The sequence below is a fragment of the Melitaea cinxia genome, chromosome 13 (genome assembly GCF_905220565.1).
Source record: "Melitaea cinxia chromosome 13, ilMelCinx1.1, whole genome shotgun sequence".
Taxonomy (NCBI): Eukaryota; Metazoa; Arthropoda; class Insecta; order Lepidoptera; family Nymphalidae; genus Melitaea; species Melitaea cinxia.
In genome coordinates this window covers 10,835,207-10,963,855 of record NC_059406.1, presented here as the reverse complement: position 1 = coordinate 10,963,855, position 128,649 = coordinate 10,835,207, and the positions used below count along the sequence as shown (strand labels likewise).

General features: G+C 34.8%; 2 protein-coding genes and 3 long non-coding RNA genes across 5 annotated transcripts; 2 read left to right on the top strand and 3 right to left on the bottom strand.

The window, feature by feature from the left end:
• Window positions 1–7,337: 7,337 nt before the first annotated feature.
• On the bottom strand, window positions 7,338–72,434 carry LOC123659111 (protein groucho-like). Its single transcript, XM_045594372.1, has 16 exons — window positions 72,162–72,434; window positions 66,597–66,694; window positions 65,384–65,447; window positions 64,041–64,085; window positions 46,142–46,279; window positions 30,746–30,944; window positions 27,810–27,835; window positions 16,631–16,732; window positions 16,415–16,536; window positions 15,086–15,379; window positions 14,366–14,612; window positions 13,748–13,927; window positions 10,298–10,458; window positions 9,582–9,664; window positions 8,188–8,387; window positions 7,338–7,760 (listed from the first exon to the last, which is right to left on the bottom strand). Exons 1-16 carry the CDS (start codon window positions 72,228–72,230, stop codon window positions 7,653–7,655), a joined length of 2,136 nt encoding a protein of 711 aa, XP_045450328.1. The 5' UTR covers window positions 72,231–72,434; the 3' UTR covers window positions 7,338–7,652.
• Window positions 38,005–40,549, bottom strand: LOC123659113. The gene is made up of 7 exons (XR_006743978.1): window positions 40,369–40,549; window positions 40,066–40,283; window positions 39,764–39,971; window positions 39,127–39,584; window positions 38,659–38,918; window positions 38,341–38,502; window positions 38,005–38,187 (listed from the first exon to the last, which is right to left on the bottom strand). It is a non-coding gene; the product is annotated as an uncharacterized LOC123659113 (long non-coding RNA).
• Window positions 72,435–74,709: 2,275 nt separating the features above from the next.
• LOC123659166 lies at window positions 74,710–78,277 on the bottom strand. Its single transcript, XR_006743989.1, has 2 exons — window positions 78,062–78,277; window positions 74,710–74,872 (listed from the first exon to the last, which is right to left on the bottom strand). It is a non-coding gene; the product is annotated as an uncharacterized LOC123659166 (long non-coding RNA).
• Window positions 78,278–99,058: 20,781 nt separating this feature from the next.
• LOC123659109 (phosphomevalonate kinase) lies at window positions 99,059–100,880 on the top strand. Its single transcript, XM_045594370.1, has 4 exons — window positions 99,059–99,293; window positions 99,397–99,490; window positions 99,750–99,946; window positions 100,490–100,880. The coding sequence occupies exons 2-4, from the start codon at window positions 99,411–99,413 to the stop codon at window positions 100,771–100,773; spliced, it is 561 nt and encodes a 186-aa protein (XP_045450326.1). The 5' UTR covers window positions 99,059–99,293; window positions 99,397–99,410; the 3' UTR covers window positions 100,774–100,880.
• A 2,726-nt stretch (window positions 100,881–103,606) lies between these two features.
• On the top strand, window positions 103,607–108,984 carry LOC123659035. Its single transcript, XR_006743963.1, has 2 exons — window positions 103,607–103,752; window positions 108,906–108,984. It is a non-coding gene; the product is annotated as an uncharacterized LOC123659035 (long non-coding RNA).
• Window positions 108,985–128,649: the final 19,665 nt, after the last annotated feature.

Below are 128,649 nucleotides of genomic sequence, written 5' to 3'. Positions count from 1 at the left end.
CTTTTAGAATTTTTTCTGGCATTAGGTAAATAGGTATACAAAAGCTGTCCACGTAGTTAGGTTCGGTTCTGTGTTTGGAGGTCTAAATCAAATTTTGCTAAATTTGAAGTTAATAATCTACGAGTAGTATAGGTACCTAACGATTGTTCCTTTAACTTTACGTAGAAAATCGTAACTACGTAGAAAATACTGAGAAAGTTGAAGTTCAAACTATAGTACTTATTAGTTGTAGTTAAATATGTGGTATTATAACATTCATATAGGTTTAATAAAAGAAGCTTAACGATATCATTTATAATTGTAATCATAGAAGAAATGTAATGGCGTCAAAAATTTACAAAATCAAAGAAACACGGTTACTGCCTTTTACCTAACGGCACCGGCAGCATATTATGTTTATAGTCCTTGTCCGAACTCCGACCTGTGTGACCCTTGAATTGTTTTCATCGAGCCTAGAAAAGCAAGTCAAGCAACTGGTTCCGATTCTTCTCATAAAACTTAATAACGATTCACGTTAGGAAAATTCTTTAGTCAGACGCTCGAATGACGGCGTATTTAATTCCATTTAATCATCGAGGCTAAAATAAAAGATTAGCAATTTTACAAATACATGTTATTTATATCACACCTTTTTTTATTAGATATATCTGTTAGAATGAGTATCATAGTGCAGCGATAAAATCCTAGTTACGCAAGCACATGTGCGTAGAAATGAGTGACAGTAATACTTTATCAATACAAAGCCGTAGTGTTAAATTTCACTGATGGGATTTGTAACAAAAAATGATCGCTCCGTTTTTATGAATTATAATATTTTGAATTTTACATGTTTTATATACACACTATATAGGTAGGTACTAAAATATGTGTGTAGGTACTGAATGCATCTTAAACTAATTTGGGCCATTTCAAACAGACCAAGTTCAATCAGGGTTGCAATTTAGGTTGTTTGTATAGGATACCATATTAGGTAGAGTAAATAACCGTAACAAGTAATATTTAAAAGAATATATATTATGTCAGAGTCAAAGTCAGTCAGTCTATTGCAGTTCGCTCCTGTTTCGCATCCCGGTTTTCCGCAAACCTCATCCATCCTACACCGACAATCTTACGTAGATCGTCGTACCATGTTTACATTATATTTTCAACAAATAATGTACTGTTAGTGTGTATGAATAATTTACTTTATACGAATTCGTATCTACGTGTGTTGAAAAATAAATAAAAACGAAGTTCCTTCGGATAGTATAGAAGCAGCACAATTTGAAAAAAAAAATGTTGAATTTTATATATATTTTCTAGTTCTTGATTTTTTTAATTTTGTTGATTGGTTTTTAATTAAGTACATAAAAATATTTAGGAAATTTAGTATTTTAGAAAATAACAAATACCGTAAAATAAAATAAATCAAACAAAATAATATTAATAATAATAATTCAAACTATTAAGTAAAATAAAAAAAAACATGTGTCTATTTATTTTTGTCGACAGTATAAAATTATAAAATAATTAAATAAGAAGTTTACTAGTAATATTTTAGTTTTACAAACGCCATATCATACAGTCGTGTGACTGATATTACGTCACTTCCGTTATATATTTTTCTTACGGTTTTAGTCTCACATTTCACAGTTCGGTCACCCAGCCAAGTGTCAAGCCTGCCGTAAGGAATTTCGTTCCAATAAACGCTTCACACTCAACGGCCCCCAGTAGGATTTTCTCCTGTGTCGGGATCCGGTAACACACACAATACACAAGCACAAACGCCCAGACCACGACAAACATCTATATGGCCAATACAAATATCTGTCGAGAGCGGGGATCGAACCCGCGACCGCCAGGGCAACAGTCAGTACTGTGACCGCTGCGCCAACGCGTCGTCAAAGTTGTCAAAACAACCCTCATGGAATCATGTTACACGTGTTTAATACAGTCATGTTCGTATATTTTCGTTCACTTATAGTTTATTATATAAAGAAGGAGTGCAAAATGCTAATATTTTTTAAAATTATCCATAAAAAATATATTAAATAATAATAAAAAATGTTACACACACTACTACCATGTATTTGACACACACACACGCATAGTATACTCTTATTTTGATATTCAGTCTGTAGTCAAATTGAAAAATTTAAAAAAAGTATCTTTATTTTCGAACTCATTAATGATGTTGCTGTAGCCGCTATGACACTCGAAGAGCAGGCAAAAAAGGTTGATCTTTTGATCAACCATGACAAGACCTCCACATGAAGCGATATAGGAATATTCGCGAAGCAAGACAAGACCTCCACGTTGGAAGTATCACATACAAGGAAGTGCTCAAACTTAAATATCTTGGCTGCACTGTAACCGATACGAATACACGTGACGAAGAAATACAGATCCGTATACAAAACACCTTGAGGTGCAGTGCAACCCTGCACAAGGTCTTAGTGTCCAAACTTCTTAGTAGGAAGGAAAAATCACAATTTACAAAACCATTATTCGTCCAATCCTAATGTACGGTTGTGAGGCTTGGACACTTACGCTCAGAGAGGAGAATAGGCTTCTGGTCACGGAAAGGCAAATTTACCGTAAGATCCTAGGACCAACTAAAGGGCAAGATGGCAGCTGGCGAATAAAAACCAATGCTGAAATTGCAAACCTGGTGTCTGAGCCGAACATCATTGGAGCTTGATATGATGATTTTTATATTCGGTTTAAGCGAACCGTGGCGCCGTCTATAGTGAGCTCTTTACAGAAACCCGTAACTATTCAAAGTTTCCTAATACAATGAAAATCTTTGACAGGAGACGACACTGTGCTATTTTTTTTAATCTTTATTTTTTTAAGGAGTTTGATCACGAAGTGATCATGTCACCCCTATGTGAGCTACTATACAATAAATTTTTAAAGTAATCTACAAATATCGACGTCTTAATCATATTAATACTAATCTGTATAGCATCCTTGCCTCTCCAGACGTTGGAAAGGCCAGAATACTATTCCATATGCCAGTATCAAAAGAATTTACATTAATTCTTACAAGAAATTCTGCCCTTTCTGCTTCGTTCCGGACGCATTCAGCCATTATGTGCAGCACATCTTCTATTTTATCACATTCTAAACAAGTTGGTGATGTAGATTTGCCCGCATCTCCGACTGACCGTGTCGGCGCTTTAGCTAATTAACTTTTTGTTAGTTAGTTAGTTATTTTATTATCATTATTTTTTTAATTTAAATTTTTAATTATGGTCGAATTTCGACCACTGGGCGACCACTAGCATAAATAAATAAGCAAAAATTCAAAGTACCTACAGTCTATACCTATAGTTATCCTTATACGTATATTATATAGCTCATTAAAATTTCGATACTTTTTAACCGACTCAAAAAAGGAGGTTTTTTTTTTGACTGGGTGGACCCGATTTCGATGATTTTTGTTTTAATCGAAAGGTTGTGTATTTCATGTGATCCCCTTTAAATTTAATTGTGATTTAACAAGCAATTTTTGAGTTATATCTAATAATGCGTATTTACTTAACTATTTTTTCGTCGACTTACGTTGTATTATACTGCATAACTTTTCACTGGGTTCGATTTTGATGATTCTTATTTGAATCAAAAGTTGATGCTTATCATGCGGTTCCATTTAAATTTAATCGAGATTTTACTAGTACTTTTTGAGTTATATCTAATATTGCCTTTCTACTTGACTGCTTTTTCGTCAGTCTACATTGTATTATCTATATACCTATATACTCGTATATGAGATTTCCACCTATATATTGACTCATCACGATATCTCTGTAACCATAAGGTATGAAGACTTGAAATTTGGTAGGAATATTCCTTTCAGCGAGTAGAAGTCAGCTAAGAATGGATTTTAAGAAATTCCACCCACAAGAGGGAGTTGCGGGGGCGTTAATAATGGCAAACTCCCGTTTTTAAATTTGGTAGGAATATGTGATGTAGAAATAATTAATAAGCGGATTTTATGATAGCTCATCCCCAATCTCAGCAATAAGAATTGCGGGGGTGGGCGTTAACAATGAAAATTTTAAATGTATGTAACTCCGAAACTACTGAACCAATTTTTATCAAATTTTATAAGCATCTGTAATTTGGTCTAGCTTGGGAGATAGGGTAGTTTTATCTCAGTTGGACCCGGTAGGTGGTGCTGCTACCGGCATGTAGCTCCGAAACTACGGAACCAAGTTTTTATCAAGTTTTGTAAGCATCTGTTTTTTGGTCCAACTTGGAAGATAGGGTAGTTTTTATCTCAGTTGGACCCGGTAGGTGGTGCTGCTACCGGCATGTAAGCTATCAAATTTAGTAGCTGTTTTTCGGGCAGGACAAGTCTGCCGGGTCAGCTATAGCACCTTATAACTTTTTACTGGGTGCACCGATTTTTATGTTTGTTGTATAAATCAAAACTACTTGTTATGTGGTCCCGTTTAATATTTATGTAATCGAGATATAATGACTACTTTTTGATTAATCTTTGATAAAGCGTATTTTCTTTACTATTTTTTCGTCTACCTACGTTGTTATACTTGTCAATGTAATGAATTCGATTTATTTTTTGTTTGCGAGCAAATACAATTATTCTCTATTCTCATTTCTAGTAGATAGTAATTATATTCTAAATCAGTCTAAAATCTATTTCTGTTTAGTGTAATCTGTCTCCCACAAAGGCCTAAACAGGAGAGTTATCTTACCAGGGTTGCAGTTCTTCTCTCAGGCTACAATTAGTCTTCTACCCTATAGATGATAAAAGCAAACTGCTAGTACAAACGCGTCATATTTATAATCGCAAAATGGCGACAGCTATTAGGCTATTTATTATTCGTTTTCGTCTCTAGTACACGGAGTTTAATAATTTATAAGATCTGAAGTTATTCAGATACTAATTTCTGTCTCTTAATCTTTTAGCAATGCTATATATATATATATATATATATATATATAGGTCGACAAACAAGCGTACGGCTCACCTGATGGTAAGCGATTACCGTAGCTTATAGACGCCTGCAACAGCAGAAGCATCGCAAGCGCGTTGCCGACCCAATCCACAATCTCCCCAGGAGCTCTGGTCACCTTACTCACCAACAGGAACACAATACTGCTTGAAAACAGTAAACAGTATTATTTAGCTGTAGTTTTCTGTAAGGTCGAGGTACTACTACGACAGTGGAGTTTTGGATACCTATATGTACCTAATTATGTTTCTGATTATAATATTTGTCGCTTGTTAATGTCTATATAATGTTCGAGTCGATTTCACCAAAAGTACCAAAAACATTTCATTTATATTTAATTTAATGCCAAAGCTCTGTCTTTATGTTCATACAAATTTATTATCGACCACAAAATAAGTTTTAAGCCATTAATTAATACAAAATAATACAAATTTAGAAGTAATAAAAAAAAATGCAGAACGGTTAATACTAATAATTGCAAGATTTTTTTTTTTTTGTTGTTAGTTCGTGTTTCATTTTGCGTTTCAGAAATATTAATTAAATAAATACACAAAAATTATAGTTTGTTTGAACTGGCAAATTTAGTGTCAAACTAGCGACCAGCCCCGACTTCGCACAGTTGTAAAAACTATCAGTGTTCCTCTACAATCTTCCTTCCTCTGGAATTACTCTATTTAGGTACCTACTAAAGAAAACAGCATCAAAATCCGTTGAATAGTTTTATAAATCTAAGCATATAGACAGCGGGAAACGACTTTGTTTTATTCTATGTAATGATATCTGGTATTAGATGAATTAGAAATTCAAATACTTATATATTAGCTCCCAATTTTGAAATTTAAAAAACAAATCCATCCGATGTAGTAGTAGTCCAGGTAGTCAAAACTGGCGCCAAAGATTCTTGATAGATATCCACATGTTTGAGATATTGATTTTTGCGCTTGCAAAATTTTTGAGCAATGGAATCAATTTAATTTGGAACCTTTAAGATGGAAGCAGTGTATGAAAATAACATTGATTTATCTATCTTTTTATATAATAAAGTAGCTATACCCTGCGCGCATTGCTACGCTTTTCTTTTGGTCGTACCAACTCAGAAACCTTTGTGGGCTCATGCACAACACTGCTGAAGATCATGACATGATCAAATGTATTATTTACGATTCTATAAGGGACATACAGACAAACATTCATTTTTATACCCTCGTATAAAGATAAAAATTCATTGTCGAAATGCAGAGCTGGGCATTAAACGTTAATTATTGGGCGTTTAACTCGTTAATCCGTTAACAGTGTGAGTGAAACAAATATAGCTTAGGTGTGGCGCGTGTGAGCGGGAAAACTGCACTGTATGATATGAATGGTATCAAATAATCAGCAATTAATATAATGCTTTTTTAGTCATATGTTAACGATTAACGATTAACTTTAACTTGCGTTAAATCTTCTAAAATGTAGCGTTTTAACGTTTAACGAAACTAATTTTTGTATTAGCGGAATAGCGATTAACGAAGCTAACCATTTGATTAACGGTGCCCAGCTCTGTCGAAATGTATAATGTAGGCTATAGGCATAACTTTTGAACGACTGTATCAAATTGAACAAATTTTTTTTTAAGTGAAACTTCTTTAGGATCGTTGTGATTTGAAACTCGATGAAAAGAAGATGTCACGATGAAGAAAAAACATAAATGTACAGAAGTATAAGAACAAACATTTCAAAAGTTTCACTTCTGGCGTGTGTGTGTGCACACATACACTTTTTTTGTTGTTTCTTATTGTCATGACAAGAATTGTTTAAAAGCAAATAAAAAAATATATTTACGATAAAAAAATATGAAAAGGTTTTTTGCGTGAAATTTGTTATTATTGCCCTATTTATTATATTAATGAAAGAAATATATTATACTAACGAAAGAAATATATATCAAATGGTTTAAAATAAATCTTAACACGATATTGCAGGCAATTAACCTTATAGTTTGGGGCATTGTTTTCATTTAAAACTTTTTCAAAAAGTTTTAAGTAAAAAAGTAATTCCGTACATTCTTAAAAAAAAATTGTACGACAGAAAACAAAATTTTTCTCAGCTGAGGAATTACCTAAAATGTACAGAAAATCAGTCATATATAGCTTTCAAGAGATACTTATAAACCATTTTGTGATGCGTGGTGAGATTCAATACTAAATAAATCACATGTACTTTTTTGTACTAAATATAATGAAATTTTCAAAATATAATCTTGTAATATCTCATTGCGATGTTTCGTGGTTTTTTCCGAACCCCTCTTCAGAATCACCACTTATTTTTTTAATATTGCAACACTTTTTTATTTCTAAATAATAAACTCAGAAGTAAAATAAAACGAATATGTATAATTTGCGCATATCTTTTTTTAATATGAGCATTTTACAACAATATTGAAACGAAATCATCATTTTGAGATCTGCTGCCACCATACACTACGGGCGCTCAACATAACAAATAAACCGCGCACACTAATCTATATAAACAAGTCGCATAAGTACATACAGGCTTCCCAATATATTCTATACATACACTAAAGCTATATCACCACTTGCAACGTCACGTCAGAACGTCCGCGATCACTAGTCACACTTCACATTGATCTGTTTTGTTCGCTTGTTCGCTTGTGCGAGTGTCAGTTATGAGTTCGTCAGCTCTACACTAGTAGATCACTTCGTACACTGTGGCTTTCTTGTCGCCTGAGCCCGTCACTATGTATTTGTCGTCCGAGGAGATGTCGCAACTGAGCACCGATGATGATTCTTTCGACTGGAAACATATATCATGATTAGTATCGAGTTTCATTACATCGACGCCGTCATTATGGCATGTTTACTATTATTACATTATTAACATAGATAAAGAACTAGTAATAGTGAGACTAGTTTTTTGAAAGATACATTGAAGTGTTTTAAATCGTTAAAGACAAAAATAATACATATTTTTTGTAAATCTAGAAATAAACTGAAAAGCAATTTCTAATTTGAATAGTTCAAGTTGAAACCTTAGTGGTTTTTTGTTGCTATTTTTTTTTTAATATTTCGTGTATTACTACTTTTATAAACGATAAAAAAAAAGTATTCCTTGTTTAAGAAAGCGAGTGTGTCGCGTGAACCGCGGCGATCACAAACACAGCTCGCGGGACGTCTCCGAGAATTCCAACAGCTAGTAGGCACGAGGCGTAAGAGCTTGTCACCTGGAATATGCTGGCGCCGTAGGGCGTGCGCCAGGCGTTGAGCAGGTTGTCCTTGCCGGTGGACACGAACCACTTGCCGCAGGACGCGAACCGCAGCGACAGCACGCACGACTCGTGCAGGTGCAGCTGGTACTTGTCCGGCTTCACGGCGTGCAGCACCTCCACGTTGCTGTTCTCCATGCCCACGGCCAGCCACTCGCCTGCGGGTAGCTCGGCGTTACTTAAACATGTCTTTTATACATAATAATAATAATAATAATAATAATAAATAACTTTATTGCACACAGTAACATATAACAATTACATAACTATAAAGCTTAAAGGAAAAAAATAATAATAATTAAGTCGCATGCAACGGGCGGTCTTATCACTAGTTAGTGATCTCTTCCAGACAACCCACCAGAAAGGAGCTTGTTGAATTTAAGGGCTTGTGCAGCTTAAGAATATAATATAATATATAATTAAATAATATATACAATCCATATATTATACATATATCCACACATGCGCAATACTCACGGTATTAAAATATAAATAAATAAAAAATAATTAAATGTATAATATAATAAATAAATAAATAATACATCTAGGGCGACAAGCGTCCGGCTCAGCTGATGGTGAGCGATTGCCGTAGCTTTTAAACGCCTGTAACACCAGAAGCATCGTAACCGCGTTGACAAATCTTACCCCCCGCCCCTTGCACACACACACAACACTGCTTGTAAGCAGTAATAATGCAGTATTGATCTTCTGTAAGATCGTCCCCAGTCGGGCTGCTCCAGATTTGGATAAGAATTTTTATTTCCTGCTGTGGCCTACCTCAGTTTAAAGGTCGATTTCTTTCGAACATTCCGTTCATTTTTATATTTTGAATTAAACTGCTGGTGAATGCGTGACGAGAGCGTTACGAAAAATTAAATTGGGTGAGGCGAACGGAGCAAGAGAGAGGTGCCAGCACACATTTTCTTTCTCTCTTTCTCTCCTAGTTACGTTTCATATACCTAAGACAGTGCAAGACTATAGCTAAAGAAGTTTACTTCAGTCGTGTGTTCTAATGCACACTCGTTTATTATTTTTCTTGTGATTTATTTAGTAAAAGTCGCTTGATTTTAATTTATTCAATAGATTAGATAACAACTACTTATTTGTAAGTTCAAAAGTAACCATTTAATCGATCGTTACTAAACATAAGCAAAAACGTATTGTAACTATACAATATTATTAACTCCGAAAAGGTCAACTCTAAAACTCATTCATAATAATGTGTATTATTATTAAGTTGAGGAAAAATCTTCCTCGGTAAATAACTAAACAGACTATCCAACACAACATGAATGTTTAAACACAACAAACTTTGCAGCTTTATCATATTAGTATAGATTGGTAAATTTTACCTGTGGGACAATATCCTAATGAAAATATCTGTGAACTGAAGTCGTGTTGCTGTAATTGCCTTCCTTCTCTTAAATCCCAGGATCTAAAAAAACGTATTCGAGTTAGAAAACTAAATACTAAAAAGTAGTCTTTCCTAGCCGTTTCGAACTGTGGTCATTACTTATAGCTATTTACACGTACCAAATAAAATGGATTAATAACTTATCTATACCTCCATTACAAAAGAATATGTATTTATTATGGATACGATGTAGTAAACGAAAAATAACTTAAAAACAGCAATAGAAATTCTGTGTTATTTCAACAAGGCTCTTTCCTATTATCGAGTTCATTGGTTAACATTGTTCATTAGACATTTACATATACATCTATAATATAAAAATGAGTCGCTGAATGTGTTGCTAAGCGCAAAACTCGAGAACGGTTGGACCGATTTCGCTAATTCTTTTTTAAAAATATTCCTTGAAGTACGAGGATGGTTCTTACGGAGAGAAAAATTCTAAAAAAAAAATTAATAAAATCAAAGAATCGACTGTTAGGCGATACGAAGTTCGCCGGGTCAGCTAGTATTTAATAAGCTTTATCTATTTTATTACGTCTTTACCATCGAAAAGTGTTAAATTCGCTGTGTAAGCTTGAATTCTTGATTTCCGGTTACAATTTCGAAGGACATTACAATTTTTAATAGAGGCTAATAGAATGTTTCTGTATATACCTGACGGTATTGTCGAGACCGCCGGTCCAGAGTTTAGTTCCGTCCGCAGATATGTCAATACAAGAAGCACCGTCCGTATGTCCCTGGAACTGTCGTACTAGAGTCTGGTTGTGAAGGTCCCAAACCGCAATGTTACCGTCTGAACAGCAGCTGAAGCACACCTGGAAATATTTATTTATTTTTTATACTGTTTATTGTACACCAAAAAGGATTTACATATCAATAAAAAACAATACATACATATCAATGAAAAAGACATGTACAAAAGGCGGCCTGTTTTTCCAGGAAACCTTAAGTAGGTAGAGGATAGCTATAACATTACGAATATTTAAACTTTTGTCCGTAGATTAGAATTCCGTTTCTAAATATTTCTGTTTTGAATTTCTTTTTTTCTGAACAGACAAAGCTCTTAGACAGACAAAAGCGGAAAAAACGATTTTCTATTTAATTTCAGGCTATATAACCAAAACAAAAAGAAATAATTTATTTAGTTATGAGAACAGCACTCCAAAAAATGTTTATGTTTATTGATGGTTATTTATTGATACAATGCATTTATCAACATCATAAATGCGTAGTCGCTTTATATACCGGCGATGTCTATTTTTTACTGTTATAAAGTTATGCAAACTTTTTTGTATTCTACCTTAACAAAAAAAAAAAAAAAAACTTTAGGGGTGCCTTTAGAAAAAGAGATTTACGACTGTTACCTGCGACGTCCTCTGAGTATAATAATAATTTTAAATAGTCTATTTCTTTTCTTTAAAACTATAGGGGATCCTTTAGTGTATCGTCTACCTGAGAATTGATGACGACACTATTGACTACGGTACATCAGCGTTCGTCACAGTCCATACTTAACGGAACATTTCGTTACGCATAGTTTTTTTTTAACTTTCATTCAAGCGTTTGTCTAACGTCACAGTCTTCATTAACTGCATTAATTGCAACGGTGCAGGCTAGGGTAACCGCTTACAATCAGATGGCCGCATGCTTATTTGCCACCCTTGTAGTATAAAAAATTAAAAAATAAATTATAGTTTAAAAAACCTAAAAAACCATGCTTTTATAGCTAATCGAACTAAAGAGTAAAAAATAATTTTAATTACAAATAATTTATATTACAGAAGAACAAGATCGAACAATCAATCATTATTGATTACTTCAAAATAAAATTTAAGTTACTAAGAGAATTATTTAATTCAGAGTAAAAAACGTGGGGTGCATTTTACTATATTTTCATAACTTTTTACTATGTTTTTATAACTCTCCGCACATATGTAGATAGTTGCAAGTAGAATAATTGTTACATTTATAATCTATTTCACATAGGATGGGTACGGTGACATTTGATAAATTCCAATACACGCTCACTATTTTCAACAAATCGGATAAATATACATTTTTAAAAATCACCAATTAGTTTCCAAAGCAAATAATAATGCTTGATTAGATTGAAATTGTATTTATATATGCGTTTTTACATTTTAAACAAAATAAAAAAGGTACAGAAAAAATGATAACTTAAAATTACAGGCATGAAACGAAACGTTTAATGATAGGGATTGACACGTAGTAATCGGCTAAAATAAATTAAATAAATTATGTGAATCGCGTCATCTCACTGACTCAAGATATCTCAATCAGTACTTTCTGTCTCTTGTATGCTTCCCGTGTTTTGGTTTTGCCAGTTGCTATAGTTGTATTTGTTGCTGTTTTATTGTTGTTAAGTTCTGTTAATTTTTTTTTTAGTTATTCATTTTGTGTGTGTGTTCTGTTCATTAAAATGCCGAAAAGAACAAAAGAAGACCGTTTCAAACAGTCAATTGGTTGTCCGCTTTCGGGAATACTTTGAACGGGAGTGAGAAAATAGCGGTCCATTATTACCTGTCAACTACATAGTGGATCGAGTTGCACAGGCACTTGAAATTAGGCGTAATACAGTGTCAAAAATTACTTCAGCCTATCGCAGTCCACTGTTGGACATAGGCCTCCACAAGCTCGTGCCAAAAAATGGCGTGAACTCATGTGTGTTGCCTATAGTCACCACGCTGGGCGGGTGGTGACCGCAGGGCCGGCTTTGTCGCACTGAAGACGCTGTTGCCCATCTTCGGCCTGTGTATTTCAAAGCCAGCAGTTGAATGGTTATCCCGCTTTCGGTCGGCTTTATAAATTTCAAGGTGGTAGTGGAACTGTGTTATCCCTTAGTCGCCTCCTACGACACCCATGGTAAGAGGCACTGGTGGCTATATTCTTTATTGCTGTAGCCACACAGCTTAGTGTCAAAAATAAGTAAAGAAAAGTATGGTGACACCAATATGGAAGATAATAAGTTATCGACTCCCAAAAAGAGAGGCAAAGGAAATAAATGTTTGGTCGTTGAGGTTGAATATGATTATTAGCGGAGAAATGAGTTGCCCACAGTTTTACAATAATTAATGTCTTTGAAAGGTGCTAAATTATTTAATGGAAGTGTGACATCGTCATGGCGACTTTTAAATAAAATTGGATTTCCATAAAATAAAAAAAGTTAACAAACGGAAAAGTGCGTGAAAACTTTGTAACATTCTTAGAAAAGGCGAAAAACATTACGGATTGGAACAACTTAGTATTCCTTGACTAGACATGGTTGAACGCCAATCATACTGTTGGCAAAGTATGGACAGACGACACTGCTCATTCTTCGACTAAAGTACCGGAGGGTAAAGGCGTACTAATAATTTGCCACGTGAGCTGTGTTAATGGGTTTGTCGATAGCTCATTTCTCGCGTTTAACACCACCCTTAAAATATTATTTATTCACTATAGCGATAATTAATTTTTAATAAGCAGTTAAAAAATTTTTTTATATAATCGATTAAAGGTTAACCGCATTTGTACTCGATAATCGAATTACATCAATTAACATGGTCACCTCACTATAGAGTTAATTTGACATGTGTCACCGTACCCATCCTACGTGAAATAGACTATAATATATCAAGCACCCCACGCATTTTATTATAGTTTTTTAGTTTTTTTAAACTATAATTTATTTTTTATTTTTTTGTTCGATTTTTAATTAATTATTTGCAGACATGGCATGCTCAGATCGCGCGCTACCTTTATCTCTCTTACTTCCTTACAGAGGATCCACGAAAGAATTTATTAATCCTGGCGGTCCTAATAAGGATATTGGGAAATTGTTATTGAGTTGTTACATTGTCATCGGTCCCTGATACGTGTGCGAAATTTCAAATTAATCAAACTTCTAGGAATTCGTGAAAATTATGCTCAAAGATTCCATTACATACATACAACCCAAGCTAATAAAATCGTGGTAAAAATAAAGTCAAATTGAAAACCTCATCCTTTTTGAAGTCGGTTAAAAAATAACGGACGAACGCACTCAACAAACGACTGTAAATTCGTAAAGTAATAGTTGATCATCACAGTGAGTGCGGATGTTACCTTCGAGTCAGGGCTGATGGCGAGCGCGTAGCAGGCGGGCGCGGAGGATGTGAGCTCGGCCTTGATGCGGGGCGTGGGCGACGCCAGGTCCCAGATGGACAGGTTGGACGCCTCGCCGCCCACGATCAGCGTGCGCCCGTCCGGCAGCAGCTTCACGGAGCGAATGTAGTTGTCCCTTTGCTGGAACGAGAGCGGGGACATGAAACTTGCCCGTACCGCCGTTTTGGGTGAAGCGTTTGAAGTTTGATCGACATGTACGTCCGTGTGAGAAGGTATACTAATCACGAAAAGAGAGATCGTTTACGGGTCGACTGCTCGAGTGTATAAATGTGTGGAGCAGTCAGTCGGTCGGTTTCACATTGAACATATTCTAAACTGCGAAATATAAAATTAAGATAATTTTTTTCAAATTTAGAAAGCGCAAAAGCGAAAAGCGTACCTTCGGTAGATTTCATATGGATTGTATTGAAAATTTGGAAATTTAAAATTAAAAAAAAATCATTAAAAATTTTACATTTCTCTCCAAGCGGGGTAAGCGGGAACGGACTTCATGTCGTACAAGTTTCGTAATAAAGCAAGGTGATAAAGAAAATGAGTCGCCGACAGTTACCCACTCACCAGGCAATCCAACTGACTAACGGGCGCCTTGCTAGGTTGGCTGATGTCCCACACCTTGACGCAGCCCTTGCCGCCGGTGTAGACGTACTTGGTGGGCGACGATACGGTGACCGCGCAGACCACCTCGCCGTGCGCCAGCGCCGACACTTGGCGCGCGTGACGCGGGATGCCGGGGCCCATGAGCGCGTCGGGGGGGAAGGGCACCGGCTGCATCTGCCCCTCCGCGGACACGTGGAATGAGTACGCTCTGGAACACCCACCACGTACCTTCAGTTACGGTCATTGGTATCACGTTTATATTTATTGAGGTATTATTGCATTAGGTGATGAAAGCAGTGCAATACCAATAACATTAATTAAAAACAAATCGTTCACAGTTTACGCTCACAAAATTTCTGACAAATCACATTCAAGGTATATGAACCGAAATGGGCACTAGAACTGGATACAAAAGTTAATCGAGTCACGTGTTTGAAACATTTCTAAGCGTGACAAAACATCGTTCAAAAGAACAAGTTTCAAAAGAACGAGAAAGAATTTTTGTCAACCTTCATAGGACCAGCGCAGCAAGTTAAATCTCAATTTTTTTCCATTACAGAAGAAAAACAATCAAAGAGACATAATCTCAACAATTGTATACTGTACAATTTAACTGACACACTGTTTTTGAAGTGAAGAAATGCGAAGAAGGCTGTTTGTATTTGAATAAATGAGACTTACGGTTTGCCGCCAGGTATAGGCGCAAGCGCAGAAGGCCCGATGGGCGGACGCAGTGGCTCGTAAGCGAGCGCCGCCCGGGCAGAGTATCCGGCGAGGCCGTAGGCGTCGTGAGCACCATTGCCGAGGTACGGGTACTGCAGCGCCGGGGGCTTCACCGCTGCCTTCAGCGGAGCCCCCGATGCACCCACCCCGCTCGCGCCCGAAGTCGGCGTCACTGGTTTCGATATAGGTGTGCTCGGCTTCTCATCCAATTTCTTCGCTGATGGTGTTGATGCATTACTCGACGTTCCAGATCTGGAATTTGGAAATGAATAGAAATTTATTATTATTTTTTATGTAAAAGATTTTGTTGTTCATTGTGAGTCAATTAAGGATAATAAATTTCGAATGTAGGTACTTAGTGTATAATAAGCGAATTTAATTATTTATTAGAATATACTTCATTAGAATGTATCAAGGTTGCGCATATATTCAATACGTCTTGATACAGAAATGAGCTATATATATTTTTTTTGTTTTACATCATTAAATGACAATGTCATATAAATGATGTATTTAGGTCGCGGTGGTTTACGAGATGTGTTAAAGTAATTAATTACACTTAATCTCTATGCCAACTAACTTATCAAACAAAAATTCATTATTTACTTTTAAGAACGGTTACAAGATAAAATTAAAACTAATCATCATCTAATTTGAAAACGAACCTAAAGGGCTGATTTTATTAATTTTTAATATTAAGTAAATGTGAAGCCATAATCTGAGCTGATCTTTTGTTTTATTAAACAAGTCGTAATGAACTGATAATCCGTCGCAAGTTTACCCTAAATTAGTGAGCCCCACGAGGTGTAACTGTGAGACGCAACCATAAATTTCGTGTAGATTATCACTTGCTATCCATCAGGCGTGTCTAATTTCGTCGTCGGAGCAGACGAGCACGCCGCTTCGTAATTGATTCAGAGAAAGAGATTAACTTTTGACTGTTCGATCGTCACTGGCGCGTTGACCTCCCGCAACTAATGTAACGGATAGTTTACAAACTAAGGCTTCCCTTAAATGGATGGAGCGATTGTCATGAATTTATTGTGCACAACATCGGCCTAAGGCGCGACTGACCTCAATACATGTTTGTTAAAGAGATTATCGAGCGCTATAAATCTTTTACGACTCTTTGTAATGATTCTGTACGAATGTTAAACTTTATGGGAAATTGAACAGCGTTCGCGTTTTGTTTTCATCTGTTTTACGTCAAAACTTCAAATGTGAGTTTTAATATTCGTAGGAATCAAATAGTTTATCAGAACCGGGACGAGGTGATGCGGTCGTTACCTCGGACTGTGTGGCGGGTGTTCTTTCTTAGGTTGTAATTTGTCGAGTCCATTTTCACGTGGAGAAGGAGCACCGTTGTGTGGAGACGTAGGTTCTTCGCTAGCGTCATCTACTACTAATTCCTGTCGATATAAAAATACATTTATAAATAACGTCATTTTTTTTTTGTTTCTTTAAAATATTTAAGATATTTTTGTACTAAGCTAGTTAACTTACATGTCCCATATCTTTTTCTTCCTTTTTAAGTTTTTTGTGGTCTGGTTCGGCTGGACTTCTTGTTCTATATTTTTCTCGCTCACCGGGCGATATTGAATTTCTCTACAATAAAGAAAACAAAACAATTAATACAAACCGTAGATTGTTTCAATTTAATATGCATGTGGTATCCGGCTCTGTTGATACAGCAAATAAGAGAAGGTAAACATAATCAAAACGTTTACGAGCGAGCTTACGTACGTATAGCAATCAATCGATCATTGTTCGCAAATAAATCGGCGCGCAGCGATGCGAACGCTACAGTCAATATCAATATCAAAACACGCTGAGGCAGAACAAACTGACCGCATGATTAGCTCCGGGAGTGGTCATCGCCCCCCTCGCTCGCAGGGGACGTGGGGCCGGGCGGATGCTACATTCGAATGAGTGCGCAAATACGAACTAATGAAATAATCATATACGTGTCGAACGACGGTCGCGCCTGCTGATTTGGCCTGTGTTGACATTGCGATACGAAATATATTCGCGGATGTGCACAAGTATACTTCAGTCTCGGTATGGTTTCACGCATCAATTAAACGGATTATCAACATTCAGTCGAGTGCTCGAGGCGATTGTGTTGAATGTTATTGTGTGAAGTGTAGTCTTAACTTTTGCGTTGCACGGAGTGAGACGTCATAGACTAATGTACACACACACGTTACACGTATTATTGAAAAAAAAAATGTGATTCTATCGCCTACCTACTCTTACATAATTCGAAGTTATTCCGTAGATTTTTTTAATAGTAGGTAAAAGGGCAAGGGAATATCTATACAAATAAATAAAATTGGAGTGTCTGTTTGTAATAATAAAATAACCGCTTTTTAACGAATGCATTGATGTATAAACGTTAGATATATCTACTGTACTGTTTGTGCCCGCTAATCTCTGAAACGGCTGGACCGATTTTGATGGGTCTTTCGCTGGCAGATATCTGTTGTAATAAGGAGAAACTTGGGCTACTTTTATCTTAGAAATATATTCATTTTATAGTTTTGAGAACTGAAAAATAACTCTTCTGTTAAATTGTACGCGGACAAAGACGCGGGCACAGCTAGTATATTGATAAGATCATCATAGGTCTTATTAAATAATATAACTTAAGATAATCTTTCAAGAATGGTGAACTTATTGGTGGAGGAGACAGGGGACGTAGGCCAGGAGGGGCATATCGGGGACTAATTTTACGAGGTACTAAGTTAGAGGATAGTGGCAAGTTGTTAATTTGCTCGCCACGCCGTCAACCTGTCGCCGCCCGCTGCAACTTACAATTCTCTCGTACACAGGCAATATCGCTTTATGTTCAGATTCAAGTTTATTTATACCCGGGTCGCCGCATTAGGAATCACGTCACCAATTGAATTCGTTTTATTATACATTTCACTCCACAAGTTACATTTTAACCTGACAAAACATTTACTTACTCTTTGTAGGTTACAAACTGAATGTTCATGCGGACAACATTTATAGATACAGTGTTGACTGAGTTTATTTGATTTCGTTTTAAACATAAATAAATAGCACAGCGGTTTGATGACACAATGGTCATAAATGTATTTTATTGTGAACAAGATTACAAGATTTCTTGTTTTGAAAATAACAATGTCCATGACACTAAATATCAAGTTTCAAGTAGGTAAATCTACCGAGACCAACGATGAGCCATAAAGAGACGTGAGGATTCGATTGAATGTATTTTATGTTACCCCTACGAGTCGTTCACTCCAGGGTAAAGCTCTTGTGAGTAATCGTTAATTTAATAGACTCAGCGATCGGCCGACATTATTACATAAATGTGTAATATCTTAGGCCATTTGGCGGATGGATCGGTACTTCGAGAGTAGTTCGGTACTGTTGTAACATTTATTTATTTCATTATTTTATGTATAAAATAAACCATTTAACAGTTTGGATCATTGAAAATCTAGATACACTAAGACTGGAGCTTAGAAAGGACGGTTAAGTTAAGAAATCGGACTTTCGTTTAAGGTAGTAAAATAAACAGAACTAATTTATACTTCAACATTGTTTTGGTGGACCCTAAAAAAGGCAATCAAGTGGGATACGGTCGGTACGAGACGCGCCGCCGCTACTCAAGGCGCTACAAGATCCGATAACACAACTTATCGGCTACCGTGCGCTCCGGGGAGGACGCAGGTCACGTCCTCTTGTCGCGAGCAGAGCGGGCGGGGATCGGTCTGACGTAACATATAAAGTGGCAACACACAAGCGCGCTGTTAACGCCGCCCGGGCTTATTGTCTGCGGTCACGCGACGAGCCGTTTAGCCGCGTACGCCGCGCCGCCCGGTTAACCGGAAGGGGGGCGGTTAACCGGACGCTTGGGGGCGAAAGCGGGGGAAATAGATAAATAGACCGCCCACCGCTCGGAAATGTACGGATTGAATCCGGACTATATTTCAGGAATAATAGTTTTAAAAAGTTACTCAATTTTATACCGTCATCACGTCAGCCGTAGGGAAGTCTTACATTTTTATTTGCTCACATCATTTACACCGGAATTCAATATTGTAACATTTGTTTTAATTGTAAATCGTACATTAATGTTCGTAGGTACGTCTGAGTGCGTTAAATGTAGCTTGCGTGTAATGAAGTAGCCGCTACCTGAACTTTGTAAAGTAATCATTTGCGTGGTATAATATTAGTTAGTCGGAAGCGAATTACAAAAAATTAATCGCAAGCGATCGCGTACGGCGCGGAGCGCGACTTTAAAATTAACTTCACCGGTTCATTCGTATACATAAATAATGAAGGAATTTCTGAATACACATTAAACTCCTATAAAGAATACATTAGCATAAATTTATGGTAGCCAGTCGGCATTTCGAGCGTGTTTTTACGTGACTCGTAAAGTTTATAGTCGCGAGTGGTGGATTGCGTTTACTGCGCTTGCTATCGGTTTATGACCGACCCCAAATAACCAAATTGTCTGATGCTTGTTGGTGAGCTGACGTGTTCGGTGCTCGCCACCCACTCAGCGCATTGTCACAGACTGTGCCGTGTTGTGGTCGAATTTAAGCCACATCACCATATGCCAATATAGCAAGCTGCTATATTCATGTTTGTCAGCGTACCAATATAGGTTACCTGTGAATTTATACAATCATACTCGTATGTTTAAATATAGGCTATCTTTTTTTAAAATTGTACATAGGTACATATATTATTATTAGTATGCACTTATAAGAACCGATTGATTGTTATTTGTTAATGACTAAATTTAATATGCGAATTTTAGTAATTGGACTTATTTAAGATGTACGTCGCTGACAGATGAGCAATCAGAAAGTCGCCTCAACGTTACAAAACATAACAAACGCATTCATGTAAACAGCAGGTGCGGTTTCCACTTAGACGAACGATAGACGATTGATTGACCTGAAATCGGGTTTGGTCGGTAACATGCATAAATACATCATAATTTATTCACGGTTCATTTATTTTTACATAAAACGCTTGTAAAATTCCATATTTCACGTGCATAAATGAATTTATAGCTCGGCGATTTATTCAACAAACTTTTCAGTTTTGTTAAATAAATATTCAGGTTTAGTGCCTAGTCGGTAATGTAGCGTCGAATAAATTCTGTGGAAATTGTCGATAAGTAATCTCATTTTACCCTACACCATTTCAAAAGTAATTAGCGCAATTAACAGGAGGGGTCGGGCGAGGACCGCGGGGAGCGATCGCTTTCACGCACGCAAACAAATGTCACGTGGCACGGCTGCGCCTTAATTAAAACGATAATTGAGTTGACTTGCGAAACTCATCCGCCATTTCGAAATTCTGAGAGGAATTTCATGGAACTCCCCTCGAAACTACGAAGCCCTTAAGTGTCGACGACTTTAATTTTGTGTTAGCATCTACTTTGCGGTCGCGACTCAAATTTTAATACGGTGTGCGCGGCCTCCCTTTTTGTTAAAATTACTTTAATAAATTACCTCGAATCGAGTTACGGCGCCGTGTTGAGAGTTAACTCGTTCGGAAAATGGGTACTAAAGAAGTAAATCATCTAAATCTCGGTAACAGCGACTTCCATTTAATCAAGCGATTACAATTTATATCAAATTTTAAAATATAATTGCTTTTACAAAATTATTTAGAATATCAGTACTTTACATATCTGTTTTTCGTTATCATCGATCAAAATAATAATAATAATAATAGGTATCACATATGTATATAGTAGCCACCTACTCATGTTAAAATTAAGTCACGATTAAAATTCAATAAATTTAATTCATAGTGAAATTCGAAATGTCACGGTTTTTTCTTATCACAAATGTTATGCATAATAATTTAACTCATTTATGCTATGCCTTTATTTTATTGTTTCATAAGTATCAAAGCTTAATATTATATATTTTTGAGTAGGTATATAACAATTACACGTTATTGACATTTTTTCTATATTAATGCCATTAAACCCTTATTGTATTTGATTTGGCATCTTGTTATATCATTCGATTAAATAAAGTGAAAAGACTAGCTTATTAATATTTATTAACTATTTTAATACTCATACTACCCAAGTAAGTAAAAATTTGTAAGCTTATTTGTCGGAATAAAAAATAAATATTTGTATTACAGTTAGGGTGAGCGAAAAGTTAATATATTTTTTATTCAATATATAATAATCTGTCAGCATATCACGACCGTGTGTTGACAAATGCTAGCTCATTTAACCGTGATCTTTAGGAGAGGGCGCGTCAATCCCTCGAGATACCTTCGTCTGCAATATGTGCGTCGACACTCCCGCTACGACTTAATACCGGGGATAAACAATTCGTTCCACGTCTAACGATTCAACTCAACGGAATAATAGATTGAAAAATGAATTTGTCTGGGTGAACGACCATTTAAAATACGGGTAATGCTTATAAAAATCTGAGCAACCGCGTTTTAGTTAACGTTTTTTGGTAGGTATTTTTATTTATCTATCCAGAATTAAACTTACTTTCACTAATTCATAAATATTTAGCTTACGAATGAAAGTAACGACACTAGCCTTTATAAAAAATACAAGCATCGAAACATCTTTGTGAGATTGAGGTATATTCTGATTATATTATTTTGATGTTTGATATCTTAATTAGCACGATTAAAATATTTTACAAAAACACGACTTCAAACGATAAAATTATGTGTCATAAAAGCGAAGCGTACGGGCGGTCAAACCACTAGGTCATTGTTAAAGGACGCGGATTATTCCTCTGTTATTTAAATGAGAGCTCTCTTGCCACCCGTCAATAAAACATTAAACACGTAACAAGTTTATGCCCAGCGACAACCCTAGCGGATTCCGCCACTTCGTTAATCCGGGGCGGGGGCAGCCCTAAATTAGGGTCGAGACAAGCCTTAATCCCCCGCTCGGCGCGACGGGGGATTTATATTGTTATTGCTCCGCGTCCGGAATTATACGAGGGTTGAGGGACTAATGAAAGGGGAAATTTAATTCCTAATGATTCTCGTCTTAGCCCGTAACGAGGAAACTCGAAAAAAGGCTGCGAGTCGCACTCTTTTTATGAAGAATCGTTTTAGGCGAACCGGATGTTCGTTTCGATTCATCGCCGCTACCCGGTCTTTAAGTCTGTTTTCATTAGCGAGATGACCGATGTCGCCGTTCCGCGTTGATCGGGTAAAAGTTAAGTTGGGAATTAGATTACAAATTTATTCATGAAACATTTTCAATGCTCGAACACGGCTGCGAGCGCCCGAAGCATATGTAAATGTGTGATAAGCACGAAGGGAACGATGCGGGGTGCACAGGAGGCGAGCGGCGTGAGGCGGTACGGCGCGCAGCGAGCGTGTTCCGAGAACACGGACAAGTCGTGTCGAGCCAATATGGGACATACCGCACGCCGTCGCCGCACGCCGTCCGCATTGTTAAACACGCCGGCGACTACCGCAGAACTGCACACTCGCACGCTCTCCAATACACAACGATAGCTCTCGGCTCTCTCGTCTTTGTCATATTGAACTAATATCATCGAATGCAGCTAGTGCCATTGCGGCCGAGGCCGCAAACCGTAACAGTATATCTCTACGCTCATCCATGAGTAAGGGGTTACAATAATTATGACATCCAGATTATAAATCAATATTACATAATTTTGTAACTTTTGTTGGTACAATTATTTTTTTTAAATACTTAACCAATTTGAATGAAACTGAGTAATAATAGTTTTTACTTGAACATAAAAACACAATAGTAATTACTATCGTCAACGCGGATAAGACTGCGTTTTTGGTGTTTAGCAAAAAGCATATTTTATTAACTTTCGTTATTTTGTGTACATTTATTAATTAATTTTATTAAATCAATGTACGTAATAAAACTTGTCCATTCATTTGAGTGAGTATATTCACAGTCCATAAAATAATAAAACAAGTGCTGCGAATGCATATAATAAATTGCGCTGTAGTACACGAAAAGTAAGTACGGAGCAAGCGTCCGCCGCCCTTCCGCCCATTACGCTGCCAACTAATTGAGATAAATTATGAAGACGTGAGCCGAGCTGAGAGCTATCGCGTCTGACTAACTGCTAATTACTTGCAGCGATTTCAATTATCCGGATGTTCTTTTTTGCTTATTGATTTTTACAATACTGGTTATTGAAAATGGATTTTCGCGAGTTCAAGAAATTACATGAATTAGATAGGTTAAGTTTAAAATGTGTGCGTGGATATGGGTAGCTGTGTGTGTTATATTATCTTAAAAGCACGGTGGTCGCTACGGTGTAGGACCTCACACGTAGCACTATAGGGCATAGAGGCAGCCAGGCGGCCGGCCACAACCGCAAGTCCGCAACACGGAGAGTACGGCGTGAACGTCTGAGCTCGCAGCACGCTCATTACGCTTGTGGTCTACTGCTATCAACAACACTGTTCTACGTGTCTTTATCGTTCGACTGCGCTTTGTGAATTTAGCTAGTGAGATATGTAAGTAATGCCTACGAAATGGAAATTTTGAAAATAATCAAACAATATTTTTTTTATTCCACTAACTAAGTAAGCCAATATACTCATCATGTTTTTACGTTCCATATCAATAAGGTAAAAGTGAAACAATATACCTATATAGAAACGTAGGACAATATGTAATGCAAAATGAATGAAGAATGAAATAAGCTATATATATAAAAATATATTTGATATGACAAGAATTACACTCGGATCTCATTTGAAAGTACTTATACCTACAAAAAATTCGGTACACTTTTATTTGTTATTAATAGGTTAATAAGTATGTAGGTAGCATGAAAAGTTTTCAATAAAATGTTGCTCTTTTTCGGTGAAACTAATAGGTATTCGCATATTGGATATTTCAGTGGAAATATTGAATGGATTGGGTGGGAGTGCGGGCGTGTTACGCCGTTACGACTACGGTCGGCCGACTGTGCAACAATGAATTGATAAGCCATGATTGCATTTACAAATGGAATTTTAGCGCAAAAGGTCGGACTTACCGTTGCGTGTTTTCAATTACTAGTGTTTAATTTAAACGATATTGCGTCGAATTAAATTTTTAACTGCCAGCTTTCAAGGTTATTAATTGTATGTCTTATTAAAATTTACGTATCGCAACGGTTATACTTACTTTCATATTTCTTATAAATGATGATTTTGTTATAAATGAATTATTTCTGTACATATCCATATACAGATTACTATATACAGTAAAGTTGTGTAATTGAAGCAGAATATTTTTCAATATTTCAAACAGAAATCGAGTTTCATCAACATTTCTTTATCCTTTGAAACGTTGCACAAAATGGAATGAGCGATATTTTCATGTAGGAAGCGACAAACGAAGCTGCAGAGAAATGCAATATTAAATTTCGTCACGTGAGAGAGAAGGCAGGCGGGAGGCAGGTATTGTTGTAAGAACCGCGGCGGGCGCGATTCGATCAGGCCGCTGTAAATCGATGCGATACGCCGGATCGGAACAAAGCCGCAGCTGAGCGCTATCATGATACTGTGGCACTGTGTTCAGCTTTTATTAAGGAATTAGAATTTTAAATAATACATTACGCTACAATAACTATGAAAAGTAATAGTGCCGTTTCTATTTTATCGTACTATTATAAAATAAAGTCTTTTTGTCCCTAAATGTTTATAATTAACGAAAAAGGACTTCGCTAAAACCGGGCTCATTTTAGGATAATAAAATATTTTAAATATTATTTAGTTTAAAATTGGTTATTAATTTTGTAAATCTGAGAAAAACTTTTATGCAGGAAAAAGTTTAGAGTTCGAGCTGCCATGCTGTTCCACTACATTGCTCGTTAATAACAATAACATATTACGGGATATTGATTTTACGTAAGTATTCCATGGAACATGGACATATAATGAGATTAGAAATGTATTTTTACGGAACTCTCGCTACCACGTGTACCCAACATCAGAATTAAAAAAGACATTGCTGTAGTAGTTATAAAAAAAAGAGAACAAGAAAATACAAAACCTATTTGTCATAATCTAATTTAAGCCAGAATTTGTTCAACAGAACACAGAACATTAATCGTTTTTACCAATTAAAAAGGCCGCTTACATTTTGTTTTTAGTCTCGAGAGAAAAAATAAAATACAGCGGAGACTTCTATCGCGCAATCTGTTTCACTTTAGGGCGTCTTAATAATTACAAGTGGCCATTCTTTCCAATTAAGGGAAGTCTCGAGCAATAAATTGCGAGGGTTGTCACTGCAGCGCGGGCGGGGCGATCCCGTCCTACGAGGACGAGTACCGACCGCGCGTAAACAACACTGCTGTCGTGTCACCATTGCAAAAACACTTTATTTATTGTATTACAATTTCACTTAAATAAAGTAACCAGACAATATCCTGTCATAAAGTCTTATAAATTTTTTTTTCTAAGACTTGGAAGATTTGGCTGACATTGCGCAACTGCTTCTTAATTCATATCGACGTAAAAATAGAACGACCGAGGTATCTACCTCAGAAAAAGTGATCGAAATTTTGTGAGTATCTATTAAGCAGAGACATCGAGGAGAATGCTAAACAAGGCATAGCCCTCGCCCTATGAGTTTTCCACTCGAAGTGGTGAAAACGGGCGGTTAGGGTGACGGGGGCGTTATTCAGAGTAGCTTAGATAAGGTAAGGTGGATGAAGAGGCGAGATGTGCGGCGTAATGAACCGGCTTCGAGCAGTTTTTGTGCGGTTTGGGCGCTAAATTGAATTTTAGGCGCAATTCAACAGCGAATAAACGAGCGGCAAAATAAATCCGCGGTTATTATATTACCGAAATGAGATCGCGAGAAGGACGGTTCGTGAGGCTCGTTCAATTTCGTGTTGGTGTAAATTGGCAGTCATAATCCCCGTTATATAGCGAAAATGTAAGTAGCTCTCGCAATTGCGAGTGCCTACGCAATTAGTGTGGGCTTTAAATATTCAAACACGAGAGACAGTATCACCGCTGATTTTTTTTTTATATTTATGTATGAATACAATAAGCAAACAAACGTTACGTCTAGAATTTTCAAAATATTTTGTTTTAGAAACAACAAGACGTTTGCACGAAACCAAGGTGTTATGTGTAGAACAGTTTGCGTGGTACACAGTGTTATCAAATAAACACACGACTTGCTCGCAACAGTGTAGCGCCTTCGTGATTTGCAGTAAAAACATTCGTCGGACAAACGAGCGAAGTACGAACAAGGAGCGTAACCCGACACCCCCGGCTCGTACGTCGAAACCGAAGCCAAGAAGGTTTATGTAAACTTTATTAAGGCGTGCATTCTCCCGTCGCCCCCTGGACCCCTCGCTTCAAATCGTAAGACGCGTCGGTGCATTACTCAGCTCGCCGCGTGTTTGCACAGATCGACGGCTCCGTGAACAGACTCCTAACAGCGACTGCTACTACGTAGGTATCGGTTTCACACAACACCGCCTCAGCGAATTCACCGGAATAAGCTAAGTACGTATTACTATCGAAAAACGATGTTTATCTTTTCGATATTAAAAGTATTTTATATTTGCTTTCAATGATATAAAATTTAATCAAAGTTGTTCCTTTGTAAGAATAGAAGATTTGAGCTTTTGTTGTGACATACAAAAATATGTCAAAAATTCAGTTGAGAGAAATATCATATTGAAATAAATTAGGTACGACGAGAGGATCTGTTAGATTTAGCATGTGTTGGCTCGCAATAGCAACAGCATAGCGCGGCGGTGGAGCGCCGTCGAGCAGTAGTGTGGCACATCTGTGCGGTGCGCCGCGCTCACTGAGCACGGGGGGTCCACCCACCTCCTGCCACCGCCGCTAGCACGATAGCCGACATTCGCAACACCTCGCGAACGACGCACTCGGTCGCTAGCTCACTTTAATGTAAGGGTTGGAAATGGTTTTCCTAATTTACTAACTTGAGAAGACTAGGCAGTCAAAAAATTCATCGTTGTTACTACTACAATAATTTTAGTTAGGCCTAACCATATCGTGATCAGTAAAATTAATTTACCTAAAATTTGTATCTTACAAACGAAAAATGTTTATGAACAGAGCTCGGTACATTTCAAGTCTCCTTTTGCTATTTGTACAAACTAGCCTCTGCAAATGCCAGCTATTTGAAGGTAACAAAGGAATAACTAATAAACTCGAATGTTAATATTTAGTTCACATTCTGCTTTTGCAAATATGACCATAATTATGGATTTAATCGTTCTAAAATTGTTCAGCTTTCTTTAATGTCTGCCTAGTACATAAATATTCTTTCTCGTCTGTATATTGAGATCCGCTAGTTATGACTCATTTCAATTCGATTCATCCACCTCGAATAATGAATATATAAATAACGTTACCAACACAGTAAAAATAAAAGGGCACAAGTAATAGAGCAATGAGTATAGCTTAATTTAGCGGAAGGCAGCGGGCGCGACACAGCCCTAGCGGGTGTGCCACTTGCACCACCCACTTGTTTCAGTCAGGGCCGTGTTATGAAATCAACGCGTTCGAGCACAACACTCCTCTCCACGTTCGCATTCCCAAATGGAAAAAGCAGAGCGTGGAGTACACCTCTACGAGAATTTTTCAAAGCGAAATTTTGTTTGAAATTTTAACAACTTCAACTTTGTGAAATTGGAATTCTGTTGGTACTCACATGCCGTTCCTCTGCTGAACTGATACCTGCGAACAAGGAGCGCGATGTTAGAACGAATATAACTTTTGTTGTTTACATTTTTGAAAGCATTTTATGTACAATTCTTTTACTTTTTAATAAAAATCTGTCAGTACTAGTTATAGTAAAAGTACCGTATAATATAATTTGAAATTTTTTCATGTACATTATTGTCTCTTCATCTTGCATACCTAGGTTCGTAGTAATTAGTGACTAAAAATGTGATTAATGGTAGCCAATTACAACACCTATAAATAAATGTGTTACAAAGTGGTTGTAATATAATAATTATGAAACAAGTGAAAAATTATTCGTTCGGTTGGTTTGTATTAATACTTTTATCGGGTTGTGGAGCAAAAATAAATATTGCCGCGCGCTGTCGGCGCGTCACGCAACTACGAGCCTACGAGGTGTAATTTAATTTGCGCTACAAGCATTTGAAAGGCTTAAAACATTCAATGTATCAAAAAAATAAATATTTCATTTTTATTTGTTTAAAAAATCATTTCTTTCTTTACACAAAAATAGTAGCTTAGAATGCTATCAAGGTATGTATCTATTCAGATGTAACTTAATTGCAAAAAAAAATACAATGTCGCAATTAGTTAATGTTGGTCGATTTTAGTGACTTAACACGACAGAATTAATAATTGTAAGAAGTTTACAACTAAGAAGTAAGAATTTTAAAAACATTTGTAACATTATTATTATTTAAATACCTTTAATTATTTAATATTCGCATAATGCGATTATATTTTCCATATTTCATATATAGACATCCAATTTACTCGGTTGAGCTGCAGACGCATACGGAAATAGGCAGCAAGGCAATTGCAATATCAAATGATAACACTGCTATTCCCCTAACGTACGCCGAGATTATGCAGCACACACGTCACAAAATAATTTAGCACTAACACAAGCGAGGCCGTGCCCGCCGACGAGACGAATTACACTTAGATCCTACTATCTATAATTTATTGCACGCTGCCACGAACGAATTCGAGTCAATTAAGAATGTAATGTCAGAAGGTATATAATATTAGCAGTTTCGTCCGGGATTGAGTACAAATTATATTTTAATCCATAAGCCCGTGGTCGTGCAATTTATGCGCGGAAAATATTCTGTAATAACTGATTTACATAAAGAAAACGATCTTAAAAAAACGAATTTTGTACTAGAATGTAGGTATAACTCAACTGCTTCTTCTACCGAGTATAGGTACATGTGCATATATACTCGTGTATGGTTAATATTGATCATCAAAGCCATTATCTTCTATCTGTTAATTCGTCTAAGTTGTGAGCAATAACCGATCCAATATGTTTGTGAATATGTGCATACATTGCATACATATTAGGTTGTTAATACATAGCATAGGGCGTGGCAGTGCATGAATTGCTTCAATTAATTTAAATGCAATAGCCTCAATTATTGGCCGTATACTCGCTATCTATGGATACACGCAAATTTGGAATGCGCGCATGAAACATACCACAACAATAGGCAAGCGATACTCAACGTGAAATCAAATGATGCATATCGGATCTACATTAAAATTTAATTGAATTATCCAAAATTTACAACTTTGAAGACTTGCTTTATTGTCAAACTAAAGAGTACAATAAGTAGTGTAAATTTTGACGAATAACTGGGATTTGAATCTATCGATATGGTATCAGCATACCTTAATCACTATAAGTTCATATGACAGGAATGAAGTTAAATTATTTAAGTCTAGAAACGTTAAAACGTAGTCCTCGAGCGCTCAGTCCGCGGTAAGGCGGCGCGACGCGGGTGTACACTCAAGTCACCCGCAAAATTACGTTACTAATTGACTAAAACACGCGACGCTCACACCAGCAAGGAATAATTAATTGGGCGCGGGCAAGGTGCGGGGCGCCGGGCGAGGGGCGGAGGGGCCATCTGTACGGTAACTCTTACATCAGTACACCGATAATGGCACAAATTAGCCAGGGAAGTGGCAGGCGGAGGGCGGACGGGGTGGCAGGGGGGCACTAAGCCGGAACATCCCGGAGCGCAGATTACCGCTTGCTTTTGTAATTAACCGGAGCGACGGGCGGCTTCCAAATCCATTTCTGTGTTACATTTTCATTTGCGGCGCCCTCTTGTTCCCGGCTTGCACGAAGTATTCATTTAATGTTCGAACCTACTTTTCTGTTTGCCGAAGCTAAAATTGTTTAGTCAACTATTTAAACATCGAGTTCAAAGTGACAACGACACCGAAAAAACAAGTGTTTTATGTACTCTGTCAATTTACCCGTCTATTTATATGCCCTAAACAAACACGCCGATAGGTAGGCACAAATTCTTAGGAGTGACTTATTCATACTCGGAAAGCAATATCGGAGAACCATAGCCGTCAGCGATCCGAAAACACGCAAATAGCGGGTTCAAAAAGCCTCTCGTAGGTGGTAAATATTGAAACAGAAGTGGGATCGGAGACGTCTGTCGTGATAGCGGGTCGGACAGAGGTGGGGGCTCTAAGTCTCCAGTGAGAGGCGCATGGCAAACAAGACGAGCATCACAAACACACGACAGCTCTTAAAATATTCATCTTACGTATTGATCCGTTATGATATGACACTTCAACGGCTCTTAGGCAGATGTATAAAATACGTAATAGTCATACCTTCGTAATAAATCAGTCTGTAAAAGTACGGAACGATTATAAAACGTATCGAACGATTATAAACGTATATACGATCGAAAATAACGGATTTTTTTAAATCAATTTATAAAGCCTAATTCAAACGCTTGTTTGATAATCATTAGATAAAACCACGACAAAATTTAAAAAAAAAAAAACAAGTTAATATAGGTTTCTAATATGGAGGAATATAATTGAATACTTAGTATTTTCTACAGTAGCGCAAAATTAAACTTTGTTTCTTACCGTTGCCCTTATCGTCCGGCCTATGTATATCTGGAGGTTTCGCTAGTACAGATAAGGGATGGTGAGGTACGCCGAGGCCCAGCAGGCCCGCAGGCGGAAGGGCTCCTTGGCCCAGTAGAGGTAGCGGCGGTGCGCCGTGGGCTGGCAGGTGAGCAGCGTGCATCTGTTGCAGGAGCCGAGGCAGGTCTGGCCTTTGTTGCTGAAACAATATTGAATAAATCAAAATCAAAAATAACGTTATTCAAATAGGCTTCAAAAGCACATTTGAATCGTCATCTTACAAATTAAAATTTTAATTATCATAATAACCATAGTGTTATGCAAATAATTAAGATGCCATAAGACTTTTTAATTACAGCTTTCTAATGTGATATGAAATGTAAATAATTAAATTAGGTATTTTCATGAGTTTCAAGCTTTAAAGATCAAATGTCTACGGTTAAAATAGAATAAGTATAATTCACACATATGTCCATAAAATAAAAGTTATTTTATAAGATAAAACATGATTTCATTCTCGTTATTTTGTCTTTTAAATGACCCATATATAATATACGAAAACTAACAATAGGTAAGTAAGTATATACCTAAGTGAATAAAGTGCGACACATTTTAGTCGTGGCTGTCTACGGTCAAAGTGAATTGATGTGTCACCGCAGAGCTCCGTGCATTTTTAAAACAGAGCCGAGGCAAATTAAAAAGTCCTCCATGGACCCCCGACACCGCGGTATTTTGAAATTTAAATGAGGGCTTCGCCGCCGCCGGCGACGACTGTGCGAAATTGATTACTCCTTCTCCATTATTCCCCTTTTTCCACTTCCCTCGTTTTCCCGCGCTTCCCGTTCTATCTCGTCACGTTTAACTTTATTATTATATGGCCCGGGCAGGTTCGCGCTGCGAGTAATCGCCTCCGCGAATCGCTTCCGCTCCCTTGTGCCGCCGTGCGTCTGTTCACTTCGTAGAGCACAATTTTTTTCCGTTCCGGCGGTCACGATCTTTTATTTAGCCGCCGAAAATTAATTGGTTTTTCGCTGAGGGTGAAACATATTTTTTATTGGCCGCTCATGGGCCTGATTTATTGTGTGTCAAAAGGTGGCGAGCGCCACTTAGCTGAAGTACGTTTTTACCGGGAATATTTTCATTTAAATTACTTTTAGGAAAGCTTTTATTTTGCATATATTATAGTAACACAATAATTAAACTTTTTTTAATCAAATAAATAAACTTTTTTTGCTATGTAAATAGAAACATAATTTATAGGCATATCGGAGATACCTAAATTTATGATTATATGTATATGAGAATATAGAATATCAACATATATAAGTAAAATTAAGTAAAAAAATATCTTCAGCGTAATATTAAGTAGATGTAATCAGGGGGTGCAAGCACAAGGTGAAGTTAAGAGCATCTACTTCAAATTTAAAGGTGTTGCTTCTGAAAGCCGGGTGGGAAACCAGAGATATCTAAACAAAGCCGAGGCGCGTCGAAACGGCTGGCATGACACGACCCGAGCTATTGAGACTCACGCCTCGCGTCTCACACTCAGTCTCGCCCCTTCCACCCTCGCCTTCTCCACTTCACTCGCTTGTTATTATGAATGACAATAATGTGGCGTTCATATCTCACCGCCGTATTTTTTTCAAAGTGCATTTTACTTTAGAAGTGATTAAATACCAGCAGGTCTCGGGGGTTCGAAACTCGTTACCCCTAACGACTTTGCCATCCGTTTACTTATCTTACCGCCAACTTTTGGTGTTTGTATTAACTATAAATTAAAATTTGGTTGTTTCGGTTATGACAACAAGGGGAGGAGCTTATTTTTCAATATAATTTAAAAGTTTTAAAAATATGTGGTGTCATGGGACACCAGGTAGGAACGAAGTTCCTTCGGATAGTATAGAAGCAACACAATTTGAAAAAAAAAATAATGTTGAATTTTATATATATTTTCTAGTTCTTGATTTTTTTTAATTTGGTTGATTGGTTTTTAATTAAGTACATAAAAGTATTTAGGAAATTAAGTATTTTAGAAAATAACAAATACCATAACATAAAATAAATCAAACAAAATAATAATAATAATAATAATAATTCAAACTATTAAGTGAAATAAAAAAAACATGGCTTTATTTATTTTTGTCGACAGTATAAAATTACATAAATAATTTAAAAAAAGTTTACTAGTAATATTTTAGTTTTACAAACGTCATATTATACAGTCGTGTGACTGATATTACGTCATTTCCGTTATATATTTTTCTTACGGTTTTAGTATCACATTTTTTTCAGTTCGCTCGCCCAGCCAAATGTCAAGCCTGCCGTAAGGAATTTCGTTCCAATTATAAAAAGATGGGAGTTTGAATAGAATGTACCTATATTAATATTGCCATATAGGCATTTTTTTTAAATATTAGTTTTAAATAAAAAATATATTGACGTAGATGACAAGTAAAATTATGTTAAAGCGAAATTATATATGGGATTTATATTTACATATATCCCACAAAGCCACGTTTAGTAATAATAATTATAGCGTATATAGTATATATGCTGCAAACGCGTTGCGTGAAAAGCTTTTGTAGTGAAAAAATGCTTTCTACTCGTTTGGGTTTTTACGGCACATTTACTCTGTCTATACGCCCGCGAATAATTCTCCATTTATAAATGGATGATGTTCGCCGAGCGTGGATTTTTACGCTAAATATTTCCCTTCGCATCAAATCTCGCTCGAAATATTTTACAATAAACATATTAACACGCGTCGCGTCGATATATGCTCTAACTCGAGTTCCGCGACGCTTTATGGTTTGTTTAAACGTTTTATAGCACGTGTTTCATTGATATCGTGTTCAAATATTTGTCCAATGTTTGTTGTTGAATATTTTGTTTAGACACTACAGTTACTTTCACTTCAATATATAAAAAAGATAGGAATAGACTAGTGCCTTATTAGTTCAAGATCCAAATGAATAGTTTTAAAATCGAAGTTATATATTATGGTCATGCAAGTTAGTTTTAAATAAACAGTTTATTCATTTTACCGGCCTATAGCATTACCGATCAAATTAAACGCTTTTAGTAAATTAATCTAATTATACGAAATTAAATGGCTGTAAGTTTTATAGACATTTATAATTTACTCGTAAATATCATCTACAAAAGCTTTGTTTAATATTATTACCTACTATATTAATAATATGCGCCGAGGCCACGATGATACACTAGTTGGTACCTAATATGTGATTAATCTTAATTCTATCAATTACTGACGAACAAGTTCGTTGTAATCTATAATATTACCTTTAACAGCAACGAGAGGAAAGTTAGCGCGCTTAAATAAATTAAGGCCAGTTATTAAAAAGTTGCCGGCGCATTAGAGCTATTTAAAGATTCCATACGAAAAGATAATTTTAGTTTATCTTTTTTCACCTAAAAAAAATTAATGTGTTAAAATATATATATGTTTTGAAAAACATCTTTTTTTAAAACAAGTTACAGCAGGGTGAAACTTAAAAGTATTTTTGACACTCAACAAAATGAAATTTTATAAAAGCGAATTATGAAAGTCGTGACTTAACGGACTGTACGTCGAAGTTGATCAAATTAAAGACGTTTGTAGTCGTTTACAGACGGTGTAAGCTACAAAGAGGGTAAGGGTGTGGGGCAGCGGGCGAGCACGCACCATTAGACGCGAGTGAGCCCGAGGCGCAGGCACGCGACGCCAACACTTGTTACAACATCAGCTTTCAACATAATTGCGTCTAATCACACACATATACCCGAATGCGGGATCGAATAAATCCGAGGCGTTGGATTACAAGTCGACGTGTTCGTGAGTATGTATTAGGTATCTGGCTTGTTACTTTGTTACTTCTTTGCATATTTTAAAAAATACAGAAACAGTTTTCTTTACTATCACTACGAATTATTATAATATCAATTAAATAAGACATTTATAAGTAAACACCCTATAAAATAAAATTTACACATTTTTGTTTAATACGGGTCTCATTTTGATATAAGTACCTATAGGTATTTTATGTTCACTTATTAAAAATTAGGACCTTCTAAAAAAGTTAATATAGTAACACAACTATAAATTGTTGTGCTGTGTGGCTACGGCACTAAAGAATTTAGCCACCCCCTCTCTTCCCGTGGGTGTCGTAAGAGGCGACTAAGGGATAACAAGGTTCCACAACCACCTTGGAACTTAAGAAGCCGACCGATGGCGGGATAACCATCCAACTGCTGGCTTTGAAATACACAGGCCGAAGACGGGCAGCAGCGTCTTCGGTGCGACAAAGGCAGTGCTGCGGTCACCAACCCGCCTGCCCAGCGTGGTGACTATGGGCAAAACACATGAGTTCACGTTATTTTTGGCGTCAACTTGTGGAGGCCTATGTCCAGCAGTGGACTGTATAGGCTGTAATGATGATGATGATGAACTATAAATTAGTCAATAATAATTGAGATATTAGCAAATATTAAGAGGACCGAAGTCGAAACATAAGTAATAAAAAGTTCGTACAGCTCTGTTTTATTTACTTATGTATTTCAAATGTTGTTCCTCCAACAAAGTTATTCGAGAATGTCGATAGCGCAAAGTTAATGGGCACAAGAAACGTCGAACGGCTGCAATGCAATATTTATCACCCGCCGCGAACGTGCCTAGGAAAAAATGACAAATTCATGTTTCCCACCCGCCTGGCCGCCCCGCACACCGCACCCCTCGCCCTGATTTATGTCCGTCGTAATTTTTATCAGAGTGCGGGACCCAGTGCGAGACGTAAACTAGATATAAATGTTTTCACGACGCGCCTGTTTATAAAGCCATTGACGGGGAAACAGATACGGTCTATTTTCACAACGAGCACTCTTGTTTGTTCACATAACTCTTGAGATAATATTAATATTGCATAAACGACGCCTAACACAATCGCCTCTTATATATGGCTGATTAAGGTGCCTGGGAAGCTTATCGATTACTCCCTAAATACTAATTAGTACGCAGTTTATTCACTCTAATAGTAGAAATTTCTAATCGAATTCTAAGCACGTATCTGTGACAAGAGGTCGCACGTCTCGTCGATCTCTTGGAGTTACGTGAATATTTTTTCAATGTGAACAATTGTGTCATAGGTGAGCATGAGAAGAAGATTGCATCGAAAAGCCATTATACATTGGCGGAGGGCGCCAGCCACCCCTTCGGTTCGACGATGCGGAATAAAATCACAACGAAAATAGATGAGCTCCCAAAATACGTCAACAAAGACGATACAGGCTTTATCTATTGTAATAGAATTTACGAACGTTAAAGCTGTTCAAGGGTGATACACAATGTTCTTTAGATATTCTTTAATAGTAAACAACGCGATACGAGATTACAATATTTATATTAAAATTTCGACAGCAATAAAAGTAATGTTAAACGTCACATAAACAAAACAAGTCGTTTCATCGAGGCACTCAGACCGGTAAGTGATTTTAATAGACGAGCAAACAGTCCCCAATTTGAGAAGTATTCCCTCTTCAGAAATCGGCACTCGACGGAATGGTCGCAAATCAGACGAAGAGGGCGAGGGCGTCCTCAAGGGAGAGCCCCTTTGATCCCTAGCTGACCCGAAAATAAAAAAGGTTCGTAATAAAAAAGGACCGACATACGGAAGGTGGCGCCGCTTTTTTATTTAAATTAGAGTGTTTTATAGGGGAGAGCGATATTGCGTTTTGCCGGTTTCTCAGGGGCCTTTCAGGAATCTATAGAAAATATATATAGATAGGTAAATTCTTAAGTCCCGAGGACGATGAACTTGCACTAATGTCAAAGTCATCGATAAATTCTCAAATATTAGAGATAAAATTAGACGTAGACATATTTTATAGTAACGAAAAACATATATATACACTGTTAAAAATTTCTTTGGTAAACTTACTAAAAATGTGTGGGAAGTTTTAACGCAAAACAATTTAGTAAATTTACTAAACAGAATGCTTCAACTCAATTTGAGAAAATTACAAAATGTTTTTGGAAATTTACCAAGCAGTTCCAGAAGATTTAAATAGTAATTTTATCATACAGTTTTGTAATTTTACTCAAGAATGTATCATGAAAATGCTTAGTAAATTTACTATGCTGTTTTGTAATTTTATTCAATAATTGATCATAAAAATGTTTAGTAAATTTACTACGCAGTTTCGTAACTACACCAACCAATTCATTTGAATTGGGTTTGATAAAATTACAAAATATTTTTGGAAATTTGCCAAGCAGTTACAGAAAATTTGATTAGTAATTTTACTATACAATTTTGTAATTTTAATCAATAATTGATCATAAAAATGTTTAGTAAATTTACTATGCTGTTTTGTAACTATACTACTTAATTAAGTCTAAGTTGAGTGGAACCCTTTCGAATGCCACGAGTCTCGTTTCGATCGGTCAAGCCGTTCAAAAGTTATAAGAGGCCCGAGTAGAAATTTTTTCGTCTTCCTAGTCAGGACCGGACCGTGCATGCCTGATCAGGACTAGATAAGGCATGTAACGCAGATGATGTATCTGGACCTGATCAGGAAAACCTGATCTGGACCTGATCAGGTTTTCCTGATCTCAGGTCATACCTGATCTGGACCTGATCAGGTTTCCCTGGTCAGGTCCAGATACATCATTTGCGTTACATGCCTTATCTAGTCCTGATCAGGCATGCACGGTCCGGTCCTTGGTTGCTTGATCCAAATCGAGTATGCCCAGAGCGGTCCTTTTAAATAAAACACGAATGTACAGTCTTGACAAAATTGTTTATTAAAAAACTTGGTTGTCTGCAAACCGTCGTAACAAAACATCTCCTCGGATGCATAGGCCGATCAGATAGATGCGGCACAAGCATACATATGAGCGTAACGAAGCCGGCGTTAATCGATTTATTAGACGTCACGTCAGAAAAAAAAAAAGAAATATATTATGTTACTTAACATACTATGTATATTTAAAATAACATATTATATATATTTAACTTAACATAACATAACAATATACTTTATTGTGCACTTAAACAGAAATAAAACTTATCCGATTGAAAAAAAAAAACATATTTATTTCCATTTATTTTTTTCAAATGTATTATTTATTTTTGTTTTTACTTTAAATATCAATTATTTTTATGTTAAAGTTAATAATAATAATGATTGTTATTAAATATTATGAATTAATTTTTCTTTTTGTTTGCTTGGCAAAAAAAAAAGATTTTAAAAAAGTAAATAAATTAAAAGCGATTAGTTGTTTTTATTTATCTTCATTAGATGGTAGTTTTTTGATCCTGAATACCCTGTACCCATCCCAATCTTTATTAATATATTAGCATTATTCAATACTGCAGACAATGCTTGAGGGAATTTATTATCGAAAATACTTTCTTGATTCTTTTCGAATTTCTGTCTTACTGCAGCTTAAATACAAAATTTAAATTAATCATGTACGTAATTAAATTAGTAATAGTAAAAAATAATTATTATTAGGTATAAAATAATAACATATAATTAAGAAATAATTAATTAGGTATCAATGATAGTAATCCTGCACTATATAATGATTAACATACTTTTTATAGAAGTGAAAAAGTCGTATCTTTGAAAACTTTTTTTTGAAGTTGCTTTAACTTCTACATAATTATGACATCTCTTGTTATATAAACACGAGTAATATTTCCCATATTATGGGTAAAAGTATTTTTTCCATCAAGAGAAAAGTATATATGTTTATTCTGGAAAAGAAAATTTATTATAATTATTTGTATGATTAATTAATTATTATGATTAGCATTTTATCAAATATGTCAATTTCAATATTGTCAGATAGAGCAACTATATTAGATCTTTCATATATTTGTATATAAGAATATAGTTTATTAAAAACTTACCATTTTATTTTTATATTTTTGGCCTTTTAATTTTTCATTGAATTTATCAAAATAATATCTTCCATTGTTGATAGCGGAAATTCTAATTTTTGGACCACTGGATTTCCTTCAGGATCTGTTAATAAACTGAAATCTAACAGCTGAGTACTGTTATTTTTTTATTTCAGATAGGATTTGGGAACGTCAGCAGATATGGACTTTTAAATTCGCTAATTGTTTTGATAGACTGTTATTATGTTTGATACATTCCAGCAAAGAATCTGTTGAAAATAAATTATATATTACTTTTTTTTTTTAACTAACACAATGATTTAAATTTCAAATTGTTTCAAAATATTGAGAGATAAATATTATCACGATTACAACACTCCACAATTTCAGAATGGAATCTTTATTATGATTTTGTAAATAATTATAATAAGTATAGATATCCTAATAAATTAAAAACAATATATATTTTTTTCTTACCACTGGATACAGTATTTTTTGTTGATGATGATCTAGCTGCTAATATATTCATTTCAGCTTCTGTTTCAGATTTATGATGATGATGAAAAGGGATTATCAGCAATTGTTGCTGATAATACTGTCTTCATGTGCTATTTCCATAAGCATATTTATGTCCTTCAAACTCGAATTGATTTTTCTTATTTTTCTACTTTTAGTTGATGATGAAGATGATCAAGGTGGCATGGTGTAGATTATGAACTAATTTTTTTTCCTTTTGAGCCAACAATGTAGTTAGTACTGTCATTAATTCGTTTTTTTAGTTTCATTATTTATTTTCATAGGTTTACATAACGATGACAGTGGTGATGAAGATATCGAAGACGCTATTGATGTAGGTGACCATTCGAGATTATGTTTTTAGGCTTGTTTCTTCACAATTTTTTGGTTACATTTTTTTGGCTTCTATTTCTTAGGTTCTAGTGGAATGAAAAAATTTGAAATAAAATTTCAGTATTATAACTTAATTGATAGTATAAAAATTAACGATTAAAAATAAATTTATATCAATTAATATATATCCCTTGTAAAAAAAAAACCGTAAAAAAATTATTAGAAATTAATCAACAATATTTACATTTTAAATAATAAATATTACCTGCAATTTCAGTGGATTCGTCAGTTAACTCTAAAGCTATTTGGCTAAATATATTATCTATTTTGAATCAATCCTTTGCTAATGCTTTTAATTTGAAACTTTTTTCAACAGCAGCCGCTTTTGCTTTAGCAGAATACTCATTATTGGTAGAGAAGAATAGGGGTTCTTTTTAATCTTATTAATTTTTCCTCTGCCTCTTCCATTGTTTCTGATAATATTAATTGTAATTGTGAATTACTTTCTTATTATTATGACAATGAAATAGCAATTCTTAAAAATCTATAATTTAAATAATAATTTACCTGCTGTGCCACTTATTTGAACTTATCTTTCTTTTTATTTATCTTTCTTCTTATTTTTATCTTTCTTCTCTTTAACTATCGTTTGTAATAATTTACAATACTTAGTACTTTTTAACAATGATTCAGGCTATTTACATCCGGTACCACGATATTCAATATATCAATTTCTTTATTGGATGAATCATTTAAAAATAAAACTAATGCATAAAAAAAACCATCTGAAAAAAACAGATTATTGAAATATAAAATTATTTTAAAAATAGTAAAGAATTGTAATGTATTTTTTCAATGATTTTTACTAACCTTAAATGTTTTACGTAATTAAACATAAAAACGAAGCTTTACACACAACACAAATTTTTATCTAGCTAAATTAGTCCACAAGTTCGTATTATGTACACAATACACACCGATACAAACGTCTAGAGAGAAGTTTATAGTACACTTTTTTTTTGTTTAACACAATATTAATATGGTTCAGTTTTTGTATTAAACTTATTTAATCTTGATATTATTTACATTAATATGCTAATCGACAAATAACTTTTAAGTTATATAAAAATATAATTATACTTTCAAGAAACGCTTTTTTATGACACAAAATTCTTTATCACTTCTGAGATTAATACACTGAAACACTGATGTGAGTGATGTGCGTCTTAACGAAGAACACTGTGAACAAGATCCGACATGTTCCTTCGTGACGTCACACGCTGTTGCTTATATTTCGTTCCTTATTATGTTGTATTTATATTAATATTTTCGTTAAGTTTTATTTATTGTATATAATTCAATGCAAGATTATATTATGTTATATTCGTTATTATATTCATGTTATTTAATAGAAATTAAAGGCAGTTTTTTATATATAATATACTCAATTGACTGGTGCTGAAGTGACCTATGAATAACAAATTAACAACTACAGACTATCAAATTGTGCTTGTAATACAATAAATGAATAAATCGATCATAATTATGATAAAAATAACTTTACGTCATGTAGGTAATTATTGTTTCTATAAATTTAATGAAAAACGGAAATAAAAATAGTATCTAATTAAGTCGAAATCTTGGAATTGAATTTCAAATCAAGAGTAAAGAAAAATAACTCTGTTCATTGATTTATTTATTTTTTGACGGCTATCTTAAAATTTAACTATGCACGCGTTAGTGAAATTTAATAAAGTCAAAATAACAGATTAGTATATATGTAGCTAGGTCTAATCAGGCAGGGTTTATATCAAGAGTTATGGAGCAAAAATACTTGGAAAATCACATACCTACCTACTTATTTATCTAACAAATTTAGATTACAGAACAAACACACAGTTTTTTTTTGTATTCTGAGTTAACAAATTACGTACGAAATTGGGTATGCAAATGAAACAAGTAAAATTATTGGTTTAAAGTAACAAAACAAGTAATAAACGAATAAATAATTAATATTTTTAATCTAAAAATATTTCATTAAATCGATGGAAATTTCTTCTGATTATTATTTAAAATCGAATTTGGTATTATCTAATCTCTGAAACGGCTGGACAGATTTTGACGGGACTTTCATTGGCAGATAGTTGATGTAACAAGGAGTAACTTAGGCTACTTAATACGAATAACTACGAATTGAACAATTTTTTTTTTAAATCCCACGCCGTCGAAGTTGCGGGCCCAGCTAGTAATATAATAAATACTTATATAAAAATATAATAAATTTAGATATACTTAAATATATAAATATAAGCGGGTAGAAGATTACGATTAAAATAGTTATTATTATGTACTCAGCTATATGGTATTTACTAGACTAATAATATTAAACGATTAGATTCATTAAAATTTTTGGTCAAAAATATCTTGAATTGAATTAAATTGTTATTTATTCCATTGTTACAAATAAAATTTATGCTAGCTGAGTTCAGTTGAAAAAAATTCACACTAGATTAATCTGATTTGATGCAAATACAACTTAAATCATCATCATCATTTCAGCCGAACACAGATCCACTGCTGGACATAGGCCTCCATAAGTTCACGTCAAAAATGGCGTAAACTCGTGTGTGTTGCCTGGGCAGGCAGGTTGGTGACCGCAGGGCTGGCTTTGTCGCACCTAAGACGCTGCTGCCCATCTTCGGCCTGTGTGTTTCAAAGCCAGCGGTTAGATGGTTATCTCGCCATCGGTCGGCTTCTTAAGTTCCAAGGTGGTAGTGGAACTGCGTTATCCCTTAGTCGCCTCTTACGACACCCACGGGAAGAGAGGGAGTGGCTATATTCTTTACTACCTAGGCTGTTCTTATTTGATCTAGACCTGGTCCTGATGCAGTATGCCTTACCATACTTGGTTATATTTTACATCAGGCTACCCTTGTCTGGACCGGACCTGGTCCTGATGCAGTATGCCTTACCATACTTGGTTATATTTTATATCAGTCTATCCTTGTCTGGACCGGACCTGGTCCTGATCCAGTATGCCTTACCATACTTGATTATATTTTACATCAGGCTATCCTTGTCTGGGCCGGACCTGGTCCTGATCCAGTATGCCTTACCATACTTGATTATATTTTACATCAGGCTATCTTTGTCTGGACCGGACCTGGTCCTGATAGAGCTTGCCGGATCAGGCGTACCTTATCCTATCCTGATCCGGTCCAGATACATGATCTGGTTGAGCCTGACCTTTTTTCTACTCGGGGGTTTACATGCGTACACACACACATCCACACAGACATACAGACACCCTCGTAAAAATAGTCAGGGAAGCTTTCTAGGGCCTTTAAACGTCGAGATATGATGAAAACTCGACTTTCGAAAAACGGGGTAAAACCAATAACTTCCCGATTTTTAAATTTTTTTTTTATTTTTTTAGAGGGAAGTTAAAAATGCTTTATTAATCATAACTTTACTATATATAATTTTCAAATCAAAATTTTACATATAAATATGATATAAAAATATTGATAAATTTTTAATAATTTCAATAATATGTAAATAAACATTTTTTTTTGTAATCTTTCAAGAAACTATGGTAAACCGAAATACTAACAATTTTGGTTCATCTAAAAAAGTAGTTACCCTATTATACTGTTAATTATACAAAACACTGTATAATTTTACAGTCAAAATAATAAAATTAATGAGAAGATTATTGAATTTCCAATGAATTCATTAGAATTCGAATTTAACTATTGTTTCACAATCTTACTAGACCACAGATTAAATTAAAATACGCACAATGTTTGTAAATTTACGAAGCTTGGAAACGAAAGTCGACAGCGTGTTTAGTAAAATTAAACAAGGCTAAAGAAAAATAGTATTTTTTAGTAATTTTACAATACATTGTGTAATTTTACAATAAGAATAGTAAAAATACCAAAAAAATTTTTTGAATTTTCAATAATTCCATTGTAGTTTCAATTACAATATTGTTTTGTAAATTTACAACAAAATTAGTAATTCAAAACACAAACAATGTTAGTAAATTTAAGGAGCTTGGTATCGAAAATTGATAACCTGTTTAGTAAAATTATACATGGCAACAGACAAATAGTATTTTTTAGTAATTTTACAATGTATTGTGTAATTTTACAGTTCAAATTGTAAAAATAATAACAAAATTTGTAAATTTCTAAACACTTCACAGTAATTCGAATTATAAAATATTTGGTAATTTTACAAAAAAATATAGTATCTCAAATTACTAAAAATTTTGGTAAATCTTCAAAGTTTGTTATTAAAATTTAATAAACTGTTCCGTGAAATTACAATACAAGTAAGATTTATACTCTAAGATTGTAAAATTAAAGCGCATCTTAGCAAATTTTCTCATATGTCTTGGAAAATTACTCAAAATGTGTTATAATTTGAATTCATACACACTGATTAGTAATTTAGCCATCTCATGTTGAGTAAAAAAATGATAATTTTACAAAAAATTTTTACAGTGTACATATATAGCTATGTAAACATATCGCGTTACATTTTTTTTATGTTACATCATATACACTTCAAGTAATTAGCCAGTATTCACTGGGCAAAAGCTCTTTAGGACGTGTTAAATAATTCATGAGATTGTTGATTCAAGACCAAAAGTAACAAATCACATTCCGTTGAAAATATGGGTAATCTCCTGTTGCTACGTGTTTGCCAACGATTTGATTGATACAGCACAACCTAATGGCTACACTAATTATAAAATAGCTTAAAATATAAATCTGTGTCTAGCAAAGGTGGAAACATTGTCGTCAGTGTGCGAGCTCTGAGAGTACTAATCGAGTTGGCTCGGCGCCCAGGACTCAAGATTAACAAGAGTCTATCGGCCGCACTCCGATGAGAGACGAGTGAGTTTCACCGTTTTATTTTCGAACTCATTATAGTTGAAGTGATTTATTTTGGAAGTCGTCGCCGTAAACCTTGCGCTCGTCTCTTTCGCTTTACACGTCACGAGATTAGGTCGCTCTAATGACTTGGCATCCGACTACGAAAATTTCTATTGAAATAATAGACCGCAATGAAGTCCTCACTATTATATTTAACGGCTTAGACACAATTGGAGTGTTGTAAATTAGTTGACGATACAATCAGAACACAAATAATATCTCAACGCAGGAATCTTTTTATATGTCGGATACGTTATGTTTAGTTTTTACAAGTAATATATTTATTACATTTCCACCAGATGTTAACGATATTTTGAATGTGCGAAACATGATAATATTTATATATAATAAACGCTGCGATCGTGTAAAAATAAGAGGCCACCGACTTTATAAATTAAAATGTATTGTACAGTTTAACATAGAATAACTCAACTCGGTGGCAATTTTATTAATTCGACGTTGTTGGCTCGCAGCCAAGTCGAGTGGCGCGGCTTAGATCATTTAATTAACGACCGTCGAACTTTCGACCTGTTGAAAGCCGCGTGCCTTACAAAATGAACTTACGTCACACATTCTTACCAATTTCAACAAATAAATTGTTAAAGTTTGTATTATTAGAACGCGTCCTTTATTTTATGTGATGTACGAGTATGTATCTATCTAAATAGTATTTTAAAAAATTATGCGTAATAGTTTATAGGGTGGTAGGATGTGTGTGGAATATTTACAAAATCACGTGGAATTATCACGTTATATATTAATTTTAAAGTTTAATAAAAAAATCGCTAAATTTCAATAGGTAAGAATATCTTAAAATCAATACGCACGGTAGTCTTGATATTAAAGAGAGTTTGAGAAGCCGGCGACAGGAGGCGTGAAATGTTTGGACAGTTGCCATGATCTGTAAACGCTGTGTGGGGATCGCATGAACATTCCGAGGCATATTTAAAACCCACTAGTAAAAACAGGACACGTGTTATTTGATAAGAATTTGAGCAAAATGTTTCGGACTATTAATAAAAAATATACTTCTTAACTCGCGGTCGTACCAATGCAAGGTCGCGTCGTACGACACACAAACGCGCATGAATAAACACAAGGTTAAGCTTGTTGACATTTTTTTTATCGACTTTTTTATTATTTTACGCGGAAAAAATGAATGTGTTAATAAAATGTGCAAATGGGTATATCGTTTAGGTAAACTTCCTTAAATATAAAATTTTACACAACAGTTTATATTCAATATTTGTCGCTGCTGATGTTAAGTTTATGCGAAGTATAAAATTGCTAATGTGGATAATCTAATATTTTAGTTATTTGTGACCCAAGTGGAAAATAAAATACTTTTGTTTTTTTTTTTTTTGTAATTAAGTTTTTACCATTATTAAAACATATTTAAAATTTAATTGTGGTACTTAAATAGACAACAGGTATCTAAAAGCTAAGACTAATTTAAAACAAAAATATAGGTTCCTTTTTAGTACATACATCTATGTTTAGGAATCTAAACCTTGATTAATATCAGTTAGTTTCAAAACCCAGGAATGTACAGTTTAAACAATGAACCGGCATTATTACTTACTCCTTTAAGTGGCTCACGTGTATAAAATCGTATTCGTTTGTTCACATTCGTGAACCTCTATAAGGTATAACTGTAAAGTGTTAATATGAGTAGAGAAGATCTCTAAAATGCTTACCCCAATGATGGCGTTGAGTTCAGTCATGGTGACCTGTTTCGCCCGCTCGACCGCCGACGCCACTTGCTGCTGGTGTTCTTGTGAAAGGAAAGGTAATATTTGCGCTATTATAGCGTTTAATCTCTTCGCGATCTCCGTCTGCAACATAATCACGTTCGTGAATATCTTAGTCACTATCGAATTAAATTATTATCAAATAAATAATTATTTTTATTGCTTTATGATCTCATATTCAACGACTGATGAGTATTGACTCATATAGTCTTATAAAGACATAAAGTACTCCCTGGACGGGATTGCTAAATTTAAAGTAGGTATACATACTAAATTTGTCTTAAAAATTAATCTCAACCGTTATGAAAAAAATCGTGTACAAAATCTAAGACAGCGCAGTGCTCTAAGATTTACACCCAGATATTTAGGTACTTAGAAGACTCAAAAGAAGCATGACAAGTTGAGTTTTAATTACTGTCTTCTTAGCAAAAGAGGCTAGAGACGACTAAATGTATTTTAACATAAAAGACGCGAATAAAGTACGAAATGAAAACAAATAACGAGTATAATTACCAAATATCTATGAATGAATCGAACATTAACATTCAATAAAGATGGGGTAATCAATTATTACCCGACCGCTAAAAGCTTATAACGCGTTTTACATACAAATAGATATTCGAAAATGTTTCCACATTCCATCGCGAGCGGCAGCGACTCGATTCGATAATAGCGTATTATAATTGTAGCCGATAAGTTGGCCGGCTCCGGCTAACAAATAAAATTAACACTATAAACAATATGCATGCGGTCAAATGAAATGATAAATCGCCGTGTTACCCGAGCCGTTCGTTTATTGGCTTCGTTCGTATTTTCCGTTTAAATGCACATTAATTTTGTTCACAGATTCGCAGTGAATCGAGAACGAATTAACATAATGAACCTTTTTGAAAGTGGTTTTACAACACGACACCTTATATTAACATCACCTTATGAATATTTTTATTGATTGTTTTGTTAGTCTGATTTGTTTTGTCCGTATAAGTAACGAGTCTGAATTTTTTCCTCATATTATCTCAATCTTTCCTTAATGGCTGAAGATTTATATTCATTTTTTTAGTTTTATAGAATAAAACGACAAACAACTTTTTATATCTATTTAGGTACTTACATAATCAATTTTACTTACCTATTATACCTACCCGAATCAATATACTAATAGTAAATAGAAAAACTAGGCAGATCTAATTCAGTTATTATTTTAATTCTGTTTTTATGAAATAGGCATGGCATACTATACTCGTATAGTATACTAGGTAGCTGGCAGCAGACCGCAGCGAGCCGCGCCGACACAAATTGTACTTTCATTCCACGCTAAATGGACTGTTTGTCGCTCCTGTACTCCTAGTAATTTATACCTCGCTTTGCTTTACTTTATTGTGGCTGTACATTCGTTTAATTATGTTGTATTTCAAGAAAATTAACATATTTTGGATTTCGGATCTGTGTACTTTACATATACTCGTATATAGCTATTCATTAAATAGCAAGATGCATTAAATTAGCTTTATATAACTATAGATTGTATGTAAAAAGCATACAAATTTTACTTTTTTTAGTTTTGAGATTATATCCAAACTTTTAATGAAAATATATTTTCCCGAAAAAATAACAGTAAGGTTTGTTTTTTTTTTTTGTTTGTTTGTTTGACGCGCTAATCTCAGGAACTACTGGTCCGATTTGAAAAATTATTTCAGTGTTAGATAGCCCATTGGTTATAATATCATCACGGCAATTCTAATAAAAGCGGACCACCAATGAAGAATGTTTTAAAATCGGGGTATTTTCCTTCTGAGAGCTTTCGCTGTGTGCGCTGCAGTTTCGCAAAAATCATGTATGACAAAATAGTTCCTGTTTCACGCGGACGAAGTCTCGGGCAGAAGCTAATGTTTAAGTGTCAAACGCAAGCTTACAATATCGTTATTTTTATCGTTTCGTTCCTACAAATAAGGGTTACTTAGGCATTCGAAAAATTAAATTGAAAATACTAACATTGTAAAATTAGAAGTGTTTCGAAAATATTAACTCGAAATGTAAATAAATTTAGTGTCGGTTATATAACACAGGCAACTGACGCGACAAGCCGCGACGCGCCCGAATTACCGCAAATTACATTACATCCGAGCGCGTCGCGTCCACCGACTTCGACGCGACACCACGCGTATCAGCGCGCATAACATCTGGGGACTAGCCTGCTTATTACATTAGTCACATAAAGTTATTATTAAAACATATTTTTTGTCTTTGATAGTTCTGGTATTTAACACCATCATCATAATTATAATAACACATTTTTTAAAATGTCAGTAATTTCATACAAAACAATAACAAGAACTCCTACTTCATTTTAAAAATGTTTACCCAATAATTAAAGAAATATACACTATTTTTTTATTTAAATAACAATGAAAAGTCAATAAACACAGTCAATTATCTGTTTTTTTGTGACACGTAAGGAATCTACTCGAGTAGATTATACACATAATCTGCCGCTGTTCACCTAAGTATTTTTTTTAATTTCAATATAACTATAGTTTCTTTATTATTACGTTATTTCTTATTAAAAGACTTAAAATGCAATCAACTGATAATACGTAAGTACCTTGTGGTAGTTTTAATGATTCGCAATAAGAAAGTCATGAACATAAAACGATTCTCCGTTGGTGCAATTAAAATTACAGTAGTTTTCGTATGGATCTTACTTTTCCCATACATCCAATAAACAATGAATTTTAATTGCAAACATTTACAAGGTATGTGCAAATTAAATATTGTTTAATTAAACACTCAATTCGCGTTAAGCTACACAAACGTAGTATAGGAGGTATACGTACATGTTTTATTGAACCTTTTATTTAAGCTCTTCATGTTTTATACGAACAGTTCATTATAAAAATACTTTTTACAGTTCTCATATTTCAAAAATAGTATTTCTCGGTTCCTACAAATGAGAAAGTAAGTATAGTCAGGTATAGCTATCTTACTCTATAACTCTCGAACAACAGCTGCGCGCAGCGCGGGAATATAAAAGATCGTACAAAAGGGCCGCAAAATACGTACTTTTGCGGGCTCTCCACAAAAGATATAGTAAGGTTTGTCATTAAGGAGTTCATCCCCGCGCGAGAAATAAAAGAGGTACGTGGGGAAGGGAGGCAGGGTGAAAGAGACACGGGAGGAGGGCGCACTAATGGCTCCGACACTCATCCGCTAATGCCGCGGGTGACTTCTCTTTTTGCACGATTTTCACGTGGTTCAGTCGGTCGAGCTTTTAATCTGGAGTTGCATCTTGCGGTGACGCTCCATTTGTTCACGGGTCTATATATCTACACACGTATGTCGGCTACATGCGCTCTCACCTATTATGTGTGCAATAAAATTGATAATTCAACACCTCTCTGGTGTAGGATACTTATTCGAAATATATGTTTTTAGTTATGGTTTAAAGAAGTTAAAGACTTTAAATGAGTAAAATTTATAATAGAAAAAACAAAATAATACGTGTCTATAATACATAGTTTTTTTTAATTATTCACTTTTCAATTCATCATCATCATCATATTATCATTTCAGCCTACCACAGTCCACTGCTGGACATAGGCCTCCACAAGTTCACGCCAAAAATGGCGTGAACTCATGTGTTTTGCCCATAGTCACAACGCTGGGCAGGCGGGTTGGAGACCGACTTTTCAATTAATTTCTTACAAATATTTAACGAGAGCGAGGATTCTTGCAAGTTGTTCTCAGTGAGAAGAGCCTGTCGACTGGCTGCAGTAGTAAAACTACTTGCGATGCGGTTGATGCGACGCTGCACGAGGCGTTCTGTGCGGATTTGTGAGGCGCTGACCTAAATGCGGATCTCGCTCGCGGTTGCACGTCACAATTTATTGTCTCAGCACTCAGAGTACCTACCCGCGACGAGCCCGAGAGCATAGCTCTAAAGCGACAGCGGATTAAAAAATGTTTGCGTTGAGTTAGGAAATTATATATATAGAGAAGAGCTAAATACATATATTATACACTAGTAGACCCCGCAAACGTTGTTTTGCCAAATATAAAAAACCCCGACCCAATAACCTGAGTTGCCGTTTGATGGCCAGTTGAAAAATTGATGGGTCGATGTATTTTTTTTAGAATTATTAATACTCGTACATACTTAGGTACTTTAAGGTTGAGTTTCTTTAATTATTTTTTACTTTTTAAAGGCAACTCAGGTTATTGGGTCGGAGGTTTTTTTTTTTAATTTAATTTTTATTTTATACTTTGTATAAGTACACTTATTATAATGTAGATTTTGTATCTTTAGCAGAATAACAAAGACTGAGATGTAGTAATTGATACTTTCACTTGACAATTGTATTTCCATGTCCCAATTTTCTGACACCATAACCATAACTTTAACAGCTTTTCTCAATTTTCTCATCAAACGAAACTAAGAACACTTTCAATTAAGTCATTAATATTCTTTTTCCTCCCCCACCACATATATTTACAGATATTGGGTATTTTCCCCACTTTTACCCCCAAAGTTTTTTCAGGGCTCAACCGATTTTCATTGAACACGTTATTTTGTAATGCGCACGTGATGCGCTTTCATTTGAGACCCAACTAAATTATATTTGCAGACATTCGGTTATTCTTCCCCACTTTCACCCCCCACAACTTTTAAACGACTCAACCGATTATCATCAACAATACTTATCTAAAAACACTCGCCCGTAAATCACCTTTCATACAAAAAAAACTAAATTGAAATCGCTTCATCCGTTAGCGACCTACGGAGCCACAGACAGACACTTCAAACTCATAACACCCCTCTTTTGGCGTCGGGTGTTAATAAAATTAACATCTAGGTATGAAAAATATAATTATTTTTATACTAATTATATATGTATTATATTTTGAAATGTGATGCCACAAAATTTTGGACCCCTCACCACCCCTTGTCACACAATGTCACAGTTCCTGGACCTCCCTAAGTTATGACGTAATTTATGTATTTTATAGATTGTGTTAAAACTATTATTTACATAATAATATACTACACTACATTTAAACAGTCCGTAAGCGCCGCTGGGCAAATCTTTTCATCTTGGTATAAAAAGTAAAAAAGTAGAGGATTGGAGGAGAAAACTGAAGGGTTCCAATTTTTACTCGCTTTCGTCTGCTGTCAACTCACGTGTCCTAATCCGCAGGGCCAATCTCGGTTCTTCATTATAAAATCACTTAGTTATGTGTTCTGCAATATTTAACAAACTTAAAAGCATATTTGTATTTAAATCCGTCATATTAGATGTACTCGTAGGTTTAAAACAATAATAATTAATTTTGTAGTGAGAAAAATAAAAACGTTTAACGTGGGCAAATGTTTCGCTTCGCTGAACACAATTTCTAAGCCGTATTAAAGTACGAATATTAAAAAAATACTCCCCCCCCCCCCCCCTTAGGCAACACTCGTACCCGTTATGTGGATACAAATTAGATGTTTGTTAATCACAAGCGACAAACGTTTCAGTTTGGCTACCTATCAATTAGGTCTAATAAATTGTCAAACGCTTTGTTTGTTCTTAGATTTTAATGTTGATTGAAGGTAAAATATAGAATGTTGGTAATCCAAATAGGTACTTCAAAGTAAGATTATTAAATTAGATATTTTAGAATAATGAAATAGTTTTAAGTTAATATTATTTGGAAATAAAGTCTGTACAAACAAACTAAAGTAGAAATAACTTACACAGTCGTAATTTTAGCCAGATTTAAGTAGGTGGTCGGCAGTTGGCATTCGGCAGTAACTTGGTGAGTTACGCTCCCCCGAGGCGAGCACTCTGTGCGATGAACTTTTACCGCGATTGTGTTCGCGAAATAAACCAAACGGACGTAGACGCGGTCGCCTCCACTGCGGTTTCGACCTTCATTAATGGCTGCCAACTCTTTTATGAATTATTTATGCATGCCGCGTTCAGCTTATCTTACCCGCAGCGCTCTTGCTAAGTTTCCACTTTATTAAACAAAACAGTCGCACGTAGAGGGCTATTGTATTGAAAGCGAAATAGTTGTTACGGCGAAGCTATAAATAATTCTCGGGCAAAATGGCATTTGAATTGATAAACAATTACAACAGACCGGCCGACTTTATTGTCTGTTCGTATCGTATTCGCTGATCATAATTGTTTAATAGAGCCTGCCGCAGAATATTAGTGTCTGGCACGTCGATAATGCAATCCCGTGCCCGCTGACCACTGTCCACCTGCTGTCGTTTCTCGTTTGAGTAGCGAATACTGTGTAATTAACTCACCGTGTAATACAAAAAATAAAATCGTTATCTATTCACTTTAGGATCCGTTCCATGTATTTATTATTCGTTGTTAATAATCGATGTCTGAGCGAGGGTCGAGACGTGACATTAATATTCATTTAAACAAATGGATATAATTATGCGGCAAAAACAAGTCGATTCGAGAGAATATAGAGGGTGAGAGGCACGTTGCGAGAGACATCGTTATCTTGATATCGAGAGCGTTGACTATCTCGAGTAGATACTTTCGGTCGCTACTCGTGACAGCCCGGCAGCGTTGCTTTGTAATCAGATCATAATTGCGCGATCAACGAAAAACGAAGTTGCAAAAAGTATTGGCTATCAATTAATGACTTGATAAATAGCATAGTTTGTATCTACCTACTTAAATATTAAAATGATACGATATAGGAACGTGCTTTCATGTAGGTATAATTAAAACATCAGTCGTACAATTTTACACTAGGTATATATTAATGTAAATTCGAAAAAGATGTTAATATAGTACGCATTAGTTTTAATCGTCTGTGAAGTACTTATGTATCTAACATAATTAAGAAGATTGACGGGACATGAAACCGTCATTATCATCAATTTAAAAGCCATTTACTTAGAATGATATCAGCTTAAACGTGGAATATGTTTTATAATAATTTAAAAAGTTAATTTAAATGTTATTTCCATAATGTTCGACTAATAGGGTCACATAAATGTTCGTAATTGGCGTATCGATCGAGAAGCGGGTAATATTCCGGCGGCTGGTATTCACAATTGGATGTCTCTGTGTTCGGCGTGTTGACTCTCATGTTTCTCGGCAAACAAAGAGCCAGCTTCCTAGCTACCCTTGTTTGTTTAGGCCCGTACTGAACGTTTACTGCCCTTTGTGTATCCTGAGTCTCCTGCCTCTCGCTAAAGCGTGAAGCCTTTTTGACTCGGCACTTTTTTCAAGAGCGCTTATAATCGCGTGTGAACTGAGGACCCACCTAATTGTTTGTGATCTTGTCTAATATAAAGTGTAAATTTCGGTGTCTCTCTACTGCTTTACTTTTTAACTCGTAAATATCACATTTAATCTTGAACAAAAAGTTAAATTCGACTTGGTTTTCATTCACAAAAAGTTTAAGGTTCAAACGAAAAACTTCTTAACTTCCTAATAATATGAGATTTCTTTGACATTTTATTCTATTTTAAGCCCCGCTTTGAAAATTATGATGCTTCAATGTTCTTTTAATTTATTTTATGGTCCTCTTTTACGCGAATTCGTTAGAAAAAATTGAACCGGAAATGCTATCAATAATCTCGATATGATTTTTCGTAATACCTAAATATAAAGATCTACCTAAAATAATATCGTCTGAATTTCATACAAAAAAGTTAAGTCTAAGACCCATACGAGTATAAAAACACTTTTGAACAATATTTATGATAATATGGAAGGAGGAGGTATGCCAAGCATCGAATAGGGAAGTTATCAAAGAAAAAAATTAAGATCTAAAAAGAAACTAACCGCAAATAGAAACAAGAATTGTCCTATAGACAAATCTCGATAATAATATACGTAAACAAATCCATCACGAAGTAATCCTACGTGAAACTTTTTGTCGGCATTAACGAGCCGCCTCGGCTAATGACTGCGCGTTTCTACCGCCTTGTGAGTTGTGAGAACATTGTGTACCGGCACAATGGGGCGCCGACACAATACAACTACAAGTCTATTTTAGTAGTGCTATACCGGCAATTAGTGTAGTTAATTCAGAGTTTAAGTTATACAATCATTCGACGCTCCGGCGCTTTCTATGCAAATGAGAATATACATAACAGTTTATATTATCTAAAGCGATACGAAAGATTTGAAAGTATCACTCGTAAGAATATAAAATGTATGATTTTGTATAAAAAATGTACCGAGTAATATAGTAGCGTATTAACATTAGTTCGATAGCGCTTACATTAATCGCTATCTTACGATTTCGTCTGTCCGGTTGTCACGATATCGTCGTTATCAAGGATTTGGTACAAAATTGATTGGATTGATTACAACAAATCGTAACAATTCCAAGTGATAAATACGATACATAATGTATTATGCGATCAGCGTTTGAATGATAAAGTGGCCAATAACGACACGTTAACTTAAGATGAGCCTCATATAATTATGTATAGACACTTTATATTGAACCTAACATAATCTTCTATTTAGAAAGACAACGCATACATTTTATTTCTCATGTCTTAGCTTTAATCTTTTAATTGCATTATATTTAAAAAATCGAATCTAAATATTTAAAAGATTACAAAAGTCGGTAAGCTATTTTAACAACAAATAAGTTTTCTTGTTAAAAATATGAATTAATAGTGTTAACAATGTTACATACTCGTTTAACTAAATTATCAATAATGAAATCATGTTAATTGAAGTTAAAAACAACGTTAACAGGGGACAGACTGGCAAAGTTAGCGTGGATCGTACAGCTAGTTCGTTTATAACGACGAAGTTTGTCCGCTGCGCGATGCGAGGAGATTGAGGCGTGTTTGTTTTCACTCGCAGCGCTGTTTGTCGGCTCGTACTGCAGCGAACAAATATTGTGCTACCCGGTCGTGGCGTATCCGGCCTCGCTACGTAATGAATGCGAATTGTTAATTTGAGATACTACCACTATAATACATCTGCAAGTTTTAACCCGAACCTATAAATATGTATCACTTGTCAGTTATCAATTGGAGTTCATTTGCTTTTGTTTATTCGTAACTTATTCTGTTTGCAAATTGTTTAATTGGAAATTGTCATTAAAATTATTTTGTAATTTAATGTCAACTTATATTTGATATTTTAATACTAAGTAACTAATTCAAGATTTCGAGTCTGAGATCTTCTTACTACTGCAATTTTTCCATTGAAATTAACATGATTTTACATTTAAGCAGTTAAAAGACAAAACTAAGCCTAAAAAGGTCATTAATCATCAGTTACTTAATTACGAAACTGCTATAAACTGGGTGTAAATGAAACAAATATTTGATCATAATGTGTGCGCTATAACGGTCGCCCGGGCGATGGTGTGAGGGGAGTTGGCATATTTACTTGGTGTGTTTGCGCAGGCTGTTTGGTCGCCCGGCGATGCTTATACACGCTGTACTTTGTACGCTCTGTTCCGACCGGCGCTCAATATTATTTATTTTATCAGACGTCATAAGAAATGTATTACTTAAAATAAGTCAGAATTTAGCTGTAGGTATTCATTAAAAAAAAAAAACAATTATATTTAAGACGTGGCATTCAAGAGAACATAGGTTAAAAAAATGACAAACATTTCTTCATACTTAACAAGGTTTCACAATATTAAGCATTAATATTTAAATTTACCAATTATCTTGCCGACGCATCTGTTGAATGTTAATAATTATTATGTTAATTTTAAAATGTCAATGTGTTCACGCGTTTTAATGATTGTGTTATATGACTAAAATTGTAAAAGATGAGTGTTTTGCATAAACATTTGCACTTGAAATAATATATATTTTTTTCATATTCTATACTTTATAATTACGCAACCATCTATTAAAATTTATAAGTTTAAATATTAATGCAAGTTCTTTTGGAAATATTTTTATTGTAAGACTAATAGGTACCTACATAATTATCTGTGTATCGACGAGTTACTCTTTCTTCTTAAAACACATTGTTAAACGCACATTACAGAAGTGTTATATCCAAGCGTCTCTGAATTATTTATATTTACCTCTTTAATAAAATATTCTTTTACCGTATTTAAATTCACGATTTACAGATAGTGAATACAAAGTGTATATTCGAAGCGGCGGCGCGGATTGGGCGACCGCGACCGCAACCGCAGCGCTGCGGATAGCCACGGCCGAGCCACCCTCACCTCCCCGCTAAGCTACACTTGTCTTTACGTATACATGCTGCGATAAAGACAGTGCCGAGTTCAATTGTTACTACAAATTACTGAGTAAGAACACTTAACAAAATAATTTCTAAGAGTATCAATAACAAAATTAGTGTTCATATCGTATTGTACATTTAATTAACGACGTACATTAAAATAGGAAAGTCAAAGCGTGTTTTGGGACTTGCAGAGCAGATTGGAAAATCACAGCGCGCAAGTTTAACTTGTCTTTAGGTACAGAAAAACGAACCAACTTCAGTTATGTCTATTTTAAATACTAAGTTACAATTATATTAAATTGTTTTTTTTTTTAATATTTTATGCAATATGCCTTTACCACGTGTTTTAGAGAATAATTTTTGTGGGTGGTAATAGCTAGTTGTATGGAGATTAACTTATCTATAAAATAAAAATATGATTCATTTGGGAAAACATAAAATTAGTATTTTGAAAAAGCCTAGTAGTAGGTCCTATCCTCATAACAAAAGTAGGTCATTAAAATTTTAAAGAGATTAAACTGTATGTGAACGAGAATATCCGCCAGTTGTTCCTATATCCATTAAGCTCAGGTACGATGTATACGATAGTCCTGGTAAACATAATCCGTCCGCGTAGCTATTAACACGTCACAAACAAAACCAATGTTTTAGCGTTAATGAATCATTATCAAACACGGCGTGCTACATGCGGCGACTCGGCCACGCTAACATGTACATGTTTACGACACGTGATACCGCACCAACTATCATGATTATTGCACCTTATATTACACACTACACTTCGAGTTTAATCGATACACGTAATTAATATTAAAATGTTAATTTGTGATTAATTACAAATAAGTAAACATGTTGTCAATTATAAATTCATATGTTAACATCGCCTACCGTTTTATTTGTTTCTCTTTTTTTGTATTAATAAGTTAAAATACATTTCGTTGTACACATATATGCAAATCAAAACAGCTATCCTTTTTATTTGGAGGATAGAACGTCAATCCGAAACGCCATTCTAGTCCGGATTGACTTCTGTAGGTATGGTCTCATAATTTCTATCGAAAGATGTAGGTTTTCACACGACATTTTCCTTCAAAGATATTCATGAAATGAAAAGCCAAAAAGCTCGCTGGTGCTATCTGGTATCGATTTATGTGCTTATTAAAAAATACTAGAAATAGATTAGATGTCAAACAGTATCTTAACTATGCATAAAAATTAACGCGTTGAACGCCAGTGGGGACACCAGTTGGGCCTCACTCGTTTAGTCGATGGAGCCAGCTTTAAAGTGCTTTTTTACAAAATTTTAATGATAACTTTTTATTGCACTACCATACCCATTATTAAAGAACTAACTTATTTTTGCTTACAGTATCTAACATATTTTTCAGTCATATTTTTTAAGTTGACTCTGGCTCACGGACATGTGGTATCACCCGCCGCACCAATGGAACAATTGTGTCTCGACTACATGGTGTCCCCATGGCCCAAACAGAAATTAAAAAATCAAGGCGGCGTTTAACGTGTTAAACGGTTACAACTTGTTAGCCGGAAAGTACGCACACAATTATAAATATAGCTCCGATACCAGTAAGTGTATATGTGTATGAGTATAAGTGTATGAGTGTTCATGTAGAATATGTTAATGTGTTTTAGTCTATTCACAGTCATACCTGACCGAAAATATTCTTCTATGACAAAAATGTGTATGTATTTGTGTCTTGTAAAGTAGGTTTCTAGAAAAATAAATAAAAAACAAAAATGTAAGCAAATGTACATAACTAACTACCTAAACATTCTAAAAATGTAAAAGTTTATTACCAAATATGTTAAGAAAATAATAAAAGGGTCTTATTACGCGTGATTTATATTTTGTTTCATTGAATACAAAAAAAATGTGGAAAAATACAAAAATGCCTTTGTCTTTTTAAATACAAAAATGTTTCTAACGTTGAATAATGTTATAGAAGACAAAAGTTTATTTTCTTTAGTATACAATCATTTGTATGCAGGTACCTACATACACGTATATTTTACTACTATACTATGTGTAACTATATCATACACAACTACATACATTTAAAGCTAAGTATTTTATTAGATCAGATTATTTCGTATTTATGGCTACCCCGTTTTTTATTTATAGCTTGTAATTTTGATGTAATAAAATTTGTTACTGTACGACTCTCAGCAATTTATTATAATAATTAAGAATCCGAAGTAGGTAATTATATTTAAATACGAAAATAAATATTAAAGATATTCCGATAAGGCAATTTTATGTCACACTCTTTTAAATCGACGCGATAAGATCGCTCATTAAGAATTCGTTATAAAAACATATTATCTTTTAAAACCGGAATCCGTCACTCGAACTCAGTTCGAATTCGACTCGACTCGAGTGCCGTTATTACACCAACAGCATTCTTAATTGTATAATTATCGTAAGCCACATCGGCTGCCTATTAATAATTCAACACGCCTCGCACGCAATTACTGTTAAATAAACATATCCTTTTTAATTAGCTTGTAAATAGATAGCTTTTTATTATAAAATGCTTAATAAAACATATTTTTTCACTAATTATAACCCGATTCGATATGAGTGACGGTGCCATATGATTACTTTCTACAATTGAGCACTTCAACATTGTCGATGAGGAGTGAAAGAGGGATTCATCGTTATATCAAATTTAAAACTTTGTTTTCATCGTAATTACACTTCGTCCCCAACCCCTTTTAAAAGTGTGTTGTAGTACAACGTTCAGATTGTGTGGGATTCAGCCGTCAATAGCTCCGCGGGCCGCCACCCCCTTTATTTTGTACGTGCCCTATCCCCCGTTTGAATTGTTTAACTATTTGCAAGGACTATTCGGACTCATCACCGCACAACTGTTATACTCCTTTCATGATATGTAAATGATGTATATAGACACCGGCGGAGGCGGCGGCGTGTTCACGGGAATATTGGTACGTTCGGCATCTTACACATAAATTATGTTTAAGCATGCAAAAGCTGTACTTCTTGCGCTAGCTCTTGAGATTCTCATAAAGCCGGGGCTGCATTTTTACGAAGTATCACGGTGAATGGTAAATGAGTGAGTCATGGGCGTGTGGTTTACGAGTGGAATAGAAATCGTCTGTTTTAAATGAAGAGTCAAGGAGCGAACAAGGCGTCCATTATTCATGAGTGCCGTTTCACGCTCGACTACCGCCAGACCACGGCCGCGCGCCCTGCCGGTGACGCGACATCAGCGTAAACTGTTTCGAAATCAATAATTATCTGTATCTCAATCAGTGCAATTAAGGCAGCCCCGAATCGGAGGCCGTAGTTGGTGTAATTAGTTTCACGCCATAATTATGTGTTGCTACCGGCGAGGGGCGTAAATAAATAAGAACAAGTGCTTGATTAACATTAACATTTTCATAGCTCGTTACTCGGCACTAAGTTGGCTTCTAAGTAACGCACATTCGTGCTGTTTATCACTTAAGGCCTTATTTATCGGCATCATAATAAGATTACCTCAATATTTTAAATCACTAATCCATTAAGCGTTCTGATAATCTACAAAAACGCAAGGCAGATAATTACTTTCCTTATTATTGCGAATATGTTTTAACGTAGTAATCAATTAAACTGATTGTGATAGCAGATTATATTTAAGAATTTATTAAATCCCAGGGGATACGTACGCCCTATTTTTTCACATGGCGCACAATGCACCGCCGGTATCATTATAGGGTCCGAATTTGAAAACACAATTAGACTTAATACCGAGGTGATTGTCGTCGAGTAAGGGTCGCAGGCGAGGGGTTACGGTAAATCCTTTAATTTGGCTCCCCTATCAAATAATAAAGCGAAGGGCAGCGAGCTCGGAGCGAACGATATCGCGTTTAGTGGTTTTATTGCAAGCGCCATCTGCCGCGCGGAGCACTCCGTGATGGAGAGATAATTTCGCTTTTACAGCGAGGGGCGACGGAGCGTTTATTGTGAGTTGTTGCGTTCATTTAGACAATTCACAACGCGGTATCCGCTTGTAGATACAGCGAGATAGCGCACCTATTATTACACGGGACTCTTAATGACTGCCTGGTGTGTGTATGTGTATGTTGAACTAAACTCAGTTATAATTTGATGCAGCACCCGGTGCGTTACACTGAACACGAAATCGAAATCATCTTTGATGTTTAGAAAAATATACGCACAATAATGCTTACAATTAGCTACCGATGGTAACTTAATCAGAAATAATTATATTTTAAATTATATACTTCTTTTACATTACTTCTACTTTTTGACCAGCAAGAAACTATTTCATAAGTCTATCTACATAATAAACAGATTTAGATGATACAAGATATTCGCTTAGATTAGCAAGCCAAATAACAAAGATATGAATGTATTTCATAAATAGAGATTTTATCTTAATTTCGGCTTTCACGAAATATAATTTTAACGTTTATCTAACAAAGTGCAAAATTTCTTTTTAAATGTAAAACTTTCATTATTTAAACTTAATAACAGGTACCTTTCACCGGGTGGTAACATACGAGTATTAATAGACGTACAAACTAAAAGATAAATAAATAATAAAAGCTAATACGAATAAATTTACTAGTTAGTAAGCTGCAACAGTATTGTAGAACAAACAGGATTAGGGACATCTCGAGCGCGCCGGGCGGCAGGCCCCTGTTGTTTCATTATAAATAGTAGCTAAGCGGATCGGGCACGTGCAATGTTTTTATCAACGAGAGCTGCGCGGCACGGACGGCCCTAATGCAAGGGTAAACAATCCTCCGTCCCGCATATGAATAATTTCGCATTAAGGGCGAGGGAACGTCGGCGTTGAATCGCAATAGAGCGTAAATTATTAAATTATGCCGACAAGCTCAATTATTATTTTTCCTTTTGTTTTCAGCGGTTCCCGATTAACGAATTAATTCTATGATAAAAGGTCACGATTGAAAACTTATATTTATTTGACTTAGGTAGGAAGGTAGTCTTGCTGTAATCTGAAAGAAAGTTATGATTATTTCGCGCGCTGAAAGGTTCACGAATAGATATTTTAAAACAAACGAGCACCAGATATGGAGAAAATATTATGTTCATCGGAGCGCGTATCTTAGGGGTGTCAACACTCGTAAAACACGACAAGTATTTTATCGATATCCCGTGGAGCGTAGAGAACATTGCACATTGCGCAACCCTATTGTTTCGCTGTCGACACTCGTGACAATATGAAATCACTCTGGCGTTATGAATTTATTGCTCTTCAACTATTGACTTCCATTCGAAGCGCTCTATTAGCTATATATATATATATACAATGTGTGGTAATTTAGTAGAAGGCGTGTTCAACTTGCATTCATATTAGAGAAATAAGTTAGAATTATTCAATTAACATTGATATTCGTTACGATAAAAAAGTATTTATTCGTTTATTAAATATCTAGATTTGCGTTCAATCGTGAACCTATAAGTAATTGAGTAGATACGATTTTAAAATGATTTCTTTATATTTGTAGTGTCTGATTAAATATACACGGAAATCATTATAATAAGCGAGAACGTAAAATGTGTTCGGGCGTAAATAGTAGGTAAAGTAAAAGAACAATACGACTCCGTGTCGATACAGCCACACAAAGACGAAACAATCAATTCACGACGTAAGTAGGTGTAATTCGGCACGCTCCGACTGCGGTCCGGCCCCACGACTAACAAAAGAAAATCTAAGCAATTAGTCGTCGCCAGAAAGAGCGGAAAACGCGCGTTAGACTCGGTCACGCCGACCGACACGATGCGGTCACGACGCAATCCGTTCAAACGAGACAAATTCGACCTTATCGACTTTCCTACTTCTTTAATATTACTGCATGAAAGAAAAAAATAGCGGCCTTGAATATTCAGCGTAATTAAATTACACGTAGGTACCCGTAGCATTAAATAACGCATTTGTGTGATTTGTAATGGATATTCCAAACTTAATATTGAGGTCTTGCTTATTGAGCGATTAACCGTCACGCGACGATGACGATAAAAACGAGCATGAAGTTTGATAAAAAATAAAACATCGCTCACCGTTCAACACCACATCGCGATATCTATGGATAGGAAAAGGGGTGCGTTCCTGGTCGTCGTTCGACCGAGCGTGTTAAGTGCTAATGTAATAATCCATTACAATGAAGCGCTGCACTGTACTGCGCCATGTACGCTAAATAGTGCATTCAAGCATCGAGCCAGCGAGCCATCTGTCCGCCGCATCGCAAACAATACGACCCTTCTAAATCACCCTCGCTGCTTGTTTGCCAGAACCTAAACAAACATAGTTTCATGCCGTTCCAACTTTGAATCATTTATGAAGAAACTTGTAAGTTCATTATCGGTTCCGTTTGTTTAATCCGATTTTAAAATAAAAGTAAGTAGGTAGGTACGTCTCGACTCGGTCTACGACTGTACGAAACTTTTAGCATATTATATTATTGTTCAAGATTTATTACGTGAGGAAAAATTCTGAATACCGCCAGACTAGCCTGTCTTACATTAAGTTCGTGTGTGTCATAGATTGATTTTTTCCGCTCTAAGACGTGTTAAGGTGGGGTTGTTATTAATAAAATAGGGGATCGAGTGTGGCAACTGACGGTTCTATGAGGGTAAAATCAACAGATTACTACAGAACCCCCATCAATTCTTCATACAGCGCAGGGAACCCCCGTAGCACAAAAGTAATAACTATTCGTTAAAATAGCTATTGATGCCCTGCGGTTAGGATTGTCAAGTACACTATTGAAAAATTGAATTTATGAATTGAAGTTTAGGTACTTCGTTTGTTAGGGTTCGTATAATCTTTTGTACATAAATAAAAGCACAATTAGAATTATTAAATCTATACACGTACCTGAGTTAAGATACTATATTACAGAATAACATTATGTTTAAATTTAAAGAAATCAACAAATTGTTAATACCTACGTACCCGTAACGAAAATAAATCTATTTATTTATAAAAAGTACAATATAAAAGTCAAAACGCTTTCACAGGCAAGTTTCCGAAGAGTTAGAACATAAAAATATGTTACGCATTTCAAATAAACTTTTTAAGTGATCGGCATCTACGTGTACCGACTTATATCTAGTTATCGCTTTCAATCAGTTTCAACATTATTGTAAATTAAATTGTGAGAAACCAACGGGTACATTTCGCACGGCCAATATTAGCGAATGAAGAGAATCGTAAATCTTGAAGCGTGTAAACAAAGAAGGCTATAAATTAAAAAGCGAAGTGTAAACAAAACGGTCTGACCAGGTCCCCAGCCTCCCCTGGCGCCCGCCGGCCGCGGGCTGCTATCAAACAACGTTTACCCAACAAGCGGGCGCAGCAATAACACTTTTTTCTTTCAATTTTACAACATTAATTTTCCCCGCGCGCCACTTGGCTCGGTAGCTAATAAAATATCGCTAGTTTTCACCTTCATCATAGCGTTTCATTTTAAATCAGCTAACTACAACGTATCGGAATGTGGAAACCATTTATTTTACATTTTGTTACTTTGTTTATGTTATGATGAATTACGCTAGCTATTCTATATCGTAAATGTAAAGCGCGTTCGTAAACGAGTTTAAAATATTAATAAGATGAAATGAAACATACCTGTTTGTGCATTTCCACATTGAGTCCATACGACATTTCATAGTACTGAAACATAAACGACACAGATTAAGGAGATCAATTACATTAGTCCGATGAAACAATGTTTATGTGACACAGAAAGCTTTTGGCAGAGATTAGCTTCCTCGAATCATTTGAGGCGAGTGACTAAACATCCGCAATGGCATATTCTGGACCGCCGCCAGAAGTGTTTCCGACACATAAAAACGCTCGCGAAAATTTCCTCTAGAGCGTATTAAAATAAATTGCAAGCGATTTGGCAACACTTAATCGTGATTCATATCGGGCTGGAACGACCGCGCGGGGATTAAGGACTGCCAAATATCTATTCGGTTTTGTTGTTAAATGTTGCCACTTATATTTTTCATCGTCGTGACGTCTGAACTTTATCTTAATATCGAAAGCATATATTTTTATTATTGTAATACATATATTTGTTTACTGTATTAAGTATTACATTTAATTACCATTTTATAGCATTTTCTTTTAAATCTGTCAATAATGTGTGTATTATAGTGAATGCTATTTCGAGAGATCATACCTAAATACAGCTTTTAAGATCTTGTCACTTATAGAGTTATATTAGGTTATTTTTACTCAATTTCATTAAATAAATATTAATATTTCAAAATATATTTTAAAACGGCTAACGACTAAACTTCTATCAACTGACCTACTTACTATGAAATCTTAATTTTAGTTGGTTTAATTTCTTCAACAGTCTGTCTTGTTATAACAGTTAATATTAATTGGTCGTTTCTGAAAATAGTGACTCAAACGATACATATAGGAATTTGTAATCTTGAAGATTAGAAATTGCTTTCTCCTATATACATAGATTATATAAGAAGATAAACAAATCATAAAAAGAAATAAAGTAAAGGAATTCTCAAAATAAATATTAAGTCGTTAAAAGCAAATTGAAACAAATACGTTCATGACGCAATATTACGAATTCCTGTGACTCGTACGTAATGTTAACAATTTAAGCTTAATAATAGATAGCAAACAAGCGTAATTTATCAAAACAGCCGGTTTTGACAAGTGAGCGTACACGCTACACATTATATTCACGTCGACGATTATCTCTAAATAACAGGGGGCACTAAATGTACTGTCGGTGCCAATAACTCGCCGTCGACATGATATGCCTGCTACGCATCGTTCGTACGGCGCGCGTCATGCGGGCGTCGAACAAAAGATACATAATATTGATTGTGCGTGCACACGGACAGAACACGATAATCATCTAACGGCTCGTTAAAACAAACGTCGATTGTTATTTTAATTATTTTCATTTATAATTCATTTCTTAATATACTCACCATAACATAATGCCTTTGAATTTCTATTTTTTCACTAGCCAGTTTCTCGCATTCTAATTTTAAACTGAAACAATAGACAATAGAAGTGAAATTTCATGAATTAAGTGTTGTTTATTGTATTGGTAGGAAGTTATTTCAATTTGTAATTTTATCTTAGAGAATATTTGCTTAAGTATTTTAGAATCGATAAACAAATCTGTTAATTGAAATTGCTCAAAAGTAGAAGCTCAATAAATCAAAGCTAACATTATGTTTAAGAGCTCTCCATATTATACGACGAGATAAGCGGTTTTATAACAAACAACTTGTTTTATAGCCGCTATCGCCAGTAATAGGTCAAACTTGTAAAGAGCTTTATCAATGCTCGACTACTCTACTTCACCGCTCTGGAGTTTAAGACATGCTTCAGTAACTCGACATTATAAAACGCATCAATCTATTAGTATTAAACGTATTCGTTACGATTCATAAATTTTAATGAAAAACGATCTCTATAGATTAATTTGTAAAGATAATGAACAAAAAATAAAATAAATGCCTTCTTTTACCTGTGTAACCCACAGATTTTTAAAGTTAACAGTAAAGGGTCATAAAGGGTCTGCTTGTAAAAAGGGACTACTTAGCTCACAAAGGGACTGATAGGGGACGCTCCACTGATACTCAGCGACAGGAGAAATCCCGGATGAGCCCTTTTTAGCTGATTTACCTTTATATCTTTTTCAATTTGTATGTCTAATATATTTCTGTTTTAAGCTCTTAAATTTTTTAATTCTTTCTAAAATTTAATTGGACTTAGTATACCTAATAATATTTTAATAGGAATTAGTTTTAGCCGGGGCATTTAAATTATTTCTTAAACATCCTTAAAAATCAATTTTAAAAATATGTACTCCTCATAAAAAAACGTCGTTAGTGCAGTGAACATCGATAATTAAATCTGTTTTTTTTTTTTTTTTTTTTAATTTTGAATAATTAAGTTGACTTGTAACTTCCTTTATATTTTCTCGTATTTTTAAACGTATTTAATAAACAAAATCGCAACGATAGTCAGTCATTGTAAATATGTAGGTATAGTTTAAAGTATGGAAAACAAATTGTTGGTTTTTAAATTAAATATATTTACGTTTCACCGTACGCTTTGCTATTATAATATCAATATTGAACGTTCTCATTTTTACACAATAAGTTAATGTACTATTAATATAATACTCACTTGTGATATTGAGCCTGAAGGAAGTTGAATTCCTCTTTGATTCGGTCACAGGATTCACCCACCGTGAATTTGATAGGTTGCCCGGGTTGCGGTGGACCCTGCGGGAATACGCTATTATTACTATCGATACAGATAAACAGCAGCTATCTTATTTATAAGAATATACTTTTTTTATTGCAATATGTTTTTTTTTGTTCTATGGAATTTGCTACGCAAAAACGATTCTCACAGTAGGTAGACTAAAATAAATCGATTAAAATAAAACTTAATTGATTTTCATTATATTTAGCATCGAATCGATATCGGTATGCTAAATTAAAAAAAAAAAGATTTGATACAAAAAGAAGCATAGGTATAGGTAAGTCATAAATCAATACCTACCACAAATTAAAGCGGATAAATTATAAACTAGACGGAGGGTTATTTAACTACTTGTTACTCGTATGGATTATTATCCACTTACTTTATTTACTTTTATACTACTACGTAGTATATTTAGTTATATACTACCGCAGTCTTTTTTAATATAAATCTTATACAATAAAAGTCATAAATGCAAATAAAAACACTGAAATGCACAAGTGGAATTGCAAATTCACGACGAGGAGAGTAATACATAAGTCGTCAATCTGAACTTTGCAACAAAAACGCTCCTATCACGAAACAAAAATTACACGCATCCTAAATTACCATAATACAAATTATCTTTTAATGACCATAATTCGGTGTGAGGCTCGATTAATGAAAAAAAAACAACAACTCCGACCGCTCGCCTCTTAACACAAAAATAAAATACGAACACGCAAGCACCTAATAATAAAGTAAAAAAATAAAAAAGCAACTCCATAATAAGAAGCAGGAAAATAAAAATAAAGCGAGGGACACAACAACACACGGTCTCCGGGAGGCCGGGCGGCAAAAAATAAATAACCGTCGCTCGCCGGCGCGCGAGGAACAAACGGACTTTAAAAATAATAAAAGGAGCGTAAATAAAAGCGTAAAAGGAACTGGCGCGGCGTGTATACAGACGTTGTAAATGGAGCTGCGGACAATCGGCTCGGGAAAAATGTTGCTGGAATTTCGTGAATGTGACCGGGAGATAGCGCGGTCGCCCGGCCGCGCTCGCGACACTTCATAACGTAACGCTCACCGCAACCGCAAGTAAATCCACCGAGTGCATACTTTTCTGCTTCTCGGAATTTACTTACATAAATTACGAGCTTACAACAACGTTCATGTGGTTCTCCTTTCAGAAATATTCTTTTTAACCGAAAAATATCGAGTAAGTTAACATAAGCATTTTATAAAACACTTTATAATGAGTTTATGCATGCTACGAATAAATGTAAGGATCTTAGTATAATAAAAATAAAATATACATCTCGACTCGTGCATGCTGCGAAGATTACTTAAGTTTCTCTTAAATCAAAACACGATAATAATCTGCATTAACACTTGCAATGTCTTTAATAATCTTAAAATGACATATACACAAGTAATTAGAAAACACAAGTTTATTATTCTTATTATTCAGGTCAAATCTTTTACTCGGTGTTGTCATTCAACTCACGTTCATTAAAAAGTTCGACTAGAGTAAAAAAAAATGGTTCGTATATTTTGTACCATGGTGTCGAATAATTTTGTTTAACATATTTCTGACACTGTTTTATTAATAAAAAATCGTTTAGATATTATAGTTCAGATTAAATAGAATGCAGGTAAATGTATTATGGCTACGTTAAATAGATACCGGTTAACCGCAATTTTACCTTTCGATATGTCAATTTATGATATACAATACCGAATTAATTAGCGATTTAAAGTAATTAACATTTGATTAATTATTTTGTAATTAGTTTCAAATAATTTGCTCTTATATAAAATTATTTCGAAATCAAATTTACGGTAATCCATTAATAAATACGTTATAAAACGTCCCGTCGTCGCGGCGGGAGACGGAGTATCCGTTGCGTATTCCTGAAGGCAGCAAGAAACTACGTCCCTCGAATCACTTACAATATTTAATAGTCCCTAAATTCGATCGCCCCATCTTTAAATCGATCACAAAAAATTTGACAATAATAGACTGAGTAAACGTTTCCCTCGAGAAAAAAAGATTCTCATAAATTATCGCCGAAAAGGTCAAATTAAAATACAATGAAGAGTTTTTGAGTGGCAGTATTGTGCGGAGGGCCGGCCGCCCGGATGAAAGGCCCGCATCCAGCGTCGCTCACAAAAACAAAACTAAACAGAATGCGTTTAAACGGATATAAAAAGAAATACGTGTTCTTATTTCAAATTATTGAATACGTCTGTCTGCCCACGTCTACCTGTTCGCTCGGCGAGAGGACTTCTTTTGTTGGAATTTTAAATTCGAATGAACTGGATGAATTCAAGCGAAATTCTATCCGTAAAAATTTGTTGAAACGCGATTTATCTTTTTATAATCGTTGATAACATAACAAATAGACATAGATTATAAAAAAGAATTTTTTGTCTTATGATGTTGCTATTGACTTGGAGGAAGGTAGTAAAAAGTTAAAACATGATGTCATATATAGCTTTATTGCTCTGGTAGTTTACAAATTAAAAGCTTTTTTGATGTCAGATAAAAAAAACAGTTTCCACCAATTATAATTTATTTAAACGTAAATGTTGATTTGCATAATTATCTATAAATCGAGAGTCACGCGACGTACGGTACACGCGGGTTCGTCGTTACTGTCACGAACTTAGTTATCATCCCCGAATTCTCGGAAACAGGTAAAGATATCGATGTCAAGTGTTTATTAGTGATATTAGACGGCAACTACGAAAAGCATACATATGTAGGTTCAGCAGCATTGTAAACAACTAAGCACTATTCACACTTACAGAGCAAACAGGCTTAAACAAATATTTAAAATCGGAGATCGGTTTTGTAACGTTACGGTCCGACGTCACGACGGTATGCTATTCTGAACCTTGGATTGATCGCTCTAGGGTTTATGAAATGATTGACGATAAGCATTGTCGAACATATAAATGCAACTCTAACATGGTAGCGCAGCGACCAGAAAGCTGATTTTACTTTCTTAGAAATAGCTCTAGCGCTCACCGGGTCACCTGTTAAATATGCACGACGTTTTAAACGGTGTAAAATGATAGAATATTTATTGACGCGATGATTTAAATATGAATTTTTATTATATGTTACGACTTATAATATTTTAATTAAATTGATAAATTTAAGTGTTTTAATGAGTGTTGTCTGATTTCTGATGTTGCCATTTAAATTAAATAGCCATGCTATTAACGAGCATAATTTATGTTAACATATGTGCGTATAGTTGAAGCCATCATTCAAAATTCCTGTAGTCCGGATGTTAATCTACATAGTCGAACACATGTATGAAGACTGAGCAAATGATGGCACGATGATTACACTGGACACTGTTAGCATACTCCAAATGTGGTGTTTATGCGAGTTGATAACGTTATAAGGACAAATATGGTGAATTAGTTCAGAGCATTGACACAGAGCGCCTTATCGCCGGCCTGATACGTAATCCTCGAGATACGTTTCCGTTGATAAACGTGAAAGTATATCACGGGAAGTTTTACCGAAGTAATGGTATGTATGTAACTCACTTCATTAGAACAAACATTGCCAAGAATTCTTTATCTTGACATTATATAGGTACATTGAAAATCGATTAAAATTCTACTTCAATATACATTTTAACAATTTGAAGCTGTTTATAACGTGATAAAATAATATATTAAAAAAAAAACAGTACAAAGATGACTTGCTTTTATTGAGTGGTTACACAAAAAATAAGTAAATAAAGCTATTATTTGTGAAGACGTGAAAACGCGAGACGCCATCATTTGTTCGTAGCGGTAATTCCGTAAGTCAAATATTGACCGAGCGAGAGAGTACCTAGGACGCGACACGGATTTCGAGCAAACATACAAATAGGCATTTACATTACCACCCGACACCGCCCCCCTGCCCCTCGACTGTATACCACTCATAAAAGCGAAGTCGTAAAAGCCTTCTGCCATACGTAATACAGTTAACGCTACTAATTCTAAGTATCTGTAAAGTTTTCTCTACAAATCGTACCTATACAATTTAGCACTTATTACTCACTATCGTATCTATACAATTTAGCAATTTATTATCAAATCATTTATGCTAGACAGTGTTTTTGACAAAATTTATAAGGCATCTGAGGAGTAAACCTTGCTCAGAGGCTCATTATAGTAAGTAATTAGTAATGCTTAGCAATAAATAAATAAAAATCTAAGCAATAATAGCTAATAATTTTTTTTTTTTTTTTTGTAAATGTTAAAGCTGAACATAAGCTAACTTCTTACGTCTCATTTGTCTACTCCAAAATATATGAAATATTGTTATTATCGATGATAAATATATGTAAGGATGAGCAATCAGCAATGGATAATGGATATTTTACGTTTTACTAAAAAATAAATACAATGTTGTAAATATACGAACTCCGTCGGTAGCACTGGCAGACGTCAGTTGGATCATCGCCTGTTTTACGAAATATTCATAATATGTATGCGTAGCGTAACCTTTTTGTTTCATTCGAATATTCACAACATATTTTCAACTAATTTTCTATGATAAAACGACTTTATACATTCAATAATTATATTGAATACAACGTTTTGATACCAATAAAGTATAATCGTGTACCGAAAATCCTGGATTTTAACTGACTCTTGGGATTTTTGTTATTGCCATCTTATTACTAAAGGAATCGCAACTGAAAATATTCTCAGAATATGAACTCGTTAAGTAGTCTATACGTTTTAGTCTTTCGATTGGATAGAACTCTAGGAATAATAACGGAAATTTTGTTTATGTAGGTATATAAGTACCATGGAACATTTTTCAAGGATCGGATGGAACTTTTAAAATCCACAGATAATAAAACCATTGTTTAAATTGTCTTGACAAAAACTTTTTTTTCATCTCTTTTTTTGAAACAAGATGAGAAAGTTAGGTACAAATTGTATAAAAAATTTACAACCGGTTACTATTTAGTCTTAACTGCCTATTGTTTTCTGTTTTCTAATTAAAGATGTATAAGTCAATCAAATGTCATAGTTATGGTTGTGATTGTAATAAAAATAATTATGTAGTTTATCTAAAAGCAGCAAGTCAGATGTTAAGTATTATAAAAGTTTACAGGCAATTACACAGGTAATTGAGTGTGGCCGACAGCGTTCCGACAGCGGGCCGACCACAGTGGGGGGCGCGTTTGTTTGTACCCTAGCTTCTCTTTATTATTACTACATTCGAACAGCTATCAGAAACAAAACTTTTTGCGTTTAGGATCGTTTCTTTTGTGAATTGTGAAAGGATAAAACTCGAATTATTATTCATTCCCAAGCAAATAATAGAGACCGTTAAGCACGAACGGTAAATTACAACGTGACGGACTTTCTTCAGGCGTTCACACCGTAAGCGATTTATCATAACAATGCTACGCGATAATAGGAGGCATGTTGATTATCTCGACAATGATTTATGTAAGTATATATGCGACTCACCGGGTGCCTAGCGGCCGCCACGGCAGCGGCGGCTGCAGCGGCGTTCATCGCGCCCGCGCTAGGATACATCCCCACGTCAAACACACGCGGTCATCGTCTACAGCACACAGAAATTATATAGGACACAACACTCACTTCACTAAAGCCACTAAAACAACAAGCTCAAGCAACACTTGATACGCGCGAAAACAGTTTTGTAAGTCACACGCGACTCGCGGCAAGATCAGACTTAAAACACAACCGTCGTCCACGAGCAATACAAATGAACTAAGCGAGCGGCGGGGGACCGCTTCCCCCGGTACCCCACCTCCTTGGCCACCCTTCGCATGCCGCTGCCGTACATATTTTCTCCACTCGAATTTTTCGTCGACTATCTTTATGTTTGAGGAATACTTAGGCGAATCGGAGATATGCGCTCTAATAGATACGTATTATTTGGGAATTCTCTAGTGGCTTTGAGAGTACGGCGATGTAAAGCTACAGCTGTTTCGCAACTTGCATTACATGTTCGATTTGTATAAACATTGTTACTAAATGTGACGCATGAAATAAGTTTTAATACGAACGGCTTCTTTTGTTTCAAGTCACGCAGAAAACTTGCAATGGAATAGATGAGTCGGCAGTCGGCGACATCCTGGAATCGGACAAAGTTTGACAGATACTACTAAGCGAAAGTTTAGAGTAGATAGGTACCCAAGAAACAAGGATAGATGTACACCCACTTAGCTTTATTGTTTTAGCAAAGTTAAATAATAGGGCAATTTATGTCAGGTCTGGCAAGAAAAGAAAGCCGAGATAGGTGGAGTTACTGGGACACTTTGAGATTACGGACACACCTTAAGTGTGTCACTGGGCTTAAGGGTGTGCGGAGGCGTGCAAGAAATATTATGAGCTTATTTTCTGTTACATGGAACTCACTCGGTTATCCAATTGTTTTGGATATTGTAAAGGATTTACTCTGATCGTATTACTGAATAAAATAAGCTTATTATTCATCATACTATTCCTTGTCTATTCTTGAAGATACAACTATTTCGCTTCTGAACAATGCTATTATTGGACTAAGTAAAAACCACCTATAGATAGTAGAAACGTAAACACAGGCAGGTAAAGTTTTGATAAATTACTAGTAATGACAAGTTTAAAAATATTCCATTGTATTTATTATTTAAAAATGTTGTCTTTAAAGCCTGCGATAAAATTAAGATAAAGTAAGATGTAATTAAATATTACGCATTCTCGTCTACTCAGTCGTAGATACCTTATTCATGATCCGTAATAGGTACGAGACGATTATTATTGAGACGTAAAATGAGATTTTTACCTTTCTTGTCATTGGTCTAAGTTCCCGATGTTTTAGAACAGCGTTATGGGCACTAGTACCTACCTACTTCACTCTGATTAATTTATGTGTGTGTGTGTGTGTGTGTGTGTGTGTTTATGCGTGTTTTTGTAATAGTGTGTGAGTGTGTCGTGTGTATGTATATGTAATGTGTATGTAATATGTATGTATCTGTGTTTGTGGTTGAGAGTGCAGCCGTGACCAACAATAAAAAAAACCTCATTTTACCCACAAATATAGTCAGTGACCATTAAAGTTTAAAAGTTTATACGAAATAATTAATCGCATAGAAGAGGTCAGCATAAAAAATCTCTTATCACCATCCAAACGTTTAAATACATATGTGCTCATTTGGCACTATTGAAAGCCATTTTAACCTGAAGAAGAAGAAGAACGTTTAAATATCTTTAATGTCATAAAAATGGTGTATTAAATGTTTAAATCGTTTATTTTAATGTCAATAAATTAGTCATTATTATCATTACGCGATAATCGGCTGCCTCTGCACGATGCCAATGACTAACATTACAATAGACTCGAACGTAATCGCAAACAAACCGCAGTGAATAATGTGTAGCTACCCACTTTGTAGGTACCTACGTGCATATGTGTGTGCTTATGTGTTTAATGAAACAATCGACTCTCTGACACTTTAATATAACCGGATTGAGTATTACCCACTAAGGAGACAGTAACCGCAACTTCTGAGATTTACTTTAGTTTACAGTTTTTTTTCATACGAAAATGATTCAACAATAACAAGATGTACATTATCTATATATTAGCAACTTTATATTTTTCTCGTCACAAATTTTACTTAAGGCAATATAAATAACATTCATCTAGATAAAAAATACACGAGATACTTACTTAGGTAGGTACTTATTTTATTAATCCTCCGATGAACATAAAATTTAAATAATGATTAATTAAACTTACCAATATATCTAACATTCCAATTGTTTCTTGTTAAAATGTTTGCATAATTTGTTACAGCAAATAGGTACACACCACTCTTTAGTGGTTTTATTCATGGGAATGATTTATGAATGCCATAAAAGTATTCGTATGTCCCGTAATTTACGTAGCGTTTACAAAGTGGGAAGTAACGAGCCTTGACAAAAATCTTCACTCCTTAATTCTCGTCTCGACTTTGTTGTTTTTTTTTTTTCGTTCAAGAGAACGAAAAAAAAACAAAACTTAAGAAAGTATTCAATCCTTTTTGTTCAGCGAAGATAGTATGTTGCGCCTACAGAAGTGTGGGACAGGACTCCTTTACAATGGACTCGTTGTATTTTATGGCTCTTATCGTCCTTTCTTACTCTTCTCTTTTCACATTTTCTTTTATTTTTTATTTTGCCCCACTAAGCTACTCGATTACAGCGTTATATGAAAAAAAACAATAATCGTTAGTCCGGGTTTAAAGCGTAACTTCACAATGTGGTCTCCTAAAATAAAGTTTATCGTGTTTTCCCGTGGAATGGCTCCCTCGACGAGCGCGACGGCGGTTCGCCGTCGTCACGATACCAAATAAACAGCAATCAAGCGATATCGCGGGACGTCACCGGGTCGCACCCTAGGCACTATTTTATCACCACTGTCCAACGACAGGCGATTTCTTTTATCTATCTTAACCAACCGTAGGAAATTGATCTAAAATATCATATTGAGATAAGTTTGATAAGTGTTTATTTACAATTGGCACCAGTTTTAGCAGTAGGGTAGAAACAGTCTACAAAACTGAAAACCGATAAAGCTATGTTAAGGAGCCTTAAGACTTTTTAAATTGTCTAGGTCACGCAGAACGGTAAGATAACTAAAACTAATATTTAAATACAAAACGATAACCTGCGACAGCTAGAGGCAAAGTTGATTAGGAGTTAAACAGGTTGTTATTATCTGTACGTTATCACGCAGTTTTCCTCGTGGTAGCGATCAAAGATCACTCGGTTCATTACGACAATGTAAACAGGCGATTAATTGGCAAGTCAGCGGTCAGCGCAACAGATATAGCGATATCGCGCCCGACGCGGCGCCGCTCGCCGCACACGTAGCTCCGCTTGGACCTTTTATATTTAATTGCATTTTTATGTTTATTTACTTCACTTACATATTCTAAATTACCTAATGCCTATTACAAGTAAGAATGGCTTTAAAGTACGACTCAAATAGGTAATGTCGTTAATAGTAAGACTTTAAGGTAGTATTATAATGCAAAACACAATCTCGAATGCGTTACTTATCAACGGGTGGGCTTATAAATAACAGATTTTATTGTTGATTTTATCTTAAGAGATATATTTATCATTAGCAGGAAAAGCGGGGTATAATGTGTATATACATAAATAATACCTATTGTAAAATATAAACTTAAATTTTTTTCGTTTACTTTTTTTATTTAAAGCAAAAATAACGTTGCACAGTAGCAAGATTTCTTCGTGATATTTAGGTGGCGGGCTTACAGCGGCGCACACTTGCACGACGCAAACAAAACGAGCTGCATTATTAACCGGCGCGAACAATTAGTTGTATAACCCGGCCATTGTGCCAGCGCCAGGCTTTGAAACCGTCCCGTGATTCCCAGAAGGCACAGATTCCATTCCATTCTTCTTAAAGCCGTTTTTTTATTTGCAAATTAATGCTTAATGGTTGTTGAGATTGTTTTATATAGAAAACTAACTTTAGATATAATTTCTATGGCCTCGATCGCTTCGTTTATAAAGCGATGATGTGTGAAGTTAAATAGGTACAAATGTATTCGAGATCTCTGATCTGTTACGAGTACCTATACCTATCGATATTGTAAGTAATTGCTCTCTTACTATATACACGTATATTCTTGATATATTGCTTAGATTTTATCTCCCGGATTTCGTAATTACAATTGCTTGATTAGGTAGGTAGTGCTTTTGTAAATCAAAGCTAGATCGGAGCGGTGTTTTTGATTAGCGTTCAATTGAAACGAATGTATAGCTATTAGTTGAAGCGTTTCACTAAAAGTTATTATTAAATATACATTTTTTAATATTAAAATAATTAAAGCTACTTTGGTGCCTATTAAACCTACTAAAAATGCCAGCTATACTAAAATATATAACCCACAGAGTGGATTAAGCTCCAACCCTACTATTCATGGGGAAAGAGGTCTATACCCACCAGTGGGATTTTCAGGCTAAATCATCGATCGTGGTGCATATATCGGTTAATTTTTTACACGAAAATTATGACCAAATATTAATTTTAATAAATACTTTATTAAACAGATATGTATATAGGTATTATATAAAAAATAAAAATTAGTAGGTCAAGTAAGATAAGTTAAATGGCCCGGGACAAAAACAGCAGATAAGTAAACAGTAAAGTTATTCATAACTGCCTGACGTGCCATGGCCTCATACAGGCATACAACAAACAATCAACCTTATTTGAACAAACAATACCTATTTAAATAACGATGAAGGAGTAAAAGCATTTACGTTACGTTCCTGAGTACTTTACCACATAATAGATGGACATGAACTTTGTGCAAATTATAACGCGTGATTAAACAAAAATAAGTTGTTTATGAATCAACACCTTTTAATTTGAACTGACGCTGGCGTGACTGACATTCGTCCGACGTTAGATAGGTACAATAAATCTCTTACCATTATAATTCTTAACACGAACTAGTAGGTATAATTAATAAAAAATTATCGTTTGTTAATAGGCCAAAATTACATCAATATCCGTTTGATATTGATACATACATCATTGGTCTCCCGCTGACCCACGTCTATTTGGAAATTATCAGAATTAGAGTCGTCGTCATTAGAAAGTAGATAGAATTATTTTGGAATACCCACATTAAAAAAAATGAAGATAGTGTCGCTTATAAATGAATAACAGTAAGACACTATAAACGACTTTATTATAGTCACGAGTAGACATAACAATCTAATTACGTGCTTACAGTTAAATTATCTAAAAAATTATTATCTAAGATAATAAACAATTTTATTACACGATAATTACGCGGTACGTCACCAAATATATTAATTGCGAACGAGGTATTTATTAGCAGGGCGTCGGAGTCGTAAAGCATGTAGGTTTATTATTTCTTGGCGCGGTACCTACTTATTAATTTAACATTACAATTGCATATCCGACATTTGTGACCTGCCGTGGGCAAATCTACAGATTGAAAAAGCCGTTGTTAAATTCAAACGTAATAAACTTACTTCGTCGCCGATAATTTATTTTAAATTTAATTTAAATTTTCTCTCACTTTCTTACTTAATTATATTTACTACTACGTTATTTATCCTAAGTATTTCAACATTTGATATATGTAATTAATATATAAAGTATTAAGTTATTTCTTTTACTCTAAAAATTTTGAAGGTTCGAAGGAAGGTTTTGAAGTTTATAGGGTTCGAAGGAGTGACGTCATAATTTTTCGTTATTTATTCAACTCATCGTGTAGTTACTAAGTAGGTACCTATATCAAGATTACAGTGAAGTATGGCGGATGCACTAGTGTTGTTGTAAATCATTGCACGGAGTGGCGCGTACGTACCCTGTTTAGCGCGGTGTGGTGTGGTGTACGCAGCACAGTGAGTATAATAATGTTCGTGAAGGAATGCTATTTTAATGACCGCGGCATTGTTCGGCGGCGTGCGTCATCGTAGTTTAAGAGCTGCCCAACTATTTCACTTGATTCTCTCCTCTCGGTTCTCGGCTCGCTTAACTAGGCGATTGTTCAAGTTCATGCGCTCGCTCGCTAGCAGCTTGTGCACTAAAGGAGAATGATACGATTCCATACATTCTTGGGCCAAAATGTAATGAAATGAAAATGGTATCAATTAATGTATTTAGGCTTATTGATCCCTCGCTGAAAATTATCTATATTTTGGCTATCTGAGAGTGGAGTTTTTAGACTTTTTGTAAAAGTGAGGTTATGTTACAATGTCTATAAAAAAACCCGATCACTAAGTTCTTGTAGAACTAATGTTTGTTATATTTAGTGAAGAATGTTTGAAAACTCATTACAAATACTGATATACACTTGAAACCATAAATAAATATCAGGAATGGACTCAGAATGCATCGGAAAACAGTAAACACGAAACGAGTGACGGACACAGTATTATTGTTAGCCAGCTGTCAAGGCTGTCATAAAAAATATGATTTATTTTAAATCGATATGACATCGATAATTATAGTTTTTAATCGATATGACATCGATAAGTATAGTAGTTTATCAGATATTAATTGATATTTTCGATATTAATGTAACTTTATTTGAAATGCACTTTATTGTTTACAGCTTTAATTGTGCATCTAAATATCTTGAGTTAATTAACTAGTGCAAACATTTTCTTTTTGAATTCTGTAATCGATTATAATTGAATCGATACCCAAATAATTTGATGAAAACTATCTTTCTCAATTTTCTCCGCTTCCAGATTCAGAATCGATCTGATATTTTATATTTTAAAATAAAAAAATATGACCAATTTTTTAAACCATATCTCTACTCATTACATTTTGGCCCAAAAGTCGCCATCTCCTTTGTGCGGAGATTGATTTATTATTTGTATTCTTGTGACACCCACGTAACCGACACTTATATGTTTATTATATTAAATGCCCTTTACGAAATACAATGTAAAGCAATATATCTATTAAATTTGTATAGCAGTAGATAGTAACAGCTAATATGCTTCTTTACAGTGTATTTTTTTTAAATTGTCACTTCATTGTGGTACCTTACCTAACTAGGTAGGGTCTGTTATACCTTCTAAAATATTGGTCAATAAATATGAAATAAATACAATGCACGTGCGCACATGTTGCAATTTCCATTGCGGCACGGTGTAACCGCTAGCTTAGGTGCGAGGCGAGGCAAGACGAGGCGAGGCAGGCCTCAACAGCACCTAGCGGTAGGTATCATTAATTTTTTAGACAAGACGCCTGTTGAATAGGTAGCGATTGCGGCTACCGGAGAAGCATACTTTATCGGATGGCGGTCGACACAATACGCCTACGTCGATAGCTATCTTGCGTTCCACTGCCGTCGTCGTTCGCTTTTATTTCCTTTTGGACAGGTTTTTACCTTAGTCTTTTCTTCCACGAACAACGTGTCGGTTGGATACCGTTTTAATTGCTTTAGTTTAACAGCAATGACAATTTTTATGACAGGTATTCTTAGTTTAAATTTTTCCCTGATCCTCGGTAGGTACTTTAGATAACGTGCTGTGTTTAATAGGAGGGAGATATCCGTATAGAGTATAATAGTGCAGTGAACGTGAGCCACCCAAGAGCGCCGTTCATCGGAGCAGCAGGAAGTGCGAGCGCGTCGTGAGCCGCGACCCGCGACCTGCGACGTGCCATTAGCGCCGCGCATTCAATAATAATGAACGAGCCGCACCAAAATATCCCCTGTTTACACCCACTCGTTCGCTCGATCCGCTGCCGCACCGACCGACCGCATTTTATTTTTTCGCTGTCGCACATTTCGCCGTCATAGCTATTTCCACTCGAGGCATTATACTCGCGTACGTGTGTGAGTCAGTCCACGTGGACTGCTCCGTCGTCGTCGAGCGAAATCCGTCGAATACCGTGCTCCGATTGGCCAAAACGTTCGGATCGCTTATTAAGGGCGGAGTTACACGCGATTCGGCTCCGCTACTGGCTCAAGCGCAGCGCGGAGTCTTTCCGATTGGAGGAGGTGATTTTTATAAGCGCGGCAGTCCACGTGGACTCGTTTATCTATTCAGACGCCGGCGGCGCGGTCGCGGGGGGAGGCCGGGGGGTATACGGGCAATCAGTAAAGGCGGGAGGAATACGGCCATATTTATAAGAGCTGCGGGGATGCAATCACGAAGCGGCGCGGGGGTCGGCGGGTGTCCGGGGGGGAGGCGGCGGCCATTTTGAGGGCAGCTCTTTTTATTCGTTTTTCGCGCGGGGTGCGTCGGCGACGGGAGCGCGGCGTGCGCTAATTGCGGGGGTAATGAGGGCGCTCCACTCGACTCGCTCACTCTATTAAACTCGCTCGCTATCGACTGCCTTATTGATTTGTCCTTAATCGAACCGCGGCGGAGCGGTGAGACACGGCTCGGCGTAGTGTAAACAAAGCGCCTCGGCCGCGGCACCGCTACATCCGTGCAAATTGAATTGCAATGATTGGAAGCAGCGGCCACCGCAATCACTATCGACACCGGCGCAACACTACACGGTTACGCAACTACACGCTGCCCGCTGCTTCGACTGCTCCAATCGCCCTGAACCTGTTAGAATGCTATTTTAACGCATTGACACCGTAACCCGCATGCCTCAAAGAAAAGAAGCGTTTAAATCGTTTAATTTCGATCGTTCAATCGGTTTTATTTGACTTTGATTTATAATTTACTGGAAGAAAACCGATCCATTAAATCCTTGATAAATAAAATTGTCTTTTTTTTTCATTTTAGATAAAATGCCGGAGTAGTTCTGAGGCTTTATTATCGCTATAAAGATGAATTATAAGTTTACAACTAATAATTAAACTTATCTAGTGTTTCATATTTAATTGGTAAAACCAAGTACTTGTAGGCTCCAAGTAGGTACTTATAAATATCGTCAAGGTATTTAATATAAAATTCAGTTGATTGATTTCGCTGTAATAAGCCTACTAAACTTTACAAAATTATCCTATCTGCGTTTAATAAAAAATATTCACCTTTCTCTATCAAACAGGTAGCTAACATATAATAAAACAGTAAATCACTATTAAAAGCTTAAATAGGTAAGATACAAAACATAGGTAGGTGAACTTTGAAATGTTTAGTCTCAGATGATTTTTTTTTTATACTTTAATAGGTATTTACTGATCAATCATAACACATTAGTGCCAATTAGTTTCAAAATTAGTTTAATTGAAATAGGTATAGCTAGATAAAATTGTAATGTGACGACGTCTATACATGAGTAACATTTATTGATTCATTTTTATTTTTGTCTGTCTATGCGTTTTTTCTCGAATCACTCAAAACTTACAGTACGAAATTGGAAGGATAATATGACATTAGTTTCATCTTAACTATCATCCATCTAGAAGCAGAGTTATTACTCCGTAAACACTTAGGTACAGTAAAATCGTAGCGAAGTCGTTTTAAATGCACATAATTCACGAATGCAACCGCGGAGCATAATTAGTTAAAAATAAACGTATCTTTGATATCTGAGAAGGTCTTTAATTAATTTAAGTAAGTATCTCCTTCCTCTAAAACCAATTTTAATTATAGTAAAAATATGATAATGCACTTTTAGAACTTGTAATAATTCTCTCTTTCTCTCCTACCTACCCGAGCAAAAACTAAAACGACAAGATGTACTTTAGTTTAATTTACAAATGTTATTGTTTATTCAGAACATGTTCTATTTTTGCTCGAATATCTCTAAATTCGATATTTTTTTTGAGCTTAGTCAACGGCCTTGACACAGACATGCGAGCGCCGTATCTGATTGGAGATCAGATAAATGAGAACAGTGTGACATTAAGATATGTTTTTATGCGTTACGTTAAACATACTAACCACTCATTCTTCTATTTTCTTTTGTTGCGATGTTTTGTGGGTGCGTGTACCGGTACCGGGTATGCGTATTTAGCTATTTTGACTGTATTAATTTCATAGTTACCTATAGGTATGTCATATAAAGAGAGTAATAAATATTTTAACTAGACTTACCAAGTTTTTGAGAATAATAGGTACCTACTTAAATAAGTTCAAACTCTCATCATGTCAAAGCAATTATTATCCTATCTAACTGAACTACAAATAATCATAAAATCGATTTAATTATTTAACCTAGGTAGATTAAATTAGCTAATAATGTATTCTGATTACTGACTAGATTATTTCACCAATTAATTAATTTATTAAATTCTAATACGTAAGCCTAGATCCTTTCCTCTATTCTTTAGTACATTTAATGACTGAACAATGTGTTGTCGTGTACAAGTTATATAGAAGCGTGAAAGGCGCAATACGAGCCCACATATTAAGCGGGCGAATGCATGCGAATGGTTAAAGGGCTCGTCGGCTCGGCATGCGGCGCACAAGCGGTCCAACGCATGCGAATAATAAATGCATGCCGAGCCACGAATACAAGTGGCTAGTGGTAGTGGTGTAGGGCATGTGAATAACAAGATGCGAGCTAAATGAGGACGGTTTCTAGAATGCATAGTATTGTGGTGAATCGTTTTTTCTTCTTTAATTTTTTTTCTTGTGTTATTCTTATGATAGGTAGAGTCATATGTCTGGATGTTTATCCAATTTTAGTATTGAGTTTGCAACACAAATAGCAATACATAGGTACTGTAACATGGCTGTTATTTTTACATAATTTTTTTTAAGTAAGTATAGTTAAAAAATAACAAAAAGAAACGCAATTGGTACATTTTATGTGTAAAAAAGATCTACAATTATAAGTAGCGTAGTATGGGTATAACACGTATGATAAAAGGTATTATTTTGTCATTTAATCGATTAGGTATGTAAAATAAATAGCTCACTGGTTATCTGTTAAAGTAGCTAAAAATAAATGTTTTACATATCTCATACCGATTTGATAATTTAGTTGCAGAACTAATTATTAAATAGGCAAATTATCATTTTCACTAAAGAAGAAGTTGATTATTTTTAGCGGATAGATTATGATTATGATAATAATAATAATTATGTTGAAGCTTGTAGTTCAGATAACAAGTGTTGATTGCCTAAGTAAGTATTGATTACATATTTGTTTTTTAACTTATCTACCTGCACTTAAATACTTAGGTATATAGGTATCTAATATCTACATGCTTATGAAGTAAATAACGATCTTAAATATACCATGGATAATATATGATGTTTTTATGTTATTACTTATCATGTTATCAAGAGACTGATTTATTTCTATCTTTATAAAAAATAAAACTAAAATTGTTCATGAGATTATTTCGTGACAAAAGTTTAATTTTCAAATTATCTAAAATATTGTAACCAACAGTTGTTTAAAGGAAAGTTACTGATACAATTACCCCTAGATACCTATGTATTTTTTCAGAAAGACGATTTAAAAAAATGTCCATGTTATCTAGATAGTAACGTATTTAAAATAAAAATTGATAAAAGATAGCTATTTTTAATAACATATTTTAATTAATTTTTATAGTTCTTTCTACTGTTCATAGTGAAATAATTATCAGTTATAGATAAATACTGATGTAAAGTGTAACTTAAATAATAAATTCATTTTCTTAAATATAATTGATCAAATGTCTTATTTTAAAAATTACAAAACTCGTAGTGGTCATTTTTGCATTCTTTATCTTCTGTATTAAGTACACAGACACTTTTTCCCACAAAGTTCTTTTATTTACGGAACGATCTATTTACAGCTAAGTCCATAACCACCAACTCACTAACATTCCGTACTAATAACTACAAAGCGCACCGTGGGCGCAACTGTGTCAATTGTGAGCAATTGTGTCGCGTCATTGTCTCGACGTCACGCCGCGGTTCATTGTTTCTGTTTCTAGTTTACCCACTCGTTTATACTCTATAACGATTGATATTTACAACAAAGCCTCTCTATATGTCTCCGAGCGTGTAGTTACAGGATTTAGGACCGTGTCAATATATTTTAATCTAGAAATTAAATTGTGTGTCTGAACAATAGGATTTCCAACATAGGCAGTGATGAAGTTTTCAAAACTTGTTCGCACGAATGACTGCGTCATTTCTTTTTGAGTATGATATTTAAAAGTATGATTAAAAATATTAAAGTACTATAACAAAATTTTTTGTTATGTTATTTTAAAATAAGTGCTAATGATAATAATAAATTCTTTATTTTATTATAAGTATTTGATTGTAGACATTTGTATGTAAGTTTATTATACATCTACACCACCTACCCAATTTAGATAATAACTTTCCTTTCTATGTATGGGTTGTCTGGAAGAAATGGCTAATTAGCCATAAGTCCGCCCATTGTACTTCACTGTCTGTAACTATCTTTATGCTTTGTTTGTAATATATTTGTGGTGTACAATAAAGTATAAAATAAAATAAATAAATAATAATAAATAAAATAAAGAGCTTAAATCCCAAGTTCTATTTATTTAAATTGATTACAACCTAGCCATATAGGTAGGTACACTCCTGAGGTATAATGATTATTATCTAGTCGTAGTGGCAGAACCTAATAGTTTTAAGTGTTCATAGATCTCGTCATGTTTACGATCTGCTCTACCGACACCAATAAATTCGGAAACTTTATGAATGTTATGATGCGTGTTACTAACGGTAAGATTAACTAGCGAGGCATTTTATATTTATAGACAACGAGCCATTAGGATTGTAGAAGAATTAATGGTGAAATCATTAGGTAGGTATAACTTTGAACACATAATTTGTTTAACCTACTTGCTAACAATTTCGTATGTAACAATCGTTGCCTAATTTCTATTCAAGTTGAGCAAATATAATAGTGTTTCTCAGCAGTTCCACAGTCAAGTGTAACAATTCGGTTCATTCAATAGGCAGAGAATAGGGTAGCGAGTTTGAGACTAGTGAGCGGCGACAATAGAACGAGACGCGACGGGCGAACGATATGAAATTTCATTAACGAGGGTCGGCGGCTCGGCGCACCACTCCACAAGACGGCGGGCAAACAGCGCGCGTGAACCCACGAATAATTCACACGCGAGCCCTACAAATAACGCTGCGACCCCGCGCCCCGCCGCCCGTTCCTGCTACCCGCAAACTGAGTTATTTATCGCCCCCTCCGCCCTCGCCGCGGGGACAGGAAATACCCGCACGTATTTTTACTAGCGGCTGAGCAGAGCGCGAAACCTAGCGACATCTCTCGGGGGGCGAGCGCAAAGGAAGAGCGCTATCAACCGACAGCGAGTTCCACACCACTTGACTGCCTTTTGCAGACTTATAAATATCAAATTCAAATCCAAAATATATTTTTTTGAGAAGGCGATCCTACCTTTAAGTAGGTACTTACCTATCCAATTTTCCAATTTGTTACGATTAAGCCGAGTTACAACTTACCTTAAAGACTATTAACGTACAAATAAGTAGGTACATTTAAGTTAAAATCGCATAATACCTATAGGTACTTCAAATTACAGCATGCGAGGACAAACTACTTAATAATCCAAATAAAATCAATCGATAGTAGTTTTCTTAAATTTTGTTAATGTTCGATTGATAGTAGGTAAAATCAGTAGATATTTAGTAAAACTTTTTGTCCCGGCGGGCGACAATTTGAATTTCTTATATAATTGTATTATTTATTAATGCATTAAAAATCAGTAGGTAGTTTATTAAAGTATCGAATGGAATATAACAGGCACACGGTGCACTGAATACACTTTAACTAAATTGTAACGCTTGTTTTTCCCTTTTTAGTGATTATTTGTAACAGTCGACTTTTTTTTAATACTTAGTTAATTTTTTAAGTATAGTTTTATAACATTTTAATATTTTTTCAATAATCAAAATGTAGAAAATTTAAATTAGAGGTAGATAATTAATCCGTTCTACCTAATGCATTAAAAATCAGTCAATCGTCAGACTTTACTGACTGCGTAAGCTGCCGAATTGAGTCTACCGATAAATCATGATAGATGGAGATATAACTGAAGTTTTCATTCAAGAGCTATACGTAAGAACACTGTATTGATAACATTAAGTACTTCATTATCTGAGCTCGCATCTCGAATGTAGGTACTTGTCACTTTCCGTCTTATCAATTAACGATTGCGCTCGACGGCGCGGCTACATTGTACCTCTAATGTTAGTCGACTAATAGACGTGTGTCATTATAACACATACGAGTAATAGTTGATAGTAACATAATAGCGTAAAACGTGTTTTTCAATAACATTCGCACTTCGAAACTCGAGTATGTCGAACCTGTTCGACATTTTAATAAGCGGTTAAATTAATGTTCTAATTACTTATCGAACTTCGAAATTGAGGATGTTGCTAATTAAGAACATTATTTATTCTGTGTACAAGAAAAAACTACGATGATAGTAACTACATGCTAATTTTATTAAATTTCTACCGGCTCGTATTAGCGGCTCTATCTATTTTAATAGAGACTTACATTTTCGATACACGTTTGTAACGAACAAGATGTGATAGGTTATATATCTACTACGTAGTTAGTAAGTGATAAAACAAGCCGTTTAACTTTCATAATATGATTTACATTAAAAGGTACCCTCAGTTATAATCTTATAATTAGGTATATTATTTATTGTAATCTTCGTCAATAATTTGATAATTCTGATATTAGATAAGTTATGAAACTATTCAATATATATATATATTTTTTTTTTCACGTTTTTATGCATTTTAAATATTTTTAAAGATAAAAAAGCTTAGCTCTGTTGACAAGACGTAGGTAGTTGGTAGAAAACAAGTCAGACAGTGCGGCAATGGGTAGGTACGTGACTACACTTGGGAGCGTTCATGGAACACTTTCCCATAACCGACCGCAGGACACGATGATTGCAGTTAGCTATTTGATATGACATGATTGTGTACAACATTTTATGACTCATAAACCTATGATTAAGAAAATGCAGTTTTATCTAACGAGTATCTATTACTACCTGGATTGCAAGGTAAAGTTCATTTTTGTCAAAGAGACCCTTTTAAAATAAAAAACGAACTTAAAATTGAAAAATAAAGGTTATTATGCGTGATGTATTGTGAGTGAAGATTAAGTAGGTACTTATTATTTTCTATGTGCATTAAGCATTTTAATAAAGCAACGTGTTTGCAAAGTCATTACTTTCTAATCGGCGGCACCCAGTACGATAATACTTATTAAACGTTTGAACATTATGGATTTTATTCTACCCATAAATTGTTTGAACCTGCGGCAAAATTAAAGTTTGACTCACGTTTATTATATGCGCAGGTGTGACGTGTAATTACCTAGCTATTAAATGGGTATTTAAAAACTTCTCCATCAATAATCTATCCAATCTTTATCTTAGAAATTAGAATAATGCGTAAATTATGTACCTACCTACACATGGTACCTTTTTTATATAATTAGATCGGCAAAAAAGCGTACGGCTCACCTGATGGTAAGCGATTACCGTAGCTTATAGACGTCCGCAACACCAGAAGCGTCACAATCGCGTTGCCGATTCTATTCCTAATCCTCTCCAGGAGCTCTGGTCATCTTACCCACCAACAGGAACACAACACTGCTTGAATTCAGTATTATGTAGCTGTGGTCTTCTGTAAGGTCGAGGTACTACCCCAGTCGCCCACCGCTCCATATTTTGAGCAAGAAATTTCTTGCTGTGCCCCAGTTACCTATCTTTAACAGAAAATCTTTTACGCACCCGTATGTAGATATATAGTTATGTATGTAATAGATGATTATTATTCTATTTAAAAAAAGTCAATATTTAGGTACTAAATTCAAATTTACAATAATTTTGCACAGTTTTTTTAAGAATAACTTAGCTCTAAACACATTTATCACTGTTGGAGTTTAGAAGTGTAAGATGTCGAGTGTCTTACGATAAGAAGCAAGTATGGGACTGCAACTGTGTCAATTGTAAGCAATTGTTGCCAGAGCCTTATTGTCTCGACTCGTTGACGAGCGAGGAGCTACTGCGGGTCGTCGGGCCAACAATTGAGTTGTTTGTTCAATTCACAAAACCAACTTCTTCACAAAGCATCTGAGTTATATGCGCCTAATGACGCATGGAGGACTCTTATCCTTGTTATAGAAGTCGTAAACTTTACTGCCATATTGCCGCTGAACTATTACGTCATGCGCGATAAACGAGCCCACATTAGTAAACTCGAAAAGTACTCATACGAAATGTTCCCAACGATGTTCCAATCTATAATATATTCAAACAAAAAAAAAATACAGTTGAACTGAGAACCCCTTCCTTGAAAGTCGGTTAAAAACAGAAAAATATTTTGCGAAAAAATACACACGTAAACCTACGTCACGTTAGTAGCTGAATCTATATGACAGTATTTATTAATTTTTTATTTCAAATGCTTCGTAGACAAATCTTTACAACTAATAGATTACAAACCAAACCGAGGCTCCTCCGTCGTAGCATGTGGACTGTACAGTGTAGGTACTCTATGCGCGGTGAGTAAGAGCTCAACAAAGTCTGGAGTTACTGCAAAACTACGTAGTGTCAGCTCAGCGTTTCTGAGCGCAGATGATTTACTTTAGCAATAAAACACACAAACTGTTATACTTTTGTTCGAACTTCTACCCCGGGAACACGAAATCTAACAATAATAAGATCGTAGATAACTCAACATTAAAACATCAGTGAGAGTTTCAAGGCAATAGGAACTTTCTTATATAGTTTTTGTTTCATGTCTTCGTACGTGTTTGTTAGCGACTTTGGTCAGCTTATGGACTTGGGTGTTATATAGATATTATAACGGGAAATCCAAATCGTTAATTTAAACAAGGAAAAAAACATATTTTGTCATTAATATGGATCTGGAACGATTGGTTTATTTTTGAGGATATTCTTGTATGTCTCAATATTATGTCAATTTAATGTTTAAAATAAATACTTATAAATACAAATATAGCCTTGTATTGTGTAGTGTAGTGGTAGGTATAATTGTAGAAAAGGTACGGCTTAATTAATATGTTTTCAGACTACTCTGCACAATGTGAGTCATTGTTTAAGTTCAGAAGCTGTAATATCACTATTTGCGGTTAACACTAGTTGCTTTGCGTGTCAATTAGTGGCTTTAATTTAATAAATGTGCGCCCAACGGAAATCCATTTAGAGATTACGCCAAGGTTAACTGTAGTAGAAAATTTAGTAATAGGTACCTATTTTGTGCCTATTTCGATAGGAATCGCTGGATCGTATTCAGTAGGTATGTAGGTTAAGTGGCGCGCGTTAAGGTTATCGAAACAATCGTAATAAATTAAAAACAAAATCCGTGCTCCCGGTGTAGAGTGGCGAGCGGCGAGGGCGTCGGAGCGCGGTAGCGGCTCACCCCCATTTTTTGCGGGTAGGTAACGTGCTCGGTGACACCTCGCGCGGGTCAAGTGCGGGCGCGGTCGGGGCGAGGGGAGCGCTAATTCCGTGCGCGTGACCGCACCCCCGCGCGCCCATTTCCCTTTGTCGTCCTCCTCGTTTTCCCGCCGGATTTGCGTTCATGCAGTAAAATAAAAAGGGCGATTTGGCGCCCTCCATCGCTGTTGCCCGATTAGCGGCGCCCGGGGAAATTAAAAGTATTTTATTCCAGCATTTATTCCCTTTTTGTTTGTGTTGAATAATGTGAGCGCCGTGCGGTGTGTCCGACACGCGCGCCTTCGTATGACAGATAGAGCATATTGATAGCCGTGTAGGTGGGCACGTTATCGGGAGGTGTTCACTCTTCCATTGCGGGTTACAGAGTATGTAATAAACTTGACATCATTTATTTTAATATGTACGATTTTTATTTTTGTGTTACCCACAATTAGGAATTCTAAACATTTTTGAATATCATATCAAAAATTGACCGCTCCAGCGGGATTCGAACCCGCGGTATGTCGAGGACGCGGGTTCGAATCCCGCTGGAGCGGTCAATTTTTGATATGATATTCAAAAATCATTTATTTTGATTATTCAATTTGATTTTATCTCATCATAACAGTTTGTTTATAAAAGTTGATAAGTTGTCGTATTTAGTACTTTAAAGCTAAGTAGGTTTTATGTTTTTAGTAAGTAAATAAAATTTACTAGACCGTTGGCACAGTTTGCAGTGACCCTGCTTCCTGCTCCGGAGGTAGTGGGTTCGATTCTCGCCTCGAGCCTGGGTGTGATACATACGAATTTGTTTTTATATAAGTATTGTTTATACTTAGGCATTTATCTAATGTATATATATATATATATATATATCTAGCTTTATCAGACAGCAGTTACCTACCTATAACGCAATCATTAAGTTGCTTACTGTAGGAACAGACGACCATATTATAAATTAAATACGTATTTATTTCATAGGTATTAGGCACTTACTTCATAAAAAAAGTGTTACAAATTTGTTTGTGTATCTACTTATTTAATTCCTTAAATAAAGAGATATGGGCATATACCTAACCTAAGTTTATTAAATCGTAATTCAAGTTATTATTATTATTTCTTTACATCCCCATACAACTTTAAGCCCCTTCCTTAATCTCGGATTCGAGCAAGAAATTAAGTTCATTAGTTTGCGTATTGCACCCCTGTAGCCCCCTAACTCTCCGAGGGACGTTGGTACTGATTTTTCTCATTTATCCGCGTCGCTTCGTCGGATCAAATTCAGATAGATACCATTAACAACGTTTCACTTTCCGTCAAATTATATTAAAGTAGGAAAGTATTTAGTTTCGGTTTGTCTCTCGTTCCCACCGCGCCACCAGTGGAAATCATTCTAAGAAATATTATTATATTTAGGCAACTTTGAGCACATAAACAACATTTATTATTTAATTATAAAATTATAATTATGTTTATTTACTTTAAATTTTCCGCAATAATTGTTTTTGCTATCAAATAATGTTATTAACAGCTTTATTATAATTAACAAGTAAATACGTTTTATTCATTAAAATTATTTATTTTCCTTTATACCTAACTATAATAACACGTACAATAGGCCACTTAAGTTCAAACAATACGTATAACGTGTTCATTTATAATTAAATTTTGTATGCCATTTAGAAAAAAATTCTTTACGGAGGGGTCAGATGTGATTTTACACAGGAAAGGACTGCCGCATGTGTTCAAACAAAACAGCCCTTCGTGTATTTTTGCATCGCTCGAACAAATAGCAGAGATTACTTGCGAGCACGTTTGTTTAATATGCTAAGTATATTTATAAATTGGTCTAAGTATAATATTTCTGTGTTTACTCTTCTTATGTACATTTGTTTTATGACCCTTTAAATTTTATGTAATACTTTTAGGTAAATAGGTAAATATTTCGCAGGGGCTTTGACCACCAGAGTAGGTACCTATATAGAGTTAAGTGCAGGAATTACTATTTTCCTTTATAATGTATAATATAGCTTGCCTATAGCTATAGAATAATTTGATAATGTAGTAGGTAGATAACTAGGTAGGTACCGACACGCTAGAATAATTTTTTAAGTCCTTTGGTTCGACCAAATAATTCAACAAAAAGGTATTTTGCTCAGGTAAGTCAGCCTACCTCATACTAGTATAATCGAGCAAGGTAAAAGTTAAATAAAATAGACATGCATTAGAGACAAATAGATTTACATTTTAGGATTTGATTTACAAAGTTATCAGTTGCAGGATTTTTTACAATCGTCATAAACAGGTCGTTATCGATGGTCAGTTAGGGTGACTAAAAAATAATCTTGTACTAGCCACATTTTTTAGTCATTGTAATCGTAACCGTTTAAACATTACGTAACTGTTTAAATATTTTACTCCTTTAGACATTAGTCTTAAGGAGCAAAATGTTTAAAAACTCAATTTAATTTATCAGCGTCAGGAGTCAATACCAAAAAAGAATTAAAAGTAATTGTAAGTCTTGAATATGGAGTCGCGAATCATAGGACTCAAAAGTAAAATCTGATGCCGTTTAACGAGTTTAAAAAGCAAATAGAGCGCAGTGTCACGGCTGGCCCTTTAGAAATGTCACGTGAGCAGGGGCGCCCTAATATTTCCGCAGCTACCCCAACGATCCCTTTCATTGAATCAAAAATACCTATAATCACGATCTAGTCGAAGTGTTCAAAGGACCCCACTTTATTACCGCTCGTTTGTTATTTTTTCTCCGTAAAGAAGTTAAATTGTTTTTATAAAAGTATAATCTTCATCCCCTTACTTGCTCTATACTAGGTTTGTTTATATGTATAGATGACCAAATCATGTAAAGTAATAAGACAATGCTGTTTGTGTAGGTATATATGATCACTAATATTGAATTGATAAATAGGTTTCCTACGTCAGTAAGTAACTCAATAATTCTTCTTATACCTAGTTACACGTAAAATTTTGTAGATAGGTATATAGAAAGGTATTCGAGATGTAGGTACATTTTATTCGTACTAAGCAAATATTTTGCTTAGTGTATGAGTGGATCGGTGTTTATTTTCATATTGATTCGTCGGTGAGACGCCCACATCGAACAAACAAAAAGCGTAATATTGCAAACATCGAAAGCGCGGCGCGGCCGCATGCACCTCGCATCGCTATGAAAACGTCGTGCCTCAGCACAACAGTTGACTCGGAACAGCCATACACACACGTACCGTATACGCCGAACTTACTACAATAAAGGCGGGCGAGCGCAGCGGGGTGGGCAGGGGGAGCGCTGTGCGAGACGATGCAGTTTGCACCGCGGCCTCTTCCAACCTTCATCAACTTGCGCCCGTGTTCTTGGGAATCGTTTTAAATTCAAGAGCCGCAGAGCACTTCGCGAGCGACAACCTGCCTTATTTACAAGCCTTACGTACGAAAATGACATCGGTAGATGCCATAAGTCATTTCGAAAACAACCACGTAGACACGATCGCGAAACTTGAAACCCTAGGCGAGCCACGGAAAGTTGAGAATCGCATAAATAATTCAAAAACAGCAGGCGACCTGGGTGTGAGTGCGGAGGTGAGAAATACATTAGTGGTACCGTTTTCCATTGGTCGTTGCTCCTGTGTTGATATTAAGCAGTCCACGTGGACTGTTCCGCGGTTGCTTGTCTCGTTTTTTTCGGCGGGTGGCTCGCTATCCATCCCATTCTAATCTACAACGAAACGTGGAATGTCATGTCCGGAGTCGTTCAGAAAGTCGTGAGCGTGCATCGTGCTTCGAACTTCATCCTTATCGCTAAAGAGATTATGTTTAAGCAGGTGGACTTTAGAATATAGGTCGAACACCCCTACCTTAAGGCTTATATTTGTATGGAACTGTTTTGTGTTTATTATTTTTTGAATAACGACTATTGATAAGCATTTTTAAGTCAATTAAGGTTGTAAGCTAAAAGCGGTTGTTGCTACATTTAAATTATCGTCCGGCATTCAAATAACGCCATTTTTTCGTGTCGGCACGATTTTATTTATAGTTATGTGTTATGGTGAATATAATAATGCAGTGTGGGAGATATGATACATCCCATATCGAATCAAATATAGGGTACATTTTGTTATGGTTCAATAAATTAATGCGTATGGATAAAAGATTCTTAAGCTTTTCAATTTTATTAATTTTACGTAGTTATTACATTACATTAAAATTACAATTTGATCAATTAAAATATAATTATTCTTGATAAATAACTTTGGTAAATGTAATGATTATGGATAAGTTCTTATTTTCTAACATCGATCATATTATGAGATGGTAAAAATTGCTCCATATTTCTATAATTTTTTTGTGAAAACAATCATATATTTTTGAACATATATTACCTTTTTTTTATCATAGGTATATAATATTATCTTTTTTATGATATGAGCTTAACGTCTTGCACCATCTTGTTAATTTTATTCAATAGTTGTTTTTTAGCTTTATAATAACTTTGTACGATGTCTTGTGCTGCCATCTATATAAACTTTTAAAATCAACATCGTGCTATTATGTTGCCGAATTTATGTCATGTAAAACGTTATCTTTAACGGCGTTCTTTAGAAACTCGAGAGATGGCGCTGTTACACAGTAAAGTTCAACAAAAATAAAAAACATTTTATGAATATAGGTCAACACACACATTTAAACACTACTAAATATATTTTTTTAACGTTTTATTTATTTTTACTTTTTTGCTGAACTAAACTATTTTGTCACCGACCCCCAAACAATGCGCAAAGCGATATCCACTATTCGCCGAGTAGTCCATCATACCTACCTATATACCTAATTAAGCTTATTAAGGCTCACAAATATGTACACCTGCAGAAAATTCCAAATAAAAAACGATGATTTGTATGGGAGGTTATTGTAAGCTATTGTGTGTTTGAAACAGAGATTTTAGGTTAGTTACAGAGAGTTCGTATTTTTAACCGACTTCCAAAAAAGGAGGAGGTTCTCAATTCGATTGTATTTTTTTTTTATATATGTTACATCAGAACTTTTGACCGGGTGGACCGATTTCGATAATTTTTTTTTAATCGAAAGGTGGTGTGTGTCAATTAGTCCCATTTAAATTTATTTGAGATCTAACAACTACTTTTCGAGTTATATCTAATAATGCATTTTTACTTGACGCTTTTTTCGTCGAACTACGTTGTATTATACCGCATAACTTTCTACTGGATGTACCGATTTTGATAATTCTTTTTTTCTTGGAAAGGGGATATCCCTAGTTTGATACCATGATAAGGAAACCAGAATCTAATGATGGAATCCCAGAGAAATCGAGGAAACTCTGGGAAAGCTGACGTTTATCATGTGGTCACATATAAATTTTATCGAGATCTGATAACTACTTTTTGAGTAATTTTTGATAACGCGTAGTTACTTGACTATTTTTTCGTCGATCTACGTTGTATTACTCGTCGATGAAATTGAAGTCGGTTTTTTTTCGTTTGTCTGCAAACACAATTATATTCATATAGAAATTCAAGGTAAGATTTTACATATTTACATTAATTACTAGCGTTCGCCTGCGGCTACGCTCACGTAGATTAATTTAATTTACAAAAAGAGGTAAAGTGGTACTATGGAGTGTAAAAGAAAGGAGCACTGTCTTTGCGTATCAGAGTTTCCGTGCAGTCACTAAATAGGAGACGCAACTGTAGCACGAAGATAATTTTCAAATAAAGCGCAAGAATAAGGAGAGGTTAGGTAATTAGTACATATGGAATGAAATACTTTCGCTTTTACAACAACGGCACTTTGATCTCAAATATTTCCCATTTTGTTAAGAATTCCAAATTTAGATGTATACAGCTTTTACTCATGCGTTTCCGTTTCGAAAACCGTAATTCATTTGTTTTTTGCTTTTTTGTTTTTCATCTTTGCGAATTACGTCAATTGCGTCAATTTTTTAAAATAGTAAAAAAAATGGGTTCAGTAAAAAGTTTTTTATTTAAGATAAGAATAAAAGATAAAGAGTAATATAGAAAGCAGTATGGAAAGAAATATAATAATTTTTAAAAACTCTTGACATGGGCCTTATTAAACTACCACTGTAAATTAAGGCCCAAAAATAAAATTTTCCTTTCTTATGAAATTATCAACAAAACTTAAAGTATTTGGCATTTTCAGCTAGGGGGTAATAAGGGCACTTTTTAGTTATCACAAAATTTCTTATGCATGACTTAAATAACACATTCTAAATCAAGCTTTCAATAAGGAACTTCGGAATTATATTCATTTAGAAATATTGTTAAACTCGTTCGTTTCATCCATAAACACGTATTGTTAAGTCGTCTTGCTATTAATTTAAATTATTAAGGTTTGTGTTTTTATTAAGTGCTATTCGTTATCAAATCGAGTTCAGTTCCAGAAACTCCAACTTTGTGTGTAATTTTGAATAATTGGGTGTTTAGTTTTATAAGAAACTAGCTGACCCGGCGAATTTCGTACTGCCATATTTTATTTCTCTAATCGCAACTGAGGAAATAAAACCCTTCCGGTAAAATCGAATTAGCTAAATTGGAAATAAAACTGGAGTTCTTAATTGAAAAATTCATATTGTTGTACAAAATGCGTGGGGTGCTTATTATAATGACTACAGGTATACTAAACTATTGTTAAAATATTTACAGCAATGAAAATCAAGCCCCCACTCTGGTAATGTCTGTCGGAAGCCACCAGACAATAGTAAGACAGTACCACCGAAAAGTTTATCGTTGCCTTTCAAATCTCTCATACTTCTATCCAATGCTTCAAGTGCATGCTTATGAGCTATAGTACACTCATTCCAAATTATAATTGCACTCTTTTGCAACACTGAAGTCATTCCACTTTTCTTTTTAATGTTACACACTGCATTTGGTTTGTTGTGAACTTCAATGCTGAATGTGCTGTTCGTCCACCATCTAATAAAGTGGCAGCAATGCTTGACGATGCAATTGTCAATGCAATTTTTTGTTGCGACCGTATCTTTGCAAGGATTAATGATATTAAAAATGTCTTACCGGTTTCACCTGGTGCATCTAAGAAAAAAAATCCACCTTGTTCAGCATTAACAGTCCTCATAATCCGATTATAAATATGTTTTGTTCAGTTGTCAATGATGGCTCATTATTCGCAATAATTGAAGCTAAATCAATTTCATTGTAATGTTTTTTTCGTTGCAAACCTGTGTTAAGAAAATCAGTGGCCGGACGATTAGGGGCTGGCATACCATAATGACTCAGTGGTAAATTTAAAATTAAAATACAGAAATCTTCAATCAACACCAATGCTTCATTATACATCTCTGGTGTGAAATCTAGATTTGGGCATTGGTTTGTTTGTTTGGCTCGATACACGATGTCTTCAGTCATATAATTTTTATATTTTTCCCATAAAATCAATGAATGTGTTGGAAAACACGTCGTCAAAATTATTGCAAATAGTTGACGCATACTATTTGGTGTGGATGTTAACGCTGCATCAGCAATTGTCAAGTCCCAATGATTGTCTGCCTCCAGTAATTTCAATTCACAACATGCTTCTCGATATGTATTGAGCATTCGACCATTAACTGTGCCCAAAAATTCAAAATTTGTTCCAGGATATGTGGTCCAGGAACATTTACCAACAACAAACGCAAAAAGAAACATTCACGTTGTTTTGGATGTACGGTGTAAAGTCGTCCCAATGTCTTGGATTTAAATAAACCTGGTATTGATGGATGTGGTTTCCCTTTTTTACGTGGTTCCCATTTTTTGCCTGCTTTATTAAAGGTAAAATAGCGTGGAACTTCGGTGTACTATAATGTTTTTGCGAATTGGTCAAACTCATCAGATTTTTGACACAATGCAAAAAATTCAGTTAAAGTCGTCTTTGGTGGATCAAGTGCTTTTTGGACAATATTTTTTTCAGTAAAATATACTCGCTGACCATTTTCGAGATGTACTGCAAGATACTGGACAGCAGGATCTCTTTCGTGTAACGGAAAACTAAAAATATGCCAGATAGCCTCGTTACTACTAATGTATCTCCCCATTTGGTATTGTGTTATTTCGTCATTTCGGTTATTATCGGTATATATTATATTTTGTACTTCAAATACGGCCAGATCATCACCTTTATTAACGTATTTGCAAATGTACTTAACGGATTTCACGGAACTACAAAACTCGACATTAATATGAGCCTTATACGTTTTCGAAAGCAGTAGACTACCCACCGATTATCAATTTCAACTTGATTTGTAGAATTTGACATTTGCATATAAAATGTGCGGCCACCATGGTTAGTGTCTCTACGGCGATACAATGGAAAACCATCGATATCCGTAATAGTATCATTCGTAAATGGTTTTGGGAAACGTTTCTTACATTTTCCATTCTCCATGCATGGCGACGTCATGTTAAAAATACCACATCGTCCATGGATCATCTGACTGGTAACAACCTCAAACAACTCTGGGTCAGTTGATGAATCCGGAATTTCGACAGAAATTATTTGATCTATTTCTTCTGGACGAATTTTATTTTCAAGCCGAATCAAAATGTGAGCATGAGGTAAACCTCGGTTTTGCCACTCAATAGAATACGGCCAGCAACATGTATTACCAAAAATTGAATATTTAACGATTAAATCAATCATAGATTTCAATTTTTGCCTAAATACACGTACAACGATATCACGACGATGTACTGATTGATGGCCTGATAATAACAAAGTTTGTATTTTTTCCCAATTTGGGTTACACGTAAATGTAATAAACAAAGCAGGTCGACCATAATGACGTACGTAAGTCATCGCATCTTATATGTATTCTTGCATATTCCGTGGACTGCCTATATAGCTTGAGGGCAAAATAAATAAAGTTCCAATATAATTGGTGCTTAAGTTCTCTTCGACGTTTCCGATAATAGTATCTCGTAAATGGATGTATTCCTCTGATCGTAATTTAGCCTGACTGAATCTAATGAATCGTAAACGTTCACTTTCGATCTTAGCGTATATATCGACAACGTATTGATGGTACAGCTGACAATATCGGAAGATATAATTGTCTTGATTAAATCTAATCATCAATCGGTGCGCATAGTAGTTCATTGAACTAACGTTTTTATTTGTTTCATTACCAGTGGCTGAATCACGCTGTTTGATGTTGATGTGGTATTCATCTTGCCCTTGCCAGAATATCAAAGGATACTGAAGTGCGTCATATGAACGATGTACATCTGAAATTACATTAATAGTTCTATCTCGACGTGTGATTCTAATGTCTCTTTTGTTAGATGGTTCACTAACCATAATAATAGCAACGTCATCTACAGTTGGCGCGTTGAACCTGCCAGCATGTTCCCCAGATGGTACTTTGTCGTATAAGCTTCTTAGAAATAACCAATGATTAATTTATCTGTGGATATAACAACCTTAAAAAAAATTAAAACCAGTGTCAAAACTGTCAATGTCAAGTGTCAAGTCTTGACGGCTTAGTGGCTTAACATGGGCTAATTTCATTGAGCATAGACTAATTTGTTTATGTGATTAAAGATTAAACCAATCAATCAACCAAAATTTCTAAATGACGAATATTTTGTATTTATCGTATGTTGTCTTAATTTTCTGCTATAATTAGATTTAGTAATAGTTTATCGCAGAATCGATTTAATAAAACATAATATAGGTATGTCTTATCTTTACTTTTTCCATTTAAGAATTGCAAAAGAAATAATATCTCAAACATTGGCTTATCGCTTAAACACTATTTATTACGTTGATTGTTTCAGATTAAAACATAATAATGGCTCCTAAAGTAATTTTACTGTTTAGTGGAAAGAGAAAATGCGGAAAAGACTTTTTAACAGATAATTTAAAAATGAGGTAGTATATTTTAGAAATAGATCTTAAATGTTGAGTTAATTATGATATACGTAAGATTGCCGGTGGAGGCTGGATGAGGATTGCAAAAAACCGAGATGTCTGGTGCGAACTTGGGGAGGCCTATCTCTAGCAGTAACTGTGACAGGCTGAACCAACTGTCTGATTAATAATGTTGATATGAAAGACATTGTTTTTAGCATTTGTCCATTAAGTCTGAAAAATCAAATTAATGTTTATTTAATGTCACATTTTCTTTTAGATTGGGTAATGAGTGTGAAATTATCAAAATATCTCAACCTATTAAAAGCCACTGGGCCAAAGAGAAGAATTTGGATTTAAATGAGTTGTTGAGTGACAGTGTATACAAGGAGCAATACCGGCTAGACATGATCAGATGGAGTGATGAAATGAGGGAAAACGATTATGGATGCTTTTGCAGAGCAGCTTGTGAAAATGGTATAATCAGTTTTTATTTAATAACAGTAAAAGTGGTAAAAAAGTGAACTTTTAAATGTCTTTTATTAGGACTTTTTGATATTTTAATATAAGTTTTTAAAACTATAGCAAAGAAAGTAAACATTTAATTTTATAAAGATTTCAAACCTACCATAAATAGTAATCCAGAAATGAGGAAATAGATGCGTAAAAAAAATTAAAAGTCCTCCCCTGTAAAATTAAGAAATGAGCTGTTGTGACTTTGTTGCACCGAAGGTGTGATATATTGCAATAAAGACTAGATAAAGAAATAAATATTGTATATAAAATTCTTGTGTCACAATATTAGATACAATACTCCTCCGAAACGGCTGGACCGATTTTTATGAAATTTTGTGTGCATATTGGGTAGGTCTGAGAATCGGCCAACATCTTTTTTTCATACCCCCAAACAACATTTGCGGGGTCAGCTAGTATATGTATATTTATGACTTTTTTTCAATAATATATTTTATTATTCTGTTGTATTATTTTAATATTAATCATACTGTTTTTCAATTCTAGCTGCAGATAAACCTGTATGGATTGTAAGTGACATACGACGGAAAACTGATGTGCAATGGTTTAAGGAGAATTACGGATCACTAGTAAAGACAATTAGATTAGTTGCAGATGAAGAAACAAGAATTGAGAGAGGGTTTCAGTTTAAAAATGGTGTTGATGATGCCATATCTGAATGTGGCTTGGACGATTTTAATGAATGGGACGTTATCATTGATAATGGTAAAGACAGAAAGTCTTTAGATAGCCAGTTAAATAGTGTTATGTTGTTAATAGATTATTTATGACTAAGGTTTCTTTTGTTCCGTTATTAGGTTGTGGTCTTTATACAGGTATTATTTTGGTGGCAGTAATTTTATAGTCAAATTAATAATTATAATTTTACAGTTGTTAATTATAAAGTACCCGAGTGACCGAGCTTAGCTCAGTATTTTTTTGTAAATCATGTTTTTTGGAAATCATATTTAAATACAAATTACATATTGATAAAATATGAACAATATTTTCCGATTTTATCGACATAATAATAAAAAATATGTACTGGTTATTTAAATAAAAAACATGTTTGCAATTAGAAAAAAGTGAAAAAATTTATCGACCTGGAGACATGGGGATTTGAATGGTCTTCTCGGTGGATCCCGTTTGCCCGATTTCCCACCTGACCTACTACTACTTTATTGATAACTGCGTTAGGATACGAAGGTAAATTTCGCAAATATTAGTAAAGTTGTAATAGCTCAGATGGGAAATCGGCCGGTCGCGATCGACTGAAAAGACCAGTGTTCAAATTCTCGATCTATTATTATTATTATTATTTTTTTTTTTTTTTTATAGGCACTCGTTATTTTTTATTTAATAATGTATGTAAAATCGAAAAATATTATTTTTATTTTATCATTATTATTTTTTAATTATTTTTTTTTTGATTTTTGATTTTTTATATTTATTTATATTTTTTATCATTGTCGGTAAAAAAAATATTCATATTTTATAAATATGTAATTCGTATTTAAATATGATTCCCAAAAAACACGATTTACTAAAAATACCGAGCTAAGCTGACGTACTGAAAAAAATCTATGAAGGTGTATCTGTGTATTATTTTAAAAACATCTACACTTCCGAAGCTATCCAATGAGCTACAACAACCATAATCAAACTCAAAACTAAAGTCTCAAACTCAATTAAAGTGCAAGCACAAAGAATAAATAAAAAATCAATATTATAATTTTATTATATGTGGTCACGATCCTCAGCAGTGAGGAAACGACGAAGAAGACTTACATGATGTTATTTCAATTTATTTTCAACGTAAACACGTGTATGCACTATTATGTTCATTACCACACATACATGTACATACACTAAGACCTACATACACTGAACATATATACACTGACACATTCATGCATTAACAAATACATACACTAACCCATACATACACCATGACACTAAAGTGTGAGTATATTTAATAATTTTATAGATCAAATTGATGTATTTAAATTCCATTCGGTCCGGATGTGGAGGGACTGGCAATCCGTAATACAGGTCTCCTAGTACAGTCGCCAGTCTCTCACACAGATTTTGCCTCGTTATTGTTGAAATTTGTATTTTGTGTCTACCCACAGAATCCAATACGATGAGAAGTGTACAATAATTGTTAGATTAGCTGTTTTCTTAACACAATGAAGTTCAAAGAATGAATCTCAGTAAGAAAGGTACTACGAAAGCTGGAAAATAATTATAAACAGCTTAGTTGATATTTCTCTTTAAAAAAAATTATATTGTTTACATAGCAAGATTTTTGTTTGTATATCATCTGTTAAATTTATTGAAACTGTATTTACCTCCAAAAAAATTTTTTTTTTTGATAAATATATGTATATTTAATTATTCAAGTATTTTCACGCTGTATATTAAAAGATTAATAGAAGACACTGTATTATTCAATGGTTACGGCAGTTAAGAATATAGTCACCCCTCTCTCTTCCCGTGGGTGTCGTAAGAGCGACTAACGGATAACAGAGTTCCACTACCACCTTGGAACATAAAAAGCGGACCGATGGCAGGATAACCGTCCAACTGCTGGCTTTGAAATATACAGGCCGAAGACGGGCAGCAGCGTCTTCGGTGCGACAAAGCCAGCCCTGCGATCACCAACTAACCTGCCCATCGTGGCGTAAAACACATGAGTTTACGACGTTTTTGGCGTGAAATTGTGGAGGCTTATGTCCAGCAGTGGACTACGATGGATGAATGATGGTGAGAGATGTTAATGGCTCTTAAACGAAATCTTCTGGATCTGTACAAAAAATAGACATTACACAAGGATCGATTATGATCGATATAGATATGAATGATCTGCCTTATTATCTTAAAGGTATTTGTGATATAGTCGTGTTTGCTGATGATATATCGCTTATTTTTTTCAAGTTGATTGGGAAAAAATAAATTATGTTGATATGAATAGTTCTTTAACGCATATTCAAGGTTTAAACCAAATAACTTGGATTTTGAAAGCAAATAAAACCAAGTGGTTTGCGTTGCCCAATGTTAAGCATCAAAATTAGGTATAATCGATGATAGCTTCATTTTTAAAAAATAATATTTTATAATCAATTTTCTAATCGATTTTCTATTAGATTTTCTTTAGTCGATTTTGTAATAAGTTTTTTCTAATCGATTTTGTAATCAATTTTCTATTAGATTTTATAATCGATTATCTATTCGATTTTATAATCGATTTTCTGTTTGATTCTATTCGATTTTCGATTCGATTTTCTATTCGATTCTACTCGATTTTTCTCCATTTCTATTGATTTTCCATGCGATTTTCGATTAGATTCGATTCTATTCGATTCTGTTCTATTCCATTCTATTCCGTCCTATTCTTTTCTATTCTGTTCTATTCCATTATATTCTGTTCTATTCTATGAATTAATCTAGACAAATAAATAAAATTAGAATGCTGTACTAAATGGATTTGGATACACGGTACATATACCAAAATATATATATATATATTTTTACAGTTTTTGTCTGTCTGTTTATTTGTTCCGGTTTAACTCTGAAACAGCTAGACCGTTTTACATAGGACTTTCACCGGTAGATAGATGATGTAATAAGGAGTAACTTGATGGATCCGCTTGCGTTAGCTGTGGTCAACACACGTGTTTTAGTGATCTTGGTGTCTTATTTCTTATTGTTTACAGTGTAAATAGTAGATTATTGTGGGATTAGTGGTTAAACTAACATTATTATTGTAGGTAAGTGTTTAATTATAATTGTATTGTAAGTTTAGTGTATATATTTGATTTTAAAAATGGATCTCGATCGTCCTCCAGACCCGCCAGATACGGGTGGTTCTACTGACGATCGAAATACATCTGAATCCTCTTCCTCTTATCAAAATATGAGAAAACGCCCAGCTCTTGATTCTTCCAGCGACTCCTCTTCTAAAAAAATTATTGTACATCCATCCACGGCTAGCCCGTCAATACAATCTCTTTACACACACCCATCCTTTTCCGAAGGCCCTAAGAGTTACTCTGATGACGACAAAGGTCCCTTCATTGTCCATGTTTCCCGTGAAACCCCAGACCCAGCCTCAGGAACTACTATTCGCGCTTTGAAATTCGGCCAATTTTTACACACACACAAAATTGGCTCGGTTGTGAAAGACGGCGTTAAAAATGTAGGCAGAAACAAGATTTCTGTTGAATTTATTTCAGCTCAAACTGCAAATGATTTCTTAAAAAATCCCATATTAGGAATGTGTAAGTTCAATGCTTCTGTACCGACTTACAATATAACTAGAATGGGTCTTGTAAAGGGTATTCCGGTTGACTGGTCAATGGAGGAATTAGTGGAGTCATTAGAGCTCCCATCTGGCTGCGGTTCAATAATGAAAGCTCGTAGGCTTAATCGCAAAAACATTCAGGAAGGCGTAGTCACTTGGGTCCCAACCCAGTCAGTGGTTCTAACTTTTAGAGGTCAAATCCTCCCAAGTAGAGTTTATTCGTTCCATACATCATTACCAGTTGAGACCTATAATTTACCTACCATACAGTGCCTAAATTGTTGCCGTTTTGGCCACATTAAGACACAATGCAGGTCACAGCCAAGGTGTTACAAGTGTTCACAATCGCACACAGGTGAGTCATGCGACGTAACTAAAGAAAATGCCACTTGCTTACATTGCTCTGGTAGGCATTTTACAACCGAGAAGGACTGTCCTGAATACCTCCGTCAAATTAAAATTAAAACCGATATGTCCACGGATAACATATCCTATATAGAAGCATCCTCTCGCTATCCTCCTGTTCGTCGGTCATATGCAGAGATGACAAAGGAAATGTTCACTCCCCCCGTATATGTTCCCACTTCCTCAACACAACCTCCTTCTTCACCGAATAGGTCCTATCGTAAAACGGTAACGCATTATCCTCGTCCCGTAGCCGCTCTAGGCAAAGGGTACGATAAACAAGCCCATCAATCCATTGTAGGTGACATCCCTTCCTCTCTCCCTAATGGTTGTGCACTAAACAACCCTCAAAGTCCCTTAACCCCTTATAGTAGTAACCTATTAGAAAACCTCGTCCAAATGATCCTCAGTATTATTACTACATGTAATGATATGTCCTTACCGCCCAACGTTGCCGCATCACTTGCTCAACTCTTTTCTATTCTTAAAAATGGCCCCACTCAGCTTCCTTCAATGGAACTGTAAGAGCATCCGCCCAAAAAAACATGAAATCCTATCCTTAATCAACCTGCATAATCCTGCCATTATTGCCATCTCTGAAACATGGTTAGTTCCAGGTTCTCGTTTTCGGGTTCCGGGTTTCTTCTGTTTGAGAGATGACAGAAGTGATGGGTATGCGGGTAGTGCCATCCTCATTCGGCACAAAATCCCCTTCTCCCAAATCCCCATATCCTCCCCCAGCCAGCACATCAATGCTGTTGCTGTTAGATCCTGTGACATTTCCTTTTTATCTCTGTATATTCCTCATCCTAGTCCTTCCCTTATCCCTGAACTCCGTTCTATCTTTTCCTCTCTTCAGGGCTAGTTCTTGTCATGGGAGATTTCAACTCCCATCACACCTCCTGGGGATCCCACCTTACTGATGGTTTTGCTCTCCTGTTGTTGGACGTCTTTGATGAATTCAACTTTTGCATTCTTAATGATGGTTCACCAACTCGGAGAGCTTATCCTAATCAGAACCCCAAATCTGCTGTAGACCTTTCCTTAGCCTCCCCTTCCTTAGCTTCTATGTTGTCCTGGAAAGTCCTCCCATCCACTTTTGGCAGTGATCACTTTCCCATTATCCTTGCTATGCACTTACGACCTTCCCTGCCTTCTAACCCTATCCCTATTATTAAATTTAAATTGAATTTTTCTAATTTCTCTCCTTATGCTGAATCTGTTGATAGCATGATTGACATCCTCCCTGATTCTCAAGATGATGGAAATATTTTAATTTGTTATGATCTTTTTCTTAATGCTATTTTAAATTCTGCTAATACCCATTTTCCTAAAAAGCACCACTCAAAAACACGTTTGCTTTCCACCCCCTGGTGGGATGAGGATTGCAAACGTCTGGCTGAACTAAGATCGGAAGCAGAAAAGGCATACTCTCTGAACATGTGCCCTGAAAACTTTATCAGGTATCAAAAATTGGATGCCAAGTTTAAACGCTTGGTGTCAAAAAAGAAAAAATTTTGTTGGGTTCGCTTCTGTGAATCCCTTACTCCCCGCTCTCCTCCACGTCTAGTTTGGAACCAACTTAAAAAATTTCGCCGCTCCCTAGCCTCTGATAGCCTATCCTCTAATGATCCTTCTGTATGGCTTAATGATTTTGCAGACAAACTCGCCCCTCCTTTTGTCCCTTGTGAGGACAACATCTTTACTTCAATGCCAGCATCTATCTCGGATGAAATGGATGCCCCCTTTTCTTTTTCTGAGCTTCAGTGTGCTCTGAATGGATTGAAAGATTCAACACCTGGGGAAGATGGCATTCCATACTCTCTTATCCAAAATTTAAATGATAAAGCAAAACATTGCTATCTTAACATAATTAACACCTTGTTTATGACAGGAATCGTCCCGCAATCGTGGAAGTCTCAAATTATTATCCCAATATTAAAACAAGGTAAAAATCCCTTAGACAGTAATTCTTATCGTCCTATTGCTTTATCGTCTACTCTGGCAAAAGTTACTGAGCACCTTTTGAAAAATCGCCTGGAATGGATAGTGGAAAGTAGAAACATTCTGTCTCCCTCCCAATTTGGCTTCCGGAAGGGTTTCAGCACAACTGACAGTTTAAGCTTACTCACAACAGACATTTGATCAGCTTTTGCTAAGGGAGAATATCTTGTAGGCATTTTTCTGGACGTAGCGTCTGCATACGATAGTGTCCTTCTTCCGATACTCAGGCAGAAAATGCACCAGCTGAGTATTCCGCCAAGAATGGTTCATTTTATATGTAGTATGCTATCTTGCAGAACAATATCTGTGAGACATCCACTATTTGTGCTTCCTCCCAGATTTATCTGGAAGGGTCTCCCTCAAGGCTCTGTCCTCAGTCCCTTGCTCTATAGTATTTATACACATGATCTCGATATGTCTGTTGATAGCTTTTGTAACATTTTGCAGTATGCAGATGACATTGTTTTATATCATAGCTCAAATTCAGTAGAAAATTTATCTTTTCGACTTAACTCTGCTTTGCATTACCTAGGCCAGTGGCTGGGTGACAACGGTCTATCTTTATCGATAAACAAATGCCAGGCTGTCACCTTTACCAGGAAAAGAGTAGCCCCTGTCTTTGATTTGGTTTATCAGGGTGAGCGCATCAACCTGGTGGACAAGGCAAAATTTCTTGGTATAATACTCGACAGCAAACTGAATGGATTTTCCCACATAGAATATATTTCCAAAAAGTGTGAAAAATCACTTAATGTATTAAGAGCAGTATCAGGTGTATGGTGGGGTGCACATCCCTACTGCTTAAAATTAATTTATCATGCCCTTGTACGTAGTCATATGGATTATTGTCTGTTTGTTTTAGACCCTATTACTAAGTCACTATCACAAAAGTTAAATAAAATCCAATACAAAAGCCTACGGATTATCCTAGGTGCCATGAAATCGTCGCCTACTAATGCCCTACAGGTTGAGTGTGTTGACCCTCCTTTGCAAATCAGAAGACAATTTTTAAGCGATCGTTTTGTCATAAAATCATTACAGCTGTCTTCCCATCCTCTTTGGCCTAAACTCAACAAGCTCTCCCAACTCTGCAACCCAAACCGGCCACGTTCTTACATTTTAATCAGCTACACCAAATTTTCAAACCTCCCAAATCCTCTCTCAACCTTTTGTATCAATCCCTTATTCTCTACTTCCTTCAAAGCCCTTACCTTCAATGTTCCTATCGTCACAGATTTGGGTCTGAAAAAAGGAGATCCTGGTATAAAGTTAAAATTTCAAGAAATTCTTCATCAAAATTGGTTAAATCATCATCATATATATACCGATGCATCTAAACTTTCCCCGTCCAGCTGTGTTGGTGCTGCCTGCTGGATCCCTAAATTTAAAATCATTCTCCAATTTAAGTGTCCCCCTGAAACATCTGTGTTTTCCGGTGAAGCTATTGCTATACTGGAAGCCATCCTCTTTGCCCTCTCCCATGACTTAGGACCGACGGTAATTTTCACTGACTCACTAAGTTGTCTCTTAGCCATTAAGGAAAATCCCTTTCGTAGCAAATTGAAAATTTCTATTGTTTTTAAGATTAGAGAGGCTTTGCTCTCTTGCAGTCAAAAGGGTCTGCATATTCTGCTCGTCTGGATTCCAGGCCATTCAGGCATTGCAGGCAATGAGACAGCAGATTCATGTGCTAAAGCTGCAATCCAAACTGGTATCCTTGATCACTACAAAAACTCCTGCCAAGACCTTCGTTCCCTAGCCAAAATCCATATGGACAAGTCCTGGAATTTATCTTGGAGTTCATCAAAATTGGTAAAGGGTAAATTTTACTCAAACATACAACCAGACATCCCAAGACGCCCTTGGTTTTCTCTTCATAGACATGCTCGTCGTTGGGTAACATCTAGCATATGTCGCTTACGTCTTGGTCATGCGTGTACACCTGTTCATCTGACCAAAATCAGAGTTCGTGACCACTCATTGTGTGAATGTGGCCTTGACGAAGGCACGGTTTCCCACATCCTTTTTTCCTGTCCCAAACTCATCCGTCCTATATATGACCCTATTGTAGATTTTTGTGTAAATATTTTGAAATAAATAAAATTAAGTTGTAAATAAATCATGTGTCTGTCCTAGTGTAATTATTTTGTAATAGTTTAGTTACTAACAGCTGTAGTCTTAGTTTAACATTAAATGTTTGTGTTGTTTTAGGTTATGGTGTAACAATGAAAGTCTGACTATTTTGCCTGTTTTCAAAATTAAATAGAGACTGTTATCTCTACTGCACCGACCAATTAATCTCCTTCGTGTGTTCTCCACTCTACGTGACATTGGCGGAATCAACCGTGCTACTTTGGCACAACTGAAAGCCATTAAACCAATCAATCAATCAAGGAGTAACTTAAGGAGGAGTAACTTTTATTTTAGAAATTTATTTATTTTATAACTCTGCGAACTGAATAATAACTGTTTTAGTTAAATTCCACGCGGATTAAAGGGGGCCATTGACGGTCAGTTTAACTGATCAGTTGGACTGATCAGTCCAACTGATCAGTCCAACTGATCAGTTTTTCGCGTCAGTTGAAATATTTGCCCATTGACTGGCGTCACTCCGGCCCTTCAGTTTTCGTCCGACCGGGCTGTTTAAAGGACGTGTAGGTACTACCTATTTTTGTCGAGAAAAAAAATGGATTCCGATTAAGAAGAAGAAACATTAATTCTTAAACGGCTACTGTTTGTTGCCATATACTGGTCTACAATGATCTATAATTTTATATGAAAATTTTTTATTATTAGTTGTACCTCATTTGTAATAAGTATGTCAATGGGCAATCGATCATGCACGGTGTCGTTAATGCCATTACTTATAAATGTATTTATTTTTTTCTAAGTGTTATTTATATGTATTTATAAAAAAAGTATCTACATCAGCCGGCAGTTACCTATACCACAAGCATTACATTGATTACTGTAGGAAGAAACGACCGTGTGTATATGTTATAAATATGTATTAAATAAATAGTAGGTGTAAAATAAACCTTTTTTTTTTAATGTTTCTTCATTCATTCTGAATTTTCATATTTTTCAATAAATTCTGTCGTTATGACTCGTCTAGGGGACACCGTCGCCGACGTTTTAAATACAAAAACTACACTAGTGCACTCTCAATCACCGCGGACGCTGCTAGCAAAATGACGCGATTGGTTGGAATGACGATTACACACACACACGGGCAGTTGGGCGTCGGGCTGTTGATATTTTTTAAAATATCGATATATCGATATTTTTTCGATTTGATTTAATCGCCTTTGTTTAAAAAAATAAATAAACATAAGTCGGCTCAAAAATAATTTACACAGTTTATAATACAGTATATTTGTAAAACAAATTAAATTATAAGTGTATTAAAATGTAAGCTTCTAAGTAATTATTGTTCAATTTTAATAAAACAATAATGTGTACTAATATTCAGTAAGAGTTTTTAAAAATACTCGTTGTTTTATATGCGCAGTTGTTTGACTATTACGATTATTAGGCACTAAAAGATTGATTAAAGAAGTAATTCGTTCAAATGCTATAGATGTAGCAAAAGAAATCGAATATTTAACAGCTTTATTTTTCGTTTTTTGATTAAATAATATTCAACAGCTATTTCCGATAGCACCAGAGTAAAATGTTTACTATCAATCCAAATTTTTAGTGCATTTAATGACTTTGAAATATTTGGTTGATCTAAATACTGCTTTAATTCAGCAGGTATGTAGGTAACAAAAATTGTGGCAAAAAGTCATTAGACAAATTTTTCAAGAGTAATATCATATTTTCATGTCTGTCCCATGAGGATGAAGTTGTTTCTTTTTCTTTGCGTGGAGAATCGCCTACGAAAATTACATTTCGTTTAAGGACAATTACTTCTAATATTATAAATGTGAATGTGTTTGTTTGTTACTCTTTCACGCAAAAACTACTTAACTGATCATCATGAAACTTTGTATATATATTCTTGGAGGTATCAGAGCAACATAGAATACTTTATATAAATATATATATATATATTACGAAAAATAAGATCTCCCTAACTTATTTAATGGCTTCAAAGCGAGCGAAACCGCAGGTAAAAGCTAGTATATAAATAACTAAACTAAAAAAAATAATAGTATTTGCTCGCAAACGAAAAAAAAACCGACTTCAACTACATCGACAAGTAATACCGCATAATAAACACCAGCTTTCGATTAAATTAAAAATCATCAAAATCGGTACACGCAGTAAAAAGTTATGCGGTATAATACAACGTAGGTCGACGAAAAAGTAGTCAAGTAAAAACGCATTATTAGATATAACTCCAAAAGCAGTTGTTAGATCTCAAATAAATTTTAGTGGGATCAAATGACACGCAACATCTTTCGATTAAAAAAAAAATTGTCGAAATCGGTCAACCCAGTCAAAAGTTCTAAAGTAACATACATATTAAAAAAAATACAGTCGAATGCGAACCTCCTCTTTTTTTGGAAGTCGGTTAAAAAAATAATGTAGTGTAAATAAAGTTCAGTATATTAGAAGAAGTTAGTGGATTAAATTAGAACATAATAAACTTATCATTATGTTCTAGTTTAAATAATTGACGAGAAAAAATAAAATAATAAAAATTTACTTTAACAAAACGAAGCGTTACGAAACATAAGTCTGTCTCTCTTTCTACTTTCACTAACTAATGTGTCCCTCTCAACTTCCGTTTGCCTCGCCTGATCACACTTTTCGTAACACTCTCAGTACATATTTACCAGCTTACTTCCCAAGTCAAGTGTGCGTAAAGAAGTTTTACTTCAAAATATCGAGTGTCGATATTAAAATTTCAATATCAAACTATCGATATATCGTCCAAAAAAGTATTAGTAATAAATATCGATATTTCGATATATCGATATTTTATCAACAATCCTAGTTCGGCGCGACGCGCCGGGATGGATTTACGTGGCGCGTCGTCAGTTAAAACTCTGGAGCGATGGTTCTACACTCACGATCAAATTTCGGAGAGCGCGTAAAACTTATCAGTTAAACTGATCAGTTGAACTGACCGTCAATGGCCCCCTTAAGAGCCATTTCACAATTTTACGCTCTGCAAGTTTAGGTAAATTTGGTCGCATCGCGCGAGTCGTACGAGCCGCGCGATCTTTGTGCTAGTACGTATAGTGTGACAACCAAAAGACCATCGTGATCATTTTCTGATGTATAATAAAAATTATAACTATGGTATAAAATGTTTTTTACATAATTAATTTGTTAAAAATTTCAAGTATGTTATATAACAACAGTCAATAAATTTAAAATAAAATTTAAAAAATCAATTTTATGAAACAATTTTTTTAAATTGATTTTCTTTTTTCAGTTTACGAATGAATCTAATATTTACGATATGAATAAAAAAGCATTTAATGACATCGACACCGACAAACATATTAATTAACAAATAACAAGACAAACAGATTGAAATGCCTATTTGTATTGATAGTGTGAGAAAAGAAAAGTAAATTATACATTTGTTTACAGAAATTATCATTATATTATTTTACAGTCATTTTCTTAATATGTTTATTTTATTTATATTTTATTATGAAAGTATCAAATGCGTTTTATCCGCTATAACAACAGGCGCTTGGCGCGTGTGAGCGAAAGAGACGGCTGCGCAGAATTTGGCGTGGACCTTACCTCTAAGAGCGCTAGCGCTCGACTGATTTACCGGGCTTGATGCGTGGCAATATATACTATCTTTTTATTATTTAATATAAAATGTATTAAAAATAATTACATCTTTTAATTATTTTTTTTGTATTCCTTAATGATGTAAGTTTACTTTGATGAAGATAGTTCGTTAAAATTTCTTAGTTTTCTAAGAGAAATATCGCTTTTAAATTGTACTTATTTGGAAAATATTCGTAACTTTAAATTTTTTTTTATCGTTTAATAGAGATACAAATGGAATAAAAATCTATGATAGTGGACAACAAAATTATATTCCACATATTATGATATTTTTTTAAAATGGTTTCAACGTAGAGGTTATATAAAAGTAGGACTTCAAAGTATACATTGCGACCGTTTACCCAGGGAGGAGGCTGATGAAAAGGTTAATAATTTTATACACATAATATAAATCAAAATTCTGATCTGACTATGGACTACAACAAAGGTTGCTCTATTATATTTCAAGAATATAAATTACATTATTGCATCCAACACTGAGATTAACGACGTCACAATATTACAATTTCGCGGATTGTTACCGATTTTTGTGAAATGGCTCTTAAGTCGCGGAGACACTATATATTTATTGTGTTGAGCCACTGGACTGAATACCTTACGTCGGTAAAGATGAATAATTCAAACCAAAGTTTATTACTACCAAAAACTAAAAATTATTAGTACCTTTGTAAGTACATCCGCCAACCCGCATTGGAGCAGCGTGGTGTATTAAGCTCTGATCCTTCCCCTGCATGGGGAAACAGGCCTATACCCAGTACTGGGATATTACAGGCTGAAGCGAAGTACAAGTAAAAATAAACATTAAAACAAACTAAACGTGTATCAATTTTTTCCATTAGATTCTTACGTAATAATTATTAAACATGGGGAAGGGGTTGGCCTATTCTTATCTTGGTATTTTTGCCTGTCCTAAGCCAGAATTAAAGTATGAAGGGGGATTGGATCATGCTTGTTTATCAAAAGTAGCCTGCTACCTTGTTACCCGTGGCGGCGTTTGGACATAGGTAAACGACCGCACGATTACAAAAGGTACCTATACCTACACACCTGTTTTGTGTCGTCAGCGCAGCTAGCTTCAAAAAAACTTCAAAAAACCAACCAACTTCAAAAAAGGAGGAGGTTACTCAATTCGACCGTATTTTTTATGTATGTTCGGGGATAACTTCGTTGTTTATGAACCGATTTTGATTATTCTTTTTTGTTGGAAAGGAGATATCCTAAGTGTGGTACCACGATAAGGAACCCAGTATCTGATGATGGGATCCCAGAGAAATCGAGGGAAACCCTCGAAAATCCGCATAGCTTTTTACTGGGTGTACCGATTTTGATGATTTTTAATTTAATTAAAAGCCGATGTTTATTATGTGGTCACATTTAAATTTCATCGAGATCTGATTACAACTTTTGGAATAATTTTTGGTAATGCGTATTTACTTGACTATTTTTTCGTCTATCTACGTTGTATTACTTGTCGTAGTAATTGAAGTCGGTTTTTTTTCGTTTGCCAGCAAACACAATTATGTTCTTATGCTTTTTTAAATCGTAAATATTGAACACCTTTTAGTCTATCATTTAGCCCTGTTTACCTTGTAACTAATATTATCATGTCTCTAGTGTATCATGTGTTATTAATTTTCATGTTAACAGACGCTTTGTCCTGTAGGTAACAAGTCATCTTATTTGCTGTATTTAACTTTATCGTCTTCTTCCTGTTTTGACGGTCAAGTAATGAAATAATTCGTAACATATTCTGCGTAAGTGCATAATTTATTTCTGAGAAATTTAACCTCTCTCTGATGTCTGGGAACTATAAAAGCTAAAAGAAATTACATTGTTTCGTTCTTGTTATCTTATTTTCCCTCAAGAAATGGATGGATACCTACATCTAGACATAGATAATTCAACAATAATGCGAAAGCTGCAGATTGCAGATCAGCTCATGTGTCACGACGTTGTGTTGGAGATTTGAACCAGTTCACAAAACAGCTCAACAACCATAGGCGTATTTACCCTAGGGCAAAAAAGAGGTATGCATATATATTGCGGATATTTGCCTTGACTCGTTTATGGAAAATGGTTGGCTTTAAAAGAAGTCACCGAATTGATTATTTAAATAACTAACTCGATTCGCGATGCTATGATCTGTATTTCTGTGTGAATGACTGCTGTGAACCGTTTGAACTATTTAGATAGAATTGAGCTGTGAGCTGTTTATTGTGACGCGACCTGTTTGCTTTGCCACTGAACTGCAGCTCCAAACAGTGCTGGTTATAGCACTACCAGCGCCCTTAGGGAGATTTCTGCGGCGTCTCTGATAGCAACTTAAACCGATATGAAATAAAATAATAATGAAAAAAGCCCGCCTGCGTGAAGAACAACTAATAGAAAAGCAACTGAAAAGACTGCCCTGCTGAAAATTCCAAATAAAAAACGATGATTTGTATGGGAAGTTATTGTAAACTATTGTGTGCTTGAAACAAGGATTCTAAAATTTTTATACAATTTTTATCTCTTTTTATCTGGGTTATCTAGATCCAGATAGCCCAGATAAAAACAGATAAAAATTATATGAAAATTGTTTTTATCTGGGCTATCTAGCTATGCAAAAATAAGACGCACTTTTATACAAAATATTTATGATTTTTATGTAAGTGATTTTCCGTCAATTTCAAAAATGCCGAAATGTATAATTAAATATTTGTGATTTTACGGAAAATTTTCAACGTTCTAATTCCAGAAATGATGACTTCTATACCATACCATTATATATATGTATAATGATGATGATGATGAGTCTAGAATAAAAATTATGTGGTGTCATGGGACACCAGGTAGGAACGAAGTTCCTTCGGATAGTAGTATAGAAAGTATATAATAGATAGATAAGATAGAAGTATAGAATAGATAGATAAGATAGAAGTATAGAATATATAGATAGAATAGATAGAAGGATAGAAGCAACACAATTTGAATAAAAAAATGTTGAATTTTATATATATTTTCTAGTTCTTGATTTTTTTTTAATTTTGTTGATTGGTTTTTAAATAAGTACATAAAAGTATTTAGGAAATTTAGTATTTTAAAAAATAGCAAATACCGTAAAATAAAATAAATCAAACAAAATAATAAAAATAATAATAATAATTCAACTATTAAGTGAAATAAAAAAACATGTGTCTTTATTAATTTTTGTCGACATTATAAAATTACATAAATAATTAAAAAAAAGTTTACTAGTATTATTTTAGTTTTACAAACGTCATATTATACAGTCGTGTGACTGTCATTTCCGTTATATATGTTTGTTACGGTTTTAGTATCACATTTTTTTCAGTTCAGTCGCCCAGCCAAATGTCAAGCCTGCCGTAAGGAACTTCGTTCCAAAAATTTGATGTTTCCAGCTTCCACCATCTAACTCAAATACTTTCCTATTCCTATTAAGCCGCTTTTTTTAAAGGCGGTTGAAAATAATTATAATGAAGTAAGTACTAAAACTAGTAAACTTAATAATTTTTAGTTCAAAAATTATACTAAAATGAACCTTTTCTTATACAACTGGGACGAAAAGAAACTTTAAAGTAGATGAAGAGCAAGACACGTCTAGGAGAGTTGATTTATTGAGAATTGATTTAATTGAGGAAGGGCACAGTAGGAAATAACCTGCTCAAAATCTGAAGTAGCCTGGCTGAGGAAGTACCTCAACCTTACAGATGATCTCAAAATTAATAGTGATCTCAAATAGTGTTACGCTCCTGTCGGCATCCTGCAATTATCAGCCAGAGCTCCTGGGAAGGGCGCTTCTGCGAGTAGGCTCAGCAACACGCTTTGATTCTTCTAGTGTTGTAAGCGTCTATAAAATTCAGCCTATATAACATCCCACTGCTGGGGGTAGGCCTCTTTCTCTACTGTGAGTAACGATCGCTATCAGGTATTTATGATAACAACCGGGACCGACGGCTTCAAGTGCTCTCCGAGGCACGGTGGGGAAACCTACAAGCTCAGAAATCTAAATCGGAAAGAAATATTTGTACAAATACAAATTCATTTCGAGTGGTAGTCGAATCCGCAAACCGTCGCTGTTTTAGGCGACTACTCATACCACTACACCAGAGCGTCTATAGGCTACCGTAACCGCTTAACATCAGGTGGACCGTATGCTTGTTTTCCGCTCTAGTCGTATAAAAAATACTAAAAACTAAATACATATTTACCACAAGAAAAGTCTGCTATCTGCGTCGTCAGTGTATCCAAACTGTACTGTGTGTACGCGAATGTCTCATTCTCCTCACTCGCTATACCTACGCCGTAGAACCATGGCAAATGTGGTTTCGACCAGTTTGGTTTGTGACATATAAGTATAATAATTTTTTGTTATATTTACCAAAAAAATTAGTAACATTAGTAATTGTTCGAAATAATAGTTAGCTTTATTATTTATAATCTAATATATAAAATTCTCGTGTCGCGGTGTTTGTAGTTAAACTCCTCCGAAACGGCTTGACCGATTCTCATGAAATTTTGTGTGCATATTGGGATTGGGGTCTGAGAATCGAACAACATCTATTTTTCATCCCCATAAATGTTAAGGGTAGTCCACCCCTAAATTTTTTTTTAATTTTTAGATACATTTTTATTTTTTTATTTTTTTATGATACATCATTAAAAAATACATACAACTGTAAATTTTCACCCGTCTACAATCAACCCCTATTTTTAAATAGCGTTTAGCGGCAAGACAACGTTTGTCTAGTCAGCTAGTTAGATACTGAATAATATTAACCGTTCTGTTTCATTGACTGTTCTTTACTTTTAATGAAACTGTAGCGTTTAATTGAAACATTTTATACATTTTTATAAATTAATTCCACAATCGACCCTGAAATAAAAAAAATGATTTTTTACTTTTATCTGTCTATCAAAAACTATTGGAATACTTCGACACAGGACATTGAATACTTTTTATTAGAAGTCTACATGTGTCCTTTGGAGGTTTCACGAAAAGTTAGAAAATTAATTTAAAATTCTTATTTTTATTTTATGACTAGCTGCCCAGACAGACTTCGTTCTGTCAAAAGCTAATAGATTTTTATTTATATAAATTTTTATTAATTTAATTTTAATTTTATTTTTGGATCATACGAAAAATAAATTAGCCGAATTGGTCGAGCCATTCTCGAGTTATGCCCTTAGTAACATTCATTTTTGTTTAAATATATAAATTATCATCATCATCATTTCAGCCTATTGCAGTCCACTGCTGGACTTCCTAGGCCTCCACAAGTTCGCGCCAAAAAGAGAATAATTCAATTCACAGTAAAAAGCGTAGGGTGCTTGATATATTAAATGAAACAATTATTCTACTTGCAACTATCCATGTGCGGAGAGTTATAAAAACATAGTAAAAAGTTATGAAAATATAGTAAAATGCACCCCACGTTTTTTACTCTGAATTGAATTATTCTCTTAATAACTTAAATTTTATTACAATTTTATTTTAAGTTAATTAATTATGATTGATTGCTCGATCTTCTACTACTGTGATCTAAACTCTTTGTAATTAAAAATTATTTTCTTCTTTTTAGTTCGATAAAAGCGTGGTTTTTAAGTTTTTTTAAACTATAATTTTTAAACATTAATTGTTGAGGAACTGCAAACGACTTTTAATATAAAAGGCTATAAAAAGACTGAAGATGACAACCTTGATTTGTATAAAAACTTGCTAGATAAAAAGTTTCTGCGCTGAACAGTAATCTTCATTCTATAGACTTATTTTATTTCATGCTAAGATGAGCTTTCTCTGAACCTTCAGCGTCTACGCTGTAATGTCAATTGCGGGTAGTGGTCGGTATGCGAGGACGGGCGTTGCGGTGCGGTAGGCGCCATCGGGCGGGCGGGCGCCATGCACCTAGGAACTTTTAGTATCATTCCTAAAACTACCGCTTTTGCGGATAGAGGGAGACGGAGCGACATAGCGTACATCGTTTCTCGAACCTCGTTCATCGCCGAAGTCGGCTGTATGTGACGATCTAAGCGGCCGATACGGATTCGCAGAACCGCGGTGAGCGAGGTCGCCTACCTACGGCACGTCCTCGTATTCGTAGGTCTACGGGTGGAGGGTATCGATGCGGTTGCGCGCGCAGGCTCCCGCGTCCCTCGCGTTCGATTTTCCCGTCCGGGCGACGGTGGCGGCGCGTTGCATAACTGTGCGACGGCACTCCGCGCGCGATCCCGCTCCGAGCGCCCGCCGCGAGCGCGTCACACGCGCAACCACGCGCCCCGTCGCGCCCTTTACGTAACGCGCGATCAACGCGCGCGCTCTCGCGACTCATCGACGCTCGCCCGAAAGGATAAGGTTTGGAGTGATACACAATAAGTGTGCTTCGTTTTGGCTTTCAACGCTTCTGGCTTTATATTCGGAGGAAACGGAGCGGCGGGCCGACGGTGGGCCGGTAGGTGTCGCAGTGCGCGCTCTTCTTTGTTCAGGCGCGTGGTGACGGCGGCGGCGGTGGTGGTGGTGGCGTCGCGTGATGAATAATTGACGCGGAGGCTGGCCGGTGGCCGCTATCGACCCCACTCGCGTGACTCGCGCCTATTAGCCGCGGCAAGGACGCCGCGCTGGCTGCGGTACTGCTCGTCGCCGCCGCCGCTGCCGCCGTCTTCGCTGTCCGCCTCGCACGCTTTTCCCGACACTATTATCTTACTTGTGATCGATTCCTATTGTCCTTTTTGCAACACTATAAAAATACGCTTTTTCTGTTTCTAATTTCATCCGCCTGCATAAGGTAAGATGTTGTATGTTTTGTTCGATAAAATATTTGATCTACGCGGTTTACAGTCATACATTTATGTAGCTTTGCTCAATTAGAAACAGCCAGCCTTTTACTTATCGTTATTCGATCCAATTATCTTATAAACAACAAACCTTCGATTTTTACTCACTCCTTTATCACGAAATGTCAGAATAATAAAAGGGGTCAATATTATTCCAAGGTGACTTATTTTGTATGGTTACGTAAATATTGAAGATATGATAAGAAAAGTCTAGTCAATTACATAATGGGAACTTATAGCCTAGTCTTAGTTTGAATTAAATAGTAATCCCTTCCTATTAGGTAATAACCTCCCTATTTACATTAATTGCTTCTCCGAAAACAATTCTGAAGACTGGTTGACGCAGAATACATTTCAGTTTTTTTTTCGTAGCTCTCGTAGCAAATATCTACGTAGCAACCTCATGACGTATTCAACTTTACAAACACGAAAATTTATTTTACTTATTATGTAATTATTCGAAGCTTTTATGATGGATATAAAAACTTACTTTATTGTTATAACTTACGAACGTTTCTCACAGTTAAAAGGCCATTGCGCAGGTATGTCGCAAAGCAAACGTTGTACTTCACTTGTTGTGTAGTGGTATGCTGTAATTCAAATTAATAGGGCCACGTAGTTACGTATTTTTGTCTGTTATATCTATCAGCTTTATAATCTTTTACGCAATCTCAATTTTCTTAATGAAAATTTTATATCTGGTAATTAAGAAAACATAACTAGAGACAATCAATAATAAATACTAGCAGATATTTTAAAAGGGGAACTCTGTATGAAAATATAGTTACTTTAAAAATATTCTATTCGTTACATTTTTGAATGAAGCTAAAATATTTATATCATTGACTTTACAAAGCATAATACTCGTATTTGTACCATAGGAACATTAAAATAATTAAAATCATTCATCATCAAACATTGAGGAATATTAGTTTTATCTATATTTTCAAGGATGACGTAGGTAGAATTACAGTTATTTACTATGCTGTGAAGTTAAATAATCTATATAAATAAATAAAATCGGAGTGTCTGTTTGTAATATTAAAATAACCTCTTTGTATGTGTATACACGGTACATATGCCAAAAAAAAAAAATATTTTTTTTTAAATTTCGGTATGTCTGTCTGTCTAGACGTCTGTCTGTTTGTTTGTTTGTTCTGACTAATCTCTGAAACGGCAGGACTGATTTTGACGGGACTTTCACTGGTAGATAACTGATGTCATAAGGAGTAACTTAGGCTACTTTTATTTTTTTCTGCAAATTGAAAAAGAACTATTTTTTTTAAATACCACGCGGACGAAGTCGCGAGCACAGCTAGTCAATTACAAATTACGTAAAAAGATCTTCTTTTACAATACTTCCATTCACCTTGGTCAACAAAAAATAAAAATATGTATAAAACTATATGTAGATAGTTGATGTATTAAGGAGTAACTTAGGCTGCTTTTATTTGAAAAATTTATTTATTTTATAACTCAGACAAGTAAGTAACTAAAAAACATATAAGAAACTTTTTATATTAAATTCCACACGGACGAATTCACGGGCACAGCTAGTAGGTCAATATAATATTACGCTGAAATATTACAAATGAACCAGATAGTAAACCTGCTATTATACTTCTATTAATTAAAACAATGAATCGTTGAACTTGGTAACTTAATTTAAATATAAATCATTACGAAAAAAAAAAAAAAAACTATACCAATCCAAGTAATGTAGAAGTTAAACTTTTTTTAATATTTTTTGACCCGATATAAATTTAAGGTTCATTATTTTCCATAAATTGATCCCCTTTTTCATTCATTACCTTACGTTATTAGAAACCTTACTTATTAGTAAATGACTAACATTTTTTTTTAAATACTTTTATAGGTGGCATTTAAAACTTTTTATTTCAAATATTAGACAAATCAAATAGTATATATCTAACCTTAAAAATGTTATTCAGTTAAAATTCTGGAATAATTTTTAAGAAATTTTTGTGTAAGAGAAGCTATAAAAGAACGGAGTAAAGTTAATGCTTTTCAAAATTTTTTATTTGTACTACCAAAAAACCAGCACAAATAAACTAAATTAGAAAGATTTTGGAAGAGACAGAGATTGACAAATTTTAATACTTTATGTACTTATTTATTTAGCTTCACCTTATTTCTATAACCATTTTTTTTATGTAGAAGATATTACTTAGTTATTATTTAATTTATACTTGTTTCGTGGTTAAAACTTTTAAAGTCTATAGAGACGTTTGATAGTAAACCAAATACAACACTCGTACATACATACGTATGAATAACAAAGGTATTTTTCATTGCAATTTCCACAAATGATAGTTACTCGTAATGTAATAATTCCAGTCGTTGACTTTGTTATTAGTACGCCCTATTTATACAAGCAAAAGCTATTAAGCAAAGTATTTAATTAATTGAATTGATAATACAGACCCAGGTCTATCAACACTTTATTGCCACGCTTGTAAGCTTTAACTACTATTTGTCCCAAAACGATTCATAAGTACAATTTACAAATATGAATACAACATGCTTAATGTTTATGAATGATTACATTTTTAAAGAAGAATATAATAATATGTAAAATCAACTAATTAGGATACACTTGATGTCTAGTGCATATTATATTATTCTGTTTAACATTGGTATGTTCGTAACTTACGATGATACTTTTGTAACAAATTTTTTATTTTCGATCTTATTGAAGAGTTCGGGCTTTTCATCAACGTAAGGTTTTGTTAAAGATCTCATTGCTGATAGGTAAGGAGACAATACCGAAAAATAATTACAAAATAATTTAAAACTAATTTAGATTATTCTTAGAAGACTTCATTATTATCGTCTGATTCATTATGATGAATGATTCCTATTTTATGTATGAATGATTTCGTGATTCGTACGTTTCAATGCTTTTTCGTAGTCCATCGTTCATTCAATATTGAGTTACACCCTTTTTAATTCATCTGAAAATTTTCGGCATATCATTATTGAAAAACCGGCCTTTGTCTGTAAATGAAAGATATTTAGGGAAAGCTAATTTTAGCACTTATATTTGAGCAATTAAGTCTAATTTAGAAGCTGGTGTGGGTTTGATCTCTATATACTGTATATGAGTGAATATGCATCTTTCCGTGACTTGTGGTTCCTTTTGCTTTGTATTAAGGTTAGACAATATTTTACTTACTGCCACGTACATATGTTATAGCGTGGTGTTCCTAAGTACAAAAAATTTCTTGGCAATGACTTTCTACAGTGTAAAGAGTAATTAAGGATAACACGTACTAACCAAAACATTTGTCAGCTTAGTGTAATGACAGTAGGTACAGTGTACACACAGCTCAAACAAGAACAGTTTGAAAAAAATAGGAGGAAGATTTTGTATATGGCTTTTCTCAGTTTATATTCAAAATGAAAAGTTAAACAAGGGTGGATATATTCGTCCCTTTCAAACCCCTAAAAAGCACGGAAGTACTTAAATCTAATCTCAAACTTACAAATAATGATTAACTCTTCCAGTTTCGTAAACACCAGAAGTTGTATAAAACTTAAACTTAGGTAGGGTACAGAAGGAACTTTCCTGCTCAAAATCTGGTGCAGCCCGACTGGGGAAGTATCTCGACCTTACAGAAGATCACAGCTAAATAATAGTGGTTTCAAGGAGTGTTGTGTTCATGTAGTGAATAAGAGAACTAGAACTCCTGGGAGGGGGAGGATTGGGGGTAGGATCGGAAACGCGCTTGCGATGCTTGTGGTGTTGCAGGCGTCTATAAGCTGCGGTAATTGCTTAATGTAACGTACGATAAAGTTATAAATAGCCGTCCTAGCCAGATTTCATCTTCCTAGAGATAAAATTTTGCTAAAATTCTTATATAAAGTATTACGTACTATTTTACAAATATAGGTTACTTAATTTAAAAACAGAGAAATAACTATATAGCTTTACTGATCTCTCGTTTGCAGCTATAGCCGCCACGTAAAAGTGTTGAAGACACCCACGCTAAATTGACTCGATCAAAAGTATTTAAATTCATGTAGCTAATACGATGTTTTAATGGATATTCAAATACAAGTTTTTCTTTCTTGTTAATTTATGTGTAAAGCGTAGTATTTCAAACTTTCCTTTTTATGTCCAACGCTTTGTGCCGTCGTTTCATACGCGTTAAGGTGAAATTACACGGTTCACTTTTGTCTTTCAATTTGGATGAAGCAACCAAATTGATCCATGTAAACTTATAAGTGAATCATTCAATGTCATTGAATATTGTCGTTCTACGGCGTTGAAAGAATTGAACATGCTCAATATTTTCACTTTTAGCGTTCAATCTTCAACGCGGATGAATGAGAAATGAATGTGTAAACACAAGAATTGAACACGATTTGCAATTTCATTCTTGCGGGCAAAGCATCCCTCATCACAGTATTTTCTTTCTGAATTAACGGTGTAACCATTGTAAGAAGTTCATCAAATTTTGCTTCATTCATGCGAAGATGATTGAGGTATGCATCTGGATCGTCTTCTGCCAATTCTCTCAATAGACGGTTTGACGCTCCTAAGGCTTGCCTTCTTAATACGCATGATCGCACCTACCAACGACGACGTTTCCTTAACTTCTTTTTCGATAATTCTTTTATTAAATGATCACATATTATTGCAACTCCTAAACGTACGACCTCATTCGACGACATCTTTCGAAGAATATGTGTTGAACAGTTCATTTTCCAGATACCGTGTAAACAGCATTCCTTTCATTTCTGCTCCATTCAACCAAAGTGATTCAATTTGGTTGAACCGTGTATTTTCACCTTTAGATTGGATGGTATAAAGTAATTATAATGTTACAATCAGCAGAATAATAGATTTAATTTGGTTAAAATCCTCTCTCAGACAGGACACTAATTACCGAATTTAATATTAACTTAAAAAGTGAGAATTTTTTACGCAAATTTTGTCTACATTTTACTTCCAAACTTGTAGTCTGAAACATTTTTAAAACAGATTATTTTTAATTGTTATTAAGAGCTAAAAATATTTATATTCAACTGTTAAACTTAGTTCTACCCCTCTACGGAGGGAGTTTCCTTAAATAAGTTCTTAGCTGACTCATTTTTTTTTTCTTCACTGACTAATCACGATGTTTTCGAAAATTTCATGGTTATTCAGTGCATGAGCGACGATTCACTTTTTTAGAACTTAAAACGGCTAGTATAAAGAAATCAAATATATAAGAGATATTTAAAAAACTCACTTATTATCTTTTTAGAAGCAATATATTTGATGTTATTCTGTTTACATAACTATAAATTTGCTATATCTTGTATCATACAAGAACTATTTCTCGGTAGATACTTGAAACAGTTTAGTTACGTCACATACATATATGTTTGAAATTTATTAACGTCTATTTTAATACTCTGAAGAGCGTATAGTCTTTGTTTTGATTTAGTTACTATCAAGACCGAAAACCATAAGATTTATGAATTTGGTAAAGTACAGTTAAAAATTTAAAAATATATAGGTATTTACTTATCAAATATTTTAAAAATATATAAAAGTTACTTATGTTATATGGTAAAGCATATCATATAAATAAATTATACAACAGTGCAGCATATCACTTAAGTGTTATTCAATCATCTAATTTAGACAGAAATCAGATAGAACAGTGCAATTTTTATTGACGTTTGAATTAATCTATACAAATAAATTAAATTGGAGTGGCTGTTTGCAACATTAAAATACCCGCTTTTTACTAAATGCATATGGATGTATACACGGAACATATATCAAAATAACATTTTTTTACAATTTTTGTCTGTCTATCTGTCTGTCTGTCTGTCTGTTTGTTCCGACTAATCTCTGAAACGGCTGGACCGATTTTGACGGGACTTTCACTGGTAGATAACTGATGTAATAAGGAGTAACTTAGGCTACTTTTATTTTTTTTCTGCAAATTGAAAAAGAACTATTTTTTTTAAATGCCACGCGGACGAAGTCGCGAGCACAGCTAGCCAATTACAAATTACGTAAAAAGTCCTTATTTCACAATACTTCCATTCACCTTGGTCAACAAAAAATAAAAATATGTATAAAACTGTAACGTATAAAAATTAAATTGGGAACTTTGATTTTTTAAAATCTTATGTAAAATCAAGATCATGTCTGTATCACCTCGATCTCAAGCTGACCTGAGTTGTCGCTTTTGATGGGCGATCAAGTGCCGCACACCGCCAGCTGGGATCTCGGATGAGACAAGATAAGGGCTCGATCGATACCGTGACGTTACGCCCAGCCCTTGCGTGATAATGTTAACCTTATGTATTCTTCGAAAAATTATATATATATTTCAACTTTAGTTAACATGGCATGCAAGTGCAAATTTCACTTAAGTTCTCTTTTTATTTTATGTCATAATCAGATTCGACCTTGCTAAGGTATTAATTCAACTTAGAACAATTACGTACATTATTATATACGTCAAGTACTTTTGTATTTTATAAGTCATGCGACTTTATTTAGAAATAGTTATTTGGTTCGACATGACCTGGTTTAGGTATGTTTTGAAAATACAGACATTCTAAAACGAATGTCCCTGCCATGCGATTTTACCGTTCTTTTGCAGTAATAGTCGTTACATCAGACTAGCCCGTTGGCGCTATTTGTAGTGACCCTGCTTTCTGTTCTGCGGGTTGCGGGTTCGATTCCCGCCTGAGTCTGGGTGTAATATAATATTTGTATTTATATATGTATTATTTCTTTGTATGTTTATAAAAAAAAAACAGTTATAATAGTCGGCTGTTACCTGTAACACAAGCATTAAGTTGCTTACCATAGGAACAGACGACCGTGTGTGTATGTTATATAATATTTATAGTTATATCTATAAATCGCACACCCTAATATGTTTACAAATGCTGTGAAGGATATTCCGTTTACTAATTTTTTTTTAAATTTTTAAAATGGTTATTAGGTTCCAAGTAAAATGTTTAATGAAAACTGAGGAACACTAAGGTTAAGATATGCGTTCAGTCATGTCAAGTCATAAATGGGGTTAAAACTGATCAAGAAACAAAAAATAGATATTTTAATTTAATTATTACATGCAAGTATTTCATAACTATAATTAAATAGCCCAAATATACATAATACGTATTGAAAGTTTTGTAAGCTCTGTTGTCAGGTCAACTTCATATCCCAACAATTATGCAAGTAAACGCCTACCATCTGTTATACCTATAAAATACGAAGCTCGTCAAGTACCTCAACGAGATTGATAACATCATGTTGGCGTGATTATTAATAACAATTAAAATTTATTTTTAAGAGACTCTTCTTAAACATTGAACTGAGAAATAAATCTCTGAAATTTTTTCTAATAGCGCAGATCATAGTAGTTAAAATTTTATTTGCTTACAAACCTTTAACAATTGTTACATTATCAATATCCTAATAGGTACATTTAACGAAATTCTAAGCTTTATAGTCACGTTATACGAAAAATAATACTTTTTTTTTCAGAATAACAATTGAAATGTTGACATCGTAATTGAACTCCTTGCAAAATATAAATTTATATTCATATAACGTATTTGATTTTATATCTGTGAATTTTATTTAGATTATTGTAAAAATGTAATATTTACGTTTTGAAACGTTTAAAAAGGACTTGAAATTAGATATTATTTTATAAAATTCATTAGTAGGTACACAAAAATACTAATAATTATTATCTTATTTCATTACTTTTAATACAACCAGATGTAATGGTAAAAAATCCAATTTCGTTGAGAGGTGACCCTAAAGCAAACAACCATAAATAAAATATGTAGAAAGGTGCATCACTCACATATTTTTATTGCAGGGTCCACGTATAAATTTCGTTTTAGATCTCCATTTAGTCGAACTGTATGAAGATAATAATAATAATATTGCTTAATATGATTGCTTACAATATATATTATCCTTTTTATTTTTAGGTTTCCGTATCGCTAAAGGAAACAACGGAACCCTTTTACTTTGTTGTCCCTTTGTCTGTCAAGATCCTTTTTTCTCAGGAACCCCTTGTCCCTTGGAAATGTAAAAAAATCAAACTCCTAAGCCCTCGCAATGAAAAGATACAGCCGTTTATCCTGCAAATATTCGACACTCGCAAGGGCATCCAAATCTACAGTGTACTTCCTGTGAACTCAGGATCTTGAAATTTGGTACGAAGCAAGGTCTTATAGCACAAATAAAGGAAAAATTGCGAAAAGTGAAAATGTTTAGTTACATTATATAATAAAAATATTTTTTAAAATTTTTGTACGGAACCCTCACTGCGCGAATCTGACTTGCACTTGGCCGGTTTTTATTATTTATTATATTATTTTTATTACAAATTTAATAAAACTAGAAATAATCGTGTCTATGTACTGTTAATAGTTTTACATATTTGGGTACAAATATTGTTGCATATTTATTTATGTATGAAATGTTGTACATAAAAATACTTACCTATATAATTTTTCTCTTTATTATCGTCAGATGTAATATCTTCTAGTAGATGTATATAAATGTAAGTTATTTCATTACTTTTTTTTACAACCAGATGTAATAGTAAAAATCCAATTTCGTTGAGAGGTGACCCTATAGCAACTACCATAAATAAAACGTAAAAGGTGCATCATATAATTTCTAACCACATTCACATGAAAAAGAAACTTTTAATTATACTATTTGTCAGTTTTTTTTAACGTGCAATGATATTCTTCTAGATTGCTAGACTTAGCTTTTAGAGAGCATCTAGTTTTGATAATGGGGTCCGTTGGAGATTGAGGGTACTTCTCAAAAACGTTATAAGCACATATATTTGGATACAGATAAGTATATCAATAAGTATTTGCATTTAGGAATTATCATTTCAAGAAATGGAATTGTGATGGGGTTACAAGATTAAATTGTACATTAAATTGTAATTTAGGTACTTCTATTTATTTTTAGTGAATATTACTTTGCAACGCTTTATAACTTTGTAAATAATATATATCCTAATACTGCATATATACACGTGGACACATAACGTACACTGCCAAAAATATTTGTAAAATTACAATCATTTGAGCAGCGTGGTGGATTAAGCTTTGATCCTTCTTCTACATGGGGAAAGAGGCCTATGCCCAGTAGTGGGATATTACAGGCTGAAGCGTACTAAATTTATTTTCAGTAAAAGTTTAGTAAATTGCCTAAAATACGCTGTAATTATCTTATATTAAATTATAACAAATTATAGTAAATGTATAAAACTGAGTTTTAAAATTACTAAATCGTAGTGCGTAATTACTTCCAACGCATTTTTTTTTGTAAAAATATAAA

Bases quoted from the DNA above. Each gene is read 5' to 3' on its own strand.
- LOC123659111 (XM_045594372.1), bottom strand. From the start codon at position 72,230: ATGTATCCTAGCGCGGGCGCGATGAACGCCGCTGCAGCCGCCGCTGCC. The intron at 15,380-16,414 runs GTAACGACCGCA...TCCAAATTCCAG, and splicing joins CACCCGCCACACAGTCCGAG to ATCTGGAACGTCGAGTAATG. The intron at 14,613-15,085 runs GTAAGTCTCATT...TGGGTGTTCCAG, and splicing joins CCTATACCTGGCGGCAAACC to AGCGTACTCATTCCACGTGT.
- LOC123659109 (XM_045594370.1), top strand. From the start codon at position 99,411: ATGGCTCCTAAAGTAATTTTACTGTTTAGTGGAAAGAGAAAATGCGGA. The intron at 99,491-99,749 runs GTAGTATATTTT...ATTTTCTTTTAG, and splicing joins ACAGATAATTTAAAAATGAG to ATTGGGTAATGAGTGTGAAA. The intron at 99,947-100,489 runs GTATAATCAGTT...TTTCAATTCTAG, and splicing joins CAGAGCAGCTTGTGAAAATG to CTGCAGATAAACCTGTATGG.